Here is a 143,822-nt window from a genome sequence, read left to right on the forward strand (position 1 = left end):
TAAGGTCAGTTTTTCTTCGACCCTTGAATGCATGCTTTTTTCATGGTAAATTCATCTTGTCTTGCTTTTTGTACATATTTGTAATTGCAGCGTGTCAGTATCTGGACTTGTGTTGCTTGAAATATTAGTGGGATGATGTCTAGGTGTGGGTGAAATTTTAGAGAATTTTTTGTGATTTTGTTTTGTGGCTGGCCCTGCTACTTGCTCAAAGGGTTGCTGTGGTTTATTTCAGATTTTGTTAAGAATATTCTTTTTTTGTATAAATGTTGTGCCTATGGAAAGCGAAACTGAGAATCACTGAAAAAAACCTGGCTTATTTCCATTTTTTCACAACTCTGGCAAACAAGCTAGAGCTTTACTTTCCCATTGAGGAGGGCTGAAATTCTGTCCTGAAGAAAGCCATTGAGTTAAAATGTAGACAAGTGTCTGCTGTGGTCTTTACTTTATCTCATAGCTGGGATGAGGGAGCTGGGCACAGCTGTGACACAGGAGGTGATACTGGACATGAAAGGCAAGTTCTGCTCTAAATCACAGCTCTGACACCTGCAGGGCACTTGTTACAACTCTGCCTGAACTTGTCCATCTCCTGCACCAGACAAGTAATATTGTTGGTTCTAAGACAAGCTCATTAAAAGGCAAAAACTTTTTTTACCTGATATTTATGCTTTATTAAACTCTTCTAAACTCATCTCTAACAGAAACAAAGGATAACAGGCAGGAAATAGATCAGGTTATTTTTCAGGTCTATCTCTGTTTTTCTTTCATTTTAGAGTATAAATTCTGTGGAAAGTAACACCATTCCATCAGAAAGACAAAGACCCTCAGTAAAAGTAGTATCTCTTCTTGAACTGGGTAATACAATGGAAGAAGTTAAACTGGATTTTAAACTGTTAGTTAAACTGTAAGTTTTTCACAGATCTGAAATAGAAACTAAAACTTCAAAGCTAAATATAAATTGAGCTCCATTACTTGCATTTTACAAATAATCAGGGCATTTCTGAAAGGAAAAGTCTATGTGGTACCTGTGGAGCAGAGGAATTGTTACTCATTTATTTGGGAAGAGAAAAAGGATAAAAGTGATTGGAACATGGAGAGAATTTTATCCTTCCCCACTGCTGCCTTGCCCACCTCCCAGATAAGTTTGTCCCAAAACATTGTCTGCAGCAAAAGGCAGGAAACAGCTCTGCCTTTGTGGGAGTGCCTTGTGCACCTTGACATAACCTTTGGGGTGGCACAGAAGATGAGAGAAAACTTTTCTAAAGTTGGTGTAAGAAAAAAAGGCTATAAAATCATGGCCAACAATATTGAGCTTTTCAATCAAAGTGCTTTTAAATCAAAGTACTGGTGTTTCACTGGTCTCCTTTTTTACAGCTTGATATGACCCGCTTTTTGTCAGCTTGTTTCACTCAGACTCGTGTAGCACTTAATGGGTCTGGGGTGTTGGAGGAAAATAGCATTTGTTCAGCAATCTTTGTGTTTCATTTTTCAACTTCCTGTCTTCACAACAGTCCCACTGTTCCATTTTTCTGAATTGTAGGAGTTGGGATGTTATGAAAGACTTGGATGTTATGTCATCCCCTGGTTAACAAGTGTGTGATTTGCATGGCACTACTACTCTTTTCTATGAATTATCCTCAGCTTCCTAAACTGGTCTAAATGTTAAATTAGAGGGGGATTTCCTCTGTTCCTAAAATGACTTTATGAATTTTCATTTTCTTAACTTCTGTACTCATGTGGGAGATTTATTGCTTGTTAGTTCATATGTCAACAGAGGTTTGGGAAGGAAAGCCCCTAACAGCTCTCCTCAAATCTTCTGTCCTTTACCTTATTATTGGAGTAAATGTTGCATTTTTGCCTTTATAATCCTTTGTTCTATTAGATAACATTTGATTTCAATTAGTAGCAGACCCCATTGCCTGGAATCTTTAACATGTTGACCCTTTAAAATATAAGGCACAATTAAATCAGATTATTTGGGAAAAATGATGAATCAAAATGACCTCCATTGCTTTTAGAAATCTAAAATGCCCCATCTAACTCTTATGCTTAATATGTGATTTAAGTGAACACCTACTCCTTCTTTGTCCTTTTGCAGTGATGGTTACTGTTTTTTTCACTGTTTTTCCAGCATTTTTAATTCATATGTCACTTGAACTCTAAAAGAGCACTGACAAAAAAAGCATTGTGAGTCTTGGAAGTGAACCATATTGTCATGCCATGTATGCAGGATGCAGAGTTGAACCAAATACATCCTGAGCAGAGACCTGGCAGTGTCAGGTGTGCCCAGAATCACTGCAGAGGTGTCACAAAGGGCACACAGGGTGCCAAGTGTGGCTGTGCAGCTGGAGCATATCGGCTGCTGGGGAAAGAAGGTGTTATTTAAGGATTTAAAGACCAATATTTGTCTTAACAGTGTCCAAATCACAAAGGATTGAACTCTCTGAATGGCATGGAAATACATTTGGAAGTACGCCCTGTCTCGTCCCCGCCCAGCACATGCCCTTTGTGCGTGGAAGCCTCGCAGGTGGCCCTGGGGACTCCTGTCCTGCAGGTCCCTGCAAGCTCTGCCTTGCTCCTACTGAGACCTGCCACTGGCCTTCACAGCTCTAACACAGAAATCATCACAAAATTTGTTATTCCTCTGGCATGAGACTGCCAAATACCCGTTTTGGCAGCATCGGGTCCCATGAGACCCCAAAGGGAATGTAATATCAGTAAATGAAGTTAAAATAAGGTATGAAACAACAGAGGAAGTGCTAAGCAGTACTGAGCTTATTCACCCTTCACCCCAGACAGGACTGCTGGGATGCTGTGACAAAAAAAAAAAAAAAGGGGAAGCTCTGGGAAAGGAGTTGCTGCTGTAAACAAGCTTGGTAAAGGTCTGGTTTCATTTTGTGTCCTTCAGTTGCAATATGCAGCAAAACACTTGCTGTCCCTGATGTGTAGTTTTCCTTCCTCTGCCTCCTATCCATGTAGAAATTTCCATCTTTCAAAATCTTGCTTCTTTATTCACAGTATATTTTCCATGGTGGGACCATGTTTTAATGCAGCAGAATATAGCTGTTATTAAAAATGTTTTGGTTCAAATTAGAAAGAAATCCCAGGATCCTAAATCCAGTGTGGTCAATAGAGAGACCTCGATACAAGGATTTGTGTCAAAATGAAAACAATTAAGAAAAAATAGCAGAGTAAGGTGAGGGCCTTTCAGACTGGTGTAGCAAACAAAGGCAAGCAACCAAGTTTTTCATTTTTGAAAGAGTGGCAATCTTCATCTTGTTAAGGTAGAAGAGTACGTTTCTCTCACTTCTGTGCATCTGAGACGTACCATCTTTTACATTCTAGTTTTAAGCTCCGTAGCCAGACTTGGCACTGCCAAAACTTTCCCTTGGTTGCTTCCTGTCTTATTGACCATTGTAGCATAAAACATTTTTACATTTCTTATGTATTTATCCACAAAGAAATGCTATTGAAAGAAAAGCTTAAAGATAGAAAAGCTCTTATGACTATAAATTAATTAAAGCCTGGTATTTCCATGAAGATTAAGTAGGCCTACTCAGTCTCCTTCCCTAGGACATGCCCTTTTCTTTGTGCTGTAATCAAGCTGTTTGCCAATCACTGAACTTAGAGTGATAGATTTGTCTGTTTTGCATTCCCCTTAAGCCTTCTGCCCAATTTCTTCTCTGACTCTAACCCCAAAATTATATTGACTCAGAGGTAGTTTTTCAACAGCTTTATTCACAAAGTCTGGCAGCTTGGCCTTCTGAAAGGCTCTATTTAGATTTTCTATTAATTCAAAAAATGGAAGGGGCAAAACAAAGTGTTGCAACAAACTGAAATTTTAATCTGGTGTGTTTATAACCTCATTCTTGGTTCTCAGGCAGGTTTCTCAACTTCTGCTTTCCATTTATAGCTTCCAGGCAATAATATCAAATTTTTGTAATCTTGGTAGTGTAGTGAGGCCATAAAACATGAAAAAGGAGAACTATCTTCGTGTAGACTATTCCTACTCATGGATCCACACCATGTTCACCTACTTTTCAAACTTCTGGCTCTAGATTTTGGCATTTTCTGCAGCAAATGCAGAAATATCCATTTCCAAGCTGTTCAGAGGGACAACCCCATGGAGGGGTAAGAGGAATGAAGATGAGTTGATAACAAGGCAGCACGTGGTAGTGTGTGATGAGGTCTGCTCTGCCTTCTTTCATCACAGCTGCAGTGTTGGCTGTTGTTGGTTTTTCCATGTTGCAAGTAGGTTTCATGGTACAGCAGTTGCTCTGTGTTTGCACTCCTCAGGAACAGAGATGGATGCAAACAGGGACATCAGTGGTCTTCTGCTAAGGGCAGAGTATTTGAGAGCCATTTATTAGATATTCTTCATTGCAAAATATGCTGTTTGAGGCCAAACTGAAGCTTTCCATGGTTGTGGAGGGCGAACACCTATTTTAACAGGATAGAGTCTGAAAATTTTGGTGGTTGTTCTTTTCATCCTGGTATCTCAGTATTATGCTGGAGTAAATAATTTGGATCACCAGCTCAGGTGGCATTTACACCAGTGATCTATAAACACTGAAGAGCCAATATTTGGGTTTGAAATAATTTGATAGAGATGATGAGTAAGTAACATGTAGTGTTATTCTATATTTGTGGAATATCCAGGAGGAATGTTTGAACTGATTCTAGTTTCTGCTGCAGTAACTGGATGGAAATAGAAGGGAATTTACAATGATGTGGAGGAACAGATAAACTTTATGAACAAATGGGGCTTCTGGATTCTCCTATCATACTCACTCAGTCTTCTAATTTCCCTGATACCTGCTGGATTTGTGTATCATTTATATCCTGATAAGATACCAGGGTTGCCACTTATTCAATATTGGCACTTTTGGTCCAGGTGGTCAGACTGCAGTATCCCACTCCTCTCCCTGGAGTAAAAGATAGGTAAGTCTCACTGCAAGCTGTCTCTGCATCTCTAAGAAACTCAGGGTTATAACTCAATGCAGGTCTTGGTAAGTAATACCAGCTCTCCAGCCTCAAGATCTGTGTCTTGCCAACAGAAAGCCACAGTGCAAGATTTGTGGATTTGACTGACAAAAGCTGTGGCTGTGTCATAATAACTGCTGTGCAATTTGATTTCAGACAAAGAGACAAACCATGGATTCAGTATTTGTGCCTGAAAATGGCTACCTTGATTTACTGCACAGTGATATTGACCCATTGCATCTGTGTACTTTCTTTGATCCTAAGTCGTCTGGAGATGAAGAAGGTGACTTCTCTACAGGTTAGTAAGACACTAAAAAAATACTTGACTGGTTTATTCCTCACACTGTAAGTCATTGCCATCTCCTCTCAGCTCCAAGGCCACCTCATGGCAGTTTATTATGGTGACTGAGTTAAAGTCTACAAGCACTAGGTGCTAGGATGTGGTAAGTTTGTCTGTGTCTGTACATACAATCACTGCTTCCAGAAACTGTCATGTTTTTAAATTGTGCATATTTATAGTATCCTGCTCAGTCAGTCTAACAAAACACACTGTACTGTCACTCATCAGGGCATGACACTGTCTTTCATTTGGGTATCATTCCTGTAAGTAGTTTGTTTGCAAATGTTCCTGTCATAAGCTGGCCAAGTATAATTGTCAACACCTCTATGGCTTGAAGCCAAACGTTTTGCTAAATAGAGACTTTTAGATGAGTTTGTGATGAACGCAGTCCATGAGCAAACAGCTTTAGATTCTGAGATCCTAAGGCACCAAAACAATGGAGTTTCATTACCAGATGCCATTTTCCAGCTTTTTGTTATATGGTGATTTTTTAATTCCATTACAAATGAGAAAGCAGAAGGGCAAGAGTATAAAGTTGATAATTTCTTGCCATTCAGTTCCTACAAGTAATCAGATTAGGAGGTTGCCCTGGATCTCAAACTTTGTGCTGCTTTCTGTGGAAATTGTGGACTGATCTGCTCTCCCTTCCCTGAGTGTTCTGTTATAAAATTATGAATGTCTATCTGTGGAATGGAACATTAGTTGAGCTTATGTTAAACACATGAGCTGGACCATGGGTTGAGAATGGCAATGAGAGGAGAAGAGCTGATGTAAGCCAGGCATGCAGTCTCACAGCTCTGTGCCAAATAGGTGGAAAATATTACCAATCTGGAGCATTGTGGCTTTCATGAGTGACCAATGCCAGGTGGCAAATCAGTGGAGAAGTGACCACCAGAATTATCTTTGTGATTGATCATTTCCCAGGTTAGGCTTTTCCCTCTCAGTTTCTGACTGTTAAAAACACCTGCAGGAGTGTTCCTACCCCATGTCCTCACTTGCTCAGTGACTGAAAGTAGGATGAATTAGGGGTCAAGCACTGACTCATGCTATCACAGATGTTTCACTAATTGGAATACTTTTGAGCCTTAGCAATGTCTGAGATGATGCAGGTAAATCAAACATCATCAGGACATGGCAGCAGTTACTGGAAGCTGGGCATCTCTGCTGTGAAGGTGTTAGCATGGTCCCTGACCAACTGGCAGCTTCACAGGCAATTTGCAGTGCAATTCAGGGATTAGCATGGACACAGCATTGTTCTGAACAGGGCATCTGGGTGATACCACCATATCATGAAGGATAAGAAGGTTTAATAAGCTGTCTCATCATAGAATGGATTCAGGAAGTATTTTATTTACTAGGAGAGATGAGGTCTCAGAGTTTAGCAAAAGAAAAGTGCTGATTTCCAGGTGACTGTGAATTACTGAGAGTTCAGTTCTTTTCCTTCTTAGCCAACACACAATGAAAAGCCAAAGCCTTCTGCTGAAGTAACAAATCTGCCTGTTCTGCATGTCCTGCTATCTGGTTTTTTTATGCTTGGTTGTGGCATTCATTGAGCCAATGCATATTCCTTATTAACTCTAGATCTTGAAGTTGATGCCAGCAACTATGAACAGTTAAATAATATGGATTTCCCATATGAAAATGGGGATGGGTTCTACCCCTGTTGCAACACCACGGATGCTTATGCTAAAATAGGTATGAAAGCAATTTTTGTTGTTTAAATCATTATTTTACAGTCATTTGCTATAGCTATTTCTTATAGACTCTATTCTCAATCTGAAGCATTTACTCAAGTAGCCTTTCCGTCATGTGTGGTCGATCTAATTTAGAGTACCTGAACCTGTGCATTGTGGGGAAACTGATTAGCAGTAGCTTGTGGTTGTTGGGGGAAAATCTCTCTATTAATGTCTCCTTCTGCTTAATACTTCCTTTCTCTACTTCTCTTTTCTTGTGATCTTTATTTCCTGAACAACAAGTTACAAGAAAAACTTAATCTAACTCCTCCATTTTAGTTACATTGCAGAGTTCTGTTAATGAGGATAAGCTTACTAGAGTTTTGCTGTGACATTTACTGTGTCATTACTGTGTTCCTCTTTTGGTTTTTTTTTCTTTTGTTGCTAGCTGAATTAGTAGAATATGTGCTCAAGGATCAGCAGGAGAAGCAGGTTGAAGACATTTTTGGTAAGATTGATATGGCAGAAACTCACTTTCTCCTTGGCAGTTTTCTGTCTAACATGTGCTTCATCCCCCCAGTTTGAACACTAGTAAAGTTTCTATACCTCTGGTACCTTCTTCTTTCCCCCTGAGTACAGTGTCCCAGGATTTTCTTGGAAAACTTGAGGATTTTGTGTATTTTTCAGGCCTTTCTCAAAGATGGCAGTTTTGTCTCTGACCAAGCTGCTGATCATGTCACCATGCTGATAGAATATGCACAGCTTCACTGTCAAGTGCATTAATAGCCTCAATAGCATCACACTTACTCTGAGCACAGCAGGGATGATACACATAAGTCCCCAGAGCACTTTGCATGTGTATAAATACAGTTTGCACACACTGATTTCTGTCCAGGATGCACAGAGTTGCCTGAGGGAGCGTGTCAAGTTTTACTTCTCACCCTGACTAATGCAGCAATGCTATTATAGTAAATCATTCCTTCATCCATTCTTGACTGGAGATATTGCTTTACTTGTGGTACCAAATCATTGTTTTGGTAGCAGCACAAATGCAGCTATTTACTATTCCAGAACAGATATATCAATAGGTGGCTGTTGAGAAATCCATAGAACCAGAAGGTTCACAGAATATCTGTATATCCTATTTTATGTTTGAGCAAAATAATTTGGACTAATTTACTAAAGGTCAGTCTTTCCCTAGAATAATCCTGGATGTGGGAAGCTCATATGCCTTTTCAAATGATTTATGCTGCTCCCTGGTGTGTTTAGAATTTGGGGGGTTTTGCAGCTAATGGCAATATTTTTATTGGTTTTGGAAAAAAATCAGAATGCAACATCAGTTCTTAAGTATTTTCTGGTAAAAGTATGGTGTGGATAACTTCACAGTTCTTGCAGCACAGAATATAAAATCTTTTTAGAACCCCTTATTCTGTCTCTTAAAGGATCTAATCCCTTTAGCACATAAATTGAGTAGTACTGAGATCACACTGTGACACACAGCTGCAATGTTTTATCCTTTGCTCATCATTAGAGCATTGAGAAGTACTTATGCTTTATTAGCCATTGCCAGTAGATTAATGGTTTGCAGTTCAGAAATTAACACAGGGTGACAAAGTCTGCACTCAGAGCTCTGTGGGCTTTCTAAGTCATGTGGATCTGGGTACATCTTTTATCGTATTATTTGGTTTTTATCTTTTATTTGGAGCATATTTCATCTTTGATCTCTGTTAGTGTCTTTCTATTGCTTTTACTCCTCTCTGTAATTTTTTAGGAGAATAAAATTTGACATTGCACCATATTTCATGTTTTCAGCAGGGAACCTTATTTTGGATGACATTGCTGCTGAAAACACTGAGAAATTTCCTGACATAAAGATGCAGTCATGTCTTAAACGAAGTAAGTGTGAACAGTGAGAATATGAGAGGCTTTGTGCCTGAGTGCTAAACTTGCCTTACAGCCCCTTGGCTTTAGCACAGCCCCAGTGCACTTGTCATGCAGTTCTTCAGTGACACCAGACGTGCTTCCTGTGGCTTTGCTCAGGCTCGTGGGCCGGAACTGAAAGCAGCTCTTCCAAGCGTAGAATTTACAGTTCGCAGAATTTGTTTTCCTGTAACATAACATTAAACATGTTATATTTCTTTGCATTTTTGTCATCCTCGTGGCAGTGTTGACTTTGTTTTCAGTGTATCTATAGCTCAGTAAGCATTGGCTGAACAATTGCCTTTTTAACTGCAAGAACAACAGCAAACATCTTTGGCACAAAAATCTGCAGCCTAATTAAAACTTCACAGAGCAAAATAACATGAGGCTTTTCACATTCATTTTTATACACTGGACCTGAAATAGCTGAATGGAAACTGGCAACACCCCCTTCTACTTAAAATAAGTTTTGTGGGGTAAATTTAAAATTACCAAAATTTTGCCACTTACTATTACCTTGCTTTCTTTCAGCTTTCTTAGGCTCTGCAGCAGACAGTTACTGTGATGCTTCAGAACCCAAATATAAGAAAACTGGTAAGTCATTGGCTGAATAAGAAAAGGTTATTGAACATGTATTGTCTCATGTTCCAAAATCTCATCCTCTGTTAGGTACTATAACTCTACCTTCCAGAAAAGTTTGCTGTCATAGATTTGTTGATTTTGATCATCATGCATTTTCATGTTTCTGCAAAAATCACCTTAGATTAGATTCCCCTTACTAATTTATGATATAACAAATCCACATCCTCTTATCTGCAGCTATTAAATTGTGCAGCTTCAGATCAGCTACATGGTAGCCTAAGAACAGCTGGATCCTTATACTTCAAAAGTACATGTTCCTGCCAGGTGATACGAAAATTGCTTGCTTAACATCAGCAGAGGCACAGTTGACCTTTTCTAAATCCACATGAGAGAAGAAAGAAAAATAATAGAGACCTGGGTCTGTGCCAAATTCTGTAAATTTTATCACATATACCTGTTTTTTTCATTGGATTTTTGGAAAATGTCTCACTTGGAACAAAAAGGATCAAATCCAGGAAATGTAGAGCTATGACCTGAGTCATATTACCCATCAGGTCATAGCTCCACATGCCCTGTGTTTGAGACTCTTCCAAGTGTGACATCTTCCAAAAGTCCAGTGCAACATCCTAGTGAAAATAATAACTGTGAAGAGATGATTTCTTGGCCCAGTCCATGCTATAAAGTCCTTTAAACTGAAAAAAGGGAGAAAGGGAAAATTCTAAGTTTTGCACATTGTTAGATAATCTACAAGACAACACCCGGGGCCAGCAGGCAGGCTGGAACTTGTCCCCTGAGTGTAAAGTGATGCTAATGTTCTCACCCAGCTGTAGCCTAAAGGGTATCTCGGGCAGAGCTAAACCAGCAAAATACTCTCCCAAAATCCAGACGAGAACAACCTGTTTTAACAGCAATCGTTTTAACTATTTTATATTGTGTTTTGAATGAACATCTGACTCGTTTTATATCAGCACACCTCAGAAGCCTCCTAAGGGGTCTCTGGCTGTACCAAACTCTAGGGGCCATGTACATATGGGGGAGTGGCCAAACCAGTGTGTAACCTAGAGTTCCATGCAGAGCTCTGGGATCTGGGACTGCACCTCAGCACAGTTCAGATAAGGAGCTGGCACAGACTGTGTGAAAATCCGAGAAAGTACATGTGCACCATGACTGCCATCCAAGCTGGTTTCCCAGTGTTCTTGTGGAGTTCTGAGGGACTGGGAGGGAGAACTGAGCAGAAAAACATGTTTGGTAGCTCTGGGGAAGTTATCAGAGTTTCTACTGGACTGGTACCTGCTGACTGTAGTTATTTAGACACAGGTGAAATTCCTGGCAGTTAGTAGCCGTTAAAGGTGGATTACTTTCTATTTGCTTAAGTTCCTTTATAGATTTGGCACTTTTATAAGCCAATATTTATGCCACACTATTAATAATAGTTTGCCATAAGGAAATGGCACATCAGTTCCAAATGCCTCACCCTACAGAACCTGCATTCCAGATGAAAGGACCATCACAGAGCTAACAGGTGCTTCATGAAGCTCCAACCATCCTTTTGCTGGAAGTCCTCAGAATATTATTAGTTTCTCTACTGTTCTTGACCCAGTGAAGGTGCTGAGGAAGGAAAATATACATAAGACAGTATAAGTACTAGGTAGAAAAATCTAATAGACAAAAAGATGAGCTACTTGACAAAATCAACAGTTTATTTAACCTGTCATGGGTGTCACAGTATGATCCTGCAAAGGAAAATGCATCAGCTCTTCAGAAGTGCAAGACTACCTACAGCAAAGAGAATAGTGTGTACTAAAGTTCAAAGTATAAGCCAAGGATGAGATTCTTTCAAAGGAATTGAATTAAATAGTGGCACAAACCCCAGACAGGTTTGTAGCTCCTGATAAAAACATCAGACCACAGAAAGTGATGAAGTATAGACTTACTTGTAGCTAGACAGGAGAGGGAAAGAAAAAGCAAAACCTAAGGTGTGACTTACTTGATTTGTAGGAGTCTTTTGATAAGTAGATAAAATTGTACAATTGTACACAAACCTCTCACTCCATTTGTTCTATTCTTGGAGGAAAAAAATATGCTTCAGAGGAGATGCATCTTTAAAAGCTCTGGTGTTTGTGACTGTTCTTTGGGAGACACTTAACACACACTCTTTGTCCTTACAAGCACTGTAGTGTCTAATTAGGGAGTCAAGGTTCCCAGCTGATTGCTTGTGGGCCCCTCTGCTCTTGTGCAATATTGAGGCAGCAAACTGTGCTTGGAAAATCAGTACAGCCAGTGTAAGACATTGTTATGTCTTACCTGTCAGTCATCCATGTGTAGGGTCATGTACATCTATATACATCTGGAAATAAGAGAGACCAGGAAAGATGAAGGAAAATAAAATTTAAAGAGAAACTACTGAGAAGAAAAAGTGATCTACTACAGAATTTAATAAATACATTTTCAATTTTGAGAGCTAAATAGTTTTCAGAAAGCTATTTTGAATTGTTCTTGCTTTTGGAAATCAAAACACAGCTGATCAGAATCAAGTGGTTTATCATATCTACTGAGACCTCTTCTTTGGTTCCTTTAAATTCTACCAATGAGATAACTTTCTCCTTTTGTTTTGCTATTTTATTTTAAAGTGGAAGTCCCTGCAGCTTCTGCAGGGAATGGCAGTTTCTTTGCTATGCCTCTCAACAGCCACCCAGTGAGCTGCACCTCCCTAACTAACCAGCACATGTCCTGTTCTGTTCCTGCTGCCCATGGGCTGGAAAGAAGCCTCATAATTCCTGGTACGTAGAGTACAGCTGTGGGTGTGCACCTGTACACAGGCTGATTTACACAGGCTGAGAGTAGGGAAAACTCTCTTATAAATCTTGTCATTGACTATGAGCAATGGCAGGAAAATGGCAGGTTTGGCAGCTCTTAAAGGTGTGGCACTCACTAAAAAATGAAAAATATTCAAGGGAAATTAAAAGGGCATTTCTCCTAATTGAGTAGAATGAATCTTTCATTTAATTGGTGCAGGTTATAACAGAACAGTTATTTACTATATGCTAATCTAAGGAATTATTTACTTGTCTTAAGAATAGCAAGTCACAAAATTTTCATTATTAAACTTTAATTTAGATCCAATTTCTTTTTTCACCCAGAGATTTGTAAAGGACTGAGGGATAATTACATTTGCAGCAGTAGAGCAAAATCTAGGCTGTGATTTAGCTCAAGAAAACTGAGAACTGAGCAGTAATCCCACTGATGGGCTGTGTAGGCACCTGGCCTGGGCCATGCTGGGTTGCAGAGAGTGCTTGTGGTGCACTGAGAAGTGCTGATGACAAAGGCCCAGTTCAACACCTTTCACTGTTAAGTCTGTGCTGGAAAGGAACCAAAACCAGTGTGTAAGTTGGAAGTCTTGAAGTACCTCATGCGAGCTGAAGCAGCATAAAGTAGCAGAAGAAATTCTGTCCCACCTACAGAAATTCAGAGCTATGGCTGATTAAATTGCAAGCACTGAATCATCAAAAAACTTTCTCAGTGTGGATTGAGAGGGAGGATGCTTGTACAGCCTGCATGATGTGCAGTTATTTGGGAAGGATGTAGTGCAAGGAAGGTAAATTTAAAGAAGATACATACTATTTACATTTTCTCTTCTCTGGATCTTTGAATTACAGACTTTGCCTTAAGCACTTTTCCTTATGATAATAGAATTTCTCTTTAGACTATTGAAAACAGTGTCTGCTAAAAGCTGGGTAATCCCTTGTATCTCAAGTTCATCATACCTTGTAAGAATTCTTCTTTTAATGGGTTCTATGGACCTCATGTGATCCTGTGAATTCTCCACCAGGAAGATTTGTCTAGAAGCTGCCAGAAAGGATAAGTACCTGTTAGAAAGCTTCTTCTCTTTCATAAAGATTTAGAAAGCAGAACCCTTTAAAAATAGAAGAGTAATTATTCTGCACTCATTTCAGGATTGTCAGAACCTTTGACCTCAGAGTGCCTACCAAAAGAGAATCCAGGCTTGGCAGGTCCTCCTCAGCAGATATTTAACTTTGTTCTTGAAAATGGCACATCTGATGTTATAGTATATCCAGGTAAGAGCAATAGTCTTTTATCCCCCTAAAGAGGCGTAAAGTGCTAAAAAATCAATGCTGCCAACAGCAGCATTGATTAAATTTGGTTATTGATGGCTATGATATGCTGAAAACTATGCTTTGTTTCTTGCCAGTGCTGACATCTTCCATGGAAACATTAATGTCTCCAAATTTTGCAGTTAATTTATGTGGTAAGTAGAAAATTGGGGTTTATATATGTACAGCACTTTGAACTGGGAGAGAAACCATATTGCTTCTACTCAAAGCCAGTTCTACCCTCCAGGCTTTACTCATGTTAACCTTTAAAAACCAAAAATGGATGGTATTTCTTTCTTTGTATTGAACACAGGCTGCTTACTCTGATCCAAAATGTACAGGTAAGAGTTGTAGAGCTTCAGGTTCAGCAGCCAATCCCCTGTGTTTGTTATGACATCCAGTTTCTGGAAGAAGTCAGGTTTAGTTAAAACAATGCAAAGCCCAGGGTGCTGGAGCACCCTCAGAAAGTGGAGATGATCTGATGCTGGCATGGCCTGAGCATCTTAAATGCTCAGTGCTGGCAGCCAGACTGCAGCCAGCTCCCATGGAAGCCCCAAAACCAACATGATGATGACTTATGACTAAGCAATACTGAAACCTAATGCACAGAAAGGCTTGTAATGAAATCAGAGCCTTGGTCAGAATTTAACAGTCCCCCTTCAGGTAACAAACTTTCCTGAGACACTTTTCTTCCAACCCTCAGAGGGCTGTTGGAAACCATATTTGATATCAGTGTTGTTTCTGGTCCCTATGCCCAGTGCAGGAGTTTGTTGCCCTCTGGTGGCTTCCACTACCCCAAAAGCAAAAGTATAACATGGACATTAAGAGGCAAATATCCCTAGGTGTGGGGAAGTCTTTGTAAATTATATTTACTGTTTATGTGAATAAACAATGCCAACTGGTTTACTACTTTTGATTCACAATATATGTATGCCATAAGCCCTGGAATTCCAGATGTAGCAGCAGATAAATTAGCATGTGAGATGCCAAGCCAGTTCATTTTCCTTTTTTAAAAGTTCTTGCTCCTACCTGCTTTGACCAGTTTCCCATCTACATGTCTCATTACAGATTTTTTTTTCTGTTCTTCCATTCTGTTTTCTTAGTTCATAAAATAAACAGTAAATTAAAAAAACAGACACTTGCCCAACATCTATTTAATATCTTTCTTACTGGAGGCCTGTGGTGCTTCCCTTTTAGAAGCAATTTTGAACTCAAACCATTCTGAAGGTTTCTGGCATGCAGGGTAGGAATTAATTACCAGATCTCTGAAACTGTAAGATTTGTATTTCTTTTAGACCATATTCTACATCCAGATCATCAAGATGATATTATGGTATGAAACACATTTGTACATATTTAGGGAGATTAATCTGTTTTGGTTTAGGTAATTTTTTGCACATCTCTGCTGTGTGTAGTTACAAGACTCTGAGGCTGAGTTTGTTACAGTCTCTGTCAATTTAAATTGTCTTGCATCTGCAAAGCTCTTCCTACCAGAAGTTTTGTCAAAACAGATACTCTGCAATTACCAATCTGCAGGAATGTTCTCTCTGAAAAAATCCCAATTCCTTTGTGTAAAGGAGACACTGTTCACCTGACCCAACTGCAAAAGTCTGCAGTAGTTTGAAAGCAAACAGGTGAAAAGAAAGAAAATTGGACAGCAATAGGACTTTGTCAGAGACAGTAATGGGTAAATACTGTTACCAAGAGTCTTTTCTCTGCCATTTTCATCTTTAGTGCTTGGTTACAAGGTGTAGAATAACAAAGGGGAACTGTTGCTTTTGAGGACATAAAGAAGCACTATGTGTGAACATGAATTTATGCAAAACTGACATTTGAAAAGAACAGTGGATGTCACCTGGTAATGGTAAATCTGCTTCCCACAGCTGTCAGAACAGCTGTGGTCATGTTTGATGCCATTCTGCCCCTAACAGTGCATTCTATCAGCAGAATTCTACTTGTGGGAGAAGTTTATTCACTTTCCTTGTACAATTAACAAACTATTTCTTACTCTGAATATATGCTACAATAAACTTGGAAATTTGCATTAATCTTATTGTTAAAATTAGTAAAGCTGAACCAGTGATTATCTAGATGTCTTTATCAAGTATATTGTTTTGTTTCTCCAGATTTAGAGAAATTTCAAGAAACTCAAGATTCTATAATTCCTTCTGAAGAACCTTTTAAAAGACCAGGTGAATTTAGAACTCTTGAACTTAAACCTTCCAGTATGTTTTGGAAAAAGATTCTTTGTTTCTTTCCATACAGAGAAGCTCCTTGTAGGAATCATTCAACAATTTGTGAAGCTGTTCTGAGGGTCTGAGCACAATTCCTGGTTTCAGGATATTAGACTTGGCTTCCTGTAGATATCTAGCTGTAGTACCAGCTTAGCAGCTCAGTGTACTTCAGTGGTTTTATCATCTCTACAGAGAGCTCCAAAATTATTCAGTTTGTGGATGTGAAAGTGTCTGTTGTGCCTGCACTTCTCAGCTGCAGTTGCATGGGGTAAATCCAGCCCTATGGGCTTTGTGGGAATGCTTGTGCTTTCACCATATTGCAATCAAGCACTTGAGCCACCATGAAATGGTGTTGTAGTTTGGGGACTGGTTCCTTCAGTTTGTGTGTGCTCTTTATTTCTCTAGAGCAAGTGGAAACTTTCTGTTCATCCCTTAAGGATTATTTCCGAGACACGTGCAAATCTGTGACCATGGAGCGGGAAGTAAATCTGGATCACCTCTTCATTGATGGGACACTTGTTCAAAGTCAAACTGAAACCAAAACTGGAAAGAATAGTGCAAAAGCAATGGAAAAGGAGCTGGTAACCTGCAACCTGCAAGAGAAGGAAAAGACAGCCATTGTTAGAAGCCAAATATTTCAAATCCCACAGCATAAAGGCTTAGAGACTAAAGTGATTGTGGTGCTGGGAAAAGCAGGAATGGGCAAAAGCATTCTCGTTCAGAAGATCTGCCAGGACTGGTCCAATGGAGAGTTTTCTCAGTTTGAATTTGTATTTTGGTTTGACTGCAAACAAATAAGCTTGCCTGAGAAGCAATACAGTCTCAAGGAACTGCTGCTTGAATTTTTTGTAAAACCTCAAGAGGGAAGCAAAGAGATCTTTGAGTATATCTTGCAAAATCCTGATAAAGTCCTTCTGATTTTTGATGGTTTTAAAGGGTTGCACGATCACGAGAATTTTCCTCGTTGCTCAGCCAGCCAGCCTGAAAAGGATTTGTGCAGTATAAAGGAGCTGCTTTCAGGACTCATCCAAAAAAAGATACTCAATGGCTGTACTTTATTACTTACAGCAAGACCAAAAGACAGACTCTACCAGTACGTGTCCAAAGTGGATAAGACTATTGAAATGGTAGGATTTTCCCCTCAGCAGAGAGAATTGTACATAACCAAATACTTTGAAGAATCGCTGTACTGTGATAGTGCACTGAAATTAATCAGAGAGTGTGAGTACTTGTTCAGTCATTGTTACAGCCCTGTTATGTGTAGGTTTGTTTGTTTTCTCTGTGAGACAGTGCTTGAAATGGGAGAGAAAAGCCTTCCTTCAACTCTTACTGGAGTCTTCCTGAAATTTTTTCAGCAGAAGATAATGTTTATGCAAACAGATGTTACAACCACACAAAATCAAGAGAGTCTTGCTACCCTAGCTCGTGTAGCCTGGTGTCTTGGAGAAAAGCACCAAAGCGCCATGAAAAGTGATCTTATTCCTTCTAAGGAAGTTAAAGAGTTTGCTCTGAAGTATGGGTTTTTCCTGCCATTTGCATTCCCCAGACATTCAGATAGCGAAGAAGAGGAATTTGGGAGCACATTCTCTGATTTTGTCATTCAGAATTTCTTGTGTGCACTTCACCTTTTGTTAGCAGAAGAGCTCAAGGATAAAAATCTAACAAAGTACCTGTCTTTTCTATCCAAGAAGAAAAAACCTTATAACTGGTTAGATTTAATGCCTCGATTTTTGGCTGGTTTGATGTTTCTCCAGGATGACCCCTACTTCTGCTCTCTTTCAAAGGAGGTTGAAAAACAATCAACCAAGAAGCAGAAGACACTCTTGAAATACATCAGAAGGCTGCAGATTAATAGTCTCTGTCCAGAGAGGTTGCTGGAGCTGTTATGTTGTGTTTATGAAACACAGAACAATTATCTTCTGCAGCATGTGGCCTTAAGACTTGAGCCAGATTTGTCTTTTCTGGGCATAGTTCTTACACCACCTGATGTCCATGTACTGCACTCTATTTTGAAAAGGTCAAGAAAAGAGTTTTCCTTGGATTTACGGAACAGCAGCATTGACATGCAAGGGCTGCAAGCCTTGGTCAGCCTAAGGAATGTGACATCGTTCAGGTTGGTCCCTCTGTACCCCACAGCATCATCCATAGCACTGTGTGTAGATGACACTTTCATGCAACAACAGCAGTCACATCTGTTGGTTTTGCATGTTTTGTCCCTTCACAGGGCTTCTCTCAGTGACACAGTCAGGCTCTGGAAATCTTTAGAACAAACAAAAGACTACGAACTGCTGAAAGTGTCCACAGAGAAATTTGTTCTTGATCCCTTTAAGGCCAAGACAATGAAGGACATCAGTGACCTCTCCGACCTTGTAGAGATGCAGGAGAAGATGATGAATTGGTAGGATCATTTATGATCAAAACTCCTCTTATAGCAATTTATACCAATAGCAGTTTATGAAAACACAGTTTCACCACCAGTGCTGGACAATGGAGTTGTCTGTTTGTCCAGAGGAGAAGTAACTAAGGCAGTGCACCCTCCTGGGTCATCTCAGGGGGTTCTTCTCCCCCGTGTGAGGTGGCTGTCATGGCAGGAATGAGCACTGACAGCACTGTGCAGAGCAGTCACCAAAACTGCCACTGAAAGAGCCAGCTGTCATTTCTCTTTAATCTCTGAGTATGGCATCTTCCATTTGCTTTCAGTTACAGAGCTTGGGCTGATTCTTTCTCCCTGTAGCAGCTGGGCATAAAGGAAAGCCTGTTTTGCACAGGTTCCAAATGGCCTGAGTCAGTCCTTTAGCCCAGGAGATAAAATCTTCTGTTACATGGTCTAGAAACCCTGTGCTCCATCCCTGATGCTGATGTAGCTGGGGGATTGATTGCAATTAAAAACATACAGAAATAAAATTTTGGGGTTTGTTTTGTTTGTTTTTTTTTTAATGATGACTTCTGAAGATATGTGTATAGACAAAATAGTTTCATGTTTGACAGAAAATAGTTGATTTAGAAAAATGCATTTTCAAGTTTTATTGGAAAAAGAGCAAACAATTGCACTATGAAAGGCAATTATTGGAATGAAATTACTCAGGTGATGAAAGGTTGGAGCAGAAGTTACTCTGAAGTTTCCTGGTTCCTTAGTTAATGCAACAGTCGTTTATTTTCTGTAAAAATTTCCTAACAAATTGTTTTTAAAGCACTGTTTTGGCTGCTAAAATATTTATCACACCCTGATTCTACTGTGCTTTATTTAGTATGCAAGAAGCATCTGGTTGCACCAGCTATGAAATTCCTGCCATCAGAAACCTCAGAAAAGTCGAATTTGCGTAAGTGCTGAACTTCTGCTGATTGAGGTGGTCATGTTTGAGGAGGAGCAGTCATGGGTGCTGGCTACAGCCATTGCACTGATGTATAGCCAGCTTAAAGTAAACCCCATTTATTGCTATCCTGCTTTTCTCTGAACTAGATTTATTAACTTTTGGCCAAAACTCAAAGAACATTATTTCTGGCTCCAGAAATACAGATCAACAGGGCTGTACCAATTTTTTTTTGTTGCTTTAGTACAAGTTACTCCTGATCACAAGGTACTGGTCTTGTGCCACAGGGGACAAAATATTTTGACTGTCATCCTACTACCTGGGAAATACTTTTCCCCCCAGAAATGCTGAACTTTTCTATCTGAGTCTTCTGACGTAATTTTCTATCAGAACTAAGGCCATGAGAGGATTACATCAGAGAATGCCTCCCAAATAAATTATTTAGCACCCTTTTCCTGGAAGATGGAAGGTTGACTTGGTAACACTACTTTAAAAGTGAGGTTTTAGTAACACTTCTTTTTTTCCCCCCAAACTGTAAGCAGCCTCCAAGGCTATTCTATTGCTCAAAATATTCTGCCATAGCATGTGAATTCATTTGGGCAGAAACTGCAGCAGTGCAATGGAGAATTCTCATCAGGTGTTCTTACCTGTTTCCTGCTCTGTAAATCTAATCCAACCTGGGACTGCTGTGCTTGGCCTCACTTCTGATTTTATGCTGCTTTCTCTTCTAATTTCCTCTTCGTATTTCCCTTTATTTAAATTTTGCTTAAAATGCTAATCCTTTTAAATAGCTGAACTTGTTCTGATATCAAAGACATTCTAAATAGGATATGAGAGACAAATGCTTGGAGCATGAGTATCAAAGTGCAATTTATGCTTTAAGCTGCAGTAAAGTGTTGATCTTAAGTTAGACTGAATTGTTATTAGTTGGGGGAAATAACTTTGTTTCCATTTCTCAGTTATACTGAGATAGATATGTATTTCATCTCAAGATTACACTTACAGTGAAAAACCTGAAAAAGATAGAGAACAGAAATACAAGAATCTAAAACAAGTGAGGTAAGTCTTGCAGAGAGGAACAAAAAGTGGCAAATGTCCCAATGCTGCTGTGCAAGCTCTGTCCTGCCTGACCTCAGCCTCATCTGGAGGCTTCACAGCAGAATTCCCTGGTGCAGGTGGTGGGGAATGGCTGCTTCTGAGGAGTGTAAACTAGCTTGCATTGGGGGCTGCAAAAATTCCTGAGTTTGGCTGCTTGTGAGCATGTAAAAAACCTGCTGCATGTCTATATTTTCTTCCAGACTGGGTCCAGCATGTGGCCTTCAAGGATTGCTAAAACTCGTGAAAATTCTTGCAGCATTTCCATCACTTCAGCATTTAGAGTGAGTTCTGCTAAAGATTAACTTTGCTAACATTTCTCCTCAGCAGCCCTTGATGATGGAGAAGCTCTTGTACCCAAGAAACATTTTATTTGCCCACAAGACTCCTTGTTTGATGACCAAACTGACCAGCAGAAACATTCCCAAACTGTAACAATAGTCTAAAAGCTGACACTCCTCATCCTCCCTGGAGACACCTGGTGTTGGTTTGTTGAGAACCCTCAGTCCCTTCCTGGGGTGTTCCTGGGTGGGTAAAGGTTCAGCACAGAGCTCCTGGGGCCCCCTTCCTGCCCCACCACTGACCAACAGCCTGCAGTAACTTCTGACTTCACTGGAGCTCCAGAACATCCATGACAAACCAACTCTCTCTCAGTTTTAAGCTTCTTACACTAGAAACAAGTGTACCAGCAGCAGTCAGGGTTGTGCCATGGCACTTGTGGGAAGGTTCCTGGGGTTTGGAAGAGCCTTTGGCCTTACACAGCCCAGTGGCCATTTGTCTGTCTTGTAGCTGGCCTTTTTCTGATATTTCAGGAAAACAATAAAATATTAAATATATCCAATATATGTCAGCATTATCTGTCAGATTAGAAGGGATCTAGTATCTGAAATTCCAATATCTGACTAGATATGAGGAAAACTTCATTTTTAATACTCCCTCTCTGGAGAAGGAGCAGTTTAGGTAAGGATTTACATCCTCTGCTGGATTTTGCCTGTTCTGTATTTTTGTGTGCACAGGAAATCTCCTTTCAGCTTAGCTGGAACACAGCTATTTCATAACTATTTTAATAATCTTGCATATCAAAGGAAATGGGTCAAGGCATTCAGCTAGTAAAAAAAATTCTTATGCTTTAAATTTGGGCAGCAAAAAGCTGCTTATTAGAGAAGCTATAATTTGTGTGATGCTTCACACTGATTGAGGCTACTGCAGAGAAGCTTTTCAAGATAGAGTGGTCTCTGAGGTGAATAAACCACAAAAATTTAGATTAAAAGGGAAGCTAATTCTCTCTTTGTCGTCACACAGCCTTGATGCTCTGAGTGAAAATGGCATAGGAGATGAAGGAGCAAAGAGTCTGTCTGAAGTGTTTCCAACCCTGACATCACTGGAAACATTAAAGTAAGTGCATTAAAGTAACATTTAAGTAAGGTTAATAGTACAGGGAAATTTTGAGAAGAAACAGATTAAACCTAGAGACTTAAGGGACTGTCTGTTAACAATTATGGGCAAAAGTATCCCATGGGCATGGAAGACCAATGAGCCTGTGGAGATATTTAATCAGTACATTCATTAGACAAATAGATTAATCTTTCCTGACTTCTCTTCAAGGGCTCTGTCTTGCCTTTTTCTCTGCATTTGGTCTAAACAGACTGTACAAATTGTATTTTTAAAAATTGAAAAACAATTTCCCCCATATTGTAATAAATTAGAATAAATGTGCTCGACTAACAAAATTATCTCACTTATTGTAGTTTGTCACAGAATAAAATAACAGACCTGGGTGCAGAGAACCTCGCTGCAGCTCTCCCTTCCTTGTCTTCCTTAAAAACACTAAGGTGAGTAGTTGTATCCTGTTGAGTTGTTTTGAAAACATACCTTGCTGTCTCTGTCAGAAACTACTGAACAGGGAACAAAGGTAACACTGTGCAGCAGCCAAGCTTTTCACTTCCTTTTTGCATAAAGTCTTCAGAAAGAGGAGAAGAAGTATGACAGACATACAGAAGGATATCTGGGAATATAGCAAGGATTGGACTGATGATTAAATCCAGTCCATAATACCCACTTATGAATCATGCCCTGCACAGATGTGCACCACATCTGCTGCAAACCCAAAGCTGTCTGTGGCTGCTGATACAGGGGCAATGGTCCATCCCACTGCACTGGGATATCTGGCACAGGCCTGAGTGAAGCAGGGAATGCAAGAAACCCTGGTGTGCAATTCTGGAGCAGTTTGGTGATGTGGAAATCTTTTGAATTCTGTACCCCAAATCTTTAAGCTTCATTTTTTGGCAGATTTTTAGTTTTATCTGTGTAGACAGAAATGCTCTTATAATTCATAGAATAATAGAATGTAGACCATTTGTGCTGTATCTGTGCTGGGTGAAGAAGGATGTGGCCATTTGCCTTTCTTGATACAGGAAATATGAACCTGTGTTTTAAACTTTAACTGCAAATAAGGATAAAATGAAAGTTAAGGTGTACTTACCATATTTGAAAACCCTTGATCTAATATCTTTGTATATTATCCATTATTCAATTGTGACTATTCTGGTCTGGTTTTCTGCAGCTTGTACAATAACAGCATTTGTGATTTTGGAGCAGAAAATCTGGCAAAGGTTCTTCCTGCAATGAAATCTTTAAGAGTGCTAGAGTGAGTATGAAATCTTTTGAGATGGCCCAGGAAAGAGAACTTCATTGGAGACTGAAAATACAAATGTTCCATGTTTGGTTTTGGAGGAGACAGAAACTGAGGAAGGTTTTGGGAAAATTTCACAGGGAAAATGTCGTTCTGCAGAGTCCAGATAGTCAGTGATTAGAAAGGATTAAGGAACAGTTCACCATAAACCCAGAAATATTGGTGTTAAGGTGGGAGAATAGGCTCATGGGGGAGCTAGAGAATGACCTCAGGAACGTGGGAAAAGGAATCCCTCAGATTAATTAACATAATGGAGTTCCCATTCAACTTTCTAAGTATATTATTACAGGTTTTTTGAATCCACAGTCTGTTTTGGGTTTTTTCCTTTTTCTTTCTTATCCCTTCTGCAGATTAACCTATATAGTAACTTTTTATTTTGAATAAAATGTTTGATTACACCATTTGATTTGGATTAACAAAGTTGTTTTTATTCCTCAGTGTTCAGTATAACAAAATAACTGGTGTTGGAGCCCAGCAGCTGACTGACAGCCTACGCAAATGTCCCCATATAAAGAACCTGGTGTAAGTCTCTTGACAGGCTGTTTGCTGTACCTTCATCCTGTAAAACTGGGTTAGCAATCATGGCAAAGCTGCCTTCTGTATTTGCCAGATTTAAAAGAGGCACAAACAAAGACATCAGCAAAATACAAAAGCAGAGATGTTAAAAAAATGTTGTCTCTGGTTTCAGCTGCATTCATTCCCAGTGGTGCCATTCAGTTTAGCTTGTCTTGACTGAAACAGTTTCCACTGAGCCTCCCTTTGCTAATCTTCTACCCTCCCAGAGAACCAGACCTACTCTGAGCTGCACCACTTGTGTTTGAGGGATAAACAATGAGCAGCCATCATCAGAGGTTAAATAGACTGAAGGTACCAGTACACATTCAGAGGAAGGGAGTTTGATGAAAGGTTTAAAAACAGTTACAGAGACAGGAGTGCAGTTGTGTCCTGTAACCAGAGTCAACAAGATTATGGAGTACTGAACTGCTTTTTTCTAAATCAAAGTGCATTTTCCTTTGCTCCATAGCCTATGTACTTTCATGGCATGATAGTCAAAAGGAAGGACAACTTAAAAAAAAAAGAAGAAAAAAAAAACCAACAGCAACAACAACCAAAAAAAGGCACAGACACATCAAATATACCAAAAGAAGGTAAAACAAATTACACTTCTTAAAATCTTTCCTTTCTGAATTTGCCCTTACAGGATGTGGAATCCCACCATTCCCTATGGAGTTCTTGAACACCTTCACCAGCTGGACTCCAGGATCAGTGTGTAGATTGAGAGGATTCCATAAAGGTAACAAACCTTGGCTCCCTGGGACAACCAGGTTTGTTTCTGTGGGAGCTCTTGATTCCAGGCTCGCTGACAGCAGGCACAGTAACAGCATCCATGTGTCCATGGGCAAGTATGGAGATGGTGCCCTTGAGTGGAACAGATCAGTGTCACATCAGGCCCCCTTTCCCTGCACTCACCTTGCACCCCCCTCCTCCCTGGCACTGCACTAGCAGACTGCGAGTGCTTTATTAAGAAAAATGGACCTCTAGAACTCCCAGCCCAGCCCAGTTCAGTGACTGGCAGCTGCCCTGCTTACCTTCTCATTTTTGTTGGGGAAAACTAAAGCTCTGTGTACTTCTCATGTTTAATAGATGAGTTCTGTACTCCTCAGAACTTGTTTTTTGTTGATTTTTAGTAAGTCCTTTCACTTTTCCTTTGTTGAATACACATCCTCAACAGCTGCTTGTCTGACTGTGCAGCTGTACCTGTACTGTACTCAGAGCAAAACACTCCCTCCTACATTCCTTGTTCTCAGTGTCATTGTGTGGTTTAACCACTGGCAGCCACTTTTACTTCATTGCCTGCACAGTTTCAAGGATCCTTGAAGTAATTACATTGTGAAGAATTTAATAAGTTTGTCAATGATTACCAGGATCTGATGCCTTGATGGTCCTGGACTGAAGGAGCTGCAGCCAGCATGGGAAGTTGGGGGTTTGTGTAGGATTTCTGTTCCCAGTTTTCTGCCATGTGCTTCCTCTTGCTCTTAAAAAAAAATTATGCATGTTGCATCAGCTAAATGATCCTAGTGAAGAATGAGATACCAGAGTCAAGGCAGATATCAGATGTGCTCCAGCTTTCTTTAGATGTCCAGGAAACAAACTGCAGTGTGATCAGCAGCTGCATGAGCCATGCTTTGACTGGGCCTGGCCATGGGATGGCTGCAGCTGCCAGTGGCTCCCTGGACCACAGAGTGAGCCAAGCTTGTGCAAGACTCCTGCTCTCAGTGCAGTAATGTCCAGATGTAGACTGGGCTGTTTGTATGGCACCGACCTGGCTGCAGCTGTGGAAGGTTCAGGTGCCACAGCAGCTTCACAGACCAGCTTTATACAGCAGAAGTGAAAAATTGTGGTGCTCCTTACTAGCCTACAGTCAACTAAATCTTGGTCCTGTTGAACAACCCTGCCTTCTTGAGAAAGGACACTAGGGATATGATCACTGTGAGGAAACCTGGACTAGCTCTGAGGATAAATAGCAGCAGGAACTCTGGATCCTGTCTCCCAACCTTGAAACATTCAGCATCCACCAGCCACTGTTGTCTGTTTACAGACCTCATTAAATCTATTGTTTTGGTAATCTTAATGAGGGTTAATTTGCTGGGTATACATCTAATGTTCTGTTTTCATCATTGCACAGGTGTCATAAAGAAGAGGGGAGGGTGTCCTCTGTGCTTTCCTGTCTTCTTGCTGCTTTATGAATTGGTGTTCTCATGTTTGTTGCAAAAAAATCAAATTTAAGTTTCTAAACAATGCTTAAATTGGATGAATTATAGAGTTTTAAAATGCTATTCAAAGACCCAGCTGTATTTCTACTTAAATAGTAAAAGTTAAGCAACATCAAAGATGAAAAGAGCATCTGGATACTGTGACAACCATTAAGGAGACCAGGAACCACAAGGATATTGTGAGTATAAAATTCCATCAAGTCATTGAAGAGCAAACTGAAAACTGCTCAACCTGCAACATCTGAAGCACTGACAGATCAAATCTGATTGTTTATTTCATGGTGCCAATGATAACTGCCATCAAATTTGGTCTGATGATTTTGGACTTTCAAAACTGAGTGTTACAGATTTCACCTGTCTGTATGGACTGATTGGAAGCACTAGGGTGAGGAGCATAAAAAAAGAGTCATCAGCCCTAGAAAATGTTCTGATAGGATTATCCACAGGATTCTAGAAGTTGCTCTTTTCTTCTCTAATAATCAGTGCTGCCTTAAGTGATAGAAACATATCTTCTATGACTTGTTACAGAATCCTTCAAAAAGATTGGGAAAAAAAAAGTAATGAGAAGAAAGGAATTGAAAAACTATGAAGGATTCTTCTAACATTATTGCAGAAATCCAAATAGATAAAAATAGCCAGTTTATTGCACACAAATCCTCAAACAGTCTTTGAAGGTTTTTACTTTGTCTCAAATGAGAACTCTGAATTCATATACCTGGATTGGAATTTCATTTCTTAAATGCAGCTGGCAGCACGAATGTTTACAAGCACCAATTTTATACTTGACAGTGATATCACTACTGTGTGTGGTTTATGTGGCCTTTGGTTCAGAGTTAGGAGTAACCAGGCAGTAACCAGGCTTTTGTCAGACAAAAGCACATTTCAAAGCACTATTATGCTGCTGGTCTCAGTCATATGTGGGCCAAATATTCATCCTGCTGACTGCAACAGCAAACCAATTTTCTCTTTTATTCTTTTATTTCTGCTCTGTGAACATGAAGAGAACTTAAAATTGTGCAGAGGCAATTGTCAGGGCAGGAGCACCATTCTGGCTTCCTATCCAGATACAGACTGAGACAGAACAACAAAAAGGGTTTGAAAAAGCTAGGAATGCTCAAAATGCTACAAATTGGGAAGTCTTTACTTCACAGTTAGCTCAGGGTTAGTTCAACAACCTCTTTGAAATCTCTTCTGCTAGGAAGCACTGACAATACTAACCCAAGGATCTGTGCAAACTAGAATCTCTCAACTAACCTCTCAAAAACTCTGTTTCTTGGTCTTTAAAAATTCCCCAATTTAAACAGCTCAAAATCACAACATTAATTTTATTTCCAGCAAGTTCTACTCCTCTGCTTAAGTTTCAGTTCCTGCAGAATCTTGACAGCAGGGATGCAGGCAGATTAAAGAGAGTGGAAAAATTAAAGAAAGAAGGGAGGAATAAAGATCTGTTTGTTATTTCTGAGAGCAGGGAATGAAACATGTAAAGGAACAGAGAGCAAGGTGGTTTCCCACTCTGTGGAGAATATGATTGTAATTAGAATGTGGTATTTTTCTAAACTATCTGCATGGTTCTTCTCTGTGGCCAAACTCTAGCCAGAGCCATGGATAAAAATCTTACTTATTCTCTCCTCTTGGAGCTGCTTGAATGGGAGGTAGTTTAAGCCAAATCTGGTGTGATATTCCCATCAGACTGTGGCACTGCAGCCACACACATCCGTGGTGAGCCCTTGTCAAGACCTCTCCTAACTAAGCTTTGGATGACAAATGCCCTTTAGGGATATATTCTGCAGCTGCACTTTACCATGACTGAGTCTGAGAATGTGCTAAATATTCCACAGGCAGCTGAATGTTACAGGATGCTGTCTGGACTGCTAAAATCATCTTGGGCGTACTGCTGTTCTCTGAATTAGTGGGAATGTATGTTTATAATGTACAGATTGTAAATTTTGATACAGTGTTTTGGTTGTCTTTACATATCTTTTGTAAAGTATTAATAAAAGTAAGTATTCTGTTTAACAATACCTTCTAGTACCCATTGAAATTTTGATTTTTCTCTTGGAAACACTATGAAACCACACAGGAACTGCTGGCTTCTGCCACAGTAACAGGTTTGGGGCTTTGTATTGCAGGCTAATGGAAAGCACTGTGCGTGAGGGAGACAGAATGGACAGAACAGTTCAGTGGGCTGGAAATGGAGAAATAATTCTTTCTTAACAGGAACAAGTTCTTGCAATGCCAACGGACAGACTGTAAGTTCAGGATCAGGAGATACAAACGTGCTGACTGAGGCCACCTGCTAATAAAAGCAAAAAGGGCTTTTCATCCTTTCTCAATCTTTGCAGTTAGAAGTTCTAAACTTAATCTGGGTTGCAAGTCTGGATATTCTTATGGCACCAAGCTCCTCCAAAATGTTTTTGTCAAATGAATGCCTTGTGTATAGAAACTGAATTCACTAGCTACCCTCTAAGAAGCTGTTGTGATCAAATCTCTATTCTAAAACAATCTTTTAGGATGAGAAAAATGCTGCTCTCTTTATGTCCATCTCTTTTTGTTGTCAAAGAAGCCTTGCTAAAATGCCCAGGATTGTGTTACCATCGCAGTCAGAGCCTGTAACACTCTCCCCATCCCTTAAATGCATTAAGCTGAGCTGTTCTGAGAAATCAGGAATCTTGGTCTAAGATTCAGAATCTCCAAAGTGACTGACTCAGGGAAATTTGTATTGTTTTGTTGTGCACTGTGTGGCACAAACCCAGTGTAGAGAACTTATTACAAACTCCTAGGTACTGCAGTAAGTACCAACAGTGACAAACTGAACCATGTTCTTAAAAAGACTTATGTGGGACCTGACCAACGAGTGAAGCCACCTCTATGAACTCTATGAATTAATAATTATAGAGGCAGCAGTAGCAAAATTCAGCCTTTACTGTGTTGGTACCAAATGGGCTTGACAAGTTTGTAAACTTGGTTATTCTTTCTACAGGTACCTAAATGGGGATTTGTCTTCCCTAAATATATATATATACATATATATAATGCGTTAGAATATTGTGCCCTAAGTTACTTTATTCCTGAATTGCTGTCCAGGGATTATGTGGAACAAAACACTTGTCAGTGTTTAAAGGTCCTGAACTGCACCTGATGAAACCTATCTTGGAGAAATGCTGTGTGGTTTGGTGTCAGTGCTTCCCCTCCTGCAGGAGCAGCTGAAAATTGCATTTGGAGCACAGAATTTTGGGAACTTGGAGCTGATTTCTACCGCCTAGGAGCTAAAATGTGCTATTGAATGCAACACACTGAGAGTATCAGGATACACAAGTTTGTCATTGTTTCATGGGGGATCTAAGCCATCACCCTCTTGTTCCCTCATAGTGGCTGCAAAGAGACTCCTGACACCATCTGTCTGCAGCAGGGAGCCCACGCTGGGAGCAGATGGCACACACAGACTGCAGAGGACAGACACCAGGCAGAGAGTGTCAGCAGAATTGTTTTCAATTCTGCTTTATCCAAAATGTTCTTGATACATCAAGTCGATTTAAAAATTGCACAGTTACAAAATCAGACTTTTCTAAAAAAGTATAACGACAATAAAACAAAACCAGTCTAAACAGGTACCTAAATGGGGATTTGTCTTCCCTAAATATATATATATACATATATATAATGCGTTAGAATATTGTGCCCTAAGTTACTTTATTCCTGAATTGCTGTCCAGGGATTATGTTGTCAGTGTTTAAACGTCCTGAACTGCACCTGATGAAACCTATCTTGGAGAAATGCTGTGTGGTTTGGTGTCAGTGCTTCCCCTCCTGCAGGAGCAGCTGAAAATTGCATTTGGAGCACAGAATTTTGGGAACTTGGAGCTGATTTCTACCGCCTAGGAGCTAAAATGTGCTATTGAATGCAACACACTGAGAGTATCAGGATACACAAGTTTGTCATTGTTTCATGGGGGATCTAAGCCATCACCCTCTTGTTCCCTCATAGTGGCTGCAAAGAGACTCCTGACACCATCTGTCTGCAGCAGGGAGCCCACGCTGGGAGCAGATGGCACACACAGACTGCAGAGGACAGACACCAGGCAGAGAGTGTCAGCAGAATTGTTTTCAATTCTGCTTTATCCAAAATGTTCTTGATACATCAAGTCGATTTAAAAATTGCACAGTTACAAAATCAGACTTTTCTAAAAAAGTATAACGACAATAAAACAAAACCAGTCTAATGCCTGCCCTGATGACAAGTGGGTTATACCCCCCCCCACTCCGCCCCCAGTGCCTGATGTTTCAGTTCAGGTCTGATTTTTGTTTAAGCTTTTCATGAGAAGGATTTCCTACCTGCTGGCCATCTCAGCAATCTGGAACTACTTGCAGGTACCTGCAGGAAAACTGGAATTTCCTTGAAAGCATATTTCAATTATTTTATTTTCAAACTGAAGAAGAACAACTTCAACACAACTGCTTAATTTTTCATGGAAAAGGACAGTCTTTATTGTATTGCTTTCACATCTGTACATAGGAACGTGAGCTTAAACAATCTGCAAAGTATCCTGTGTTAAATAATGAATCCACCTGACTTATATAAAATTCATTCTCTGATCTATTTCAAAGCTCTCATTTTAAATAAAATATCTTACTAGCACAGTTCTTGCTATTATACTCCCTGAAAAGAACCTCCTTCAGTCACTCCTGCATATTTTCCCCTGAGAAAGCACTGCTTTTGAACTACTGGCTGGTAGAATTTTCAACATGTGATTGTAAAACTGGCTTAAGCTATATGTAGAGTGTGTCCATTTGGGTGACATGGTATTCATTCAGAAGTTTATCAAATCTGGGTAACAACGTGATTTTCTGTTACAATGGAACATAGTTTATCTTATTTTTTCATCTAGTCCATCCCAGAATTACCTATGGAAGCCCAGTATGGTGCATGAATCACTGCAGTAAGTGCACACACAAGAGGTGAAGAAAAGTCACAACTGACAAGGTCTGATGACAACTCTTCTTCTGGTTCTCTTGTCCTTATTTTCATCTCTGCATTTCAGAGTACAGTTTCTTTCCAGGACTTGATCCATTAACCTGGTCATAATCCATTTCAGGTGTTTAATGAATCTGTTTAAAAGAAAACACATAAATACAGAGTGACCCTCCATACCTAAAATGAACAGAAAAGTCACTGAGTATGTGACATACAGCACCATGATGTTGACTTATTAGAAAAAAAAAAAAAAAGTAAAAATCCAACCCTTTTGTGACTATGGGTAATAATTCTTTGAGAAGTAATGACCTGCACAACCTTTCAGAAAAATCAATGCCACAGTTTCTGTTAATGTCAGAGCACACCAGTCCTTAAGAATTTTAACAGAGCCATGAAGATACCAGTGTGAGAGTAAGCTATGAACCACAGTGCACCACATCAATTACTAGGGGATGTTCTTAAGAGTAAAAACAGCTGTGACATACAGTGAGATAACCTATTTTATCCAGATTTGATATCATTACACCTACTAATTAAAATTGATGTTTGAACTGGCTACATTATCTTGACTAGATACCGTTCATTACAGTGTTTGTATTGTTTGGATCCTCGTGTTAATTAAGTATTGCCTACATTTGATGTAGTCTCTGATTTTGGTCACTTTCTCTTCCACTTCAGAGTTGCATTGTTGCAACTATTTTGGATCCACTGCTAAGTAGTTACAGAGCTAAATAACATTTTGGGGTAAGTTCTTAGTCTTGCTACCAAGGATAAATTACTGTTATATTGCTTTATCGCAGTTTGTCTAATTTGCCTTGACTGACTCTGCTGTTAGGAGGTGATTGTTTACAATCATCAGGGTAAATACAAGACTGAGAAGATTCCTTTAAGTAGAACTGTGGATTACAAAGGTGCTGGACACTAGTGACAGCATTCACCTGGTCTTGTGATTTACACATGGCTAATGAGTGTGGTGTAGAATGGTGCAGCTCTGAGAGGGGACTGGGCACGAGTCTGTGTTGAGGAGGAGCTGAGGTACAGAAGACCATGAGCAGGTCTCCTGGCTGCCTGCAGCTCAGGACATTTCTGTGTTGTGTGCAGCAAGTCTCTGAATGGACAGCTCCTCCCTCCTTCCCCTTTCTGGGTCTGAATGAAGAATGAAATCTGATGTCACAGGCTCTGCATGAGCTTGGACAGACACAGCACAGTGTCATTAACACAGGCCTTACAGGAGGCCAAAAGCAAACAGGTTGACACAGGCCTAGGGGAAAGGTTCTTTTATGGACTGAAAGCAGATTAAAAGATTGGAAGCAAAGAATAAAACTTGGTAGGAAGGAACTCAGTAGCAGAGTGTACCAGGGACCAATTTTTATTCATCACCATTACTGACTCAAAGAAGAGGATGAATAAAGAAATCCTCCAGACTGCAGAAAATATGCTCTTTCAAGTATTCAGATCATGTACTAATATGAAGGAAATCCAGAGGGATTTCATAACAAAGTGAGCAAAGGGTGGTGGGCTTGGAAAACATTTGCTAAAGGGCTGGGCAGCAACGTGCCATCCAACATCTTGCATTCTGCCTTGGACAGAACAGAGAGCAGCCTGCAGATTTTGGTCAGGGACATGAGCTCTCCCAGAGGTGGAACACAGGGCTCTGAGATCGTGGTCTGACTCATCACAACACTTCCCATGTTCCTGTGTGCCACTTACTGCAGATTCTAGGTCAGAAACAAGAAGCACTTTTGTGTCCAGTGAGGCATTTCTGTCAAATGTCTGTCAGCTACAGTACCTGCTAACAGAACACATCTGCTCAAAATCCTTTCTCTCAAAATGAGGACATGAAAAGGGGGAACAGCAGCTCTACCTGGTTACTCATTTCATGTTTATCTGATTGCTTTCCAAGTGGAACTAAAACCTCATCTACAGCAGGCAGTACAGTGTGGTTGTTAGTATTCTGCACTGTAGATCAGATTCTAGGCTGACTTAAAAATAGCACAGCAAAATGTATTGGGCCTCCAAAGCAAAGGGTAAAGCTGTCTAATGGTAGTTCCAAACACTGCTGTAGGGCTGCTAGTCCAAGACTGTAATTTGTTGTGGCAGATATTAAATGGGGTGTAAATTATACAATTGGCCAGGATATTCAATCCTGCCTTTCTAATTTTCACATTAGAAATCTGTCCCTCAAATTTCATGAGAACCTATTTTTTAACAGAAAACTTCAAAAATTTCAGAAAACTGGAAAATTAAGAGGTAGAAAATATTTTAAAATATTTTTTAAATCTCAGAACTAGAACTTTCAATAGCCTGGAACATACCTGCAAGCACTGAACAGTATGGCTGTAGTATGACTCTAGCATTAACAGCTCAGTCACAGTATCTTTGTTAATTCTGCCTTTGAAGTTGCTGCTCCTCACAATGCAGGCTGGAGCAAAGGACACATGGTGTGACTGTTTCACAACCTGACACTGTTTTCTGTTTCCTCACTTTCTGCAGCAGTGTTTCAGCTCTTGTGGCCTATTTGGGCTCCACTGCCTGAGCAACCCTTGGTCTTTCTTTCTGGCCCTGCAAAAGAGTATTCAGCCTGGAGTCTGTGAGCTGACCTGGAGGTTCCCCAGCAATCCATCACTCAGTGCACATCACCATTTTCCATTATACCATTATTTCCCACACATGGCTCCTATTTGTCCTTGCCCTTTTCATCACATATATTAGACACATGCTTGTGTCTCCAGAGAGCATCATTCAAGCTATTCAGCTATTTTTAATTTCCTAAACTGTAGCCAAAGTAATAAAATTCAACTGTGAAAAGAAAGACAGTGAGACAGTTTCCCTGAGCAACTGGAAAGATTTAGCAACTTGTGCATATTTAATCCTTTGGGATAGCTGTACTCCTTATAAGGTAGGATCATTATGAGGGGCAAATGCAAAGAGTTAGAGACTAAATGTCTCTAAACATTATTCTTTTCTTCTATTTTAGGATTTATAGTTATTAGCTGAACTATAGTGTCACTTTGTCCCTCCTCCAGAGGAAACAAACATGAAGAATTGGATTTGTTTCGTAATTCCTTTGACAGCTTAAAAGTAGTAATTCCTTTGACAGCTTAAAAGTAGTAATTGGCTATTAACCAATTAACCAGTAACCTCTTGAAGCAAGTTTATTACAGAAAGCTTGATTTTTATAGAAAAGAAGCACAGATTGTTAAAAAAAATTATTCTTTAAAGTTACTTGTGGCCGAGGCTTTTAACACATGCAATACTCAGGCATAAACTATGTCTATCAAAAATTTAACATCTCTCTAATTTCTATGCCTCATTTTAATTCACATTATCAACAGCACCGTTTGGAAAACTTTTTGAAAAATCTGCTTACTCTCTTGACATTATATAAATAAATGCTTTAGGTAGAAAATCACTTAGAATTGCCCATGGCTGTGGTTAATGAGTCTGTATGGACAGCTGAACAATTAACCATTATTTTGTCTTCCTTCCATCTAGAATGGAATTCCTGTTAAGTATTTCTTTAAAGCAGAGCTGTCAAGTGAGTTTGAACATTAGACATCTATCTAAAAATTCAAACCATGGTTCTAAAAATCATAGCAATTGCTCTTAATCCTGTTGCTACTGTAAAACATAGAGCAGCCAACTGATCTGTATCATGGAACCAACAAATCACCTTGGCAATCTCTACCAAAATGCGAAAAATAGTGAAAAATGGCAAGGTAAATTAAGTAACAAACCACTCTGCTCTTATTTTTAATATTTAAAGCCTGAAAAGAAAGACGTCAGGAAGTAGATTCTGATACATTTAGATGTATCCTGACAGTGCTAGTGACATCATTCTTCTGCTCTGTCCTTTGCAGGACATCTCTGCTTCAGAACAGAGGCAGGGGGTGGCTGCCTCATAGACTGAGCCTGCAGTTCTAATTGGCACTATATTGATGAGCTGGAGAGTTAAGCTATGTTGGGGTTTTTTTGATTCAGAATTTAGATGCTGGCATTCATTGGCAGTGCTGAGTCACAGGTTTTTGAGTGCTTGATTCTGCTCACTGAAGATTTTCATCACAATTCATCTTATGAAAAAATACAGTTAAAGCATGTACTGCAAGATTACATAAATTCAGTCTTCTTAGTCAGTTTTCAATATTGATTACTTTTGCCCATTTTCTTTCTTAGAAAGGATAGGAGTACTTTCTGATGAGTCACATGTGATTTTATGGAAGTATGAGAATAGTCATACGACCTTATTCCAGGGGGCTTCAAACACATAGTAAATAACCTGGCACACTCACACGAAAACAGCAGATGACACAAACAAGCTCAATTCTGTTCAGTTTACACAAATTAATTTCTTCATTTGAATAGGCCAGGAAACATTTTTCAGCTGCTTACTTACCTGTCTGCCTTCAATCTCTGCCACCAATTTTGCTCAGAAACTTCAATATCATTTTGCTTCTATTGAATTTATTCAAGTGAGGGGTTTGCTGCCAGAGAGCACAGAGCTGTTCTGATCCATGTGTTCTTTAATTTTACATCTAAATTAGCCTTTCCACACACTGCAGAAGGGCCTCCTGGGATGTGCCCCCTCTGTTTTCCTGTCACACGTCACTCACGCAGGGTGCGAGGCACCGCTCTCCCAGGCTCGGAGGACGCTGCAAGGTTTCAGCTCAGGATAATCACAGCTCTTGGCTGCTCTCAGAAATCACTGGTGAGTCACATGAAGAATGCTGCTCTTTAATGCAAAGAGTAGGCCTACATATTTTTCATCACTGCTGCCAAAACAGACCCATTCTTCCTGCAGTGTCTTGTGAATCCTCAGCACTTCTGGGTGAAGGGAACAGGGCAGGTGGGAAACCTTCCCAGGCCAGGAGGGCAGGGGTTAACACTCACACCAAACTCAGGTCACAGCAGGCAAGGCACCACAAGAATCTAAATCTTCCCTTTCAGGGCCTGAGTGCTGCTCCCAAAGCAAAAGCACAGCTCCAAATGAGGGCCCTCTTCTGCCTGCTTTGCTGCTACAGAACTGGTGAGGAGGAATGGCACAGAACAGTGAAGAAACCTGTAACAGGACATTAACCCAAATCCCTTGTCATGGTGGAAACGCCGTGTCTCTGCCTGGTAGATAAGTAATTATGCTATTTGGGGCCTGGTTGCTATGTCTGTAAGTATTATTAAATATATAAATAGATGAAACACAATAAATTTTTTGCTGCCTAAGAATTGATCAGACTTTTGGGATTTGTGATTTGATTCTCAGTGGAAACCACCATCTACCCTGACAGCTTCCAAATGAAAGATCAGGGCTGGAGCTGGTACCTGCGCAGAGCTCCATGAGCTCTTGGGGGGTAAAAATGGAGCCTTACTTCTGAGCTTGGAGAAAACCTCTGCATTTTGATTTCTGTGTATGGAGGGTTTTATAGTTACAATATCAAGAAGTCTCCAGAGCTGCTTATCTTATTAATAAGAAAGAAAATTTTAAGAAGCCAAATAATCTACACTGAACTGAATGTGCTCATATCAGATGGTATTTGTATAGCAGGAATTTTTTTTTCCCACTGAGGAAAATTGTGTCTGATGCTTACCTTAGGTCTTCCTGAAAACTAGACACAACTCATCAAGACAAATTCTAGACAGAAAAAAAAGTGATTTAAAAAAACTATTTTTAATCCCTCTACTCGCTCATATCAAATGGTATTTGAATAATAGGAATTCTTTTTTTTACCACTGAGGAAAATTGTGTCTGATGCTCTCCTTAGGTCTTCCTGAAAACTAGACACAACTCATCAAGACAAATTCTAGACAGAAAAAAAAGTGATTTAAAAAAACTATTTTTAATCCCTCTACTAAATAGAATCCCTGCACTAAGATTTGGAGTTTAGGGAAAGATATTTTGGGAAAGAAAATGGATACAGTTTTTAGCACTAAAGATTTTGCTTGAATTACCATTAATTTTTAGGAATTTCATTCCTGGAATACAGAGCATGTATATTATTTGTCCAGCTGAAAAAGGAGACAAGCACAAAATTAGTCAATGGTGATTTGGGGGGAGGATTGTTCTGCTCCACACTTTCTATTCTAGCAGAAGTGATTCTCATCCCATTGCTTGGGATGGACCACCAAGTGTTGGCATAGACACTTCCATTTGCAGTGACTATATGCAGTGAGATTTCTTCAGTAGCAACAAAATCTGTTCACTCCCTCGTTAGGCTCCCACATGCCTTTGGCCAAGCCTTGTTCAGATGTGTTTGTGCAATCAATGTTACTCCAACACCAAAAATGTCCCATTTTTCCTTCTAAATTACTGACCAAAATCAGCTATTGCTTTACACAGTATCTGACTAGAAATAATCAGAAGATAATTTTAAAATGTATGAAGAAGATAATTTTAAAATATATGAAGGACAGAACTATGGGAAAGCTTTGTTTGGGTTTGCTAAATTAGAAGACTGCTTAAAATAGTTTAATATTAACTGGTATTTGGTAGTGTGGTCACTGAGTTTATACTTGTAACCTTATAACTGAATTCCCTATTTCCATCACTTCAAACGAAAAATAAAGATATCTTGAACTGGATTTCAGATTTACAGACAATATTTTGCTAAAAAAATCTGCTGGCAGATTTGCTAACACATTTGAATTTAAACTGTGAATGTTTTCATTAACATACATTTGGCACAGAAAGTCCTAGCTAGAAATACTGATTTTTCTTCCCAAATGCATTTCAGTGTTTTAAAATGCTAAATCCTTATATTTCCAGAGTTTCAGAATCACTCAAAACTACAAAAAAAAAAAAAAAAACAAAAAAAACAAAAAAAACAAAACAAACCACCTGACCAAGCAAAACCCTCGTGCTACAATTAAAACGGTGAGCTGGGTAGTTTGTCATTATCCAACAGAGTGGTTTTAAAGGACAGCAAATTAAGATTTCTGGCTCGATGAAGGTCTCTGAATTGCAATAAACATTAACCGGGATGCTCGTTTCGATTCAGGGCTGCTCTCAGGACCGGATCAGCAAAGTTGCTGCCCGGCTGTAGAGGCAGCCCCCCGCAGCACAGCTGCAGTGGCCCGGAGGAGGAGTCCCGGGGTACAGGGTCGCTGTCCCCGCCGGCGCCCGGGCGCTGCCGGGCGGGGGAAGCGCCGGGGGCGGCCCCGGCCCTTGGCCCAGCGCTCGCCCGAGCCGGGAGCTGCGGCGGAGCGTGCCCCGGCGCCGTGCCCGCTGTGCCCGGCCCGACACTAAGGCATTACTTACTTGGCTGGAGAGCCCTCTGCGCCGCCGCGGGCCTGCCCGGCGGCAGCGGGTCCCGGCTGGCCCTCTGGGCCCCGCACCGGCGGGGCGGCTGTCATTTGGAAGGGAAGATGTTGCGCAGGAGCCGCCGCGGGGTCGCACTCCGGGGCCGCGGCGGTCCCCGAGCTGCGGCCATGCGGGCTCGCCGGGCCCCTGCCCCGGGCCGGGCGGCGGAGCTCAGTCGCTTCGGAGCGCCCTGGGGCGTCACTCCAAGTAGCCGTCAAAGACATCCAGCTCGCTGTCCGTTTCGTAGAGCACTGAGCCAGGGTCGGAAAGCATCCCCAGATCCACCAGAGCCTGGTCCATATCCTCGGGCAGGAAAACGATTCCCACATTGAGGACGATGTACTCCATCAGGAAGGCATAGTACAGGATCAGCACATTGACAAAGAACAAGCCCACGTAAAACATATAGGGCAGCACCAGAAGCGCATGGAAAGCCCAGGACTCCACCGAATCCAGACGTGCGGAGACCGCGGCGGTCATGCAGCCGTGGGGGCTGCGGGGGCAGCGAGCACCGAGCCGCCCGGCCGGCGCGGGGGGGCGGACGGCAGCGGAGCTGGGAGCGGGGCAGGACTGTACGCCGCAGCCCCGGTGGCAGCAAAGGGCAGAATCTCAGAGGAGCCGGATCCGGACTCCGGGAAGAAGCGAGCCCCGCAGGGGCGCGGAGCGGCCGGCTCGGTCCCTTCCGTCCCCGGACGAAGAGGCGCCCCGGCGAGCGGGCGGGCGGCCAGCGCGGGTTCAGCGGCGCTGCCGCAGCCCCGCCGCCGGCAGGAGGCTGCTCAGCGGCATCTCCAGCCCCGCTACTGCAGTCCCGCCGTGGCTCCTTCCTCCTCCTCCTGCCGCCCGCAAACTTTGCGGAAGGAGCCCGCAGGCGTTGGGAGGCCGGCTCGGAGGACCTGCCAGCGAGCCCGGCCTGCGCGGCAGGACCGTGCTGCCCGCCCCTCGCTCCCCGCCCCGCCGCACGCCGCCGTTGTTTACCAGCGCCGCGCTGCTGCTGGCGCGGGGCGGTCGTGACGGGCGCCGGCGCCTCCGCCGCGTTGCCGGCACTGGGGTCCCGCTGCGGCTGCAGGGGGGTGCAGGGGACAGCGGCCGCCTGCGCTGCGCGACCCTCGGCTCCTGCCTGCCCGAGCTCTGCCGCAGCCCGCAGCCCGCGGAGCGGGGCAGCGCGGGCAGCTCTGGGCTGTGCCTTCGCCCCTGGAGTTGTTTCACGACCTCTGCCGTGACCGAGGCCCTCCTGCAGCAGCACTGCGGGCCCGGGCCCCTCTCGCCTGCGGTGCAGGTGTTTCTCTGCCGACCAAGGCTTTACCTATACCAAAATATAACCGAAGGCGGGATTTTAAACTCGGTGCATTTTTGATACTGCCTGACAAACTCTTTAGCTTTTACATAGATTTCTCTGGCTAAAGCAAAAAAAAAAAAAAAAAAAAAAAATCCAAAACTAGATCAAGACAACCAAGGGTCCCCTTCTTTTTGTTCTTCCTTAATTTTTAAGCCGATTCAAAATCTTACTAGAACAAGGGGAATGCCAGCAGCTGAATTTCTGACGCCTGCAGCAGAGGAGCTGACCAGACAGAACAGCTTCTTTTGGGTTATGGAAACCGAACAAGGAATGTCAGGGGCCAAATTCTACCTCAAATGACAACACATTTAGGACGTACACTCACACATTTAATGAGGTTTGTTTTTTCTGGTTCGGCTTCCGTTTAGTCTCGTATGCTGTTCTAAGGGAGCCGGCCCCAAAGCGCACCCGGCGCAAGCCCCGCCCCGCCCCGCTCCGCTCCGTCCGTGTGAGGGCTTGGCCCCGCCCCCCGCGGTGCTCCCTGGGACTCGCAGTCCGCGGGCCGGGCGGGGCCGGGCCGGCGCTTTCCGGCGTGCCCTGGCCGCGCATGCGCCGTGCGCGCCGGTTCCGCCGCCGAGGCTCCGGGCCGGTCCCCGCCCGCGGTCGCCCGCTCGCCCCCCGGGGCTATGAGGCCGTAGGGCCCGCGGGCTGCAGCAGCCTCCTGCCGCCAGCATGTTCGGCCGCTCCCGCAGCTGGGTGGGCGGCGGGCACGGGAAGGCCGCCCGCAGCATCCACTCCTTGGACCACCTCAAGTGAGCGGGGGGCGGCCGCGGGCTCGGGGCGGCGGTGAGGGCGGAGGGTGGCGGGGCTGTGAGGGGGCTCGGAGGGGGCGGTTGCGGCCGGGCTCCGTCCGCAGAGCTGCTCGGGGCGGGTTTCGGGGCAGGTTTCCCTCGGATCCGGCTGCGGGGCCGGCAGAGGAAAGGGCGGCTCGGCGGACGGCGCTGCCCAGGCGCTCGCTGCCCTCGCCGTGGCGTTCTGCCGCAGCTCTTCCGAGCGAAACGCGCCCGGAGCAGTCCCGGTGGCGGAGGCTCTGTGGTCCGGTGTCTGCCTCACGGTAACCAGCTTCTCCGTCCCAGAAGGGCGGACGTAGTTCGTCATGTAATGTCACACTCCGGGCTGCCATACGTGTTTGTTTTGTTTTTAGTAAAGCCCCAGAGTCTTCGGTGGAGTAGAGTGCGAGGCGTGATAAATACAAGCAATAGCGCGTTCCTCGTGAGGGAGAGCTTTGTTTGTTTCCTGGTGGCGGCTGAGGCGGGGGGCGAGGGGCTGGTGCCGGAGTGCGGGCAGTGCAGCTGCGGGGACGGCGATGGGCGGCAGTGAGTCACGGCCGGGATGTGCCCTGTGCTGCAGGACGCAGCCGCTGCTGCAGAAGGAGAGCTTTGAGCCTGAGAGCTGGAATGTGTTTGGAGCCCCACAGCCGTGTGTTACTGCGGGCTGCACTAGGTGGAATAGTTTTTCCCTAGCTCTGCCACTGGAAAGTTGGAAGGGTGGCAAGGGATAAAGGATTTGATTTCCCTGTTCCATTTTAAGTGTTCCGCTATTGCAAGAAAAATGAGAACCACCTTGATAGCTTCTCTTTGTACTGAACGAGAAGAGGAGGTCATTAAGAGACAAAGTGATTTCTAAATGAAATCACTGTGACTATGTATCTCATTGAGAAAAAGTGCCTAGTAGTTTTCAGTCATCTTACAAGGAGGACATGAATGGGTTCTGACAGTAACGAGCAGGATGCCCTGTACAAGATTTGGATCTTGCCGTTGCTTTATCAAGATGATTTATGGATTCTGGTCCTTGTCTCTAAACGGGAAAAATGTTCAAAATGAGCACTACTTTCTGAAATGCAATGCTTTTTACCGAAGACACAGAACTCAAGCCCATGAATACAAAACTAATGAGGCAGTAGCACTGCAGAAATAATTTTGAAAGCATTGCAGGTCAGACTAGCAAGCCAGTGTAATCTGGTTTTACAAGAAAAAGGGGAAAAGTCATGCTCAAATGAAAACACAGGAATGTTCTGTTGAACATACAAGGAGTAGTTATTGTGTACTATTCAGCATGAGTGGAGCTTTACCTCTGTCTGGCTTTGATATTTGACTTGAAGATAGAGCAAGAATGCTGGTCTGTGATGAAATTTGAAAAAACTGAATTTAAGTTTAGGGGGGAAAAAAGAGCGAGACTTGAGACTTACTTTCACATTTCAGAAAAATATGTCCATATGATCTGTTGGGGCCACAGAGAATAGAAAAATGACACCCTACCTCATTTGTAGCAATGGGAAATTGGGCTGTTAGTGTTGTGGCTTGTTATCAGAGAGTTGAAATATATATATATATATCTACTGAAGTACGAGCTTTGGTCTGTTTGCTTTTTTGCATGTGATTTCTGTAATTATGAATCTGAAATGGTCGTATGTAAAGGACAGATGAGACCTTTGATCTGTTTATACTATGTATATTTTAAGTGTTTGTTTATCCAGGCTGTGTGAATTTCAGATGCTAGCTAGATTCCAACAGGAAAGGTGAAATTTAGGTCTTTTCCAAGTGTTGAAGTGGGTAAAGTAACAGAAGGAAAAAGGTCAGAGAGCCTTTGTTTTGGGGTCATGCAAGAAAGTCTCAGCTCACTTGATAAGCTGTTTACTTTCTCATCTTTTCAACTCATCAAAGCCCCATTTTGTGTTCCATATGAAGGAGTTGAGTTCAAGACACCTGCCCTGCTATTATAGGTTAGCTCAGGCTGTAAAAGGCATATTATGCTTATAGGGGTGAAATCAGTCTGGGTTAGCCTTGTGGGAACATTTTTATTTTTAAACTTGCATAAGGTAGAGTTTAGTCTCTGGGACTCGCGGTCCGCGGGCGGGGGCGGGGCCGGGCCGGCGCTTTCCGGCGTGCCCTGGCCGCGCATGCGCCGTGCGCGCCGGTTCCGCCGCCGAGGCTCCGGGCCGGTCCCCGCCCGCGGTCGCCCGCTCGCCCCCCGGGGCTATGAGGCCGTAGGGCCCGCGGGCTGCAGCAGCCTCCTGCCGCCAGCATGTTCGGCCGCTCCCGCAGCTGGGTGGGCGGCGGGCACGGGAAGGCCGCCCGCAGCATCCACTCCTTGGACCACCTCAAGTGAGCGGGGGGCGGCCGCGGGCTCGGGGCGGCGGTGAGGGCGGAGGGTGGCGGGGCTGTGAGGGGGCTCGGAGGGGGCGGTTGCGGCCGGGCTCCGTCCGCAGAGCTGCTCGGGGCGGGTTTCGGGGCAGGTTTCCCTCGGATCCGGCTGCGGGGCCGGCAGAGGAAAGGGCGGCTCGGCGGACGGCGCTGCCCAGGCGCTCGCTGCCCTCGCCGTGGCGTTCTGCCGCAGCTCTTCCGAGCGAAACGCGCCCGGAGCAGTCCCGGTGGCGGAGGCTCTGTGGTCCGGTGTCTGCCTCACGGTAACCAGCTTCTCCGTCCCAGAAGGGCGGACGTAGTTCGTCATGTAATGTCACACTCCGGGCTGCCATACGTGTTTGTTTTGTTTTTAGTAAAGCCCCAGAGTCTTCGGTGGAGTAGAGTGCGAGGCGTGATAAATACAAGCAATAGCGCGTTCCTCGTGAGGGAGAGCTTTGTTTGTTTCCTGGTGGCGGCTGAGGCGGGGGGCGAGGGGCTGGTGCCGGAGTGCGGGCAGTGCAGCTGCGGGCGTGCGGGGACGGCGGTGGGCGGCAGTGAGTCACGGCCGGGATGTGCCCTGTGCTGCAGGACGCAGCCGCTGCTGCAGAAGGAGAGCTTTGAGCCTGAGAGCTGGAATGTGTTTGGAGCCCCACAGCCGTGTGTTACTGCTGGCTGCACAAGGTGGAATAGTTTTTCCCTAGCTCTGCCACTGGAGAGTTGGAAGGGTGGCAAGGGATAAAAGATTTGATTTCCCTGTTCCATTTTAAGTGTTCCGCTATTGCAAGAAAAATGAGAACCACCTTGATAGCTTCTCTTTGTACTGAACGAGAAGAGGAGGTCATTAAGAGACAAAGTGATTTCTAAATGAAATCACTGTGACTATGTATCTCATTGAGAAAAAGTGCCTAGTAGTTTTCAGTCATCTTACAAGGAGGACATGAATGGGTTCTGACAGTAACGAGCAGGATGCCCTGTACAAGATTTGGATCTTGCCGTTGCTTTATCAAGATGATTTATGGATTCTGGTCCTTGTCTCTAAACGGGAAAAATGTTCAAAATGAGCACTACTTTCTGAAATGCAATGCTTTTTACCGAAGACACAGAACTCAAGCCCATGAATACAAAACTAATGAGGCAGTAGCACTGCAGAAATAATTTTGAAAGCATTGCAGGTCAGACTAGCAAGCCAGTGTAATCTGGTTTTACAAGAAAAAGGGGAAAAGTCATGCTCAAATGAAAACACAGGAATGTTCTGTTGAACATACAAGGAGTAGTTATTGTTTACTATTCAGCATGAGTGGAGCTTTAGCTCTGTCTGGCTTTGATATTTGACTTGAAGATAGAGCAAGAATGCTGGTCTGTGATGAAATTTGAAAAAACTGAATTTAAGTTTAGGGGGGAAAAAAGAGCGAGACTTGAGACTTACTTTCACATTTCAGAAAAATATGTCCATATGATCTGTTGGGGCCACAGAGAATAGAAAAATGACACCCTACCTCATTTGTAGCAATGGGGAATTGGGCTGTTATCAGAGAGTTGAAATATATATATCTACTGAAGTACGAGCTTTGGTCTGTTTGCTTTTTTGCATGTGATTTCTGTAATTATGAATCTGAAATGGTCGTATGTAAAGGACAGATGAGACCTTTGATCTGTTTATACTATGTATATTTTAAGTGTTTGTTTATCCAGGCTGTGTGAATTTCAGATGCTAGCTAGATTCCAACAGGAAAGGTGAAATTTAGGTCTTTTCCAAGTGTTCAAGTGGGTAAAGTAACAGAAGGAAAAAGGTCAGAGAGCCTTTGTTTTGGGGTCATGCAAGAAAGTCTCAGCTCACTTGATAAGCTGTTTACTTTCTCATCTTTTCAACTCATCAAAGCCCCATTTTGTGTTCCATATGAAGGAGTTGAGTTCAAGACACCCGGGGTCATGCAAGAAAGTCTCAGTAAGCTCACTTGATAAGCTGTTTACCTTCTCATCTTTTCTACTCATCAAAGCCCCATTTTGTGTTCCATATGAAGGAGTTGAGTTCAAGACACCTGCCCTGCTATTATAGGTTAGCTCAGGCTGTAAAAGGCATATTATGCTTATAGGGGTGAAATCAGTCTGGGTTAGCCTTGTGGGAACATTTTTATTTTTAAACTTGCATAAGGTAGAGTTTAGTCTAAATTGTAAACAATCCACATGCTTAGTGATACTTGGAGCATTACTGCTTTTTGTCAGTAAATGCTGGCTCTTTCTCATCAGCTTTAATGTAGTTTGTTTGAGGTTTGCTTTTGAAATTTTGATATTCAGTCTTCCTGCAAACACGCCAGAGAATGGATTAGCTGAAGGAAAATTGTGATACTTTGTATTAGGTGTTTTTATACAGTCTCTTGATCTAGTGAAAACAGTTAAAATTTAATCCACTTCTGCAATGTGATCTGGAGAAGGATGACACAGTGCTACTCAGTGCCTGGGTACTTCTCAGAGAACTTGTTCTTTTTGTGTGTCTTTGTTTCCAAGTCAGACTTTTCCCTCTACTTTTCTGTGGTATTTTACACAGCCCTGTTGTTACTGTCAAGCACATTTCCATTGGTTGCTTCTGCACTTGGTATTTGAATTGCATTGTGATTGCACAAAAGTTTGCATGCCATTGAAATTGGGTGCTGAACATTTCCCATGCCTTGGTCACATGCAGTGTCCTTGAAGGTGTGTTTGAAGGCTTTTTCATGGGTGATTCATTTCCTGAGGCGCTGTCCCTGCTATGCAGCAGGTTTCCTCTGTGAGAACAATATGCAATTACCTGATTACAGGCAGTGTGAAGGAGCAAGCCTGTTATGGTCAGGTCTGGGCTTTCAAAATTTGAGTGCTTGACTTCTTAAACTCTTACCTGTTCTAGTGTATTTTTGTTAGTAATAAGTAGGAAAGTCATTAATGTGCACTTAAAATATTCATGAGTTACTATGTTAGCCCTTTGAGCATGGTTTCTAACCAGAAAAATGTTCAGAATTTTGTTTGGTTTGTAAAGTTGCTGGCAACATCTCCCACTGATTCTGACGGTATTGAGTGCTTTGGCACTTCCTGTATGATGTGTTTTTGTTTAACCCAGTCTTCAGATAGAGATGACAAAAGTCTCCTCTTTGATAGTTTTGTGTTTTGCAGCACAAACCTGATCCCTCTGTAATCAGCATTTAGACTCAGCCCTTAAGGATTTATCTAAATACAAAAATATTGGGTTTGTGTGATATATCATGTTCTCATAATATGGTATTTCATGTGTCTGTAAAGAAAAGCAAGTATGTGCATGCTTCCTTGTCCATTTTCAAGCAAATAGGATAAAAAAAAGAAATAAAAAGGGATAGCTTGAAGCTGAAGCTCAGGTTTCCTCTAAGTGCATCAGTGCCTTAGCAGATTAAGGAATTTTGCAGTACCGCTGCTACTAAGTAAATGAATTTGGAGATAATGTATTCCTGATTGTTAAATGCTTCTTGCTTTGTGTGTTTGCAATGCTTATGTTCCATAGGCTCCCAAAATGAAATAATAGCTTGTTATTCTTCCCACTGCATCCCATACCCAAAATTCTACTGCTGGAGTAAACTTTAATCCCAAGTTTGTATAATGTAACTTATTAATGAGAAATACATGTTCACAGATGCAATAATTTCTCTGTGACTTCAAATTAATAGTCTAAAATATGTGAAGTAATACGGTATTAATTACTAACTGTTTCAGGAAGTTGTAAAATTATTGTGGAATGAACTGATCTAATTGCCATCTCTTCAGATGTTCTCTGCTCCATTAACTGCTGCATCCTCAGAGCAGGGACTGATTTGTGCTCTGTCTTTTGATTCACAAAGTGCCCTAATGGGAAGTTTTTTCGTGTGCTGTTTTAAAAACCCCAGGAATTCTCACACGGTCAGCCTTAAGCTCTCCCATCTTCACTGTGATCCATCCACTGTCAGTCTCCACAGAAGGAATCTTGAGCTGTGATGCTCAGATTAGTGGAAGAGGATTTCCAGGTGCTCTCTGCCTTGCTGGGCTGTTATGGTACAGCATGTGACCAGGCAGCTATGACTGTAGGACACAGCTGAGAATCAACTTTTCCTAGAGTGGTTTCAATGTGATCAGTGACTGTTTTGGATTTGAAAATGAATGTGTATTTAGGAGGGAGAGGAGGAAACACCATGAAGAGGGAGAGTATTTTTTTACTGAAGAGAAAGATTAAGAAAAGACAATTCCCTCTCCACCTCTCGCCCCCACCCCCACCCACCTATTCCCTTTTCCCACCTTTTTGCTGCCTGGTGATATATATAGTGTGCTAATGGCTTCAGTAATGTGCTGCAGGCTTTGTCACATTGCTGATTAGAGGCGTGAGGGAAGGGAGCGTGTTGTTTCAAGTTTGTGAAGGCTGTGGACTTCTGAGGGCTGTTTACCTCTTGTGTCCTTGTGCAGTATTCAACACAGCAGAATTGTTGTTGGATGGTTAAGTAACACCAAGAACAGTAAGCACACAGTGTTTTACCATCAGCTTCTCTGAAATGGCACCTGTACCCTGCATGGCTTGTGAGGACAGACTGTTTCTTGCTGCAAGTCCTGGAAAACTCTGCCCAACTCAGTGGCAGCTCAGCAGTTGAAAAAGGCTCCCAAAACCGAATTTGACTTTGAATAAATTGAAGATAGGATCAGAGTTCTTGTGTGTTTGTGAGAGGTATTTTGAGTTCAAGCAAAAGGTTCTGAAACTAGGTGATGTCTTGTCTTTGTAAGTCTGATAAATATTTGGAACAGCCTCACATGAGTATTGAATTAAATGGCATTTTAGTCTCTGGCTGCATGCTTGCCCAGGGCAGTGATTCAGTTTTTTGGTGTTAATAAAATTGATGGGAATCCTGTTTTTTGGGAAGTCTGTTTTTCGACCTAAACGTCTTACTTTAAGCCATAAACCAGACACCCCAAAAAAAATTTTTTTAGAAATGCAGTGTTTTTTGCTACCTTACTGAAGCTTGGCAAAATTCTACAAATGAGATTTCTAGAATTTTAGTCTGAATCACTGAACAAACTCTCATGGAATCCAAAACAATAATGAAGGCTGCCCCAGGGTCAGGAGACAGGCTATTTTCACAGAATTAGATCCTGGAAGTTTGATTAACTCCACTATTCATGACAAGATTAATAATATGGGAAATCTGTCATCCTTTCCAAGCACTTCTGAGTATTTGCACAGAAATGCTGAGGTGTTATTCCTGATTTTCAGTACAATCATAGCATAATAATGTAGGAGCTGTGTTTAGGAATCTAAACTTGTGCAGTTCTGAAATGACATGAAATTTCCCTCACTTTTTATTTATTTTCAAAACTGTGTACCTTTCTTATATTTACCCTTTTTTAAAAATCACTATATAAAAGAAAAAAAAAGAGGGAGAAAAGCAGTGGTGGTTTTTGTGCTTTTATTAGAATTTACTCCCACCTTTTTTTTTTTTTTTTTGTGGGACATAAGGAAATAACAAGACAGAAGTAAGTTGGTACTTTGATGTAACAACTTACTTGGGGGAAAAAAAAAAGTGCTTCCTTGAAGATTAACATTCTGAGACTCAAAACCTGAAGGGCTTGCATTCTCTATAGCTTCCTCTCACCTGTGATATAGACATACCCTTTTTTAAGCTTCACTAGACAGTCTTAAACTCTTGCCCTTTGAAATGATAAAGCTGGATTTTACCCCCTTTCCAGTCAGTGTTTCTGGGAATTACTGATTTCTGGGAGTGCTCAAAGGAGCAGAAACCTGACGAAGCTTTGCCGAGGTGAATGAACAGTCTTTAAGTCCTGATATTAAACATCAAAATTGATGTGAGTCTGTGAGGGGGCTCTGCAGGCAAGAGAGGGGATTGAACTCATGTGCCACTCAAGAGAAGGGTTAGACCTCATTGCCACTTTTCCATATCAGCTACTGCATGCTTATCTGCTTCTTCTCTTTCTCTTGCTCATCACCCCTTTGACTTGAACATGTTCCAAAGAAATTCTCAGAAGCACCTTGGGACCAGTTGCACAGTTTCTAGTTCTCTGTTAACATATTCATAAGCACTCATAACTCACCTGGCTGGGGGATATTTGTTTCCTTTGTCACTCTGTTTAACACATATTTTTCTCTCTTCATCAGTATTAGAAGGAAATTTTAGGGGTTTAAAATTGTACAACTATTAAACTTAGTGTGTGCATATATGTATGTCTGCATTGGTACAGTGATGAAAGACAAACCTGGTGCATGTGAAAGTGGCAGGATAGCACATTACTTGTACTTCTTTTCTCTTTTAGGTACATGTATCATATTTTGAGTAAAAATACGATCGTAACAGATCACAACCGCAACCTGCTGGTGGAGACCATTCGTTCCATAACGGAGATCCTGATCTGGGGGGATCAGAATGACAGCTCAGTGTTTGAGTGAGTGCTCCTGAGCCAGTTCTCTGAGACTCTGCTTTTGTGTTTGAAGAATGCTTGGAGTTGTACAGAGTTCTGTACACTGTTACTGTTAACTCCTCCAAGATGTGTTTCATGACTATATGTAAAAAGCTGTGTCCTGGAGTAGATGTGTGAGCAGGTTCATATTCATGTCATACAGGAATTTGCTGCTTCTAAAAAGTGTTTGGATTCCAGAGCCCCTTTCATATACTGCTTTTGTTTGACTCTCCATTCTTTTGATATAAATACGAACTCTAACCTATTTTAGGGTCCAGATCTACTCAGTACATCTATTAATATCACATTGCTTCAATTTACCTAAGATACCACAAGTTCTAGCTGTGGTATTTAGAGCTGCCTGATAAACTGAATATACTAAAAATACAGTAAGAAGGCCCTGATTACTTGGTACCTTTTTTCCTGCATAATTTAAATTTTTAAGCCCTCTTGTTTAGCATTTAAGTTTTTTTCAAAGATATTATTTTGTTATACAGATGTGACTTTGAAATGTAATTCTTTATAAAAGCAAAACATGCTGTTTATCAAAGTTGCCTTGAATCATCCCTGCTCCTAGCCAAATTATATTCCTGTTACTTACAGCATGTGACTTAATGACATCTTTATTTTATTTCAGCTTTTTCTTGGAGAAGAATATGTTTGAGTTCTTCCTGAACATCCTGCGGCAGAAGTCAGGTCGTTATGTGTGTGTGCAGCTGCTGCAGACTCTGAACATCCTTTTTGAGAACATCAGCCATGAAACATCCCTGTGTAAGGACACACTTCCAAACTGCTTAGGATGAAGTGATCTAGATTTGATTGGATTCCCTTTCATTCAATGAAATTTAGTCCTAGTACCCCTGCACAGAACTATATGAATTACTAACAGTCTTTAAATTGAACACTATCAAAAATATGGTATAAACTGACTTCACAATACCTTTGAATGTAAGTTTTCAGTGGTGCAAAAGTAGTTTTTTGGTACAACAAGCATTTAGCATGTTTCAAGGGATTCCTTAAGTCAAATTAGTTGTGATCTGAAATGTTCACTTGCTGCCACAGGTCATGTGGTGAAACTGGTGTGTAGTTTGTACTGTAACTGTTCTGACATCATTGGTGCTGGCAGTCAACCACAGGAGGTTCCTTTGAGGTTTTTTGCAAAATACATAGAGTATGGAGAATTAATAATTTGAAGTATTCCACAACTGTTATGAAAGTCATCATCAAGCCTTGGAGAGTTAAGTGTGATTAGCTGCAGAGCTTACCTGAATTGAGGAAGATAACGTATATTCTCAGTTGTCTTGTTCTTGGGAGCAAAGACCTTTGTAGGGAGTAGATCCTTTATATTAATGCTCAAAGGCATCATTTGAGCTGTTTGGCTCAAAACTGTGATCTTCAAGCATCAGATTGTTGCTTTCTAGTTGTCACTTTAAATACAGCCTGTTACCACAGCAAATTTTTTTGTTAACCTGTGTAAATAATTTTTTTTTCAGACTACCTGCTCTCTAATAACCATGTGAATTCTATTATTGTCCACAAATTTGACTTTTCTGATGAGGAGATCATGGCATATTACATATCATTTTTGAAAACTCTTTCCCTGAAACTCAATAATCATACTGTACATTTCTTTTATAATGAGGTAAGTAAAGCAAGTTGCAATATAATGATAAGAGGACTTGAATTAGAGATTGAGAAGAGTGTGGCACATACTCTGTTTAGTCTATTGTCTCATAATGTCTTACTTTTATTTTTATAATGGCCATACCAGTGATTGTGAATTTGTTTGTGAGGATCTCTGCACAAGCATGGCTTTGTCCTTTTACAAAAAAATCTGGAAGTTAGTGTTATATTGAATAATTTCAGTAGTTTTAAAGTCTGCTTCCTTGAGAATTCAACTTGTTTATGCTTTGTTTTCTTGTGCCTTCATAAGCAGGATCTTTTCTATTGCATCACTTGGTTCTAAAAGGTTTAGTCAAAGTCCAAAAAGCTGAGTCAAAGGGCAAAGTTGAATTGGGTTTTTCCTCTGCACTCTGCTTTCTGCCAGAAGAGGGCATGAAAGCACTGGCTATGTGTGCAGTTATCCCGGGAAGCTCTGGTGCCTAAAGCAGCTCGTTTTAATGCAGAGCTACAAAGGCAGCTGAATGTGCATTGTAAAATCATTTTGATTACTTAAGTAGAAGGTAAAGATACCAGGTTAATATAGGGAAAACATAATTTATACAGAATCCCAACCCCTATTCTGTACATGTTCAATGAATAAATATTTTCTTTCCTCTTGTTACAGCACACTAACGACTTTGCTTTGTACACTGAAGCTATTAAATTTTTTAACCACCCCGAAAGCATGGTCAGGATTGCTGTTAGGACTATAACTTTAAATGTCTACAAAGGTACGCTTTTTATATATTAAAAAAGGTATGTGTGCAAATCTTGTTTCATTGTAGTGTAATTTTCACTTATTTATTTGTGAGGGTTTTCTTCTCTTTTGTGAGACTGAAAAGCTTAGCATGTTGACAAGTTTCAGATATGCATTTTTTACTTTGTGACAACTATCCCAAACCTGCAGTATGTACTTGTAAATAGTATTATTTTCTCACCGATAAAACTGGTTGAAAAAAAACCCAGAAGTGTCAGGCATACATGAGGAACTTTAGCTTCCCTTCCAAGAGAGGTCAGAATGTGACTGTATTTAAAAAGTAAACAAACAAAAACTGCAAAACCAGAGTGTTTTAAGAATAAATTATCTTTTACTCATGAAATTGAGCTTTCTAGTGTATGAAGCAGTAACCAACATCACTGCCTTTTGGATTGGAAGTGCATTAAAATGACTGTAGAACTGTTAGGTGCTGCAGTCACTCCAGTCTTGAGAGGAGCTGGACCATTACCAGAGGTGCTCAGTGAAGGTCAGGAGGCTGCAGTCTCAAACTCCTCTGCTGAGCATTCCAGTAGGACATAAGGAAAAAACCTAAAGCTTCACTGTTAGAGTAGTTGAGCAATGCAACGAGTTTTCCAGAGAAACTGAGGCATCTCTGTTGTTGGAGGTCTTCAAAACTCAGCAGGGACCTCAACAACCTGGTTGAACTTTGAAGTTAGCACTACTTTGAGAATGTCTACTCTAAACCCAATGTCCAAAAGTCACTTCCCCCTAAATTTTTCTTGGGATATTTAAGATTTTTAATAAACTGTTCACAGTGTTCTCTGTAAAAAAATTGGTTTTTCTGAACTTCTACCTCTGAAATCAGCATGCTATAAAGTAATATGTATTATGCAATATGTTCATGCAGGATCTCTTGTTCTTTAGTCCATTTTAAGTTAAATTTCATGTTGAATTTACACGACTTTCTGTCAATTAAGAGAAGAAGAGGTTTGACAGTCTTCATAGAAGCATATGAGGTCTTTTTTAAAACAATGAGCTGTTTGCTTTGCAAATGACTGGAGAGCCTGCATAGCAAAGAGGGTCTTTTCAGTGTTGGCTGCAACACTTTCTTGTATGAGAAATGGGTACTTGGTACTTGCCTTCTACTTCAAGGAACTGTAGATGTGAATATGAGCTCACAAAAAAGAGCAGATTATAGGCTTCATATCCTATTTGTGATATATTTATGCAGCTAAGTATTCTTATTTTTAAAAAATTACTTTTTTAGAATTTTCATTGAATGTTTGTGATATAGTGATTAGAGTTGAAAAGGCAAAGCTCAGGTGTTCAGGATGAATAATTATCTGACTACCTGTTTGCATATTTGTTTCTAATATTCTGCTCTAACTGCTACCCCATATGTTTTAGTTTAGATGCTTTGTGCTTTAGCATTTTAAACCCTTTTAGAGGATGTCACTATCCCAGTTCCTAATCCTGTTAACTGTTGTCTGTTTCTTTTGCCCTTCCTTCACTGATGATTCCTGTGTTCCTTAATGCAGTGTCATGTAAGTCTAACTAGCTTGACTCTCAGCATTACTGCTTTATTCTTGCGCTTCTCTCTTCTTTTTCATAAATAATGTGCTAAAAGAACCTTTCTGAATTCCACTAGATTTGTTTATTTTCAGACATCTGTAAATATATCAACATTAGACTCATTCAAGCCAGATAAGAATTGATGTGACATTTTTATAGATTTCCATTTCATGCCTAAGATCGTGTCAGGTATATACTCATATGGAAAACCAGCATGTAATCAAATTCAGAAGATACTTTATTGTGTTTCTTAAAAAGCAATAAAAATATTGGCAACTGATTTTTCTTTTTAATGATTTCTCTTCAGTGGACAACCAGCCTATGCTGCATTACATTCGAGATAAAACTGCAGTTCCTTATTTCTCCAACCTCGTCTGGTTTATTGGCAGCCACGTGATAGAACTGGATAACTGTGTGCAGACTGATGAAGAGTAAGCTTTTACAAATGCTGCCTATTGAATGCCAATGCTTTTCCCAGATGTCAATGGTGTCCTTATTTTGTCTACAGTAGTCCAGTTAAGTTAGTTTCTAGATATGTTCCCATGTAGACAGTCCAGACTTTTCACTCTTTAAAATTTTTGAGTTGATTCTTTAAGGTAACAGTGCTGTGTGCCTGATCTGTGCTGATATCCCTACAAGTAAATTAGTGTTTGCAACAAGCCTTTTCTTTATCTTTCTTTTGTTCTGCTAGAAATAGCAGATATCCAGAAGACACAACAGGTATTTTGTGCTTCTCAATCTTATAAACTTTGTCTTTCTAGCATTGTTTTTCTGTGTGTCATCTCATAGAAGAGCTTTCTGAAAAGATTATAGGAAAAAGATTTAAACTAGAAGGATTAACTTGATTGTGAGTTGTCAGACCTGACATGACAGTGTAACATTCCACTATCAACTACAGAAATACTTTGTTGATTCAGGTTGTTCTTGGTTTGTCTTGCCACCCCCACCTTAGAGTGGCCATGTGTTTCTTGCTTTCCTAAAGTGAAGAGGTAGGTGTTAAATACAACACCTAATTCTTCTTTCATTTTTGGAAAAAAAATCTTCTCATTTTTGTAGCTGGCTTGTGAAAAGATGGACAATGGAAGCAAAGCTTTGTAAAAACACTTCTTGTGAAAACTTGGGGAAAAAATTGGGTATGTGCATCCTAAAGAAAATACAGGCAACTGTTTAACAGTTGCATTGGTTGTCTTCACTAAAATATCTGCTTTGGGCAGTCCACCTGAGCCAGGTGATCTGTGGCAGGGATGCACATTAATTTTTTCCCCTAAGCATTTAAGACTTGCACAATTGATCACATATAATATTTTATTTCTGCTCTCTTTTCAGGCACAGAAATAGGGGCAAACTGAGTGACCTGGTAGCAGAACATCTTGATCATTTGCATTACCTTAATGATATCCTTATCATTAACTGTGAATTTTTAAATGATGTGCTGACAGACCACCTACTTAATAGGCTCTTTCTTCCCCTCTACGTGTATTCATTAGTAAATCAAGACAAGGTAAGCTAATACCTGCAAACAGGTAATCCTCAAAGGTGCTGCTTGCTTTCAGTGTGCAAAGTGCTTTGGGCAGTAGGTGTGTGATGTGTGGTTTACATGAAACAGCTTAAATAAGGTGGCTGTAGAGGAAATAGCCTGAAATGGAATTCAAGAGCACAGCAGATTGAATTTTATTCACCAAAGAAAAGCTGTTTTGGGTGACATGGTGGTTAAAAGCTCACAGTAGTGGAGACCAAGAAGAACTGCAAATTTGGAACAGGGCTTAAATTTCTGTGACACTGGGAGATGTGTGATTTCCTTTTCTGATAAGCTAACTTGTTTTTTGGCAAAAGCAGAAAAAGCAAATCTGCCATGTTCTAAAAATCTATCCAGGTAGAAAACACAGATTTTTGGGTTTGATGCTAATTTCTTCTGTTTGTAGAGAAGCTGTGTTTTAACATGATGTAGCTGAATTTATTTTTAAAGCATAGCCTTTAAGTTAAGTGGTGGTTTCACTCAAACTCGTTTTTAGTGAAATAGAAACTATTTTTTTAAACCTGCACAGGTTCCTGCATTCAGTTGCCTGTTGTGGGTAATATTTTGTGCTATCTGAATAGCTAATTTTCAGAGCAGTCTTTAATGAATGTTAAGTGAGAAGAATTTTTGCAATGAATAGTAGCATAGTGAAAATGAGTGTACTTCTCAGAAGTTCCCCTGTTTAAGTTACTGAAGTGACCATGAGAGACAGTAATTAATTGCAATTTTTTAACCAAGGAAGAGTGAGGGATATGCTTATTGGGAGAGTCTCCATTTCAAATAATTTACAAGTAGTGAATGTTAAAGAGCTTGATGCTTTCTGAATACTTTGTAGCAGAATGTGGAACAATACAAATTTCATTTTAATAAAACATTAAGCCACACAAATTCTTTGTATCAATAAGTAAGCATTTTTCATAATTTTTTTTCTGTAGGGTGGAGAGCGTCCAAAAATAAGTCTCCAGGTTTCTCTCTATCTTCTTTCTCAAGTAAGTATTTTAAGTATTTGTTCTGTTTCAGGACAAATTTTGCAGTACTCTTGTGATTATAAAATAGAGTATTTTCATCATTTTGGCAAAACCATCAAAGAAAATTTCTGACTCTTCAGTTTTCTTTAAGAAAAATGAAGTAAAACATTTTTGGCAAACAAAGTAGCTTCTTATTTGAGTTAATGTTATTTTTCTGTGGATCCCATTGCACAGGATAACCTTTAGAGCATTTCAAATTGCATACACCCCTTGATAAATAAATGGTAATAGACATGCAACATGCTGGGTCAGAACTTGATACAATGGCAGATGAAATTTACCTAGATGCTATATTGCATTTTGAATCTGCTTAAGCTATGGAAATTCTCAGGTTTGAATTTTCCTCTTTGAGAACCCAAACCCCAAAAACCACCACTACCAAAATCTCACTTTCTCACAATATGAATTTCATTATGCCTATAGCTTAAATCTGTAATTAAGTACTTATGTCTTGCTTATATCAGTTCCACCTCCTTTTCCTTCTGGAACTTATTTTCAAATTAAGAGTTTTACAGTAGATTTTATTGTATTGTAGAGAAAATTCATCTGTTCTCCCTGTAGTCTTCAGTGCATTTCTGTGAGACTGATTTTTTTAAATTACATTGTCTGAAAAGAGTTTTGACATGTGTTCATAGAATTTATACTTCTTTTTCTTTTATCTTAGAATTTCAATACTCATTGTGATCTGGCCCATAATTTCATCTTTTTTGCTGGAAGTATGGGGTTGGGTTTTTTTTCGTAGAAGAGTATAATTTGATGCTCCTTAATTTAAACCTAAAATATTGTGGTGGTGTGAGGGTTGTTTACCACAGATAAAACTGTGGGAGCAGCAGCTTTTTGTAACCAAAGGGGTCTGCATCATACAGTTGTGTAAGGTGACCTCTTTTAAAGTCTTTGCTTTCAGTGACAAGGTATTACTTCAGGATTTGTATCTATGTTCTTCATTCTCTTTAAAGAAGAAAATGGAAGTAGTAATAAAGAGCTGAGAACATATTTTGTGTATCAGAATAGGATGTGGTATAGAAAATGAAGCAACTGTGACTGGCAGAAGAACATCTCCCACCTCTTTTAACCTGGAGTTTGTCTGTGGTGGGGTGGGATCTGCCAAACCTTGCTGATTGTTTCTATTCCTGACACCAGGCATATGCTCTAGGCACAACTCTTATATTAGACACAAGTGCTTGAGATACTCATGCCAGCACCTGAAAATGCACTGCTGGGATTTCTCAGCCACTCTGACAAAGGGAACATGTGCTGTTCTTGCACCAGAACAGGCCTGTGGACGGTCAAGCAACACTTGCTGAATTGGCAGAAGCTGGAGTGGTTTGGAGGTTGTTCAAAGCACTTTTGAAGTGTGTTGTGACTTTAAACTTTAATGTAGATCATCACTACATGCTAATAATCACTTCCCTTTTGGAGGTCTGGAATGCTTCTGACTTTAATCAGAAAACCTGTGGAGAACATTTAGCTAAATATTTTCAAAGCTGTGATTAGGTTTAATGACTTAGGAGTTATTTGGGAATTTTACAGCTAGAACCACTGATAAGTGATCTAGCCTTGATATTCCTCTGAGGGGAATGGATATAAGCTGACAGAAGGCTATTGCAGCTGGACCTGAGCTGGTTCTGCCCGGGAGCCAGTTGTTTGCTGGCCCAGACTTGTAAGCCTGGGCTCAAAATAGAGTAGTCAGTGTAAACATAGAATTTTGGTAAAGCACCAAAGCGCTCGTGGTCAAATGCTTCAGTGCTCCAGGCACTATGGTCCTTACTCCTGTGTTCTGTAGCCATTGTGTAGCTCACACTGATTTGCTGCAATTTAAGTGCCAGGAAAGCTGCTTCTGCTCCAGCTCAGCCTAGTGCACGGCTTTAGTCATGAATCACTGCGTAGTGGTTGTGTGCACGGAACTTTCTGGAGTCTGGCCGCTTGCTGGCACACAGGAATGTCTGGGGATGCTGTGCATCATAATCAGTTTGTTGTTTCTAAAAAAAAAAAATAAATTTCTGGAATGGTTTTAATGAGTTCCTTGCTAGAATATCACACGACTTTCCTTTCAAAGGTGTTGAAGAGAGAGAATTTACACTTCTCAGAAGGAGGAAAGAATATGAAGAATTAGTAAAATTAGGTAGCTTCAAAAGTAGAGAAAGGTCAGATACCCTTGTCTCCTTTGTTTTAAAGTCGATTGTATGAGCTCTCTGTTACGAGTTGTACTTATATGTAAACCAAAGATAGCACTTAACAAGGTCAAAAGTATGTTCAGCTAGTGAAATTGTGAAACTATGTATTCTATAAATATGTCTGATGGGTTTTTTTCTTCTCTTCTTCCAATAGGTTTTTCTGATTATACATTATGCTCCTTTGGTGAACTCTTTGGCTGAGGTTATACTCAATGGGGACCTCTCAGTGTTTTCTTCTAAGATTGAGCAAGATATACAGAAAAACTCAGTAAGTGGCCAACTGTTTGTAATTTATTTTTTTTTAAGGCAAGGAAGATTTTTGAAAAATAAAAGCAGGTGTCTGGAACCTGGTACGCCAAGGTGTTTATGTTTAGGAGATGACAGCAGCAGCAGACTTTGTTGTTGGACCATCATTTTGATGGGACACTTCTGTAATCCAGTCTTTTGTGTTCAGTTTTTATCTGCCCTTTGGTAGTGAAGTAAAAATGATTCAGCACAACTTTCCTGTGAAATTTCCTGGTGCAACTTGTAGTAGAAAAGAGACTTATACCAGGCTTAACATTTTCATCTGAATATTCCCAGTGTTTTAGCAGTAAAACTGGTTATCTCTGAAAGTTGTGCATCGGTGAGCATGTGAGAAGAGAGACCAGCCACAGAGAGAGGGGAGGGTGTTACTTTGTCCCTGGCTGTCTACCTTCACATTTAACCCTGGGTAGATGTTGCTAGATGCTGATGCTTTTGTTACTGGTTTTCTAGGTGTCATGTTTTTAATATTTTCTCTTTTGTTGTGGCTTTCACAGTTTGTGTAATGCTTGCTTGTTACCTTTTAAAGGCCTATTTTGGGGATGGTAACAAGTAGGGGGGCATGACCTTACTGTAACAGGCCTCTGACTGTAGTTCTGTCTAAAAATTGAGCATGTCCCCTAATGGCTGACTGAATGTTTACTTCATAACAAATAATAGATTGGTTCTCATGAATCTTCTTTCCCAGCAGTGGCTATAGCTCTGGGAGTTTCAACTCCTCCAAGATACATCAGATGTTCCAGATTTCTTCCCACTGGGCATTGGAAGCTGTGTGGACTGATCTTAGCCAGTAGCTTTTGCGTTCTGGTGTTTTGTTCTGTTGACCTTGATATTTAGAATCTAACCTTTTTTAGAAAAAAACTCTGGTAGAATGGTAGAGTTGACTGATTGCTTTAAGATAAAGCAATCTCTTACTTATGTTAGGAAATGTCTGACGTTCTGCTAACGGCATACTGAATGCTGTGTGTTACTTGTGCAGAAGAAGCTTTGTTGCTAGGAAATTTGTGGCAAGAGGGTGGGGTACCAGTTGTTACAGAAGTGAGATTTTCTTTTTCCTGTCATGGTTACTGTACAGAGTTACAAAATACTATATAGCATGTGTTTGTGTACTTGCACTTACGTTAGGAATATTAGGGGTTTCCTATAGACTGTTCATCTCTTAATTTTGTAATACTACTTAGGCTGCTGCTCCTTTGTGGCTTTAAAGGATGTGTCCTCTTAACGTGTAAACCTGGGGTTCTGTTGTAGCTGAACAGGTACTAAATAGGAGGGGTATTGCCTTCTGCAATAGAGAAACTGCCAGAGGTGGAGCTGTCTTCCAGGGAGTGCAGAGCAGTGGGTAAAGGGAAAACCTTCCATGGGAGAAACCTTAATTTTTAGTAACTTCAACCATATTGTTCAGTGAGACCATGGAGGGGAAAGCCTAGACTGTCAGAAGCCCACTGGTGGAGGTTGGTTATGTGCAGGAGTCGGGTGCAGTGTCCAGCAGAAGAGCTCCCTGCTCAGCTTCCAGGGAGGGGAGCCACAGAGGGAGCTGTTCTGCAGGGTTGTCTGGGAGCTGCTGCAGGCTTTGCTTGAGCTTCCCTGCTGAAACACAGCTCAGTGCAGGGAGGCTCAGATCAGCTGTACAAGTGAAGATACATCAGGATCCTTGCAGGGTTATTGCTGTGCTATTTTCTGTTGCAAAGAAATAGCAAACTTCTATTGAATACTGGAAGCTACTTCAGAAGTTAGTTTAGAATTGTTAAAGTGATGAGCAAATTTTTTACTTTACTTTTAGTCTGAATGTAGAATTTTTTTTCATAAATCAGACCCAAATTTATCATTTATTACTTCCTTTGTGTTCTGATTTGTCATGATAACTGTTCTGATACTGTCCTAAGCTTGTTGTTGTGGGGATATGTGTGTATTGTGGTGAACTGCAGCTATTTCTAAGCCCTCACTCTGTACCTAACTGCTGTAACTGAGATGTCGTGATATGTTTAAGTTGAAATGTAACGGTCAGTTTCTAACTAGCGCATAGTTTCTAAACCCAGAAGTAAGTAGAACCTCATATCTGTAGTCATCTTTCTAATAAGATAAATTAAAGTGGAATGAGGTACAGAGTAAGGACTGAGTTTTCTAGATGCAGAGTCCTCTTGCTGAGACACTGAGTAAAGAACACTTCACAAAAACAAAAGCTGAGAAGCATCACAGTTGCTGTGTATAAATGCAAAATACCCTGAATTATTTAGGGCAAAGGGCAGTGTAGTTCTCACAAGAGGAGCAAGTGATACTGTTTATTGTAAATCAGTTTATGGAAAAATGACCAGCAGTTGTAACTGGTGATATCTTATGAATTGGCAATAACCTACTTATGGAGATCTGCTGAACATCAGTGGGCAGTAGTGATTGCCCAGGCTCCATTGAACAAGTTCTCCACATCATTCCGTATTTTTTCCCTGTATTTCTGGTTTTAGACATTATCAGAAGAAATACAAACCCTTATGTCACAATGAGAGCTGAATATGTATAGGCAGCAGAATTTATGTAAACTTGTCAGATATCACACTAAGGTTTACCTTACTTCCTGTGAGATCTGTTTTCTGCATCATTCAGATGTGGGCCAGTTCTACCTAGTGCATGTTTCTTCTTTAACCTACTTTCTCCTTCCCGTAAAAGGTGTTACTGGTATTGCCTTATTTTACCATCATACGTTGCACAAGATAAACCATTATTGAAAATGTGGTTGGAAGACATTTTAAAGATATAAACTAGCAGTACCCTCAACCTGTATAATCAACTTATAAACCAAATGCTATCTAAAATAATTCTAAGTCTGATTTTAAAATGTTTTAATGATACAGACTTGATGCCTTTAGCAGAACAGAATATTTGTGTAGGGCTTTTTCTGCAGCATTCCTTCTTGGAGCAGACTGTGGCTCAGTGTTTACAAGCACATCACTGTCTACTGGTGTCTTGTGGTACTTTCCTCTTGTGGCTGACAGCATATGAGAAATGCAAGGATGTTAAGTACATGCTTTCTCCATAAAGAAGTAGTTACAAGATTCTAGGAAGCAATGCAGAAGTAAGAAGTGAATGCAGAAAGGGGAAAATGTGTTATGCAACTTGCATGCTACTTTTCTGTTTTTCCCCTAAATAATAGGACTTAAGGTGCTCTTCCCTTTTCAAGTGACTTTTCTAGCCAGAAGCCATCAATAAAGGTAACATGGTCATTTTACAACCTTCCTGTGTTGCAGTTGGATCACACAAAAAATGCATCCAAGAGGTTATCAGGGGGTAGAAGTGTAGCAAATTTTGTATTGTGGGGATTTTTTTGGTATTGTAAAATAGTCTTCCCACTATGTGGTTTGTTTTAGTGCCAAGTGTAAATTCACTTATGCAATATTTCTATAAAGCATTTGCAGAATATCAGAAGATTCAGAGAATCATTTTGGCCTTTTAACTTGTAGACAGCTTCTTCCCTGATCTTTTCCTAATCTCTTATGTATAGATATTCCTAATTAGATGAAGGGAAGGATTTTTTTCAAACTTTTTCTCCAAAGTTTCTTTGATGCAGTCCTCTTGAGTGCTTATTGTACTGAGTCACCCAAGGCAAAGAATGTAATCAGTTTGGTATTTACTCTAGTCTTACTTCATTCTCTGGCTTGCCCTTAAGGTTTTAACCCTTTAGGCAGTGTGAGCTGAATCTGTTTGAGGTTTTGAGCTCTGGAAGATAACAGGGTTTCTGTAGCTGCCTTGTTTAGTGTAAACCTGGCAGAAAGCTCCAAACCATGTGTTTCACTTCTCAGTAACAGAGGTTTGGCTGATTAGTGCTTATTTTGTACTCTGGTGATCAGCTGGCAGGCAGAGGGGAGCTCAAACAGCACAGCTCACAAACAAGCTGCAGAATTGTTAAAAACCAAATTTGTTACTCCTTCTATTTGCAGAGCTTCTTGCAGCACCTTGGTCACTTTCTATAAGAATCCATTGTTCTGTCTTGTTAGGATGACACATTATTGGAAATACTTAATTTCTTCTGGGAGAAATTTGTTATCGAAATTTATTTTCTTGTGCTATAAATTAATACTTAGGAAAATGAGGTGTTGGTTTGCCATCTTATCCTGTGATAACTTTGTGTAAAACACAAGTAAATTAAGTCTAATAAATGAAGTTGAGTTTTCCAGACTTGATAAGTTAGTGTCTGGAGGCCCAAAAAAGGCTAATGATTGTCATTTGTTCCTAGTTGATACAGGAATTAGTTTGATTTTGAGGGAAGCATAAGACTCCAAAAAACACAACCAACCCAAAATCTCACAGCACAGAGCATTGGATTTTGTCCTTGCTGTTTTAAAAAAGTCCTTGCACCTTTAAAAGGGGTGTATTTCATATTATTACACTGCTGTCAACAGACATGTGGGATTTTGCTGCCTTTATCCTTTTTACAAAAGGTGTTTGAATTTTATGTGTATTATGTCTCACGCCTTCAGTCTAAAACTTGTGGTGATGAAATAGGTAGTTCTGCATGGTCTTGTCTCAAGAAGGTCTACTTTTTAACCATAGATCTTTGGGGTTTGTTACTTTGGGGATAGTTGTGCTACTGATGAATTGGTATTAATTTTTTGTATTTTAAAATTGATTTGAAATTTGTGGATAGTGTGCTGATTTACATTTTATATGAACTGAAGTTTATCAATTACAGTTAAAAATGCTGTGCTGTAACTCAGTGTACACTCTTCAAATTTACAGGCAAAGTCAAGTATCAGATGTTTCATAAAACCCACAGAATCACTTGAGAGGTCTCTTGAAATTAACAAACAGAAAGGGAAGAAGAGGATGCAGAAGAGACCCAACTATAAAAATGTTGGTGAAGAAGATGAAGAGGAGAGAGGATCTGAGGACAACCAAGATGACCTTGATAAAAGTAAAGGTACAGAAGCAAGTTCAAAGGGTGTAAGAACAAGCACTGAAAATGAAGGTGAGTATTCCAGCAAGAAAACAGTGCTTATGATTTAGGTACTTTTGTTTACAGATGGACCTAGTTGTGATTACTTACATGACTTGTTCTCTTGCTGCACTAGGTGAACATGGGACTATGATATTTGCTTAAGGCTTTGGCTGGATTTTTTTCTCATGTTAAATCAAGCTGTGAGAACATGTACTTCTAATCTCATTAAAAGCTGTGAAAATGTGTTCATATCTGCCTGTAGGCCTTGGCCCTTATCACAATGCATGCCTTGCACCTCAGTGTTCATGGCTGTGGCACTTGATAAGCAAGCTTGACAGCTTTGTGACATGTCCTTTTGTGGAAAGGGAGAGCTGTAGCCACTTCACCTTTGCAAGATAATCAGCAGTATTTTATGTATGTTTCAATGATAAAATGTAACCGGTGTGCTAGAAGTGACAGTACACGATGGAAAATAGTTCAAAATTGAAAATATCTTTGACTCTTACATTTTTTTTCTACTTGGACTTTTTCTGCATTTTTGTTGTAACACAAACCTAAGAATTGCTTTTATATAATGAGTGGTCTTACAGCATATTATAACTGTTTATTTTATGGTTACTAACTTTTAAAAGGATGTATGTAAGTCCTAGTACTTACATTAAACACAAATTGAGAAAAATGTGGCAGGATTGCCTGCAAGCAATTGAAAGCAAGAGTGTTATGCTTTGACAGTCCTGTCCAAACATGACTGAGTTTAGATTTAGGTAAACAGTCTTTTTGAGAAGGCCTTCCTTAAATGGTGTCAAACAACTGATGGTGTATTTTCCACCATGATTTGAAGAAAATCTGAAATAATCTACTGTTTAAACTGGTGCATTTAGTTGTAATCTTTGTCCAAATTCCTAAGGGAAGGCAAGATTTGTTTGTTGCACTGAAACTCAGTAGATGAGAAGCACTGGGGACCAGGTGTCCTGTTTGCTGCAGTTGTAGAGGCCTGTTTACACCCTCAGTGAAACTTGATGTCCACCCATGCCCCGGTCTCACCAGCTTTTTCACAAATCTTTTTTTCAGAAACAGGTTCTATGGCTTTTCTTCCTGTGGTTTGCGTGGGAAGGGAGCTGACTGTGGCTTATTTGCCAAAATGATATGTATATTTTCTTTACATATTTTATGTACATGCATACATTTTGTATAGTGTTACATTCCTTAACGAAATGTAAGCCAATTTCTTGGCTCTGCTGGGAAGAAAATTTGCCCACATCTGCTCACTAACCTTTGTGAGTTAATGGTATACCTCTTATATATAGATGTTTGAGATGTTTTTAATACCAAACAGAAAATACAGAAGAGCTTGTGATAATCTTGTTGAAAATATCAAATTTTGGTGGTATGTTTTGGTTTTTTAGAAATAGAGATGGTAATCATGGAGAGGTGTAAGCTGTCAGAGCTGTCTATCTCTGCTGTGACAGAACAGAATACAACCGATGAAGAAAAGAGTGCAGCTGCTTCTGGGAGTGAGATGACAAACTGGAACAGGTATAGAGGAACTGTAAAAGATGTTGCTAAATTGTTTCCTCCCCTTAAATCTTTTGCTTTTCTTAAAGGGATGTTTAAAATCTGCTTCAGTTAAAATTACAGGTTTTTTCTGGATCACGAGTGAATCAATACATAAGTGAGGTGTAGCCTCTCTACTGCTCAGTTTTGGAAATTATCCTGTTCTGTTCTAGTTTGTGCTTTCCTTTGGGCAGTTGTGATGCATTCAGTTGGTAAAGTTAAATTGCAGAATATTAACATGACAAAAATAGAATATAAATGTTTACATTCTGTAATTTCCTAAACCTCTAAATTAAGGTGGAAGTTTCCTTAATCATATTTATGGTTGCATTTGTCCATTTTGTATGCACCTATAAGGAGAAAACAAGGAAAATTCTTCAGTTCAGGGATGAGTTTGGCAGAATGTTAGTAGCAGTAGTTATAGGAAAACCCTTGTAGCCTTTTACTGTTTCCAGGGTCCATTAGTATGTTTTAGGATTATTGGAAACTTCTACTGGAAATACAGTTTATAAGTGTTTCTGGGAGCAGAAATTACCCTGACTTCAAAATTTAGGCTTGGATATAATGAATATCCCTAAGACACCTTCTCACTAGAGATTTTGCATTCCTGTTAATAGAATATTAAGAAACCAAATGTGCCTGACACAAAAGTAATTGCAAATGTGTCCATTGGGGAAATGCACATGTTTGATAGGATTTAAAATTTATTTTTCAACTTGGGAAATGCTGCCTGGTATTCCCAGAATTTCATTCTGTCTCCATTATAGCTTTGTAGTTTAGATTACATTCATTAATAAAGATAACATTTAATTTCATTGTAAAAGTGAAATTGAACCTTGACTTGAACTGGCTTTAAAACACACTGTTCTAGATTATTGATAATTTGACTAAAATATGTGCCAAATGGCTTTTAGAAAGAAATTGGCAGTGAGTGCATGGAATACTAAAGTGACTGGGATGCTCTGGTCTTGAAAAGTGCAGAATGCCTAGAAGTGAGCTGCCAGTGCATTTGGGAAATGTCTGCAGTTCAGGCCTCTCTTGATCTGCAGATGTGGTCTCACAGCATTCTGCATCTTTTCTAAAAATAAGCAACATCAAAGAATGTGCAGAGCTAAAAATAGTTTTTAAACAAGGGTATACCTTGTATAGGACAATTCTGGCCTTTGTTTTGTATGTTTTTTGGGTTTTTTTGAAATGTCAGTGGATTAGCTGCTATACCTTAAGATTTTGTATTATATTATGCCAAGTATAATATTTGAAACAACAGCTTAATTTCCCAAGAGACTTGCTTCAGTATGTGTGGTTTCTGTCCTACACTGGTTGGAATCACTGATCCTTGTGGATAGGGCACCATGTGGGAGTGGAAAATGCAGGGACCTCGGTGCCATGCTGGAACTGAAGCTTCCACACCTGCAATAATCATTCATGCTCCTGGTGACAATAGTTCCTAGTGTGTTGCAGTCTTCAGTTGTGGATGTACTCCACAAGAAAAAAAAATCTGAGGAGCACTTGGATGGCGTTTGATCTGCTGCTTCTATCAAGCCCTTAGTAAAAGACTAGTAAAGGAAGCAAATGCTTACAGAGTTACAAAATACATTTGAAAATACTTACCATATAGCCTTTACTATGAAAACTGTTTTTTTTGTTTAAAACAGTCCAATAGTTGTTGAAAAATAAATAGAAAACAGCACAGATGGCAGTTAAAAATCTGCAGCTGTAAAAGCTAAGTCAAGCTTTTAATTTCCCTTAGCCCTTTTCCTACTGTGAAAAACAAAAGAAAAAGCTTAAGTATTTTAGGTGTTATTTTATTTTGATAGGCCTCACTTCTGGAAAGTTTAAGCTTAAAGACATGTTTTAAATTAAATTCATTTTATGAAATGCTACACAGCAAAGCTTTTTTCCAAAGCATGTCAAATCCTCATGCTATGTTGTGGCTTCTGTTGCTGTTTTCTTAGGCTGAAGTTTTTCTGGGTCTGTTGTGTATTTAGTCTAAATGAGGAACATTGGTGAGGGGGGATCTTGGAAGTTGTTTCAGCCTCAGATTATTGTGGCTGAGACAGATAATGCTGATAAGATGCTGTGAAGAATCATCTGGAATGAAAATGGTATCTTGCTGCTGTGTAATGATTTCTTTTCAAGTTTCATAATATCATGAATCTAATTAGTATATGGGGGAAACAATGAAAAATGCGTTAGACATCACAGAAGTCATTTAATACCATGTAATATTGGGGTTAATGGAACAACTACTGATACCTCAGCAGCTTTGATCTGGTAAAACCTTGGCTTTAATGAAATTATATTAAATTGTACTTTTATAGTTTAGGATTTCGGTTGTTTACGGTCTGCTGTTGGTCTGAAAACAAACCAAGTGTTATATTGCATTTAAGTATTTTAAAATTTTGGTCCTCTTTGTTCTTTAGACCTTGAAGCTGAGCTCATTTTATGGAGTGAAAAGCCCCCCATCTGAAGGTGACACAGGGCTTGTAGGGCTTGGGTAATGCTTAGGAAACCTGAAGGCCCTCTTGGCTCGTTTTCAACATTGCTAATTCTTTAGGTTATTTTTCTTGAGCAGTTACATTCTTTTGAGATCTACAATATGTGGGCAATTTGCCTTAAGCACTTGGAGCAGTGTTGAACTTGGGCAAAGAGGGATCGCTGCCGGTGGCAGTTCTGTGGAGGAGCGCTGTAATCCAGGCTCAGAAAGGCACAGAGCTGCCGTGGCAGGAGCTGAGCAGGGAGCAGCGTGGCTGGCATGTTGGTCACTGCCTGGTTTCAGGAAAGGGAGCCCTGTGCTGGCAGGTGCCTGGGGCTGCTGGGGACTCCCAGAGCTCTGTTATGCCTTGGGACCGCTCGGTGTGACCAGGAGGGCTCCACAGGGCTGGAGTGGGGATTGAAGTGTCCTGTGTTCTGGCCTGTGACAGCCCTTCTGACCCCCTGGAACCACAGCAGGGAGCTTGTAGTGCCTGCTTCTCGTCTGCTGGGGCTGAACAGAGCACAATGTGTTTGCTTATGTGACTTTGATGTTATTTTAATGGTTTTTCTTTGAATTTAATTTAGATAATGTAACAGTATTTCACTGTTAATGTATAGTTTAACAGACAGGAATAAACCCTTTCCACTCAGGCTTCCACACTCTCATGTTCTGATGACTGTGACACTACCCTGACACATGATTTATTTATCTGGGCCAGTTGTGAAAATATATTTAGTTTTTGCATGTGCTCTGAACTTGAACAGCTGGCTGGATGCAAGCCATCTTAAGACCAGAAGTGAAGCTGCCTTGCCATCAGACCTGTGCTAATATCAGGTTAATCTCAGCCATATCTGATCAGTCCAAATGCCTTCTGGATTACACTAACTTCTGTTGTCTTTCTAAGGTACAGGTAAAGAAAAGGTGAACTTAACACTGTTTGTAACTTCCTATATGTGTGTCATAGGTCACAAGTCTTTAAACTCTGGATTGCAGATGAGCTTTGTTTTCCTAAGCTTTTTTTTTCTCTTCAGATATTCCCTCCTAATTTTTTTTTCCTATAACTATTGGACAGTAAAACTGTTGTTTTAGAAAAACCTAGCTTCCTCCAAACTTCTGATAAAAATGCTTATTTGTAATAGTAAGAACTTTTCACTTCTGTTTAGCACGTGTTTTAAAGGAGTCTGTTTTATACAACAGTGATAGCAGCTCCTTAAATTTACTTAGGTATGCACTTAAAGCGAGCTCTGCAATTATTCTGTGTACTTACTAAACAGGCTACAAACAAACCCAGTAAATGTTTGAACAAGCAGTTCTTGGGAAAGTGTTATGTAATGAATCCAGTTAAAAGTCAGAATTATTGTCAGAACTATTGTATATAAATACAAAGCATGGCTGTAATCTGAGTACTCTGCAACAGAAACTCTGTAACAGAACTCTTTTGTTATAATGCCTGAAAATGTGCATTACTGTGAATTTGCCTCTTCCATTAGCTACATGTACAACAAGACAGTTACCCATTTTTCTATAGATTTTTAACTGTTTCTAAATTACTCCTCCCCACAGGCCTTTTCTTGATATGGTCTATAATGCACTGGACTGTCCTGAAGACGATTACTATGCGCTCTTTGTGCTCTGTCTTTTATATGCAATGTCCCACAACAAAGGTAAATGCTGTTATGTAGAGTTAACTGCAAGGCCATGGTTGGAAGATACTGTAAACCTCAACAGAGTCCTCTTCTGATTTATGGGGTTGTTTATTGCTGTTCCTTAGAATGGGACAGGAAGATCCCCACAATCCATATTTGTGTATTGTGTGTTGTTCTAAGAGGTCTCCCAGCAAACCAGCCTTTCCTGAGCAATGACTTTGATATTTCAGAGGAATATGTTAAAGAGAGATGAGATTAGTTTCCTTATATAACAAGTCAGTGAAAATTTTACTTGTCTTGGGGAGGATACTAAATAGGCCTACTACAAAATAAAATTCCTATTCAGTTTAAACATATATGAACACATTACTTAGCTACCAAAGCAGAATTTAAAATCAGACTTTGATCTCCTCCCCCTTAGCCATTATGCTCTCCAGATATACAGCTAGACTGTGATTTGATTTAGATGGAAGCAAATAATCTGAAAATTTCAGAAACAGCAAAATCATTTGCATTTCACCAACCACTTTGAGATTTGAGGGTTGCCACCCAGTAGGCCCCATTTAAGGCTGAGAATTTTCAGGGATTCATCAGTGTGTTTGGTCATTGTTGTTCCTCCTTTTCCTTGTAATACAGAGTCAAAGCCTAGTTTCCTATTGCTAATTGTTCTCTTCTGAGAAAATTGCTGTGGTCTGTTAAATGCTTGCCTCAGAGCACAGCACACTCCTGTTTTCTAATTTTCATTTTTTTCCTTCACCCCCATGAAAGGACTTGACTCAGTCAAGCTGGAGAGAATTCAACTTCCAGCTCAACATGCTGAAGAGAGAAATTCATACAATCATGTCCTTGCAGAAGGGCTTATCAGGATAATGAATTATGCTGCACAACCAGGTATTGCTTTTCCAGGGTTTGTTTTTTCTTCCAAGGTGAAATTTTTTAAGATATAAAAAAGGTACTTAGCCTCTTGTCTTTGAGGGGAAAGTGACTGTTCAGCATGCTCTTTGATGAGCAGTATGTAGATATGGTTTCTGAAAGAAATTAACTATTGGCTTTTCCTTTCTTGGTGAGAAACCAGAAACTCTGGATTTGTGCTGAGTAGTTTTTATACTCAGAACTATACAAGGATCTATTGTCTTAATTCCTACTTTTTGCACTTTTGAATAAACAAAAATTGAGATTTTTCAGTGGTTTTACCTTAATGGATTTCATCCTGCAAATACGATCTGTCTCACCTTTGCTTGCAGAAATAATTTCAGTTGAGAAATAATCTTGAAAACTGTGGCGTCCTTTGCTCATAGCAGTCCTTTGTCTGTCAGCTCTAAGTGGTAGCAAATTTTCCCATCTTGTTTTTTACTTCAGGTTGTATTTTCAGTTCTGAACTGTTCTGCAGAAAACATGGGGGTTTTTTCTTCCTTTTTTTTTTTTGTGAAATGACGGTTACAATGTTCCACGGCCTCTTCCATGAAAATATGTTTTTTGTTCAAGCCACACCTCTCCTCCTTGCCTTTGCCCCCTTAAATCTTTAAATGGGTAGAATTGGATTTCCCCAGAAACTGACACAGTATCAAATTTTTGAATGTCTGTAGAATAAAAATTTGTTTGTTTGACTTGCAAAACTGCTCTACAGCATATTAACTTGTGCTGATGTATCAAAGGTGAAAAACATGTTAATATATGAAGAGTTTGTACCTGCAGCAGCATGAAGGAGTGCAAATGAGGATATGTATTTATTTAAATAAAGGCATGTTTGGGAAGGGAAGTGCTGGGGAATGGAAATGGGGGATTTTTTTATTCAACTTGCTGCATGCTTTGTAGAACATCTCCTTTTCTCTCTTCAAGGAAAAGCTGTGCCTTATTAGTATGCTATAGACAAAGCTTCCTTTCACCTTGCAACTTCATCCATCCCAAATGTCTGGTATCCTTTTGTAATTTTAGAGTAATTCAACCTGTGCAGCAGATTGATAAAGGCACTGAAACCCAATGTTTGGGCTTACTGTTCAGTGGTATTAATTTTTGCCTTCTTACTGAATGGTTCTGCTTCAAATTTTCTTCAGCTTTAAATTACTCTTCCAGTTTTTTCTTTATAGCCATCAGCATAGTAAAGCAGCACTAGCACTCATCCCTGTCTGATGGAGGTGTGACAGAGGAGCAAAGTTTGACAATTGCAGGAAGAGTAGAAACATTTAAGAGCATGGGTTGATCACAAGAGCTGGAACAAAACTGCTACTATTTTTGTCTGTTGAAATTTTCTTTTCACAGATGGAAAAATTCGTTTGGCAACTTTAGAACTTGGCTGCCTATTGCTGAAGCAGCTTGTCTTTTCCAAAAATGGCAGGATCATAAAAAGTGTTCACCTTGATTGTCTTGAGGTGAGTATTTTCTTTCAAATTCCCAGTCACTGCATTACTGGTGTCTGAGTCTTGGAGTATAGTTGAATAAATTTGATTCATTTCTGATTGCAATAAGCCTTAATGTGAAATTTGAGCTTCTAGAACATGTTTGCATTGGTAGCTCTGTGCTGTGAACATCATAACCTATGCTCTGTTCTCATCTGTGTTATTTTAACTTGTAACTTCTCCAACAGTTTATTTCTTTATTTCTCTGAAATTTGTATGTTATCCATCTTAATAATGTAAAGAAAAGTGCTTTTGAAATAATAAATAATAAACTCAAATAAGCTGCATTTTCATAGGTGCAAGAACTGTATTCTATCAAATTCTGGGATTAAGGCCATGAATTATTGGACGGTCTGTTCTGTATAAGTGTTTGGGTGGATTTTTAAAGTGACTAATAAGTAAATGGTGTATGTATTCCCTGAAATGTATTTTCTCTTTCCTAGGGTGCAAGGGAGGAGAGTGTTCATCTCCTTCGTCGCTTCTATAAGGTAAATATGCAAAATGCTGTAAGAAAAAGATCCTTTACATATGGGGAATGTCTGCAGCACAGTCTTTACATAGTGACCAAAGAAGCACCTTTTTTTAAGATGGGAACTCCAAATTTCTGATAGAGAAGGAAGTGCTTTCTTGGAGAATTCCTTGCCTTTCTGCCTTTCCCATACCACCCTGACATATGTCACAAAGGGCTGTTGGAAGACTCTGGAATATGTGTGGTTTTGGTTTTGACATTGCTTTTTGTTTGTGTCATATCTGAAATTATGATCTAAAGTTTTGCCTAATTTTTTTTTCTTATTGGAAATGTTTGCAGCTTTTTACTTTTACATGTGTGTTGTAAACAATGAAAGAAATGAAATTTTTTAGCCCTAGGCATTAACTTCTATATAAGAAGCAGTAAATCCATGATAGATTTCAAGTGTCTGAAATATCTTCCTGTTTTTCTTAGAATTCTCTTGAAGGATGTTTGCTCAATGTGGCTTACAAAAAATAAGTAACTTGTGGTGGTTTGACCTTGGCTGGCTGCTAGAGGTCCACTCAGCTGCTCTCTCATTGCCCTTCCTCAACAGGATGGAGGGAGAATAGAATATCTTGTTAAGATAAAGAACAGGGAGGTCCCTTGCCAATTACAGTCTTGGGCAAAACAGACTCAACTTCACAAAAATTAATTTATTGCCAAGAAAAATAAATTTAGATAGTGAGAAACAAAGACAAATTAAAACACTCCTGTCCCTCAACTCTTCCTTTTCCCAGGGTCAGCTTCATTCCTAGCTCTTCAACCTTCTCCCCCTGTGAGTGGTGCAGGGGCAATGGGAAGTAGGGATTTGGTGTCAGTCCAGAACAGCTTCTCTCTGTTGTTCCTCTCTCCTCACACCTTCATCTGCCCCAGTGTGGGTCCTGCAGACTGCAGCTCCTTCAGAGCAGATCTGCCTGCTGTGCTCCACCATGGTCCTCCAGGGGCTGCAGAGAAATCTCTCCCTTTCCTAAATGTGTTTTCCCAGAGGTGTCAGCAGTGCTGCTGAAGGGCTCAGCAGTGCCCTGCAGCCCTGGCCTCCCTTCACAGACACACTGTACAGAACCAAACCTGACAGAGCCCCAAACAGCAAGGTTTCATGGGATGTCCATGTTCTTTCTTTTGGAAGGGAGAAGAAATCTTTCTGGATATGTTTGAAGATGAATACCGGAGTATGACAGTAAGTGAGACCCCTTCTGCCCTGGTAAATCCTCAAACCCAGATCCAGCACAGGAGCAAGAACATGTGCTGATAGATGCTGAGCACACTGGGGTCTTTATTGCTGGGAGTAGGATAACAAAATATGGGTGGTGGTTTTGTCACTGAGAAGTTGTGTCTATACTTACATAAATTATGTGAAACTTCACAGCGCTTCATTTAATAAAATTCCATTACTTAGAAAATTGAGTATACAAAAATTGCTTCAGCCTACTAAATGGGACACTGGGTTTATTGTTTTTCCCTAAAGCTCAGCATATTCTCTCTTTTGAGAAAGTTCTTTTTGGAGAGAAAAAGTTACAAGAAACTTCCTTGTGATTGAAGTAACCACAAATTCAAGTCAAAACTTAAAGTCAAACCTGGCAGAATTTGGTTTTTAGTATTTGGGAAATAGCTTTTCTGTAATCTTCTGGTGTTTTTCCTGTGTTTTATTGAATGAAAACTTTGGCAGTGTGTCTGGGAACAATGAGAAGTTGCATGTAGTAAATGAAAGATTGCAGGTAAGGAATTTCCATATTTAAGGAAATAAGACATGGTATTAAAAATTCTCAAAATTTTAAAATACACACCAATGAGTTGTATTTGAAACTAGAGGCAAATGCTTATTGTTCTGTATACTAACCAGTGCTAAAATATTCTTGTAGATGAAACCTATGAATGTAGAATACTTGATGATGGATGCCTCAATCTTGCTACCCCCAACGGGGACACCTCTGACCGGGATTGATTTTGTGAAAAGGTTGCCTTGTGGAGATGTGGAAAGAACACGAAGAGTGAGTAAGACTGTTTCTCTTATATCTGCTCATGACAAAATGATGCCAAAATCATTGAGCAATTCTAGGAATACAAATACTTTTCTTTGAAAAATACTTGATTGGAAGCTTCATCCATAAAATCCTAAAAGCTTGCTGAAGACAGATCTGTGTGGAGTATATATCATAATTACCTGCCCCAGTGGAGAAGTTTTCTCTCTGATTTCTTGTGTCTAGTCAATGCAGTGTGTTCTTGCACTGGGGTTTAAGTTTTCAGACCATACAGAAAGCTACAAAGAAAGGCATTTTGATGATACTCAGTATATTGTCAGCTTCTTTTGTGATCTGCTATCTCAATTATATTCCTGTAGTAAGAATCTCCATGGAAGGCTGACTAGTTTTGTATTGCTCATATTTCTAGACATAGCAAAAAATTTAATCTTACATGAGCATTCATCTTGCCAAGATAATTGGTGATGGAGATTTGAGAACGAAGAGAGAACCAACAAAGTATCTATTTTTGTGATTGACACAATCTCTAGAGGTGATATTTACCTGAGTGACAACATCCTTATTTCCATTCTTGGTTAATCAGTTCTTGGCCCTTATCTGGGTGTGTCCCGGAAACCTTGCACTGTCAGTAAATCTAAGAGATATGTTACTGCACAGAATCATTATTTGGGAAGTGCTGTTCTCTAAGTTTCTTTGCATTTATATAATTGTATTGCTTAAGTACATTCAAGTACTCTTGAAGAAAAAAAAAAAAAAAGTATTTCCAGGAATCTTCTGAAAAGGTTTGTTTTCATTGCTTATAAGCCACACAGCTTTTGTTATCACAGCAAGTTAGATAGAATACAGTGAATTATTTTGAAAAGTATTATTCTTAGAAAGCAGAAATGCTTCCTGAAATTCTCTCTGTGGCATTCAACAGAAAGATACTTAGAAATGCACATTAGTGGGAAATTACTATTCCAGGATTTTCGTGTACTAAGTAAGGAATAGCTTAACTTCTGTTGGTGGAGATAAAAAAATCAATACAAATATTCCTGTAGATCCTTTGGGATGAAAGGATCTACATGAGCAAGAATTCCCAGAATGATTCCTTGTTGGTGCTCCTTCCCCAGTCCATTGCACTCAGGGTTTAGTATCTCCTCATTTCCTGAGCTGCTTCCTTGCAGCCAGGCTGCCTCTCCCCGGCTGAGCTGCCATGACAAAATGCTGGACTCAGGTATACCTTGTGACTTTGCTGCTGCTACTCAGCCTGCTGAGGTTCTAAGGATGGTTTCAAATGGAAAAAGATTTGATTCTGAGCATGCTCTGACATGATTCAGAAAAGTTTCCAAGTTTTATTTCACTAGCAAGTGAGCTTCGGTTATATTATGAGTTCTTAACTGTTAGGAACTTATTTCCTTGCTGTAGAAAGTCCCTGTAAGTGGCAGCTCTTCTCCTCTTTAACAACTTTAGGAGAAGCTCTCAAAAATCTCACTTTGTGAGAAGTTTTTGAAGTACTAAGAACACTTTTTCGTGGGAATGTAGTAAGATGGTGGTAGGTTTCTCTGCAAATTGCTGTTTCTTCACACACAGAACATGCAAATGAGGAAATCAGCATCATAGTGCATAATACTTTAATGTAGGTAGAAATATGTATTTGTTCCAAGTTAACCAAAAAAACTAAAAGTCACCTGAAAAACTTCTAGGCCACAGAACTTTTCTGTTGTTTTGTTGAGGTCTGATGAAATGTGTTAGGCACAATATATTGATACTGGTAACAAACTGAGGGCTGTCAGTGTTGTAGGAAGCACAGCGCAGTTCCCATTTCATCTGATGTTCTTGTTCATGGTTTGTTTTTTTTTTTTTCAAAGGCTGAAGTTCTAATTTTATTTTCTACTCCTGTACTTTGTTCTGCACTAAATGTGATTACAAGTTTGGAGAGGAGTGTCATTAGCTTTATAGGAAATGAATGTGATAAAAATTAATGCAGTCTAGGAGGAAGAGGTTTGAGGGGGAAGATAAGTGAAAGCTGAGTGATGGTTGCCCTCCAAATTAAAAAAAAAAAAAACCAAAGCCAAACAAAAACCTTGTTGGGTTTAACTTTTGGGTTACCAAAAATGCCAAGATTTTCCTGTTCTTGAATTTGGCAAATATTAAACCAAATACTGTGAACTCGTCTTGAAGCGCTTGGTAGGAAAACTGCTTTATAGTAATCCTGTATAATTTCAGTAAATCCACAATACATTAGAAGGCAGTCTGCCTAAATGAGAGTGATCATCTCTCATTCTAAAGTGACTCTCTTCTCATGAATTAAATAGTATTGTTATCATATTTTTCTTAGATACCCTTGATGTCCTTTGCTTTGGGGTCTTCCATTTCATGGAAGAACCTGATACATGGCTTCCCTCTCTTCATCCCTGTTCTGCCAGAAATTCCTGGAAGCACTGCCAGTAGAGAGCTGGCCAAACACTCACAGTTCTGCTTCACAGGAGCCACTGTTCTGTTGATTTTAAAAATAGAGGAGTGAAGGGTTTTCCCTTAAAGCACTTTAGATTTGTTTTTCCTGATACTTCCTGCAATCTGGGAGTTTCTGGGCACTGCAGCTGTTCATGAATTCAATGCTGTTACTGTAAAGCAGCAGTTAATTTACAGTACACCACAGAATTACTGTGTAGGAAACTCTTAAAAAGCAGAACACCGGAAGTAATAAAAAATGATTTTTCATTTGCTGTACTGAAAATGCAATTCTTGTAGGGAAAGAAGATTATAAATGGTGCCTTTCAAAATGTGGCTAATAAAATGATTGTTCTTTGACACTTTGGGTCTTTGCATACCATATGTCATGAATTTGTAAATCAAAACTAGCATATTCATTTCACAGAGCAGCTGTTGAAAGTTTCTTGGGACTGTTGCAGCTTTCAGAATGCTTTGCCCTGATGAAGACCTTCTGAGAATATAAATTAAGTTCTCCAAGAAAGTTACATTACATGTGGCTAGTTTTAGTGAGAACAGCAAATTAAAATGCAGAAATCTCTGTTTCTCTCTTAACTTGTAGACATGTTAGCCAGACTTGGCCAGAAAAGTTATTACTTTTTTGAGTTCAAAAATGTGAGAGTCTCTGAAGGTTTGTTGTGTAGGTGTCTGTAGCATAGAAGTATTGCAAATACAATCAGTCTTAAAGTAATGATTAAATAAAAATATTCCAAGATTGATTTTGCTTAAACAGCTCCTGTAGTTGTTTCCCTGTCAGTCACATTGTGTGTCAGTGAGACAAAAGCTCTGCTGCTTCTACTTCACTGAAAATAAATGACATGTTTCAGCTTCTTTAATGTCTTTTTTTAACTAAGTAGGAAATTACATTCTACTTTTTCAATGTAAAAGGTATTAAAATTTTCATTTCAATTTTAAATGTATTAAAAATATTTACTATAGGATAGCAAACTTGGGAATTGTAAAAGCCAGTATATGTTTGTAAGATTCTGTTAAAATATGTAGTATTGGGTGTAAAAATATTCTGATAATATTTTCTTTAATTTCTCAAGGCAATCAGAGTTTTCTTTATGCTCCGTTCACTGTCACTGCACTTGCAAGGTGAGCTGGAAACTCAGTTACCACTCACGAGGGAGGGAGATCTGATAAAGGCAGATGATGTTCTGGATTTGAGTAAGTAGCCCCTCAATTTCCTAAACAGTCTGATACAAAAATTACAAAAATAAATAATTATTAATTAATAAATACTTTTCTCCTAAACTGCTTGAACTGCTATTCTTACTTAAACTGCCTGAATTGAAGTAGCACAGTGTTAAGGTTCTACTGTGTGTTGTAGCATAAAAATGTATTTTTTGAATCTGCCCAAACAGGAGAGACAGCAGAATATCAGCATTTTGGCATAAAGCACATAGGATGCACAGGATTGCATAGGTGCCAGACCTTGGGAGGAAACTTTGCAGTGGGCGAAGCATGACCCAAAAAATTACATTTGCGTGCTTTTTTAATATCACTTTGGAGGTGTTGTTGATTTAACAAATTTTCCTCAATCTCTATTAATACAAGGCTTTTAAAATTCTTGGGAACATTAAGATGCCTTCAGTGTTTATGCTTGTTTGTATACAATTGGTTTCAAGAGGGGAGTAAAGGTTAACATGATCCAGTAATGGTTTCAGCTACTGTTTTGATTTGGAAAAATCCCACAAAACTGTATAAAAATAGCTCCTTTTTTCCTTTTGCCTGAATGTAATGATGGTGTTTTATGTGAGCTTGATGAGGGAGATTCAAGTTTCTTGTAAGAAGCATTTTTAATATTTTGATGAGCATGTGTTGAATGCAAACCTTTAGGTGTAGTTACAAGGTTGCCACCAGTATACAGGAATGTATAAATAGAGAGTCAGGTCATTCCACAGAAGGTTCATTCCATCCTGCTGGATATGCTGTCACCAGAATTACAGCTACTGTTACTTTGCAGTGTTTTTCCACTGTAAATAGTTTTGAAGCAATTATGTATTTTGTGATAACTGTTTAACTTAGACTGCCTGTGAGGCTGGAGGTGTTTTCAGTCTTGTTTAGCAGCTCACTGTGTAAAGTCACAGGCAGCTCAACAGCCTCAGGGCTTGGTTTCAGGTGATAACAGGATTCTGTTAGTTTAATGTTTTAAATGCCATGGCCAAGAGGTAAATGAGGATACATTTACAGCTGTTATTTCTTTGCTGAAACAGAAAAAAGACTAACATTATAGTTAAGTTTCTTTGCCTGCTTGGCAGACAGAGTGAGCAGGCTTTAAAAGGCCATTATGGTCAACATTTTTTAAAAAAGATTTGAGAGAAGTTTATGATGGAATAATTGAGGTTGTAAGGAACTTCATTAGATCATCTAGTCTAACCCTCCTGCTCAAACCAGGGTCAGCTAAAAAGGGCATCCAGGACAATTTGTCATATTTGTGGCAAAGAGAGTAGCCCAAAATGTGGTGCAGGTGTATGACCAGGGACACATCCTCTAACTTCAACTAAACATACTTCATGGGAACAAGGTGGATTCATGACTGGTTGCTTTCTTAGTAAAGCAGAATATCATCCCAGAAGGGCTGCCTGTTGGGAAGAGTTCTTCCTTTGAAGTGGGAGGTGCTGCATTCACTATCTCCAGCCTAATGCTTATCTTGGGCTGCCAGCTGTGTGTACAAAGGGCTAAAAGTTTTCTGTAAGAGCTTTTAATGTCTGCAGATGATTTCTGGAATTGGGATGACTGGAAATTATAAAATCATTAAAGATCAAGCCCCAAGGCAGATCAGGTGCATTTAGACCATATTGAGTAGCTGTTATATTCATAAAGATTTCTTACAATACAGTCTTTTCAGGCAAATATTTTTATAAACACAGGCAACTATTTTTGCTGAATTTACATCTTCAACACTGCAAGCAGCTGAGGTCTATGAACTCTCCTTCCTTGGCTGTATTTCCTAAAACTTGGATTTTTCTTGGAGAAAGTCCACAGAAGTCTTGGATCTATGTAATTGAGGTGTAGTGTCCAAACTGTTTACAAGCTTCATTTTGCATGAGGTGAAATTAGCCATTGCTGTTATTCTCAGAAGAGGCACTCCAGTTCTCTGCAGCAGTTCACACCAGGAAGCCATTCAGCCTGTGGTTCATTGTAATCAGACCAAAATTGAATAGTCTGAAGTTTACTGGGCTTGATATTTTCACCTGAGTGTGGTTGTGTATCTCTAGCTGTTTTATAGCATAGCTGTAAGTATTCTTCTATCAGTCCACTGAAAATGTGTTTAACCACACTTTCTCTTCTGTTTTGTCATCAAGGATGACAGTTTATGACTCTTCAGCAGCTGTGAACTAGAAACAGTCATGTAAATGACTACATTCAGTTGTATGGGCTCAAAGGATTCCTATAATAGTTGCCTAGTAAATGAGTGACTTTCCTTTCTGTTCTTTTAAAGACCTTTACAGTAATGCTTTGCTTCAAGGTGTTGTCAGGTCTAAAATAAAAACTTTCTGTTCTGGAAGGCATTCTGCCCTTTGAGTTCCTGAAGTAGTGTGTTTTTGTACTTAGGCAGCTGAATTTGTACAGTAAGTATTTTAACCTGCTTGCTGTTGCACTTAAAACTTTGTAAGTACTGGTCAAAAACTACTATTTGAGAACTCCTCAACTCTATTTGGTGTTGTGGCCTGTTAATTGAGAATCTCCCAAAAAACTCATCAGCCTGACATATCCTGTTTGAAGGAGTCCTAATCCAAGCACTTCGTGCCTTGAGAAGAACAGGGCTGCTCCAGGAATTCAAGTCAACTGAAATAACTATGTTGATGGATTAATTTGGTTAAAGAGTAAAAGAGGCAAGAAATAAAGCATACCAAAATAAGAAATATCCAGTTCTGCCTGGTGTCTCAGCAGCTTCTCTAAACAGGAACAGATCCTCCACAGCTTTTTACAGTAATATTTGCCAATCCTTTATGGATTTCTTGAGCCTTCCAGGGCTGCGAGAAGGTAATAGCAATCAATCCTCATGTTAACTGAATCATGTCCTGTATGTATTGCATTTATTGATTAAACTTGTTTTCTCAAATTTCAAAAGCTGACAGTAAATTCACACTGGTTAGCATTAATTATCCTCTTAATTTTGTTAGGGTTCTATATTTCATGCCTTTCTTTCCTACCACCCAGTAATTTTGAATGGATCCTGCTGGTAAAGGGTAATTGGTAGGTTCCTAGAAATGTTAGTTGGAAAGGATCTCTCACTTGTGTTGTGGGGGTTTGTTGTGGGGAAGAGGAAGTTGGTCTGATTTTTGAAGCTTGAAAACCTTTGGTGATGTAAATTCCACAACATCTCTGGGTAACCTGCTCCAAAGAATTTCTTCCACCTCCTGACCATAATTATGGCTGTTGTCTCTAGTTGTATGACCTGCCACTCTGAAGAGCTGTACACTTCACTTGTAGTTTATCCTGCAAGTGTTTCTCACATGAAAAATGGTGTTAAATGCTTGTTGTGATGTTCAGATGAGTAAATAAGTTCTATTTACTTTGCCATATTTTACTTGCTGTAAGTTGTACTAGATGAGAGAGAGGAAAAGACCTGTGTGCATCAAATATATGCATGAGAGTATCAGTATGAAGCAAGGGGAAAAGCAACTCTTAGTAGTTAGCAGAGCTGTGCTATGGGTTGGCACTGCCGGGTTAAGGGCTGCTTGGTAGATTTCAGGTGGTGTAAAGAGGGTGATTTAGTCCCTTTTCATGAATAATGGGTGTCAGCTGGAATGGGGCAGTGAGGAAATGGCAGAGAATGTATTTTGGGGTTTGTTGGAGGGGTTTCTGGAGTAAGAGAGGGTATGTTTGTTCAATATGAGTCAATGAAATATATTGATAAAGGAAAAAAATGTCACCTCATTTAACAAATGTTGTCAAAACACTACTACAATTTACCTGGAGAGTCCAAATAATCTTGAAATTGAAGTGTGTGCAAGAGCCAGCATAGGTTTCAGACCTGTACAAAGGTAGCTTGTGTCAGGAGACAAAGTTTATAACAAGGTAGAAGTAATGGCCTGCAGTGGTGTTGGGTCTGGCTGTGCTTTTTCACAAGACTTCTTGAGACTTCACATAGCGAGAGAAATCAGCACTGTTGCAATTTCACCCCTGAAATGAAGGGTGCTTTTTTCTGAAAGATAATGAAAGTGTTAACAGAAAGCAAGGTGTATATAGTACCCATCTTATATTTAACTTGTATGTGCGAACCACTGTTGTTAAAATCTCTCTTGCCCTTTCTATGTAACTATGATAGGGAAGTTAAATTATCTGTTAATAATGTGAACAGAAGCTTTAAGCATGTGTTGTCCAGATTGTTATAATTTTATATGTTAACATTTTCTGTTATGTAAAATACCCACACCCCAGAATCCTCAACTTCAGTGTCATGTAATCTTTTTCCTTCCTTCCTTTAGATAACAGTGATCTGATTGCTTGCACAGTCGTAACAAAGGACGGGGGTCAAGTTCAAAGATTCCTGGCTGTTGATATTTATCAGATGAGTTTGGTTGAACCAGATGTTGCCAGACTCGGATGGGGAGTAGTTAAGTTTGCAGGCCTCCTGCAGGTAAGGGAAGTTGTAGTTTGGGTGGCCAGCTTTTCCGAGCTGAAAATCTATATTTTATGTGGGATAAATAGTAATACTAGTATTAGCTTATATATTTAAGCTCTGTACCATGCTTCCTTGTTTCTTTTGTCTTTTTTCTGCCTTTTAAAACAATTCTGATTTTCTGAAGAAGCTTACGTAGGTAGCTAGAGACACAATTGCAGATGGGGTAACTTCCCTAACATATGTTGGACTGAGCTCATTTGAGCACTGAAGTGACATTTGGTTAGGATTGTGTTCCAAACACTTTACTGAAAGTAACACATTCATGAACTCAGAGTTCTGATTTTCCTGCACAGGTAGAAAAGGTGGCAGGTTGTAATTTCAAAATGATCTATGCTTATCTAAGAAAGTTTTTCTCATTTGTCTCCTTGCCTTAACCATTGCTGTTTGTATTCCCTGAAAATTTGCTGTGCTCAGATAACTCAATCTCTATGAATACTGATTTCTGAAGAAGTAAATCCAAGTTGTACAACTTGCAGAGTCTGGTTTGATTTTATTTTGTTGGATTTTTTGACACAGAAACTCTTAGTAAGAGCTTTAATGGAACTTACTTTCTCATAGTATTTTCTGTCAATATTAATATTTAACCTGTAATTTTAGAAAAGCTTTTTCTTTAACTTTTCTTTACTTTTTCTTTAACTATTTGCATTCTGCTTCTGTTTAGGATATGCAGGTGACTGGAGTAGAGGATGACAGCAGAGCCCTGAACATAATCATTCACAAGCCTGCCTCCAGCCCTCACTCGAAGCCCTTCCCCATCCTCCAGGCCACGTTTATTTTTGCGGATCACATTCGCTGCATCATCGCCAAGCAGCGCCTGGCCAAAGGGCGGATCCAGGCTCGGCGCACCAAAATGCAGAGAATAGCAGGTGAGTGCTTGTCCTGAAATGGCGCTGGGAGACAAGAATTGGCTGTCCTTGCAAGTCACTCTGCAATGTAAGGCTGAGGCACACTGAGGAGTGGTGGGCCACAGAAAGCTCTATTCCAGGGCTGAGTTTCCAAGGAATAGATTTAGTTTCATCTATAACTTTGAGCTTATAAAGTGGATATGTCATGCTTTTATGCCTTGCTTCATGTAAAAAAATTGAAAGCAAGTTTGAGGATATTACAATCTACTTGATATTAAAAATTTTAGGTTGAATGTAATGCAAAGGCATTTCTTTTCCATTTTAAAGCCCATTGTCTCTTTAACTGGCTTTCTGCAGTGTTCCCTTGTAACTAATGAATTATTTTATTTCTGCAGGGTTTTTTATTGTTAATAACTCCTATGGTTTTTTAGTGCAAGGGGCTTCCTGTAATCCTGGGGTTTTTTTTTCTTCTCCACTGTATTTTGAGGTTTCCCTAGTGTGAATGTGGTGTGGACAGCAATGTAGAAAAGGTTGCCAGAAGCACTGACTCTGTCAGTGCATTTGTAACCATACTTAAGAGGCAAATGAAAGCAAGTTATGTTAAAATCTGGTTTAGTCTTAGGTCCTGAGCAAACTATCAATTTTCTTGCCACCTCTTTTTCCTTTTATGTATTTGAGTAACAAAAACTATCAATTGTGATTAAACATAGCTCTCCTGGATCTTCCTGTTCAGCCTTCAACTGAAGTTATGGGTTTTGGACACAGCTCTGGAGCTGCAGCCCAGCACCTCCCATTTAGATTCTATGACCAGTCCCGGCGTGGGAGCAGTGACCCGACAGTGCAGCGCTCTGTCTTTGCATCTGTTGACAAAGTCCCAGGTAAGATTAGCATTCATTAACAAGCAGTTCTTGCTTTGTGATTTCTATCTGCAGAAACTGTACTGTAACTTGTACAATCAGTGAAAAGCTTATTGTGATGTGTTCCTGAGCACACAACTCCAGGATGAGGCTTATGGCAAAAGTTACTCTGAGAGAAACAAGTAATACCTGGGTGTGTATTCTGGGTATGTTGTGAGCAATACTTCCATGGCAGTTTCCCCAGATGTCTTAATACCTTGCCTTCCTTACAAATCAAGTTAGTTTAAATCATACTTTGCATACTCAGTATTTATGCAACACATCTGGATCTTCCTGTTCAGTCTTCAGCCGAAGTTAGGGTTTTTGGACACAGCTCTGGAGCTGCAGCCCAGCACCTCCTATTTAGATTCTAAACCAATCCCAGTCAGTTGTGAATATTTCCTCCTTTAATTTGGTTATGAATGTTTTCATGCTGGATTGTGAAAAATGCTATGCACTGCCTCATTTCCCTCAGAGTGAGCAAGACAGAAAAGGGCCACAGCTCCTCCTAAAACATTAGCTTGGAACTGGGATTAAAGGAATGAGTCTAAATCAATGAGCTCTTTGCTTTTTTTATCTCCTTATTGTCTGTTTCACAAATTGACTTCTCTGCAGAAATTCTTTTCCAGATGGTGACATTTTTCCTTTTGGGTTGAGTCATTTTAAAGGGAAATCTCATTCTGCTTGAAAGTACTTAATTGTGCTGTACTACACAAAAGATTTCATTACCACTTGCTGCCAGTCATTTCACAGAACTCAGCATTTCTCTTTAAATGTGATTCAGAATTCAAATGCACAGAATTCAAATTACTTAGAATGCAGATGTTTTATGCTTTAAGACTAAATTGGAGCTCAGTTACCTGAGTTCTGGCTGGGGAACAGAAATTATAAAACCATAGGTATTGTCAGTCAGGTGTTTCAAAGACAAGTGTATGTTGTGTGAGGGGAGTGTTTTCCTTAATTGATCTGACTTCCACAGAAAAGGCGTGGTTATAAAGAGTCCAGAGTTACTGCTTCAGCTTTCTCTAAGGAGAGTGCACTTGTGTTCCTAACTAATGACTTCATCTACTAATTTGAAGGGTAATATTGGGGATGATACAACGTAGTAATTTGTTCAAGCAACCACATACTTTATTTGAATCCAGAAATGTAGACTTCCACTTGCAGATCCAGAGGGAAGAGTGTTTTGAAGCTTTTATTTGATACAAAGTATAAGAAATGAGGCACGGAACTTGAAGTATTTCAAATACAGCATCTTTGAAATGCATTTTATGACGGGTAATAATATAATAAAAATGGATTAATATCCTGCTTTTACATCTGATTACAAAACCAGTATCAAATGTGGGTTTGTTATCTTACCTTTGCTGAGGAATGAATAAGGTTTCCTTGTTCCTAATTATTTTTATAGGAATCTGTTTGTGCTTATCTCTTAATCAGGCTTGCAATGATGTTTACTTCAAGGGGAGAATTTTGTGGCTTTGAAAAAATTACTGAACAAGTTGCATTTAAATTATTGGTGTCATGTATTCATTTCTTACTGCTACAGCTCCAGCTGGTGTTTGAGTTCTGCAGAGCTCGCACAGTCAGTTCGTTTGGTTGTACTTTCAAAAATCAAACTGTGCTTTCCCTTTCCCTTGGTGATGATGTCCTTTGCAGATTAAAAGCAGACTTGTTTTTCTGGCAACATTTTTGGAAGACTAATTAAGTAGTATTTTGTATTAGGACCGTGTTGGCTGTCAGTGCTGTACATCCAGCATGGTTTTTTAAAAATTAACTATCATGTAAATGTTTTCATTCCTCCTGCAAGTTTCAGTCTGTGAACTTTGATACAGCTATTGAATCAGTTCCCTAATTCCTGTTGTCAATGAATTTAGAATTTTCGAGAACACTCATTGCAGTTGGTTCAGTTTCTCTCATAGTGCCTACATAAAGCTCTGCATATGTCACTAGAGAGCTGCAGTTACCTTCTGTGTTCCCTTATTGTTGTCAAACTGGGCTTCATTTTCATTCATTGTTCCACAGTGCAAAGTTAAAATCTTGGTGCCTGGGAGAAAGAGGGTGAGGATTGTTATAGCTTAAAGCTGGATTTTGTGCAGGACAAGTGGAGGGTGATGGGAATACCACAGGCAATGCTTCAGAACATCCCCCTGAACACAATGAAAAGTGCAGGGACCTGCTGTGATTATCTCCTGCTGGACTGGACAGTTCTCAGCAGAGAACAACGTAAGCAAAATCACTTGATCAATTTTGTCCTCATGAAGTCATGGCTATGAGTACACTCCAAGGTCTATTTTAAGTTACTGGCCTTTGCTAGAATGTTAGAGCATTTTAGGGATAGTGTAGCTGGCTGGACTATTCACCATCTCTTATGTTAGCTATGTATGAATGTATGTACTTCTGAAGCCATCTGTGTAAATAAAGAACACTGTTTTCAAAGAAACCAGCAGATTTGGTAAGGGCCCTGTGAACAAAGGTTTTCTACTGAAAGTAAATAAATAATGACTTCTCCTTCAAGCAAACTCAAGAACTAGTTTCAAGTATCAGCTCTATTCTGAGATTTATATGCCCAGCGTGTCTTAAGGGAAATGTTAACGATTTCCAGCAAAAGGTACATCTAAATATTTTAACAAGTGTGGTTGCTTTCCTACTAAGTAAATTTATTTTGAAAAGCAAAAGGAATCAATAGATTTCTCTTACTATTTTATCCATTGTTAATATCTTAGTAGATGATAATAAGGTTTTGAGAGGAAAAAAGGAGGAGGCAAAACTTGTTAACATTAGCATAGCAAGTAAGCTATAACCATCTTCATTTTAAAGTCTGAAGGAAAATCATCCATAGATTTGGAACCCTTTGTGTAGTACGAACTAATATTCCTGTCATCATCAGATGAACCTCCTAACTGTTATTTTGCTTCCTGTAGTTATAATTAGTTCCACTCACTTTTTCTTTGCAGGTATTTCCTGTAGGAGTTTCCTGATGAGAATTTTTTTTTTCTTGGTCAGTAGTTTCCCAGTTACAGTATTTTGAATTATTTAGGCTTATCTTTTCCTCCAACCTAAATTAGCTTCTGTTAGCACACTTAAAATTCTTCCTTTGCAGTTGTTTGGAGAGAGAAAATACGTTGAGGTCATTTTGAAGCAGATGCTCCTGTGCAAGGACATGAATCCGTGAGTGCTGTTTTGCAGGAGCTTTGGGCTGGCAATCCTGCTAAATCAGGCCAGCTTTCCCTGTGACAGTCATGGGAGACCTTGTTCACTGATTTCTGCTGTTCTGGTGAGGGTGGAAGGTTTCTTCTCCCTTGAAGTGCCAACTTTGTGGATATAGAATGCTTCGGATGGGTGCGACTTTTACCAGCACTGTAAGGGAAGCTGAATATCTTGATATAAGCTTTTCTGTGCCAGTGGCTTTAGGAACTGTTCTTAATTTCATTCACATTAACAGTTGGCTTTGCCTCACTTCTGTGGTCGCAAGTCCACTGGTTTTTCCTTGTTTCCCCATCCTAACTGGTATTTTAAACTATGAACTGTGTATGAAAAATCTAATGTACATTTTCTGTGATTAAATCTATAGCACTCAGGGCCAGTGATACATGTGGAAGTCTTTCAGTTTGAGGTGGTTCAGTTTGTGGTTAACTTTTTGCAGACTGTCAGGCGTCACTGTGTGTAACCTCAGATTAACTTGCCTAAAAGATTGTAGAAGATTGATCAGTTTGGTTTCTGAAATAAAATGCATGGATTTATTTACATTTATAGGGTAATTAGCTCCTTACCAACTATTTTGTTTTTCATTGAAAGAGATCTCTCCTGCCTTGGTGGTGATTTAGTTCTTTCAAGTTAATCTTGAGCATAATGAATTGTAATTTAACTTGGTAAAAGTGACATTTCAATACCTATCTAAAACTATGCATTGTGTTTCTGCAAGTGGTTTTGAGTCTAGTTCTTGAATAAGTGTGGGAGGTAGAAGGTAGGAGGTGGGACTGCAGATCAAGTCAGATTATTAACAGGACAGATGTTTGTGAGCTTTCTTCTGTGCTCTCGTCACTGTGTTGTTTTCGCTTGTAGCACAGCCTGTCAGTGTGTTGCTGCTAACAGCATTTTCCTGACATGGCATATCTATGTTTCAAAGCTTTCAGAGCTTCTTGTAACATGTCCATTTAAACTGAGTTTTGGGTGGCTGCGTCCTGTATGGCACCAGCACCTTCCCCATATAGGAGATTGTCTGAGTGAATTATCCATCCAGTGCCATGGGAGAGTCCCTATGTAAAAGAATAAAGAACTGTGTGGTGCATTTTCAATCTTACTTGATTGTCAGATACTTTCCCTTTCAGTGTTGACTGTTCAGTGAAGGTAGCAACTAGAGTATTGTCAGGGGTTTTATAATCCACATTGTGGCTACTTTCAGTAATTCACAGGACTGCCAAAAAAACTTCTGCATTAGTATTTTCCCATGGGAGGGAAGGAGGAGAGCTGCAGAAGCAGAAAAGGGGTGTACCTCACCTGACCTACAGCCCATGGTGAAGACACTATTTTTGCTGTAAGAAGTGCATCAACTTCTGAAAAGCTGCTTGCTATCAAAACTTGAAGAAGTGACTATAGGTGTGTACTTACAGAAGGAGAAAGGAATGAATGCAAGGTGGTTAGGAAAGAAAAGGATGCTACACTGCAGAGAGATTGAGGAAGTATTACACTAGAAGCCAGAAGATGACTCATCTAAGTGTTGTCAGACACTGTATAGACCTTTCCAGTCTTCAGACTGGAAAAAATTTAGTTTGTGAGAGGCTAGATGAAATTCGATTCCAGCATTTGACGTGATTGATTAAAATTTTCTGAAGTTATGTCTAGTAAAAAAATGTAGGTCTTCTATCCAAGAGGTTTTTTTGTTCACTTTTGACTTAATTATTTTCCTTATCATGTTAAGGTCTGTGGCCTGTGAATATGTTGACTATATCAAGAGTTTTGATGTGTTTTGACTGTTTGTGGAATCTCTAAATTTTAAAATGCTTTGAATCCCTTAAACTCTCTTTGCTTATTCGCTGATCAGCAGTTGTAGCCTGTTTTCAGTAAAGGTACATTCAGACTCTTTGGTTTCCAGGATGAAGGTGGGAGAGGGCACATCCTCTGGGTCACTACATGAGGTTGGCTTCACCTTGATACAGATTTGCTTTTACCCTTTCCCAATTTGTTCAACAGCTTAACTCTTTCAAGATAATTAACTTGTAAACTTCCCTGTCCTGTTTTGCAGGCTTTGCTGTAGCCCAGTGCATAAATCAGCACAATCCATCCCCACTCTCGTCACCATCCCCTTCCAGTGGCAGTGGCAGTACAGGGCGCTGTGATTCAGTGACTGCAAGCTCGACATCCACTCCTTCTGCTGCTCAGAGCCCAGCAGGTATTCACTCACCACCTTCAGCCTAGGCACTAAGGGATACAGAGCAGTTCATTGTAAAATTAAGTTACTGTGTTATTGGATTAAAAGAGTAGGGCTTTATGGTTTTAGATCACTTAATTGACTAAGCCAATTAAAAGTAAATTGTGGTATAAATTGCAGTGATCTCTTCAGCTTTCTGGAACTCCAAATACTTGGCTTTTTCAGTAGAGACTTCAAGTACTGGTGCAATAATGTCCTGCTTGTCTGACTGCTCTCCTAGCACAAACAGTTTAGAATGTTGAGGGGGTTTTTTTTGTCGGTGGTTTGTTTTAACTGAAGTATTGCTTTGAATAAATCTGTAATGTCGACTTGTAGCCTTCCACCATAGTGGATAAGTTGATTTCCACATGAAGCATCTTTTTTTAAACTGAGTGACATTTTCTTTTGTGTGTTTATCTGATCCTCAGGTTAGTTTGTAACAATGGGCCAAATATGAAATGTTTGAAAATAATAATTATTTTGGATGTTAATGTGTAAAGTTTTTGCAATAACACTTTTGTGGCTGAAGACCACCACATTTCAGGAGGTGGTTTCATTGTTGCAGAAGAGGCTGCAGTATAAATAGACTGATAGTGTAACTTTCACAAATGTAGGTTGCATGTGTTTGCATTGGTCAGTATTTTTAGTGGGTATGCTTAAACTGGAACTTCTTGTTGCATTATTCCTCCTTTTTATGTAGTATTTGTAGAGAACTTGTTATGGTGTCTATTCTGAGTGCAAATTGTGTGAGGCAAAGCTTCAGGCTGGAGACTAGACAAGGAAGTCCCAAAGAGTGCATCCTGAAATGCTTTCATGCTGGAAGTAACTTACTCTACCTCATTTGGATTATAAAACAATAGAGGTAACTTGATTCTCAACTCCTTTTCAAGCAAGCCCTCATTTTAATGGTCACTTCCAATGTTGATCATTCCTTGAGAGGGTTGTTCTGGCTACCCCTTCTAAGAAATGCCATTTTGCCTTTATTTGGAAGGCCCATCTATAGCTAAAATTTTTTGCAGTCCTACAGGAAATTACTCAACTTTGTTAGGTATTGAGTGTTTTTAGGTCTCACTGAACAGTGTCAGCAGATCAATGTGCATTATATGTTTGAAGTGAGTCTCCCTGCAAGAAGTACTACTGGAAAGGTAATGAAAGGATGTTGATGAGGTTAAGGAACAGCAAATATTCTAGCACCCAGACTCTAGATTAAAAAGCATCTATTACCTTGAGAGACTAACATATAGTCAAAATAGTCCTGCAATATGTGAAATTTCAGAATAAAATTTGGAGTGTTTTTTTATATACCATCTATTCAAAATTTTATTTTCTCTACTGGCAAGTGATTGCTGTTATCCAGTCTCTTCATGGCCCAGATAATAGGTAGTCATTGCACAGAGAAGTGCTGTCATTTGCCAGAACACTCAGGCTGGATTGACACTACAAGAAAACATGAATGTGATGACATATTTCTCTTTAGCAGTATAAAAAGTCTCATGTACAGTGTCCTTTGCTGTATTTGAATCCTCTGTGGTCAAGAAGAGAAATGCAGCTACAGATTCTTACCAAGAGTGGCTGAGAGAAAACTCTGGTACAGAAAATGAAAATAAAGGATCTATATTTCTGTAGATGTAAGCAATTCAAGCTAGTTCACAAAAATATCAAGCAAGACTATGCTTTGTTTCAGACTCAGGTCTTTCAAGCACACATAATCTGGCTTCTATGAAAAAATGCATAGATCCAGAACATGTAATTACTCATCAAGTATAAAAAGATAGTGAATTATTGAAGTATCATCACAGACTGTAGTTCACAAAATTGCAGTCTACTTACACAGTGTGTTGGCATTTATGTAACAAAAAAATCTGTTTTTTCTGCATTTTAAAAAGCTTGGTGACAGGAAGCTGCTCATTGATTTCCAAAAAAAAAAGAAAGAAAAACAACAATAAACCATAAACTCTTCCCTACCCTCCTCACCCCCCAAAAAATGAAGATGAAAATAATGGAAAAACCCAAACCAAAACCAGAGGAAAAGTATTTTGGAGTGCCTGATTTCAGTATGCACTTTACCAGTTAGGTTGCATGAACTGCCCACCTTGACCTTCATTGTGACTTAATCATAAAGTGTGTGCAAAATGTCATGTGTCGTCCAGGAAGACTGTCTTTGGGTGTGCTTTGATTTTTTTTTTTAATGTGATGCTGTAGCAAATGTAGCTGTGAGGATCCAGTTCTGAGTGCTACCACTGGGCCCAGTCACCTTCAGCCAAGTCAGAGGAAATGAAGCTGACAATGTGCATCAGCTGCTTCAGTCCCAAGTCAGCAACTTGCACTACCCTGCTGCAGGGATGACTTCTATTCTCCTCAGAGGGCAGTTACAGAGAGGAAGACAATGACTTTATGTGCATGAGCAGGTATTTTATTGCAGTAGGATAATGCACAGTTGGTACTGAGGCATGCACGTGGTTTAGGAATTTTGCTGGACCATATTTGCTCTGACCTTTAGGACCTAGAATTCCTGCCATGTATGTGGCCGTTCAAAGGACCAGTGATCAGGTCAGACTAGTATGTTGCTATTAGTGTTGAAAGTGTGTTTGGTACATAGTTGCAGCATCTCTTATAGTTTCATTTCTTTCTTAAACAATCTCATTAATGCACAGAAATTTCCTAAAATCAGACCAAAGAAATAAGTGTGCATAATTCTTCAATGCTTCTGCCCTGATTTGTACCAAACTGCTAGTGTAGTTGCAGGCAGTAATGAACACAAGTAGTGGTTTAAAACCTGTGGCTGAGTGTCTGAGGGTGTCTCAAGGTGTCCTTATTACAGACTAGTGAGAATTCTGAAATCCCTGGAGCTAGGTCTTTTGGGAGATGTGAATGTAGGAAGGGTTTTCCCCAACGCCCAGAGCTCTTTTGACACTTTTTGCCAATACTCAGTGTCCGTTCAGTAGTGTCATTCTTGGGATCAGTGTCTCTGCATTAAGTGATTGACCAGTTTACTGCAAGTTTGAGTATTCTTCCTTTTGTAGTACTTACATGTAATTGTGATCTGTAGTGGAAACTTGCCAGGGACATAGCATGAAAGTGGGGGTCTGTTTGGCATGTGCAGGTGCTGTTCTGTGGGCTTGTGCATGAACAGAACTCTGCTGAAGTAGGTGACAGTGCCATGAGCACAGTCTGTGTTATATCAGGTCATACTGACCACTCAGCTGGGATATGGAAACAATTGTTGGTATTCACCCACTTCTGTGTAAAGCAGTGGTTTTCCCTTAGCTTAACCACTTGAGGACCACTTGAAACTAAAATGCCTTTCCTCTTCTGCTTCTCAGCAGTGACTTCCATGTGAAGTAGCTCCTCTTTGAGTAGGAAGTAACCAGTCTCTGATGAGCAGCAAGCAGTTACCAAAATCTGTTTTATGTCCCAAGGTAGCCCCTGAATGCTGCTGCCATCTGTCACATTTGACTCTGTCTCATTTCCCATTCCATTTTGAACACACACACACACACACGTGTGTGCCCTTCTCTGCCCTTCCTTCCTGCTCCCCTGTTTGTTCTGGCACCTGCTGAAGCTGTTGAGCATGAAAAGCATCCTGGGTTGCTCAGGAACTTCAGACAAGAAGGCCAGACTAGATAAAGGGGAGATGCCTATCTGGACTTCAATGAAACTACCTCAACTACCTTCCTTAAGAGCAATATCTTAAACCACACAGCTTTTTATACTGTGAACTTGTGATTATAGTGTCCTAAGCTACAGTCTGTTGACAGTTTTAAACTCATCAGGGTTTGATATATTAGAGATGATACTTGTAAATGTTCACAGTGTTGTTTCAGGAAATAAGATTTGGAACATAGACACCAATTTTTGCAGAAAACAGTGATAGATGAGAACAAAATAAAGACAAATTGCATGTTAATTAAGAGAAAATGTTGCAACATAGAGGATGATTAAACAGCAAAAGAGCTTTTAACAATGTGTCTCAGGGAAAAGTTGTGTTAGTTCAATGTTTTGTAAAAATAATTTGCTTATCACTCACCTGCATCAAACAGTCCCACAGTGTTGCATCAGTTGCTTTGTCATGAGTGAAATAAACTCATATAATTCCCAAGTTCATTGGCTATCCCACCTAGTAGTTGTCACACTGCTTTATGGCACCGATATTTTGAAGGCTGGAAACTCCCCCATTTGCAGTGTTTGGGGATTAAGCTTAGCCCTTTACAAGATTATTGTTCTTTAAAATTGTAAAAGCAGAAATCATCCCTTAAAGAAAGCAGAATGCTTAGCAAGACTGAAAAATCAGTATCGGGTTCTGCGAGTGCTGCTATCAGGTTGGTTTCTTCTTCATATTTACTTTTTTTTTTTTTTTTTAATTATCATGTGCTTTTGAAATGTTGCTATGCATAAGCTAGAAATGTTCTCGTTAGCCAGATTTTAGTCATCAAGTTTCAGAGCTTAGAATACAGTCATGTCTTGGCTACCCCTGCTGGAACTATACACTTCTTTAAAGTGCTTATTTTCATATATGCCAAGGATTAGATATAGAAGCTCTCTTACTGTAAGTTAGCAGTCTTCCAGAATTATGAATGTATTAATGTCATCTGTGCTGTATTTTATTACTGTTTAAGCTGTCTTAACTTTTAAAAAGCAGTTGGCTTCAGTACTTAAAATGTTTACATCAGAGCAATAGATAATGAGGACTTCACAAGACACTGATCTGTGCCACTTAAGCTGTATTTTGTGCTTCTGGCAGGTATTGATGATAAAAGATCTAAAATAAGTAATAAGAGCTGTCCCTTGTTGCAGAGAACATATTGGATTCCAGTCTGTAAAATTAAATTTCCATTCCAAGGAGAGGGTGATTAATCAAGCTTGGAGAGCTTATAAGAACAGTGACTGCCTTCCTATTGAAACCATCTCTGTCTCTTCCCTCTATAATCAGTAATGTAAATGTGGTTTGACCTCCTGTTCTGTGAAGCTCTAGTAATTTTCTGACTAGGTGAGGAAGTACTTTTGTTCTTAGAAAGTTTCTTTTCTAGGAACTTTCTATGCACCAAGCATTATCATCTGAACTGCTGTTATCTTTTCAAGCCCTGTGTTTGGCTTTATCATAAACCAGATGTAAATGCTACTGTTGGGTTTCAGAATAGCAGGGCTGAGTGGTCTGAAGTGTTGTCACCTGCACAGTACTGCACCACATATAATTCATGGCCAGGGGAAAGGAGAATAATTCTGTGTCACCAGAATTTGTGGTAAATAACTTCTCTCAGACTTTCTAAAGCAGGTGAGTAGATGTAATGCAAAAAAATACCTGCCAGCCCTCCTTGATGTGAGTTCTGTTGGTATTGCCAGACATAGCCCAAACTTACGAACATTTTCAGATAGGAAGCAAAACATTAAATTCATATAAACTCATTTATTTCTAAAGAATGACTACTTCCAGCTTCAGAATTATTTCCCAAATGTAGAAGGCTCTTGGTGTGGTGTCAAATTGTATTCAAGATACCAGCAGTTACGGGTGTGTCCTTGTCACTTATTCTTGTTGCTGCTCTAACATTTATCCTTTGTCTCCATTCCAGTTTCCCTCCCCTGTGTCATTGTTGAAGCCTCTGTATGATTTCTGGCTGTGTTTCCCTCTAGTAAGGTCTGGCAGGAAAGGACGCCGGCGGGTGTTTAGTCTGTCGGAGGCTGACAGTCACGGTGGACACTGGGTTTAGGCCTTCCAGCAGCAGCTGCAGCAGAAACTCCCGCAATACCCACTCAGGCAGGTTCCTCCATAAGCCTTCACAAGCCCATAACAATCAATAGAACATATTTGCTTTCCATGCTGACAGCAATGACAGTGAGGTAGGAAACTGAAGAAAGCGTCATATTTGTTTCTACGTTTTGTTTTGGGAGAACTGTGAAGCAATGATGAGCTGTTTCTGAAGGCCTTGTCTGCAGCTTCTCCCATGTCTCTGGGCACTCGTGCCAAAGGTGGAAATTGTGCTATCAAGCCTCCAGCTTCAAAGCAGCCATGTCTTCATTTGCACAGGGCAGCCCTGGCTGTAGTGAAATTTGGGAAGCACAGGCTCCTGAATGGACAGTAAATGCAGGTCCTTGGCCAGCAGGAAGAAATCTCTTTATAGTACAGGTCAAATGGACAGGCATTCAGCATAAGACTGTCCCTGGACTCTGTTGGCACAAGCGTAACATTTCTGTGATCATCAGATTCTGGCAGATGACCTTATGGACTGTTTGATTATCCTTACCTGAGGAGGTGAGGAGAAGGAGCAGATGCAAAAAATATGGAAATACACTCCAGATGACCTTTGTTATATAATCTGTTTGAACTTGTATCTCATTTTATTTTCTTTTGTTACTGTCATGGCATAAAGATACTTTACTCTGCTAATATTTTATAAACACCCTTTTTCATCTTTATAGATTTATTTGCAACTTTTTGCCTAATGTCTTGTAATTTGTATTTTTGTTATCCTTTCATAGTGTGTTGCTGTACAGCTTAGGACACTTCTCTGTGGATGATACTCATTCTTTCCTTTTTCTGTTCTTTTCTAACTTCTTTCACAATAACCCTTGTTAACATAAGTTAATATAACAAGTTGAGTGTTTTAGTTCTTTTGCTGTAACAATAATCTTTGTAGCATTAAAGAAGTGCTGAAAAGCATGTAAGGCTGTTGAAGGCTCTGCATCCAAAGAGAGCTAATAATACCCCAAAACTTGCAAAATTACACCTTGTTTTCAATAAGTACAATAAGTTTGGAGGTATGGAAGGCTGTTTGTTAGAGCTCAGTATTAAGATCCAAATCATTTTAAGAAACTGACTTCACTCTCCCTGGTTTTGTTGCAGATTTGGCTTATATTTTGTGCCAGAACACTCTTGCCCAAATGCATCGAGGCTGGGGAGAGATAAATAGAAATGCTGTTTTCTAGTATTAGGCAATAACCTTTTGATATGTAAGAGCAGAGCACCAGGCTCAGTGGACTGGTGGTTTTATCCAGGAAAAAATTACAAATTTTCTTTCTATCCCAAAGTCAAACTGCAACCAGGTGTTGGGAGTTTGGGTTCTTTGAAAGCCAGTTAGTATTTTTATATATAGTATAAAGGGACGTTCCAGATAATAAGTAGAGAAATTAATCTGTAAACATGCTGGGTAGGTGAAACTCTGTAGAAGCAAGAGCCTGGTACCTGTCTTGGTACCTGCTTAAAGACAGACATTCTTGTGAGCTCTAGACAATGTTCAGAACTCTCCCTCCTCCACCCTTCCTTGTGTTGGGATTTGCTTTCTGGTCATTTTGGCAGTACTGCCACCATGGGTTACAGCAATTGGCCACTGTTCCCTGAATTCAATGCTATATTGATGGAAGCAAGGCTGGCAGTGACTAAAGACATCCTGAGAGGAGAGAAACTGGCTTCTAGCAATGGTAAATAACAGCTGGAGGGAAGCAGAGGAGAGCTCTGATCTTGTATTCTCAACAAATGCTGCCACTGAAACACTGGGCAGCATATTCTGCTTACAGTTTTTGATATTTTTATCTTTCTTCTTAACATTTTTTGAGACTTTCGTATAGAAAGTTTGGACTTGTTAACTCTAGATACTTTTTTTATGAAGACTTTTTCCAAATACTTTTTGTTTGTGGCATTAAGAAGGGAGTCACTTGAGCATTAACTTAGAACCTACCTGGAAGGATTTGGGGACCAAAACATCCAGCATTACAAAAGAATATAATGTCTTCCATTATTTCAGTAAATGCAAATACTAAGAAAAGACATTGATATTCTATTGGGAGAAGGGAAGGAATGATATAAGAAATGAAGTGCAGATTCAGAAGTTAAATAGAAATGTGCTGTATACAACATTCTGAGCAGAATGCCATTGATTGATAATACTTTACTTACCAGAATGCCTCAGGTTTCTAAATCCTGAATTTGGGTGACTATTCATGCTATACTATAAGGAAGATTTAAAAGTTATCTTGGCAAAGAACATTTGATGTAATTTTAAGATTGTATAGATTCAAAAAGCAGAAACTCACTGTTCTGTGCATACTGAAATGTTAGTGTTTAGCTTGGAATTCAGAGAAATGAGCCTGTATTTCTTGTTTTGGCAGTTCATTTTCCATGTGATTCTTGCATCACTTCCTCTGTTATCAGTTGCTACGTCCTCACTAAAGCTTCTTGACAAAGATTAAGAATTTGTAGGGTTACTTTGAATCTGTCCTTGTAGTTAAAAAATAACCACTGATGTCTCTTTTATTTAAAAGTAGACTTTTTTACCATCTATAAATCTTGTTTTTATCAAAGCAAGAAGCTTTAGTCACCAGTTCAGCAAAAAGTACATGTGAATGGTTTCTGGAGTGAGAATACACCACTGTTTGAGTTATCTTACCAGAAAGGTAAAGAACATTAGTAATTTTAGTGTTATCCACTGTTACCTTACTGATACCCATTCCATTCTCCACTTTGCTTTTCCTTTTTTTTTTCTTTTTTTTTTTTCCCTTTGTCTTATGTTCATGCTTTCTGTTCTTTTCCAGGACTAATTGGAATCATATTGAAACGGAAATATTTTTAAGGTCACTGTGTATTAGAACCATAACTTAATTCTTAGCTTCTTTATTCACTACATTGCCTTGTAAGCTTTTCTGCAGATTCCTGTACACTTGAACACATGCTGTTTCTTACAAAAGCTTTAAAACTGCTCTGTCTTGAAGCTGGATACCTGTTACTTAATAGCATCTATTATTGCAGTCTGAAAAGAAAAAACCTGACTTTTCTGGGCATACTTGATCATCTAAGGCTGATTCACCTCATCCTGTCCATTCCCTCTCCATCCTGAGCCAAATGAACAGCTTGCTTGACAGCTCACTAGGATTTTTAGGGGAAAAGGACAGCACAAATAGCTATTAATGTTGGAGGGTTTTTTCATTAAGTAGGAGGTGCAGCAGCATATCAGTTTTCAGTAGCATGTATGCTTATTCTCAATTTTGAGTGTTGGATGCTCCATGCTTAGGAGGACAAAATGCCCATGACTCACAAGGCTGTGTAAAGCAGGCCTCTTGCAGCACCTTTCAGTTGCAGTAAGGAAATGATCCTCCTTCCTCTTCTGCCATAATTCTGCTTTCTGTGGTTGAGGTGTTGCTTAAATGTGAATCTGGAGGATGAATTGAGAGAATGACTTCCAAATTTTTGTAAGAAACAGGCCACCTTTTGGGAAAGCTGGCTGTAGAGTGGTTCTTCAGTTTTTTCTTTTATTTCTAAAGATCTTCCTGATAAGGGGTAGTGGGTTCATTTTAGTTCATACTAAATACTGGAGAGGTTTTCTTTCCCTCAACTTCCTCTCTCAAAGAATATTTCTAATATTGGTACATACTCTAATACTAAATGTAAATAATTACCTTTTTCCTAATTTGAACGTAATCCTGCTGGCATTTTAGGTTATGCCTTTATAATATTTTTGTTTATTTCTAATTACTAAAATGTGGATGTGTAAGCATAGTGCTTCACAGAACTGCGTTTTCTACCCAATTATTCTTGAACACTGATGAATAATGGTGTATTGTCAGGCTTAATGTGCATACTGACTTGAATATTGATTGTTCTTGGTTGTTCTCTTTTCTCAGATGATGCTTCAGCTCCAGAGCAGCCTCTGACAGCCAGTTCCAGTCAGACGATGTTGACTGATGAAACTCTTTCAGCTGTTTCAAAGTCCAGCAGAAATGCTGTAAAAGCCAGTGACATAGAAACAGCCAACCTGTCTCCCAGCCTGATTCCTGCACAGCAGCCCACGATATCCTTACTCACAGATGACAACACGGACACGCTGAGCGTGGAGTCGCTCACACTGGTGCCACCAGTTGATCCACAGAGCATTCGAACATTCAGCTGCATCCCTCAGGCCTCTCTGCAGTCTGAAATTGAGGTTGACAAGGTGAAAGAGGTAGAGGAAGAATGTTCTGACTAAAGCCACCGTGCAGACTGTAATAAACAGTGAAGGAAATGCAACCAAATTGTGATTTTTTTCCTCTGGGAGTGCAGATACTTCTGGAGGCCTGAGAGGCCTCAGGTCCACATGAAGGGACCAAGTGGTGGCAGAGAAAGTCAGCAGTTTTTAGAGCCAACATTGGATACTCAGCATATCTGAACTGGAGAAGAGAGAAAACCCCAAACTTTTGAATCTGGATTGGTTCTTTCCTACCAGTTTCTCTTATACAAGAACATGGACATATTTCAGAGGACCTACTGTCTTTCTAATAGGAACTAATTAACTGTGAAAGGTCTACAGTATTATGGCCAAGTGAAGAGACTTTTGGATACCCAGCTTCATGGTAGTGCATTATTTCATCTCTGAAACAGGAGATATGCCATTGACCAGAAAAATATTGTATATTTAGGACAGAGGTAAAGCTTCCATTTGAGTCAGGGTGTGTTTTTTCAGTTTGATGTTTGGTTTGGGGTTTTATTTGTGGAAGAGGGCTTTTGGGGTTTTATTTGGTTTGGGGATTTTTTTTTTTTTTTTTTTTTTTTTTTTTTTTTTTTTTTTTTTTTGATTGGTTGTTTTGGTTTGGTTTTGTTTTCCTCGTGGTTTTTTTGGTTGGTTTTTTTTGGAATTTTTTTTTTTTTTTTTTTTTTTTTAATGCTGAACTTGTTCATCTTTTGGAGGTCTGCACAATACCAGCAGGCTTGGCCACATTCAGTATTGTCTTTGTAGGACTCCAGACGTAAATATTTTGTTTTCCATATGTAATATTTATTTCAAGGTTTGATTCAAAGTTGAAACACAATGTTTGTTCAAATTAACATAAGGGATTTTTGAGACCACTTTAGTCTTTGCTTAGCCACCTAGAGAGGAATGTAAAATATTTTAAAAGATTGCTATAGCTTGTTTGTTCACTTCTGACAGTCAAATTGCTACACATCTGAGGAATGGTGATATCTCTGCAACTGAAGGACAACTTCAAGAAGCAGACAGAAGCAGTTTTACTTTAAAGAGGTTTTCAAATTTTTCATACTCATGTAGGAAGAAAGTCACCATATCTTACTGATAATTCCTTTGCAAGTCTGATCTTGAAAGGTATTGTGTATTTTTTTTTTCCTGTCTGGGATAGTATCCTAGTTAAACAACATTGCTACATAAAAGTGTTAACATTACTTCCTAGATCCTGACACCAAGTTGACAGAAAAGGGAAAGATGTTTCTTAAAGTTTGGAATGTTCTTTGCTGATTTGATACATAATTTAACATGAAAGGAATTTAAGATTTTTCGTCAGTTTCCAAGTAAGTTAATTTAAATTAATAGTAAAATGAGTAGCTTGTCATTGCTGGTCTATTCTTAACACTGAGTTGGCAATTCCTCAAAGGAGGACTTTTACTTGGTCCTCCTTTTTGAGGACTGTTTACTTGGTAGTGATTTCAGTCACACTGCAATCTGTGTCCTCATTCTGTCTCTGCTGGCATTGAGTTCTTACTAAATGGGTGAATCTGCAAAGTTTTTACCCACTTCCCAGTTGCTTATTGTACCTCTTCCTGGCTGTCAGGAAGGGAATACTTGAAGTGATTTTTCAGTGATACCTGTATGTGTGTGTATATATATATATACACATGTGTATATATATATGTGTGTGTGTATATATATATATATATATATGAGATTGACTAATTCACAGGTACCACTTTTCTCACTTCTTCTGTCTTCTCTTTCACATAATAGTTGAATCTTTGCCAACTGGATATATGAGGTGTCTGCTACTGAATGCCAGGCATTTTTTCCCCCTGTTAACTTTTCCATGCAGTTTTGATTTCTAATTTTCTGTGATTTCTACTTTATCTCAAATTGAATTAACTGATACTCTGACCATTCCAGAGTGGCCCAAACTCTAAATGAACTCAGAGTTGGGTGTCCTCAGCACTGCAGTGGATTTTATGTGAAAATCTGGCATTACTGGAATAAGAGCCTACTTTTTGGGTTTTTTGGTCTCATGCTGAAGATGAATTTGCAGTCATGCAGTCACTGTTGCAGCTAATATGCATGTACCTGAACAAGCCTAGACACATCAGTAGCAATCTGTGCACAAGAACCACATGAATTTTTATTAGCTGAAGTGATTGCAGTCTAGACTTTCTCTAAAATGGTGCAGCATTACACTGTAGTCTCAGTAATATTCTGAAGACCATTATAAAAAATGCCTCACTTAATTAGAAAGCATTTTATGTTAGTTATTAACCTTAAATTCTTGACCTGGATTACACAAAATACCACTGTGCAGGCTGAGTTCCCTTCAATAGAATTCATTTTAGACTGGAAAACCTTAATCTTAATTTATCTCATTTCAAATTCAGTTCTAGCAAGATTAGACCCATGCACAAGGAGTCTCTTCAATGCATATGCATATGAATAATCTCACCCCTGAGCTTTACTGCACAAGAAATGGGGCAAGGGAAAGGAAGGTGACTTTGTGCTTTTCATTACCTTTGAGTGGCTTTTAAATCTCTTGATCACTTATTTAGTGAGAGCTTCACAGGAAATGACTTAGATACTGTTATTAGGAAAATAGAATAATAGGTTGGCTGTTAATTTGTGATGACTTCAAGCAATCCAGGAATTCAGTAATTGCCCTGGAACTGTGTCATTTCACTAGTAGTAAAATAAACCTTATGCTTGAAGACGTAGGTAAGCTATCAGACAAGCAGGTCAAACTGAGTGTGTAAGGATGAAGCCACTTCCTAAGAGTAAACATGTCACTGCTGTGTTGCTGTCACTCTGGGGTAATCAGTCACTCCCCTGCAGGGGACAGGGAGACCTAGAGTAGCCTCAGGAGCAGTGGCACTGACCACCTGGGAGTAGCAGTCACAAAACCTCCACCAAGCTAAACATTCTGCTCTTGTCTCCACTAACCAGCTGAAGTTAAACCTGCTTTTAAAAGAGCATTGCCCAGGCAGGCAGCTGCTGACTGGGAAAATAAATGGTTTGTCTTCTGAATCAGAGATCTGCAGAGGCATCAGCTGGGGGCAGGGAGATTGGGGCCTTTTCCTTCCAAGGTAATTAGTCTCCTTCTTTCAGACAGCCTAATGTAGCCATCTAAATATATATTGAAAATTCTCTTCTTAACTGCTGCTGTCCTTCTTGAAAGAGTTTTTTGGTGTGTCCCTGATTCACCACCACTGCCCTACCTTGGGATATCACTCACCTGGGCACTGCTCTTCTATTATCTAGCAATCTTTAGAGAAGTTCTCCTGTGCTTGCCTGCTGTGTTTCTCTTGACCTTTCCCAACATTTGCAGCATGAATTAGAAACAAATAGAATAACTCTTCCCATCTCCTATTGGATTCTGAAAAGCAGAGGGTGATCCAAGCAGGGCTTACTGGGGTGGGATGTTTTTAAGGGTTGGGAGGGGAGTAGTTCTTGGGGGTTTTTCTGCTGCTCAGTACTTGAGCAGCAACAAAGACGTATGAGATGCAGTTCTTGACTGAGTCTCAAACAGAGGGTTCTTTCATATGGAAACATATTTTTATATTGCATTTGTACAGAATTTTCCCTATTTTGATCTCCCAGCATTTTTAGATTTGCACGTTGCTCAGATTTAATTTCTTTTGCAAGGTATTATAAAATATATATTTTGTGTTTGTTAATGTATTATAAATGTAAAGCTAAATTTTGGCTGTCTAATAAATGTGCACTGTGGTGGTATCTGGTTTATTGTTTTGTTAACTTGAATTTATCGGTTCTTAATATGAAAAGGAAAAACTTGTAATTGTTGGGGCTGTCTTGTTAGCATAATTAAACGTGTGGAGTGCATTTATTTTAAAAGTAACTAAAAATGGCTTAAGCAGGTAATAATTAAGAATACTTGATAACAAAAGTTAAGGTCCAGACTAGTTCACAGGATTCTTTTAAGATCATAATGATTAATGAGATTTTTGTCTTGTTTCCCATTACTGTTGGTTATGTATACTCATACTCAAGTGAGTTTAAGACACATAGTAATTGAAATCTGATAGCATGTATGAGAAGATCTGAGGGTTAGTGTTTGGTTGTATTTAAGGACTAACTGTGGCAGAAGTATTTACAATGAACATGAAGATAATTTTTTTAAAGATTGAGAATAGATTCAAGTGTGCAAATTTATAGACTATTACAATGTCTAGGAGCTTTGTTTTGCCCAGAGACAGCACTAACTATACATTTTCACAACTTCAGGAAACCCTCTTGGAAGCATTACAAACTTTAGAAGATAATTTTAGGCATCTCCACTTGTAAATAGCTGTGTTGATATTTTTGTTGCAAACCTTTTCCTTCATTTTTAGCTGCTTTGTAAGTTTGATTGTTTTCAGTGCAAAGAGGTGGAAATGTATTTTTCTAGAAGAATGAATGTATCTGGGATTTAAGCACTACAAAAAAGCATTTAATGAACATGGACTGTCTTCCTATGAAATATATTTCAGTAAAGTTGTCTGAAATGTAGTTCATTTGAGAAAAAAAGTCCTGAACATGCACTTACATTTACATGGAAAAAAGCCCAAACATGGTGTGAATTAAATTCTGAAATGTCTTTCTACAGGCAATAAGTATTAATTATTTAATGTAAGTTATGTTAGACATTTGGAATAAATGTGCTCTCTTATGTTAATTTAAAGAACAATGTAACTAAGCATCTGGGAAGGGAGTGGAATTAGAAGAGATTGGTATATGTTTCTGAAACCCAGACTTCTCAGTCTGTATTTGCTGGCATTGAGAATTTGTTGTGGCTATTGAAAACCTGGACAAGAACAAGGAATAGACCTTTCTTTGTAAATGGAACTTGGCAATAAAAATGGTGTTACTAAGAAAACTTCCTTCCCTTTCATGTGCTGCTGCATGCGTTTGATTCACAGGGACATCCATGAGCAGTGAAAGGCAAAATTTGCAGAACCTTGCTTTTATTTAGAAGAATGTTGTGCATATGTGGCTGTTAGGCACTTTCATCTTTAAGTCAGGGTAATTTGCACTGTGTATGCAGGAAAGACATAGCTGGGGGGGAGCAGAAACAGTCCTGGAAGGGTGTTGCAAAGTAGATGAGACCAAGGGTTAAGAGGGGCTGGGCAACATCTAAGATATCTGTGAACCACTTGGAAAGTGCCTGTCATGTGTGATTTCTTCCCCAAATATATGCTTTCACCCTCTGCCTCTTTCTCTGGTGCATATTGCCAGTTCAGTATATGGATTAAATCCAACCAATTTATTAGTTAGATTCTTGTTAATTAGCCTCTACATCTATAGGAATTCATCACAGTCAATGTACATTCCTTGGGAAATGTTATTTCTCAAAATAGTCATTGCTCCAGAAGCTTTCTTAGGAAGAAGTTCAATTACATTGTACCATCAAATAAGCAAGCTAGGTGTCAGAGGTAGGAGACAACACTGTGATTTACTCTAAGATACAAATATTAAATCATGGTGTATTGTGGAAAATGAGCTAAAATCTGCTCCTGGCAGCTGAACTTCCTAAATTTTGCCAGTAATACTGCTTTCAGGATGCCAATTTGTGGTCAGGAAGGTCCCTTCCTTCATGTTTGAAACTGCTTTGTGGTTCTGTATCCTGATGCTTCAGAACTCTTGCAGCCTTTTGTCTTGTCATTTTTCCTGTGTCTCTGTACTAAACCTTTCTAGGCTTGGACCCTGAGTCAGATTGAGCCTCTTGCCCTGAGTTAATAATGATCAGAGAGGGAATGAAAGCACTGCCTCCAAACCTCTTCTCATGCTGACTGGGTTGAAAATTTACTGGACAGAAATGCACTGCTGCTTTAGTCCACTCTTTTCTTAGTCCCCAGAAAGGCCTAAGTGTAGCAACTTGAACAGTCCTATCGTAGGTAAATCTACATCTTTATCAGCAAAATTTCAGCATAGTTATAAAAATAAGTGAAACTCTGTCAATACATATGTCTTTGTCAAAGTAACTCTTGTCTAAGTAAAGATGTGGCATTTGGAGATGATCTCTTTGTTCTTTGACACGTAACCTTTGTTTCCATGTCAAGGAGAGAGTTCTTTGTGACTTCATGGATGCAGCTGTTGGGGCAGAAGAAACAGCATTTCTATTCTGCTGTGTTAGAGTTCATGTGAAGACAAAAGCTGTCTTGGAACTTTCTGGTGATCTTGAGTATGTGCTGCTTACAACTGGGAATGGCTGTTTGAGTGTGTTCCCTGAAAATTCGATTGAGTTTTAAATTCATATGTTTAATCTCTCAAATAAGAAGTAGAGGGAGTTGCAGCACCTGGATTTGCAAATTTCCAGTAGCAAAATTGGAAGAAAGGTTTCAGACAAATGTTCACACACAGTTAAGGCAGTTGAGCTGATGGGGTGTCAGTGTGGTTGGATGGTGCTCAGTTGTGTGTCTGCTTTTAGCTGAAGGATTTTACCATCAGCTTATCTGCAGATATCTAGGTCTTAAAATTATTACTGATTTTCTATGCCAGTTCTCTAATGGATTTTATGAGGTGGAGTTTTTGATTATTAAGTGCCTTATTATTCAGACTTGAGATTTTCTGAAATAAGTTGAAAGTTGCCTGTTCTCAGACACTCAACTCTACAAAGCTGAGAAATGTTGTGCTTGTTGAGTGGAAAATACTGATTTCAGCATTCCATTCTCACTGTCTTGTCCCCAAATGAAGGTTTATATTTCACATAGGCTCAGTGTAATTTTTTTTTTTGTTTGTTTGTTTGTTTGTTTTGTTTTGTTTTGGTTTTTTTTTGTCCCTGTTTGGATGACTGATAAGGACAGATGAATTCTTGGACTCTATTTCTTAGTTCCACAACATTTTTCTCAGCTTTAATATGGAGTAAACATTGTGACACCGGATGGGAAAACAAGCTGTTATTTTGCTACAGAAACAAATTTTGTTTTTTGGTTCATTGAATGAAGACATCTTTGTGTAAATTTGTCCTCATTTAGGGGTCATTTATTTGAAGCAGTTTTAAGCTGTTTGTTGATGGACCAGTGCATTGAGAAGGAAGAGAGCCAGACTGAGTCACCACTACAGAGGTGCCCAGAGCTGTCTTTGCCTCACCAGCCTGAGCTACCAGAGATGGAAAAAGGAGTTTCTGAAGGAGGAGAGAGGCAGACAACCATAGTGTCTTAGGAAAAAGAATTTCTAGTCTGCAGAGAGAGATGGGGTCTGCAAAGGAGGAAAGTAGTCTCACTCTTTCTAATAGCTAATTTGAGGGACAAGAGAGAAGAAACATCATGTTATAGTAGTTTATATGAAACCATGACCTCTGTTCAGGATATCAGTTACTTAAGTGATACTACAAAAAGCTCATCACCTGTAAGAATATCAGATACAAATGTCCATAGCCACACCTGTGTTTAAGTCTTACTCTTTCTCCAGCACCATATTATCCTATGCAAACCCAGTTGCTGATGTGAGAGGGGCGTAGCTAATTCCAGAATTCTTGGGAACAAGATGTGAGCAGCTTTGCTTTGCTACTTCTCCACCGTGCAGTTCACTTGAATTTGCTTATCACAGTTTATCAGCTTCAAGGCTTTCCTGCGAAAGTGTTGTTGGTAACCACTGTCTGTTAGATAATCTGTCATTCTTAGGTAGCTGCCAAAGTGCTTTGGAGGGAGATAGGCTCTCTCAGCTCACTAAATTTTGGTGAAAACAGGTCTTGCAAGCCTCTTAGAGAGTTTCTGAACAGATCTTCAGATGAGATGTTTTGTGAGGGAGGGATACTTCTCAAATTTTGTCAAACCACAGATCTCTTTGAACAACAGTCTTGGAGCTAAGCTTCCTCTTGTTTTGTCTGAATCTGCAAAGAAAACCAGAGCTGTTACGGGAAATCAGAGGTGCCTTTTCTCTCGCTGTGTTCAGACCAGCTCACACTGCACGGTGTGTCTCAGGCTGGTAACACCAGGCTTCACCTGGGCTTCAGCTTAACAGGACGTTGGACAGGTCCTTCCTGTTCTGAGTTCACCCTTTTTAAACAGATTAGTGGTGTGCTTGGGAAGCCTAGTTCATGTTTGTGAAGTACTTTGATGTTGATGTTAAGCATTAATCTTTTTATCACCTTGTCATAAAGAAATGTCATTAAAAACATCATTCCAGTCTTACTGCTTGCTCCAGTTAACGTAGTTCCTGCTGAATACATGTAATTTTCAAAGCAAATACTATGTGGTTTTTTGTTTGCACCATATCTCTGTGTCATCAGAACAACTTCAAAACTATAAGAAAAAAAGTCTTTCTCCTAGCTTCTAGAAATGTGTGATTTAAGATTTGGTCATAATTTGCAATGGTTTGCTATTGTCCAGCATGATTAGTTCACAGGAATGGGTTTGTCTGAAAAGAAGCCTGGTTTCTTTTAAATTTAGGGGGAAAAAAAGGGAAGGGAAAAAAATCAGTATATTTAAAACCTTTTCAATCTTTTCTGCTTCATAGCAATGACAGTAAGGAAATTATTAACCCTCTTAGAAATCAAATTGAATGTGTGAGACAGTCTTAGAATGTTGAAACTGTTTTAAGCGTCTGTTTATATGTGGGCTAAAAGAGACTTAAGAAAGAGAAATTGCTAAGAAAAGAAAGAAAGGTGAAGAGTTTGCCTTCCATTTAACCATAGCAGTGTGATAGCAGACCGCCTCTGTAAAAGTCTCTGGTATTAGTAGCACAATTATTTGAAAAAAAAAAAGGCAAGAATGGCATCTTTCAAGACATGACAGTAAAATGCCAAGTCATTAAAAAGGAACACTTGTCATCTGCTTCAGTGGCAGCCTAGTGTCTTATCTGAAACTGATAGGAAGTGTAATCTGAAATAATGTGGAGGGGTTGGTGTAGGTGAGTAGATGTTCCCTTTTGCCATCTCTGAGTTGGGACATGAGAAACTTTTCTCCTTTGCTCTGTTAGAGGGAAGTGTTACGTGTTAGTAGTCATGAAGAAATCCTTAACTGCTTGAGTTATCAGTTAGACCACTGAAAACAAGGTATCTGTGAGCCTAAGAACCTCCAACAAAGGTCAAATACAATAAAGAACTGTTTGTCAGAATAATTCAACAATCCCAGTTGGTCTGTCTCTTGCACAGAGTACCTGTCAAACACCATAGGAAGCTTGGTTTTGTTACAATTTTTCACGTGGAGCCTGTTTGTTAGAAAAAGATTTATCAGGAGCTAGCTGAGAACAACTGGAATGGGAATAGATAGTCTGTATGCAGAAAGAAATAGATAATTTCTTCTGAAGCTTTTTTAGATATCCCAAAATGAAGACCCAGAAGTGGCCAGTTGTGTGGGTTCTATAAAGCACTACAACAACGAGACCTAACCAAGACTCCTTGATAAGTATTTCTTATGCCAGTAAATGAAACATTACCTGAGTGAATGAAGGCAATGTATCTGAGGGAGACTAGTCTGTTGATTTCTCTCTATTTTCAAGAAAACAAATAGAGAAGTCACTGCAACCTGGTGCTAGAATGTACACTTGGTAGGATTTCCTCACCCCCTGGTTCATAATGTACCATTCATTCTTGAAACTGAAATTTCTGAGTAGTCCTGTGACTAACCTTGTTAATGTGAAACACTGAATGATGTATTCTTTTTTAATTATTTACTGACTCTGAGTTGGGTAACCAGAAGTTGATTCAAGAACTCCTAATTCCCCATCATAGTATGTCACAGATGTCCCTGCTCATACTGAAAATGCAACAAAAATCCAGATGTGAATTGAGTCAAACCCTGTTACAATGAGTTTATAGTGTGTAGGGATGACTTGTGTGTAGGGGAGATGTGTTTCTTGTGCAAGGCAGTGGCACTGTTTCTCTGTTAGAGATAAGAAAAGGATATCACAGACTGATGGCTCAGAACGTACATGGAATCTGTGAATGACTCAAGAAATGAACACAAAGCAGCTGCCTTTACTGATTACTGGTTTGAGTTTCCAGTGGCAAGAGAGATTATATGTAATATCTGATCTTAAAATACATCTTCTAGACAAGATCTTTTTACTAGTATGTATGAGGAGACTTTTCCATGTAATGCTAGTCCTCAGAATAATATGATGACTAAATAAATGTTTTAAGAAAAGTAATAGGACAAACCCAGAATGATTGTTCAGCCAGTCTGGATGAGAATCATCTGGAATATTGCCCCAGCTGTCAACAAGAACTGATAAAAGAGTGGTTTTGGTTACATATGAACTATCTAAACCAACAACAAATTTTTGGGTACGTTAAATGAAAAAACTCTGATTTCAAGCTTTTTTGTAAAAGAAAATGGGAATGAAAAAAATTATATTTCAGATTTTTAAAAATGAGAATATTTAATTCAAAAGTGCATTAACAAATGTCCATGCAAGCCTTCCTTAGCCAGAATTACTAGAAATCTTGCAAGAAGTTATCTCTTCTGCCCAAGCAAGCACAGACACACACACAAGGTGTCTTTCAGAGTTCAGTAGCCTGCACTTTTCCTCTGAAGAGCTATTTCAGGGGAAAGGCTGCACACAGACGGATTTAGTGGTGACTGGGGATTTGTCGGTGTTAGCTCTTGTTGTTCTGCTTTGCTCATGGAGCTGTGATGTTTCTGAATTGCTTCTAGATTAAGGAAACAATAGGAAAGAAAACCACAGTATTTCTCAACTCTCAGAAATAAAGTTCCGCAAATGGGCAATTTCCAGACATTGCAGTGCAAATACTCCGCCTCTGTCTGTGTTTGAGATGTACCTCAGGCTTGAGTTCTGGGGCAGTTATTAATTTACCATTGTGATGGTTTTTGTTGTTTTGGTTTGGCTTGTTTTTTCTCATTGTAAAAAAGAGAACTGAAAAACATAATCTATCCCACCTGAAAGCAGAAAGCTGTGACATACTTCGACAAGCATGAGCTGGTCCTTGTAAAGACACTCCTGTGCACTGGGGTTTAGATCTGCAGCTGTACCCAGCTCCAGTCTGTCAGGAAAAGGAAACTTGCCCCTCTTCACTCCAACACTCCTTTGTCAGAGTGAGCCAATGTTTGGCCCATGGTGTGGAGCATTCCTTTTGGAGCAATTCCAAATCTATGCACAGTAACGTTTCCTTGTAAGATGTTTTATTTTTAGGTGGTAGATCCAGTACACTTCTGCATGGTGTATCCAGCAGATGTCTAGGAAGCCTAACCTGCCAGGCAAATGGGAGCAGCTGCTTTCTTAGCTTTTCTCCTCTATTCCAGGAGGCTTGGGAGGATGGATTCTCAGCTCAGTGTGCAATGTGAAATCCTATTCTGTATATTAAAACAGACAGTGAAGAAAAATAATAAAAGTGGGAATCTGTAATTCAACCTGGTTGAGCCAAGGCAGCAAACCAAAACCTGGATGTGCAAGGCATAAAGTAAGTGAGGGGCCCTGAATGAACTTTGCAATCTTGGAGCAAAGCAAACAGCTTGTTGCTCCCTGCTGCTGCTTCCAGATTCAGTCTGGAACACGTAGCTGTGGGAGGGTGGTTGGGAGCTCTGCTCTCTGAACAGTGTGCAGTGACTGGTTTGTAAAATGAGACGAAATCTCTCCCTGTGCAAGAGTTACCACAGTGCTGAGCAGCATTGCAGCAAGGAAGAGGCATCCTGAATTGTACTACCTACCCTGCCAGGGAACTCCTGGACTTTTCTGCTGCCTCTTTGGCTTTGGTTCTGCAGTTTCCAAGCTCTGTGGCTGACAGATAACCTTGTTTATAGCTCCACAGATTACAGCAGCTAAGTTTGTACATTGTACTTTCACTCACGGGACCAAAGTATGTAAAAAAGTACTTTTCTGTCTCTCTTCATTCACTGAAGATTTGTTACCTGCCACAGAGCAACATATTTGGAGTGGTCCAGCCATACTGGAACTGCAGAACCACATTCCTGCTTCCATGGTTTGGTTGCTAGCCTCCAATGTAAAATCCAGGTGTAAGATTTTTGTGGGAATATTAATTTCAACAGTTTTATTAATAGAGATCATTTATTTGTGTTTATATCAGTCCACTAACTTGAATAGCACTTATATTTTTGTCTAGGGGTTGTGTATCATTTGGTGCTTGCAGGAAAATCTGCACAGCTGCTTCCATTAAAAATAGTGGGGTTTTTTAAGAAGTAGATTAATTAGGATGAGCATCACTACATGTATGCATATGAACTCAGGAATATTCACTTTGTATCTCTGACTCCATGTTAATTCAACAAGAGCTGAAGTAGAAAGCCAGGAGAGGAAGTGGAGCATTACCTGGTGCAGGTGTTTGGTACAGAGCACCACTGGCCTGGTTCTGGTTCTCACTGCAGAATGGAGACCTGTGGGACTGATCCAGAGCCTGTTCTGCCTGCACAGCCACTCTGGAGTCTCCTTGGTTTCCCCTTGTGCTGTTCCAGCTCCTCTAGGATGTGGTTAATTCTCCAGTGTTGCAGTGCGGCTACAGGGCAATTACTGTTTGTGTGAAACTGGAGAGAAATGGGTGGTTAAGTCTGCCTCAGATGTAATTAAGTCTGAAATGTCTCAGTGGTCGCATTAGAAACACTAATTTTAAGCTCTCTTATTGGTTTAGACCATAGCCATTTGTTATATAAAGAGGCAAAGGATTTTTTTTTTTTTTTTTTTTTGTCCTTCAAATGATTTTCTGTGGGAACATGAAAAAAACAGAGTTCTTCAAAGCATTAAGACAGTAATACCCACTACAGACTCCTTGGCCTGCCAAAATAAATTAGTTAAGAAACCTCAAACCATTTTTTTCAATGGAAAAAATATCTGATTATCCTTTTTAGTCCATTGGTGAAACAAGCCATGCCTGCAAACTCATCCTGTGGGTGACTATTTCACTATCTGTGGTCCAGAGTTGGAATTTTAATGTCGAGTTAGTAATGCAAAAGCTTAAATTACTTGCTCTCAGGACTGTATCATTCAAATACATTTTTCCATGCAGAAAATGGTCTAAGAAGTCATTTGCTTCTGCCTTTTTTTCCTGTAAATTTCTATGTCCTTGTTTGTACTGATGCAATTCATTTTGGGTTGCATGTGTTGCAACCAGTTTTGATTAAATGAAATGGATTTGAAAGTACAAAAACATAAAATATAAAAGGTGAAAAAAGTAGAAGTAGCTAACATGAAATTGTTGATAGGAGTATTTTTGCCATATTTGGTCCACTAGTGAGAACAAATTAAACACAGAAACAAATTTAGGTTATGTGGGTGAAACTGTGTCCAGACCTAAAATACCATCATTTTTGTGCTGTGAAGGAGGACCAGAGCAGGGGGAAGTCTGATATATGTATTCCTGGCCATTGGACACAGTGCTTATGTGTCAGGAATTTGCTTGTTCCTGGGAATGTCTGAGGATGCCTCAGCTTGGAAGCAGTCCCTGTCAAACTGCAGGAGACCTCCCGGTAAAGAGACCATTTCTGAGAAACGGAAACTGAGCTCCTCCCTTCCACAGACACAGCAGAACGAAAAGTGAAACTACCACTGTCCCTTCGGGGAAAGATGGTATAGAACTGCAGTTTGAGGTGTTACCTGAGTTGCACCTCAGATCTGGCTCAACTTTTACAGCTGGTTATTTAATTTTCCAACCTTTGGCTCCCTGGTAATGCACCAGGACCCTGAACACAGGAATCAACAGGTGGTAAAAAACCTGTCTGCCTGCAGACTGGGCTCTTGCATCACCACCAACCACTGAAATAGGTGAGGCTTTTCAAAGTTAGCTCAGTTCAAAGTTGGGGTTTTTCTTAAACCACCTATGAAAAGGTATTAAAACATGTATTCCGTTTTAAAGTGGTGTTTGAATTCCCTACCACCTAGACAGAGGCCTTTTAACCTGGATGGGTTAGGCTGATGCAAACTTTGATGCAATTAAGTAGTCTAATTTCCCCTGCCTTGCAGCTTTTGCATGAATTACTTTCACTTTTCTATTACTCTATATCCTGATGTGGTGATACCAAAATGTCCATTTAACAGATGTTACTGAAGTAAGCCAAAGTATCATAAACAGAGTTAAGTTAATAATAGTCCAGCTAAAAGAATGACAGCCCTACAAGGTATCTATTAAGGCCAGGTCTGTAATGTTGCAAAGACCTTTAATCACTCAGATTAATCACTCAGGTGGTGGCAGCTTCTGTTTCCCTTCTCTGTCAAAATGGAATAAACTACTGAATATACTTCTAAGAAGATAGTACTGCCAAAAAAGAGTGAGACAGCAAGTAAAATGAATAATAAATAAGTGGAAAGGTGTAAGGGCACAATCAATAACAGCAAAAGTCAGGAACTGTGTCTACGAAGCTGTCCCTGGAGTTACTAATTTCCAAAATGTTCTGCACACCTGTGCCATTGCTTTTCCTGTAGTTCCCCTGTGGATCTCACACACAGTTCCTCAAACTTCTGACAAGTTTGGGTGACAGGACAGGCAGTGGGGCTTGCTTTGTTTTCCCCTCACTCTGTCTTCACAGACAGAGTTAACTCCCTGAATTTGGCACAGTAGAAGAAAAGACTTCATGGAAGAAAGTTTAAGGAATGAGTGATTTTAATTGGGAACTAGATTGATTGATTGCAAGGAAAATTATTATTTGGGGTTGTTTTTCTGGAAATTTTCCTACAAATGCCTGCCATCAGATGACTGAATGAGCATTCACTCAGCTGATAAGTCAAATTAAAGACGTGTCTTCAGTGTAACCTCCACAAGCTGAGAGAAGAGCATTTTTAGCTATTGAGAGGGTATAGATAATAAATATCTGAGGAATCTAGCAAACAGATATATTAATACTCATTCAGTATCGTCCCCCTTTCCACCAGCACTAAGCTTTTTTGGAAAGTGAAAGAGCAAAGCAAAGGAAGCCAACTAAAGTCTGAAGCCAGAAGAACAACTGTTGAAGCTTTTTGGAAAACAGCCTTTTGTTATCTCTCATATCTCTGAGTTGTCCTCTGCAGCTTTTCTCACTGATCACCATCTTACTTTAGCTGCTTGGTCTCCTGTGCTGTCACTTCCACACTCTGTTTAGCTAATGCATTGACATGGCTTCACAGAAAGGATTTAATCCTAAAACCAAAAAGTACTTGGAGCACGTGGGCACTGTCACATGGACACAGACCTCTTGTGCCCCTTCCCCAGCCCGAGGCTGTTCTGCCTGCTTGGGTGGGACACTGCTGGTCCAGCAGCTGCACTGGCCTGTGATGGTTTGGGGCCTTAGGCCTGCTCCAAGAAACAGGGCTCTGAGTGATCAGGTGGGAGGGGGTAGCATGGAATGAAGAAGAATGGAGCTTTCATTTCTCTTTGGTTTTCTGCAGGTTTGTGGGTGTGAATTGACAATGATCTGAAGTGGTAATGCAGGAAAGGGAGAGAACAGAGTGAGGGAACTGTGGACTTCAGGCAAACAAGGGAGGAAGCAGAAAAGCAGGATTTAAAAAGACAATGTCTTATGGATATGTGCCAGCCAGGATGTGCAGATTAGTGTTGGAAACATCCTCCTCTATGATCAGTGTGCCCAGAAAAGAGAGGAACGGGTATTTATGCATGCCCAACACACACTCTTTAACTCTCTCAGTTTGTTTTCTAGTCACTGAAGATAGGTCACAGCCTTCTTGGGAGAGTAACATGCATGACATGTACATCTTTCATCACTGAAGGGAAAGGCTTAATAGCAGTGGGAATAGTTAAACATATTAAATTCCCTTCTAGGAGTAGAGTTCATTCAGCTTCTTACCCAGGAAAAGTTCATTTATGCTGTTTGCTCAGGCAGGCACCCCCTGAGTGCACAGTTTCAGTTGACCTGTGTAACCAATTACATGCCATTCTCTGACAGCACTTGTTCTTTATCTGCCCATTAAGTGTGGGCTTTCAGCCAGTGAAAACATTGGATATTTGGCAAAGCATTTATAATTAGTAAATGTTGTGGCAGAATAATGGAATCTGAGGTCTCAGAAATGATCAAGTGTGTCTGTTTCCAGCCAATAATCCCATGGAGACAACAAAATGGAAAGTTAAGAATATCAGATTGAAGGAGGTAGTATGCAGTGTTTGGATTTACTGCAGACTACCCAGACTCTTTCCAGAGTTTCATAGTGCCTGAAGACCTTGCAGAGGAGGATATTCTCTCCCCCTCCCTTGCCTGTGTTTCACAGGCATTGCCAGGCCATCTTGTACCGTTTGTTCCTTCCCAGTGCAGAGCACTTTTTGTGTGTTGACAAGAGGTGCACTTAGGGACACACTTTCATAGTCTTGGAATGGTTTGATACTGAGGACACTGTCACATTTCTGGGAAGAGAGGCTGACAGAGGCTTGAAGCACACTTTCTCTAGGTGTGGCTGAGCAGATTTCTACTCAGCCTCACCATTTATAAAGTGGGAATCTCCTCCATTTTTTTTGGCTGATGATCTAGGATGTTTGTAGCCAGCCATCAGCCACTTTCCGCTCTCAGGCAGGATCATCACAACATGGTTGTTTTCTGTCAACCATGTTTTTGTTTTCCTCTCTCTTGACATGCATTTGACAAGCATCATTTGGCATCTTCCATTTCTTGTAGCTTGTTTCCTAAGAACTGGCTTCCAAGCTTTGACATTTTCTGGCTAGATGTCAGCTTCCAATAGCAGAAATTCTTCTCCCCTCACGTCAGCGTCCGTTTGGTATTGAGAGCCAACCTGTACAACTCAGATAAAAGGTTTTCTGCACTCAAACGGGTGAGTCTAAAGATAAAATGTTCCAGTGGTTCAGTTTATTAATGTCAAGTGGGTTGGCAGTGTTTGAGATATTTTTTTATACTTTTTCTAGAAGGTTGCAAAGGATTGAGGTGAGGACTTTGGGAACTTGTTTATTAGCAAACAGTGCTCATGTGACTGTGGTGAGGGAAATAATCTGTCTGAACTCTAACTGGAAGAAATAAAGTTCCAAAATACTTAATTTCTGCTTTCTTTGCCAGACATTTTTGTTACAGAGCCACATGAGCTTTACTGCTGGCACAAGAGAGAGGTGGGGAGGGAGGGACAGGCACAGGACCACAGCATCCAGTCTGAAATTCACTTAAACTTCCATGAAATCTTACTCAAAGTTCTCAGCATGTCCCAGGTCAAGTGCCAGGCATGTGCTTCCTCTGAGCTACAGTCTTTGCTGCTAATGCTCTCTGCTGCCTTCTTATCTCTATAATAAAGTCAGTCATTCATTTTGTGGCTCCTTCATCTGTGTCCAATTTAAAGGAAACCCTTCAGAAATATGATTTAGCCCTTGTCAGCTCTTGGTATGTGCAGCAATACTGTGGGCTGTAGCTTCCTTTTGGTTTTATCTATTATACAAATATTTGTTTAGAAAAGAACAGGTGATCCTGTTCTGTTCTTAGTCTGAAGTGCTGAGTGAAAGGTGCTGAGCAGATCTGTGGGATTTGCACTGGGGGATCAAAACTGTATTTGCAAGCAGTCCTTAATGGCATGGTCACAGTATCCTTTCCATTTAAAATGAGGACTCAGAACATATGAAATAGTTTTCTTCTAAATGCCTAAATGAAGGGGGACTGAGAAAAGCAAAACATCTTATTTTTGAATCACTGTATCCAGCATCGTAGCCAACAGAGTCTATAGTCTTCTGCTCTTTCTGGTTTGTTTCCTTCTTTGGAGCATGAGGGATGGCCTGGGGAGGGAAGACACTGGCTCAGTAGATACAGGGTTTGTGGTCCAGGGGCTCAGTTCCAAGTGCAAAATCATCTGGTCTCAAATGCTCATTTCTGCACTAACATAAGAGGTGTGACTGGGCTGTGCAGCTGCATTCACGCTTTTCCCTCTGTGGTCTGAGCAGTGTCCCTGGGTGTGTTGGCCACAGAGTACAGGCCCAGGGCATTTCAAGTGTGCTGGGTTACAGAGCACCCCTATGCCATGCTGCATGGGCACTGGAGATGTCTGGCAGGTCATAAATGAGTGTTTTGCAAAACTAAATGCAGGAGTGGCATTATGGGCACTTCGGTATGTGCTACTGATTAGAGGCCAGGCTTTTACCACTGAGCCTGTAAATTGCACTTAGTCTTCTTTTTGTTCCAAATGGGGTGAAGCTCTTCCCCCAGTGAGTACTTGGCCCCATCCTAGGTGTTAGAGCAACTTCCTGCGGAGCAAACTCTGCTACAGAGCTGTGATCTGTAGTGCTGTTTTATTTCCAGGACTCATGGCAGCTGGCATTGGCACACACAGTGGGAAGGCAGTGTTGGACAAGAAGGAGTTGCAGGATTTTTTAGCAGAGTAGTTTCAGTACTGGCCCTTGGGCAGCCTCAGTACGAACCATATCCATGGAGATTTGCCAGACTGACTTTGCTGCAGCTGAACTGATCTCAGCGTTGGAGGCTTTTTTTGTCCAACCCTCTTTTCTCCCTCAGCACCAAGCAAGACTGCTTCTATGCAGAAGTTTTTCCCACAGCTGAGGGGAGAATTCTTTTTCCAAGTGTTTTCTCCCTTAGCCACTGATTAATTTAAGGTGTACCTTCTTGTCACCACTGAAGTGTCCTACAGCAGCTTTGGGATGGGAGGCCATGTGAGCTCCTTTGCAGCTGTTCAGAGCTGTGACCGTGTTCTAGTAATTGCCCCAGCTTGTGTTAGACCTGAGATAAGGTAGCTTACTGGAGTCAGGTGACATTTTATGATATTGTTTCACTTTCAGGTTCTTGCGTTTACTGCTTTTCCCCGAGGCAGTTAATGCATCTGGGAAATTGAAATATAACTTCAATTCTCCAGTTTTGAAACAGAAGTAGTAATCCTAAATTTTTCAGTTTAGTTTAAATAAACAAAAACATGCTTTCATGAAATATAAAGATGGACCTCTTCTGAGTTTAGTGTGCACATTGTATTTTTTTTTCTTTTAAAGTTTAGAAATATCTACTGTTGTGGTATTTTCCAACTGGCTCAGAATTTAAACAAACTTTTGTAGCCTATTGTTTCCCAGCAGGAAATTTCTGAATAAACTTTGCTTTGTCTGAGGCCCATCTCCCACTCTTCCTTTTCCCTGCTCAAAGGTAAAGCCTCATTCAGTCTCCTTGAGGGAATGGGTGGAAATACTGATGTCTTCATAGTTGTGGGAGAAAGCAGATGGAGAACACAGAGACAGAGGCAGAGACTTCATCAAGAGCAGGCAGTAGATAACCTTTGACATAAACAATGACACACAAATTACTTATAGGACATGGGCCAAAGGCTTGCTTGAATAGGGACAACCTTGTAGAAAATGGTTGATGTAGGATGGATCACAGGAGATCAAGTGCTCCAGAGAAATAAATCCACTGGTGCCTAACTATAAACACTCTCCCCCTGCTAGACTGACAGCACTAGCAATAATTCAGAACTGTTACAATCCCACCCTTAGAACCAGATCCAAAGCCAGCATGCTGTCTGGAGAGCACTTAAGTCTTTGGCAATAAACCCAAAAGTGGTTTCTGGAGTTAAGAGAATGTCCAGAGCCCAAAAATTGCTCAGCAGAATTGCACATTTGTGAGCACAGTGTTGAATTTAGGAACCCAGAATCTGCCATAATCTTCTTTCATAAACCTATATGTCTTATCCAGCTTGCTGGGGGGAAGGGTATTTAAATGTCTTATGAAAATGAAAACCTCATCCTGTGAAAGAAAAACATGGGCATAAATTATGTAAGAATTCTGATTTTTCAAGTATAAGCCAGGAAAGAGCAATTATATTCATTATATTCTGAGTCAAAGTAAGATGATATTGCTACCTGTCTCCATGCTTTTTTTCCTTCTCAGTTTTAACCTATTTTGGGACAAGGTTAAATTAATATCTATACAACATGTAACTGAAGGACAGTAGGGAATTAGCTGGAGAACTTAACCTTATACTGTAATGGACTATCAACAGCAAGCAGGAAAGGTTATTGTGAATTTTCTGTGTATTCAGGTATTTTTTCCTCCCCATTAATTTTTTGTTATCCCAGCAAAGTGAGGCACTACAAAATGAGGCAGTCTTTTAAAAATGTACAATTCTTCTGACAGTGATGCATTGGTATTTATGTAAGAACTATGCTACCAGAAGTACATATGGTGGGGAGGGAGCGATACATGCTATATTATTCCCTCACAGAAAAGAAAAATCAATCCATTCTCATAAATAATATACAAAATTCTCAGGCACATCTAAATTGAATACACTTAAGATGTCACCAGGGCTCTAAGCCTCACTGGCCAAAGAGCTGGCTAGGGAAGAGCTTTTTTCAGTTCAATTACTAGCAAAATCTGGGTGGACCTGGTTACCCTCACTGTCCATCACAGCCTCTGAAGAGAGGACAGTTCTTTTCCCTGGATAACTGAACAATCAGTGCAAGTTGCTGCAGTAAAACATTTGCAGGGGGTAGGGGGATGCTCCTACCTCCAGGAGATTAAGCAGCACAGCCAGGGACGTGGACTCTAGTTGTAGATTTTCTACCTTCAACTGAAACAATGTCAGATTTGTGTAAATGCAGGAATTGCCTGATTTAATTCAAGAGCTGACATTGTAATTTACTTAACCCTAAAAGAAGTTTAGTGTGCCAAGAGCTTTAGTGTTCAAAGGAAAAATTATATCAGATCTTGTTTACTGGGGTTTGGAGCTTTTACCTTGCAAATCCAGTGTTAATTCCCCTCTTTTATATCTGCCTTTCCACTTTTCCTCTATATTTGCAGAGCAAAATAACTGAACTACAGATTGTTATGAAAAGACCATATACAATGACTAGATTTAGTTGTTTTAGACTTATGTACATTGAGATGGCAAAATGATAACATTTTGCTTCTCCTGGATTTCAGTGCCCTTTTCAGAAATTTCACTGATTGCTCCATAGCCTTGTTTCTGATGTTTGCTTTTAGCTTGCCTTCTAATGTTGTAAAAACCTAGGAGTTTAAATCCAGCAATATAGAGGAAGTCAGTACATCATAGGCTTTCCATCACTTGTAGTTAGTTTAATGTTTCCATTGATTCTGTGACTAATGGCCTGTGATGGCAAACTGGGAGCACCCGGGCTCCCTGTGGTCTGTGAGTTCAGGTGTTCCTGACACAACCTCCTTTTAGCACTATCTTGTTTGGTAGTTTGGTCTTTCACAATTGCTGAACAAGATTGTTGCTGTTGGTCCTGGTCCCTGATTAATCTATTGTTTGTGAGCAGAAGTTGTAACGCAGCCAAAGTAACGGGTCATTAACTTTTCAGGGCTAATTAAGAAAGAGATGGCCCGCTGCCTTTTGGGTGATGAGTGCAGTGGGAGAGCAGCTCAGCTGTTAACAATTAACAGCAGACAATTGCATCTTTCTGTGACTTTGTCCTGCATTTCTGGGCTTCTGCTTAGGTCATGTATAAATTCCTACAGAGATGTATTTTTAACTCCCTTCCTGTCAGTACGTAGTGGCCAAGCCTCCACCTTCTTTTATTTCACCTGCTCACTGGGCAGGGAGCAGCACATCCTGTGGCTGGTCAGGAGCTAAGCAGCTGCTGGCTCTTGCCTCCCAGGTAGGAAATGGGTCATCCCAGACAAATCTAAGTAGAGCTGTTTGTGCTTTTTCCTCTGAGAGAGATGAGCAGAGAAAACGAAAGTAGTTTCTCCTTTCTTCTCAACTGTGCATATTCAGAGGGCTGGAAAGAGTGGGTAACTCTGGTGTTTCAAGGTCTGTAGCAAACTGGATTAGAATCAACCAATCCATTGAAGCCTTCATGGCAGGAATAGGAGGCAGAAGAGGCACATTAGCATGAGCTATATTTTCCTGAAAAATCAAGAAAAAAAATGAGTGTGCTTTGAGAGAATTCTGCTGTGTGCGTCAGCAGCTGCCGAATTTAAAGCAAGGGAGCTGTTCCACTGAAATTTCCTGGCTGTTCCAGGGAACCACAATTCTGCCTCCACTCTATTCTACTCCAGATGTTTTTCTATCCTAGGCATTCTTTCTAAAGCCAGCTAATGCTTCCCTCCTCAGTCCCCTCCCCAAAAAACCAAAAGCAAACAAATCCTCCATCATTTTCTAGAAGCAAGTACGCTGCAGGTGGTTTAAATACTAAGTGTCCTTCTATATAGAAATTAAAGCCTTTTCCTTATCTCTGGGCTGACAGATCTTTGACTAATAGATGTTTTTTTCCTATAATAGAAAATTTTTAAAACTATTCAAAAAGACTTTGGCAACTATTTCACTGTCAGGCAGTAATTGAATAAAGTCTCAAGATGCTTGATGCTGCCCCTCCCTTTTCTCCCGAGGTTTTGTATGCATTGCTTTTTGCCTATAAATAACACAGAGATATCTGAAAAGGGAAACCTCTTTTGAGAGGAGATATTGTCATCTGGCTGCGACCCAGTAAGGGCCTATTGGCTGTAAGTCAGTGCTGAGCTTCCCTAAGAACAAGTCTAATGTTAGTTTAGGCAAAAAACCAAACCAACAACAACAAAAAACCCAACCAAACAAAAAACCAAAACAAAACAAAAAAACCCACTCAAAACCTCACTGTATTGTGTTTGCTGTTTAAAGGGAAAGGAACAGAGAATTGTTTATCTTCCTGTATAAACAGGCATGGACAGACTTTAATGCTGTAGCCAAAAACACTTCTCAATTCCTTTTATCCACTGTAAAGCTGAGGATGGTCCTTTCTGGCAGGTACCTGAGAGCCAAGCACCAGCAGCCAGAGCACAGAGAGCAGCGCCAGGTTTTTGTCTGTGCAGAGAGCTCCAAGGGCTGGGACTAAGAACTTCTCATCTGCAGAGCCTAATCCTGCCTCTTCCTTGGCTCAGTGCTCCAGCTGCACCACCACACTTAAAATGAGGAGCCCAGTAGGCCAGAGAGTTTTGTGATGTTTACCTATGGGATATGTCTGTCATGCCTTGGAACTGGGCTCAAAAATAATACAGCCGAAAACTCGTGTGCCTGTGTGCAAACCACAGAATATTGACAGGTGTGTGTTGATGTCATGATTGAAAACATAGCTGCTCAGCTCACTGCCACTAGTTATTTTTACTTGCCCATGCCTAGGAACTGAAATCGTGCAAAAGTCTGTTCTGGCCAGTTAGGCATCCAAAAAACAATGCCTACTTCCCACATCTTGTCCTGTTGATTTCTTAGTTGCATTCATGCTATTTTTCTAAAACAGCCTGATCTAGTTAGTATTACTTCATCACATATTAGGATGTGATATTAGGGTCATAAAAGTAGTCTTTTTAAAGACTCTTGAGTTCCAAAACTCCAAATTAGTCTGAAATGGTCACAATAACTTCATGTAAATGGCCTCCTTACACCTTAAAATGCTAAAAGATGAAGTACCAAAGTTAATTACATCTTTGTCAGATGAGTTTTTTTCTTCTTCTCAGTCTAGATATAGTTCAATGGTATTAGCACTCAAACAGCCATAGTTTATATGTAAGTTATTGCATTTGACACCTCTGACCTCTCCTTGTTACATGGAAGTTTATCTTGGATTTTCAGTTACATATCACCATAGATATTCAAAGCTGGTTTTTCTGTTACTTCAAAAAATGTGCAAGGAGCAAACAGCTAAAACCTATTCTCCAGTTTAGACAGGATTCCAGCCTGAAAAAAACTTTGTAGTTTGGATATATCCAAAATTTCCTTGTAAACTTAGATAATTGTTTCTGTGCTACTGGAAACAAAAGGAAACAAAGTTGAAATGCAGTGCTAAACATTAAGTTGATAGTTAGGCTTTAATCAGATTTGAGCACAGTCAAACAGCAGTCCTTGTTAGAATTTGAACCCCTTGTTCTCTGGGGTTCAAACCTTCTCCACATTAAACTTCAGAAATCTGAAGCAAAAATAACATGAAGCATGCACATGAAAATCAGGTCAGTATATGCATATGATGATTTATGGTCCAATACTTTCAAAACCTTCATGAGCTCTGTAAAGCTAATTTCCAGATGCCCTCTCCTGTAACTGTCCAGAGCTGTATGAGCTGCCACCTCCTTTCTCCCAGCTATGTCAACCTTGATCAACTTTGGACTGTACCAAAGCCACTCATACTTGGCCTATATCTTGAACACAGCAGGAAGATTTACCCCAGGTTCTCTTACAATGTATTTTCCCAAGGCACTTCTGGTTTGCATCAGGAGCAGGGGAGGGGGTTCAGCAGTCAGGTGACCTGAAAGAAGGAAATAATAGACTGTGATGAGAAGTATGTGGAGAAAGGTAGGCTCATCCTCATACCCAGAAAATAAACCTATTTTAGGAGATGGTTTGGCTGTCACTTGGCGAGGCTTCAACATAAAAAATACAGAGGTTTTCATTATTTCAAAATTGAATCATTGCTGCTGCTTCCTCTTTTCTGGTTAATATCACCAAAATTTCCTAGGAAATGTTTCACAAAGAAAGACTATCTTGTTTCTGTTTCTGCTCATTGTTTTCCTTCAATGAAATAAGCAGTTAATTAGTTGCTCAACTGAAGCATTTGGAACCATGAAAGTAATATCTGATTCATCAGAAGGTGAAATTTGCTTTTCTTAATTGCTGTTGTGCAATAAAATGTGACTGTTAAAGTCTTTATAAGCAAATCCCACTCCAGGAAAAGCAAATAGGGGCAGGCCAGGGAATTGTTGGAGGTTTAGGCTGTCTTTTCCTGGAATGATAAGGAAATAGATTTCTTGTTAAAGCTGGTACAGCTCAGGGGTTTGTAATGGTTCATGACATTGTAAGGACAGGGCTGAGACAGAACCACGGAACGGGTAGGGTTGGCAGGGAGCACAGTGCCCATCTCTCATTCCCCGCTCAGGCAGGGTCGTTCCAGAGCACACAGCACAGGATTGTGTCCAGACACAATTCTGGAATATTCTGGAATATCTGCAGCGAGGGAGACTCCACAGCCCCTCTGGACAATCTGTCCCAGGGCTCGGTCACTCACAGGGAAGAAGTTCTTCCTCGTGTTCAGGTGGAACTTCCTGGGCATCAGTTCCTGCCCATCCTCCTGTGCCATTGCTGGCCCCAGGGAGCAGAGCCCGGTCCCTGCTCGGAGCCCTCCCTGCTCACACTGACACACACTGCTGAGGTCTCCTCTCAGCCATCTCCTCTGTGGCTGAACAGCCCCAGCTCCTTCAGCCTTTCCTCACAAGAGAGATGCTCCAGTCCCCTCATTCTCTTTGTCACCCTCTGCTCCCGGAGCTCCGTGTCCCTTTTGTCCTGAGGTGCCCAGAACTGGACCCAGCACTGCAGATGTGCCCCAGCAGGGCTGAGCAGAGGGGCAGGGTCACCTCCCTGCCCTGCTGGCAGTGCTCTTCGTAATGCACTCCCAGATCCCAAGGCTGAGCTCAGTGCAAGAATTGTGACTAAGGGAGGAGAAGAGTTCCTGTTCTTCACAAAACAAATGAAAGTGCTTTGAGTATGTTACAGTTCCCTTCAGGATCCTCCTGGCTCCAATAACTTTCTGTGTTTGTTGTGGGATGATCTTCCTCCCACTGTGTGAGCATTCCTTGGACTCTCACAGCCCTTTATTGGCCTCACAAATGCTTATGAGCTGTAATTGCAGTTCCAGAGAAAAGAAAGAATTAATTTTGAGGCATGGACCAATTTCCTTCTGATTTTTTTTTCTCCCTGCTTATTTTGGATATTGGAAGTAAGCCATCAGAAATCACAGAGAATAATGCAAAGGATGTTTCTCAAATTGTTTTTAGGGGAGAAGCTGTGCCAGAACGACTGCTGGAGAGTAGAGCATGTCACATCAGCCTACATGAATAGGAGATCTGCATATGTGCACACTTCTCTCTTTTCAACAAAGCATTGCTTTTAGCAAAAGCAATGATCAGGAGAACCACGTAAAGTTACTTAGAAATTATTTGACTGTCATCAAAGATAGTTTTACTCTCCTTAACCTTCTTTCCTCAGCAGATTAATTGAAAAAAATGAACCTACTTCTAACATTCTCTTGAGTAGAAACTGCTAGATATAAACTACTAAGCAAAGTTAGTGGGCAGCTTATTGCAGGCTGTATCCTGTAAACTTGATATTCCATATTGTGTTGAATTGTTCATCAGGAAGGAGCCTTGAACTTGACAGCAGTGGTCAAGCTGCTTCTGTTAAAGTTCACAGAAAATTTCCCACCTAGCTTTACTTTCAGTTATGCTGAACACTGTGAAGTGTCCGAAGGAAGTCCTGTGAATTCAACAGGAATTACTTCCCCTAAGTGGGAGCTCCGGTATCTTGATAAAGGAATCAGTGCAAACTGTGCAATTCACACTAAGCCAAGATAGCGGGAAAGTAATTTGTGCTGACCATGGGGCTTCCCCACCCAGCTGAGAGCCCATCTTGTGTTCAGCACCCTGCTCAGTAAATGAGTGCTGTTTCTCTACCATCCAGCAGCTTGATGATCCTCAGACTGTTTTTTCTTATGCTACAACTGATCTATTAACTGGCCCGAAACCATTCCGTCTGCAGCCATCCTCCAGCAGTTAATCCTGTATTAAGTCATTGACTAAAAAACAGGAGATGGTCCAGACAATTCCAAAGAGCCAGTGTGCCATTGTTAATAGAGTGCTGATTGTGCAGCACTTCAGTCAGAAATTGTTCTAAGGAGACAACTGGATGCTGCATCCTAAGGAGACAAGCCAGCTGCTGCCTCACACCTTCCTGCCGCCCCACAGCAGCTGTAAGGGATCCCTGCATTCCCAATGACCTACTTTTGTTGCAGAGGTCTTTCCCTGGTAAAGAAATTAGTAGATGGATTAAATTCCCTTGGAAACTAATAAAGTGTGTTATCCAAACATTCATAGATATCTGTAAGATTCTCTATGTACATATTTTTGGGTTCTCAGCCTTGACAGTACCCATAAGTATTTTAACTTAAGTTCATTCTAAAGGTAATTGCATTATTTGGCTCTCTCAGCTTTTGTTGAGAGTACAGCAGTTTTTTGAGAAGCTTGATAGACTCTCTGGCACCACCATATATAAAATCAGGATATAAAACAGTCTGTGGTGTGATATGGGTGTATGTTAACACTCATGTGCATCTGCTCTGCTGCAATTGTAGGCATTACCATCCTGTTTAAATTTTCCCCAGATCAGGCTGCTTACAGGTGCTTTCTTTTGGAATTAGCAGGGTTATGTCATATTTACTTTGGTGAGTTGCAGAGCAGGATACCCTCCCAGAACAGAATGGAGAAACAGACTGGGTGTGATGCAGATCTTGGGATTCAAAGCTAAAAATCCATGCCAAGCCAAATCAGGGAGACTGAAAGGCTGTGGGGCAGGTTAAAAAAAAAAAAAAAAAAGGGGGGGGGGGATGGGAATTGTCATAAGACAGACAAACTGTTGCTTAAAATGACTGTGTGGAACCACCCCCAGGATGCAGGGTGCCCAGAAATATCACACTGAAAGTAGCAGACGAGTCATAGTTACCAAAACGAGTCCAAAACTTTATTGACTAATAACTGTATCCTACAAAAATATTTGGGATCCGTCACTGCTGGCAGCAGTTGTTGCATGGCAGTTGTCTGGGAAATCAAAGCAGTCCATGATGAATTGGTTCCTTGTATTATCTCTGTCTGTCTCTGATAAGAGAGAACTATCTAGAGCAAGTCTGGAGGTGTGTAACACCCTCAGTACTTTCCATTATATCCACCTTTACTGACTTTCTCAGAGAAACTTTTTCTCACGCAAACTCTTTTCATTCTTAGCATTTTTCTTAATTCTTTACAGTTTATCATATCACTGAAGAGTCCTCATCCCCTGGGAAGAAGAAATTTCACTGCAATTCAAACATCTTCATGACATACTAGTGTATGGCAGATTGAGAGGTGCCATGTCCTACCACCCCAAGAGACTGTGTATTTTGTGTTACATAGTGCACTGAAAGTGCTGTGAGACCTGACTCACCAGGTTTTTTTTATGTCTCCTGAGTGCCTGCTGGATGCTGCTGTCCTGTTAAATCCTGTTGCCTTCATCTTTTTAATTCTGCCTTCATCCACTTCATGACAGACATCACACAACACAGTGCCAAAAAGTGTTGTGGTCTCTAAAGGAAACAAAAGGGATTTTTATGCCTTTATCTTCAAATCAAGGGAACTAATACTCAAATTGTTTAGAAACCTTTGGAAATCACAGAAACCTGGCTGGCTTTCCTGCAGGAGGCAGCACTTTTCTCCTCCCAATACCGCAACAGGAAACAGATTTTGTGTCCTTGGCTTGTCTGCATTAGCAATCAATGCTGCCTTTTGCCTGTCACCTGCATGGCTACATTGCTCTCCTTCACCCTGGTGCCCTCATGTTCCACTTTCCCCACTGCTTTCTCATGGCATCAGAGAGCATCTGCCTCAGTCAAATGTTAGTAAGACGGCCACATTTCTGTTAAAACACTTGTAGGTTTTTAAGAAGAGTTTGAAGGAACCATAGAAAATTCCGATTACTCTTTGAAATTAGACTGAATTACAGAAAAGCTTTTCATTTACTGGTATGGTGCAGCATCAGTGCAGCCACCGTAGCCATGCTGAGCTGTAAGGACAGAGTATTGCATGGCCATGGGAAAACATCCTTGTGTTGAGTTGCATCACACAAAAGGCTTCTTGCCGTGGTTTGTTTTATAGCAGCTCAAATGTGAAACCTGAAACATTTCATTTGTGAATGAAACTTTCTGAAGGAGAGGTTTAGAACTCAATGGAGAACTTTTTAACATCTTACACCCAAAACCTGTTAAGTTCTCTGCATCTAAACATAGGTCATACAGGAAAGTGTAAAGATGTCCAGAGGAGTTTGGGATTACTAGAGAATTGGTGCTAAAGACTTTACTACAATGCTGAAAACAGGTACATTAGGCCAAAACCTAAAATACTTACTTGGATTTTATTGGTATTTTATGGCATCTTCTCAGTACATTTAGTTATATCTCAGTGACAAGTTGTTTATTGTGGTATGTGTAGGATAAGCCATGATGTCTGTGTGTTGGTGTCAAAAATTGCTGATGGCTCAGGCCAAAGACTGAGCCTTCTGCCTCCAGAAACAAAGGATATGTGACAGCTTAATTGAGAAATTAAACAGGGTGGTAGAAGGGACATCCTGGGCTCTGAACAAAAAGGCTGAACAAAAAGGGACATCCTGGGCTCTGAACAAAAAGGACAAATCTGGGGTTTTAATTGTGTTTTCCTACTGGTTAGTACAGTAAAGGTTCCTGGTGAAGAAAAGTCTGATGATTCATTCAGTTACTGACTGGCCTGCAGTGTCTTTGGTCTGACATGTAGCAGTAAGAGGGGATGTCGTGAGAAGCAGTGCATTAATCCCTTCCTGCTGCTCTCCTTGCAGCAGAAAGAACCAGCAATGTCAGTCGTGTTGAGACACTGCAGAGCACAGGTTAAAGAAAGATTGCACAGCAAGTCCTTTGATTCTTGTGCTCTGTCTCTCAAAATGTAGCTGCAGAGTAAGGTCAGAGCAAAAGACAACTTCATCTGGAGAAAGCAGCTGTGTGAGAGCTGCAGGCTCCCTCCCGTTGTGTGACAGAGCCAGCACTGACTCAGCCCCTCCCCTGGGAGTTGGGAATGTTTCCAAGGAGAAGTGTGTGGAGCCAGTGCTTAGCTTAGCTGCTCCCATCTGGGAACCTCATCCAAACACAAATGTTGGAGCTATATTGGTTTTCCAGGCCAGCAAGTTAGATTTATCCCTGCTCTGATCTGCTTCAGTTTACTGGAGTCATTCAAGGACAAGTCTGACAGCAGCATACCTGGCAGAGCTGAACATCAGGTTTGAGGATGGGGAAATAGAGGTGTGGGAAGAAGAAGGGAAGGTTGGGATGGAGCCTTTTTCCTTCATGTTGTGAGGCTGAAAGTGATCCCTTCCCCAGAAACAGTGAATCAAGGGTTTCCAGGATTACTGAGGCTTCACTTCCTCCACACTTGACAAGTTAAAGTTTTCATGTTGAGGGGTGTATAAATAATGCTATGAATCATTTTTCTTCATCTTACTTGTGCTCTTATGGATCTCCCACACTAACAACATACTCTCTGTTTTTCTCACTGGCTCAAGGCTTTGAGCCCTGTTGGCACCTCTTCTGAGCAAGGAAAGCACTGGCCTGGACTGCCGGTCACAATTCCTGCCCAAGTGCAGTGTCTGGAGCAGGGCATGGGATGGTCCTGGTTTCCCTGTGCTTTGGCTGCAGTCTGCAGAGAATGGTTCCTTTGTGGCAGTTGCAGAAAAGACCAAAAACTCCCTTCTCCTATTTCAAATTAAAAATCCGACTCCATATTTTATGCCTTTATTTTATGCCTTTTTAATGGATCCAAGCCCAACAAATGAAGATTCTAACCAAGAGGCTGATAATACTCAGTGACCACAAATAACAGTAGGAACAATACACTAGTCTTCTGTGATACTCAGTCTCAAAAGACTGTGGCCTCTTCCTTATTTTTAGCAAGCATATTTATGTGCTCCAAACCTCATCCACAAGAATGAAAACAGCATCAGCTTAAATTCAGGTGGTGTGAGCATGAATGACTTTGTCTAAAAAATACCCCAACTCTTTAGGTTTCAAAGCATATTTCACCAGTTGGCTAAAGAAATCTCTCTTGTAGGGGAGAGAGGAGGCTTCACCATTCCCCACCCCCCAACCCAGGCACAGATCTCCTGTCATGTGAATGAAACCGGCTTGATGCCCTGATGATAGAGATCCCAGCTTTTTCAGGATTTTCTCTTGTGTAAGAAGGGACTTTCAAAGCAGCTATGTTTTTGCAAGGATATGTTATATCATGAGCAGGGAGAAGAATTCTGTGTTTGTCCAGGCATAACAATGACTTGGCATGGGCTCAGTTCTGCTCAGCAGCTTCTTGTCTGGGGCAAGCCTATAAACTCAAGAGCAAAATATCTAATCAGCTGGTCCAACTGCTGTAGGGTGGTTTCTTTTTTAAAACTGCCTTCATGTTAGAACATGTGATTTGTCTTCTAACGAAATAACATCCCCACCCTTAATTTGTGATTTAAGGACACAGAGACTGTGATGAGCCTTTTATAAATAGCATTCATAAAATCATTTACATGTGTCGTAACTGTGCTAGAGGTTGCCAAGGATTTGCCCTCCTCTGGAGAGAAAAGGCATGAGATAGGGTTAGAGTGTGCATGTGCTGTCACACCATAAGAGTGTTAATTTTTGGTACATTTTTTTGCATCCCAATCACCTGAACAGCTGTTGGAACAGCTACAAAGCTCCATCAGATGAGTTCATGCACAGCAGTTTCAAGGGCTGTCTGCGCAGCACTCTTCTTTTTTTAAAAAAAAAAAGGGTAGGAATTAAGAGATAACTGACATTGTAAACACTAAATGAGCAATATTTTGAAAGCAGGAGTGCCCCGGGATGCACGGGAAACAAGCTTGGAAAGGGCAGGAGGTTTACAAAATCCTCTGCCTCGCTTAAGCCTGCCTGTGCAGATGATCAGTGAAGGTAATGTGTGACTGAGCAGACCCCCACAGCAGAGTGCTACAGGCCAGGGGTTAAACTGCTTCCAGCTAATTATTGGAGCAGCATCCTTTGGCAGTGCCAGCAGCAGGAGGCCCCTCAGTCACTCGTGCCATGTTCTGCTGGCACTGTTCCAGCAGCATGCAGGGAAGATTTCCTTGCAGAGCTCTAAGAGCTGTGCTGGTGCCTCAGCAGGCATCTTCCCTCTCAGGGTGGCCCATTTCCAGCCCTGCTCCTGGTGCCCAGTGCCCTTATAACTGATGCGCCACGGAAACCTCGAGTTTCAGGAAAAGGAAAATTCATTTGGCATTCCAGGCATCAGTTTTAGTCCCTGTAGAAACAAAATATTCTTCCCACCTTCCCAAAATACAAAGATTAGAGGCTGAGAATCAATCGGGTTATCATTAAGCCAGGAGCTGATCAGACCGCCTGAAGGGATGTTGGGGTGTGCCAGGTGTACCTGTTAATGGCTTTCCAAGGAAAACAAGGGAACTTCAGTGTCTGGAGGGGCCACCTAAGGAGTGGATCATTGACACATCTTTGCCAGGAGCTCAGAAAACATTTTAGAAGTGAGAGCAGTGTTAGCAATAGCAGTTTCCCTGGAAAGGAAATTTAAATTCCTGTTAATCACATGTTCTAACACAAAAACTTAAGTACACCACGTGCCTCTCTTACCCATGTTTTTCTTCTTCATCTCAGTGCATTGTTTTTCAGAGGCCAAGTTTTCCTAAGGCTACTTTTTCTTTGCTTTTTTCTTCAATTGGATTGATTCTTTGTTTTCTTCTTGGAAATGGCATCACTTTTCCTAATCCCATATTTTTTTCACCCTCTTTCTCTTTTCCTTCTCAAAAAGTGCAGGTTTTGGAGCTGTGAAAGTGCAGTATCCCATCCCTTGCATACAGCACGGATGTGTGTACCCCAAGCTCTCTTTGGAGTCGGTGGAGAGAAATGAGCATTTTGTGGGCATAAATGCCCTGAAGTGTGTTAGATTATGCTTTAGGTTGAGATGAAACACAGCTAGATTCTTTAGTGTCCAAATCAATCAGGGTCATGAGTACATTTAATTAAATTTATGTTTAACCCCTCTCTTTGGGTCAGCTAGTGACATAGTGAATGACTTGGGTAAGTCACCAAGCTGTAAATGGAATACTATTGTGATTTTACTGAAGACTATAACTCAGTAAAGTTTTATTTTGGCTACAGAAGGATTTGGCTTTGTGCAGTGCTGTTATCCTATATTACTTCACCTTCTTTTTTAACCTTTGGACTCTTATGCAATAGGAAGTTGTGTCATTTCTTTAATTGGCAAAGGCTGGTCCAACATCTGCAGGCTCAGAGATCAGAGGTGGAGTTTAAGACCCCTCTCTTAAAGGCCAGGGCTCCTTTGTCCAGAGAGCAGCTAACCCCTCTCTTTCCAGAGGGGTGCTGCTGTTCTGGGGAGCAGAGCAGCAGAGGATGTTGAACGCTGTCCTCTTTGTTAAGGAGCAGTTTCTTTATCCTGGCTACATGATGGCACTAGAAAAGTTCACTGCATCAAAACAGCCCTCCAGCCTGTGACTGGTGGAGGCAGCAAAGGCCAGGGGCTGCTCCTCTGTCCTTGTCTCCTGGAGGGAAGGTGGGGATAGCACAGCTGGAAGCATCAGCGGGTCACAGAGCCCCTGAACTCAGACAAAGCACAAGGCACGGGTGAAGGGCTGAGCAGAAGGCTCAGCAGAAAACGTGCCTGGTGCAGTGGCTTTGGCAGCACTACCAGCTCTCTCAGTTTCATTATGGATTCATAATATTTAGTGATATAAAATTCTCAGTCTGTTTTCAAAAGCAAACTAACAAATTGCCCAAACAAAACCAAGCTTTTGTCAAGGAGAAATAACCGTATAAACCATAAAATTCAAACCTCCAGACCAAAAAAAACTGTTGACCAGGAGGATCCAAAGTTAATTATGAAGTTGCAAAATTTTATGCAATCCTATCAATTTTTAGGATCCAATTCACAGATGATGAGTATCCCCAAGCCTACTCTATTTTCTGTTATATTGAGACACATCAAGGTTGCCTCATGGTATTTTCTGTCTCACTCCCTGCTTTATCCCATTTTTGATTGCATCTCAAATCTGAGTTCACCAGATGAAACTGTGCTTGCTTTTGCACAATTATTGAACTGCACATCAGCATAATTGAAACTCTTCTGCTATTTTCATCTATGCTTTTTACCCAACAACATTAATATTCTTCATTTTTGTATCCCACAGCTTTGGGATATTTTGCCTTGCAGTTGTCTGGTAGGTTTGATTCTACCAAACATTATTTCCTCACAGGAACACCTTGACTTATAAAGGGAAGGACAATTCATCCTTCATCCTTTGCAGGTTGGATTCCCAGGCTCTGTAGGTTAGAGGTGCTGGTCGTGTCCTTGAAAAGAAACCCCTGCATGTTCAGTTCCATGCATGACAGATGAAAGAACAGGATATCCGGTTATTAGTTTTCTTAAACACTTCTGGCTTTTGGTACAGGATGTACCCAAGGGAACAACCTTGCTCAGTCATCATTATGGTGACAGCTTCCTCCATCTGCCCTCTGTGGAGGCATCTGCAGGGACTCCCTGTTCTTTGGCTTCTCACCAAAAGGCAAGAGAGATGTTCAGTTTGATGCCACAGTCAGTAGGTGCTGTGCTGTTTTAGCAAGGTGCTATCTAGCTCTTGTATGATGGACCACAAGCATGAAAGTGGCCTTCACCTGTCCAAGCATCAGCATTAAAACAAGACAGGATGGTTCTGATGTTGTGCAGTACTGTGGGATAGCACTTCTCAGCTTGTCAGTTGGATATGCAGGACCTTTGACCCTTGTTGCCCTCAAGATCTACAACTTTTGAAGTGTGCTGCCGGAAAAATCTTATGCTGTGATGGTGTGAAAAAAAATTGCATGAGAAAGAATAGCTTCTCAATGCAAACCCCTTTGGTGACATCTTCTCTCCTTTCACTTCCTCCTCACCAGCTGAGCAAAAACAAGCAAGAATAGCAAGGACCACAAAAGCAATTGTAGCACAGAGAAGCCACCCATCCTTCTGTTCTGTTGTTGGCAGCTGAGCCCCACACAGCCCCTCGCTCACTCTCTCACAGTGGGAGGGAGCTAGAAGAGTAAAAGTGAGAAAACCTGTGGGTTGAGATAAAGACAGTTTAATAGGAAATACAAAAGCCCCATGCAGAAACAAAGGGATTCATTCACCACTTGCCACGGGCAGGTGGGTGTTCAGCCATCCCAGGAAAGCAGGGTTCTGTCATGCCAGTCACTTGGGAAGAAAATGCTGTCATTCTGAACATCCCCCCTTTTTTCTTCTCTAGATTTATGCACTGAGCATAACACCCGTATGGTCTGGGATATCCCGTGGGTCAGCTGGGGTCAGCTGCCCTGGCTGTGCCCCCCCAGGTTCCTGCACACCCACAGCCTCCTGGCTGCTTGGCTGGGGTGAAGAGCAGAAAAGGCCTTGGCTTTGTGTAAGCACTGCTTGGCAACAACAAAAACATCCCTGAATTATGAACACTATTTTCAGCACAAATTGAAAACACATACCAGCTAACTAGTCAAAACCAACACAATTTCTAGCTCAGTTGACTAGCAGTTCTTTGTATCAGAGCTAAAGGAGAAGCTGATGCAAAAGATGTTTTCTATATCCTCAGATTTTTGACAGTTACAAGCACTAAAAATACATATGAAAGAAGAGGACACAGTCTGAAACCAGCAAGGACTGCCTAAATTTGAGGTAGCAAAGTGACTGAGTTTCCCATTATATCATTTGGAAGTGGGCATCAGGACAGGCTTTATCTGTTAGTCCTTTCTACAGTTATATTTGAGCTTGTGGGTCCAGTTTTAAACCTCAGTAGTTAGTCCTCCTTGTGTAATATACTCTGCTCATACTGATAGATGCCTTTCCCCTTTCCCATTTAATTATGTGAAAATATACCCTAACTATGAATATAAGTTAAATTATATAACTCGGTGCTACTTGAAAAGCTGCAGCTGGCATATGGAGGCAGCCTTGAAATCTTCTGTCCTGCACCAACAGCTGTTTTTCCCAGGAAACATTCCTGGAATAGAATACATCAACATTTTCCTGCAAGACATTTGGCGAAATCATTTAGCACACAGTGCATATGGTATCTTTTACCTTATCTGTTCAGAGTGCTCTAATATCTAGTGAGCTGCTGTTGCCTGCACAGAATGTGCTCATTTGGTTGAAATTCTTGTTAACATCAGCTGAGCTCTGTGTAACGTGGGAACAATCTGTGTTTCCTGTAGTCAGACCCTGCTTCATGTGCCTCAAAGGCACTTAGGTCCTGCAAGATCTATCCCACTAGGACAGCTGGTGGCAATCCCGTGCCTTTTTTGTTCCTGAATCTCTTTGAAAGAGGATGTATGGAATGCTGTTGTAAATGTGAAAATAGCTTTGAGCTGATACCATAAATCATTAAGAAAAATATCCATTCCACACTGATGCAGATACACAGCCCTGCAGGCAGTGAAGAAAATGTTCTTTGAATGACAGTCCCTGACACAGTTAGGAGGGGAACACAGGAGTAAGAAGCATTAAGAAAAATTTGGGGTTCAGATAAGCAGTTAAAACAAAGTATTCTCCCAGAGTGATTGAGTCTGAAGTATATAGAAAGGTCATTAATAACATGCAAAGGATCTTGCAGCTGCCCAGGATGTGGGAAAATAAATGTGGGGTTTTTTCTAAAGATTGTATCTATCTTTAATTCTTCAAGTATAAAGCCCTTGCTTTGTAGTTTAAACAAATTGGTACCAAAAGTTAAAAGGAAAAAGATGCTCTCAGGCAGAAGCATGCTTGCATAAGAGGAGTGTTTACAAGAAGTATGAAGCTATAACTCCTTTTGGTTTCTACCTCTTGTACTAGAATAGAGACCATTATCTCTCTAAAAGCAGAAGTCCTTGTTCATGATTGTAGGGTCATAATGGAGTCCAGCAGCATCAGATGATTAGAAATGAACTGAGTTGGAGGTGCCTTAAGGTAATTAAGGTAATTCCTACTGGAATGGAGAGTCAACTTCATAGTGGGGCATATTTTGGTATAACTGCTTTGACCAAGTAATGTTAGCAGTGTAAAACTAGGCTTGATTAGACCAAAAGTTAGTGTGGAAATTCATTAGTAGTGGCAGACATTTTAGCACAGTTTGTCCTTCGACTCTTGGTTCCTGCACAATTGTCTATCTGAATTGTCACCTCGTAAAGCTCATAAGACTCAAATTCAATGACTTAGAAGACAAGAACTTAATGTATTTTTAAAGTAGACAGACTTTTGATATACTTTTATCTTTGAGGCAATTCAGATGGCTTCCTGTTTCCTTGCTATTTTTTCCCCCCAGGGCACAGCGGGGATTGTGGTTTATTGCTGTGTTGAGCCTGGAATAAGCCCAAGGTAAGAGATTCAAAGCTGTTAAGAGACAAAGCTGAGAGCAGGAAGATGGAGAGAAAAAAGTGTCCCACATGAATGACAAGTTTGTGCTAAAGTCTTTCTCTGTTCACCCACATCCAAATCTCTGACCTACTCTTTGCCAGCTGACAGTCTTGTTATTAAAGGAGTGGTTTGGCTTGAGGGTAAGACTTAAGATCCTGGGATATGTGAACCCTTTCAAAACAACTTTGATCTTCACTGTGGGAGGTCTAAAGCCTGCTTTCCATACCTAATATCAACAAAAGAGTATAAGCTTTATAAACAGGGGTTGTTTGTTGGTGTCATTAGTTTTAGCCTAAAACACTGGTCCTTAGCACCTTGCCTCTGAAGATCTGGCACCCCTGACCACACAAGCTGCGTGTCCCTGCAGCAAGCAGCTGCAGCCTGTGTTTATTGCTGCTGGTCCTGGTGGCAGCTGAAGGGCTGCAGGCAGTGTTGCAGACCCTGCAGCCCCAGCAGGTGACTCCTTGAAGCAGTGGGCACTGCAGGAGGCCAGGAGCTGAGCCAGCCCACAGCTGCTGTGCAGCCGTTCACGGTTTGCTCTTGCTCACAAGCTCTGCTGTGTTCTGCTCTCCCTAGCAGCACTTTAGAAACTGGATTTGGAGCCACATGTTGCCTCTAGCACGTGATCAAACTTGTGTCAAAATGTGTTTTATGCTTAGAGCTGGAAAACCCCCTCTCCACACACCATTTTGAAGGTTGGTTCTTGAAAAGAGAAATGTCTAAAAGGAGAAGAAAATGTTTTGCAGCTCTATAATTCTTGGCAGTGTCTTGCTTAATTGGACAACATGTTCAGCAGATGCCACTGAGTTAACCTCAGCAGGCTGCTGGGTGAAATTGTGCTTTCAAATCCTGCTAACAGGTATACACATTTCTTCTGATAGAGTTCACAGCAACCCAATATAGCATTCCAGAAACTCCATTTAACTACACTCTGATATATTTTCTCCACCAAAATCTTTTATATGTCTCTTACCTAGTACCTAGCTGAAGTTTAAGGCAGTTCAAGTGCCTATGCCATTTTAAGTTTGGGCCCCAGTGACAGATTGGTTTTGTTAATCCTCTTCCAGGACACTGCAGTGTACATTTTTCTTTTATACTAAAACAAATAAAGCACATTTTTAGAATAATTAAAAAATACAATATTTATACTAAAATATAGGTAGAAAAGGAATCCCTGCATGGTTCATAGATGGGACATTTTACTAAATGTTCTAAAATCAATATAGGATTTCATCCCACCTCAGATCAGACCATATCTAGTAAAGGTGCCAAAGTAAACTAGAGGTAAGAGCTTTACAATGGCTGCGTTGCTGTAAGACACTTCTTCCTTATCTGTGGACTTTAATTTTTTCTGCACCTTCTTTCTTACTTCCTTCTTGCCCCTGTTTTGACCATGCAGGGTTGATATTCTCTTTCAGCCCCCTCTAGCCTTTTGCTCTGGGATTCACTGCAGACACTCCAATCTCACATCTTCCCTCTTTTGCTCTTCAAACATTTCTTTTTCATTTCTCTCAACCTGCGTGTATTTCTCCTGCTCTTAAAATATTAAAGTGGTGTCCTTTTAGATATAAGTTCACTAAAATACTGTACATTAGTTTCATTGACTATGCTCTATAAAAGCTGTTATAAATATAGCTTTTTCCAAAGGAAGTATAAACAATCTAAAATTGAGATTTGTCAGATAGAAGTTTAAATATCCATCTATATTAAACAGACTTAGGAAACTGAATTGAAGTATTTACCATGTGAGTGTTTTCATTTTGTGATTTACCAAAGCTAGACTGTGTGCAGGTTTACTGCTCAATGTGATCTTGATACTAACTGAAGGTGTGTGGTTTTTGTCAGTAGGAGCAAGTGGCACAGTGCAGCCTAGAGTAAAAATAGAAATTGTGTCCAACTTCTCATGGTATAGCAGCAGGATTTCCCCTTCTCTCCAGCATGCTTCCTGCTGCTTTTCCCAATAATTTTAACTACCAAATAAGGGCTATTCTGGGATATTTTCCTGAGCTAATTAAGCTCAGTGATATTAAATTATATTTTCCTTTGGTGATGTTGAATTCTTTGCCAGCTCTTCTGCTGCTGTTTAATATCCCCTCCATGCCATTTACCCTGATTGTTGGTTTGTGTTTACTACAGCAGGAGTATTTGTTCAGGTGAGGAAGGGCTCTGTAGTCAAGGGGAGTTCCAAGCCCCAGCTGGGGGATGCCCATGTGGATGAGCAGCCAGCCAGCACTGGCACCACCACCAGGCATCTCCCCAGAGTGGTGTGGCTGAACGGCTGCTGGGTGCTGGGAGTACCCACCAGGGTAGGGCAGGACGTGCATGGGGGACAGGACGCGTGTGCATGAGGTACAGTCTGAGCTCATTCACTTCCTGTTCCACAATAGGCGAGTGACATGGGTTCTGAGGGGGACATTGCAACAATACATTTCTGAATATTCCTGGTAACAGAGCTTGTATAAAATGCTCTGTTCTCTAATAATGAATCAATTTCCTTCTTCCCATAATCAACATACGTGTAATCCACCTTTGAACCTTGTTATTGCTGCTAAAATGTGGATTGTGAGTCTGGCTGTGGCCAATTCCTGTAATTTGTACTGCAGCACTGAAGAAGCCTGTCAGGGGATGACCTGAGAAGAACAATACTATCAATAGTATCGTCTGCCACTTTCCATCACACTGAGTCAGTTCCACAGAGGATACATTTTTTCCAGTCTAGCTTTTTTTGGTCATAAAGCAAACCCTTGTTTCATTACTGAGTAATTCTGGTGCTTAAGTCCAGTGTTTCTTCTCTCCAGCTAGTGAAAGTATAGATCTCCAGAAATGGATAAGGGTTAACTGGAAATTGTGATTAGAACAGGGAATTTGAATATAGGAAGAAAGTAAAATGTGAGACAAAAATAAAGTACTTTTTTAACTTTGGTGAAGGTGGCACTTACTCAAAATGCTTATCTTTGAAACACTGGATGGCATTCAGTGAGGCATGAATTTTGGATGTGGGCTGAAAATAGCTGGACTTAAGTCCTGGTTGAAGACTTCCTCTTAGAATCTATAACTTAAAAAATTCCAACAAGAAGCATTTCAGCTCTGCCCCAGTCAGACAGGGCTGCAGAATACTGAGATGCATTTTGTTACTTTCTATGTTGTAGTTAACTCCAGAAGTAGGGGGGAATTCTCAGTATAGAAATACTTTGCAATGAGATTATTGCTTAAAGAAAAGTTTCACGTGTCTGGATATGCTTCAGAATTCCCCTGTATTTTGAGGAAGAACAGTGTAAATATGAATCATTATTCTCAGTGAACATCAGTTCTGGAAGGCTGCCAGATGAGGTGGCTTTGGAGTCCTGCATTTGGCAGAAATCGTTGGAGAGATGCTTCCTTTGTTTGCTGAGCTTTAATGGGGCTATTTTGGAACCTGGAACTCCTGCTCATCATCCACACACATCTGGGCTAAATAATTCTCTACCAGATTATTTTCAATTAAGGCACTCTGTCTCTATTGGATTGTGGGCACTGTAGAGTAATTCTGGTTTGAATGAACAGACACCCAACTAAGCGGCTTATTGCTACATCTGTCTCTAGCTTTATGTGAATTTCTGATATCAGATCATACAACCAGCCTGTGTGTAGGCCAAAGAAAAGTTTGCTCTTTCTTTCTCTTGTTTTCAACCCTGAGCCTTCTCCCACCTGCTTGACAAGGATGAAGTGTCTGTACTCTCCCTGGACACCCCATCTGGAAATCAGCCTCATTTCTCTGGACTTAGGGAACCATTACTACAATAGCCAAGGCACTTGTGAGTCAGCTTTAGCCTGCAGGACCCTTGCTTCTGTTCTGTCGTTTCTTCCCATAGAAGACACTGCAAACCTAGTAAAATACCAGGTATTACCTGGGCAGCCAGGCAGCACCATAATAGGGGAGAGACAGAGATCCAGGGTTCTTGTGCCTGCCACAGGGAGGGCGGGAGGGAGGGAAGGAAGGAAGGAAGCAAATGCAGTTCATGTAGTCATAGCTGCTGCTGTTTGACAGTGCCATCATGATGAGGGTGTCTGCTTGCACAGGAAGGGGCTGTGAGGAAGAGGGAGCTGGGACAAAACCAGGTGCAGTTCTCTGGAACGGGGGAAAAACTGTCTGGGGTTATGTAAGTGACAAAATCTTAAAATCCAAGCTGAGGGACACAGCTGCTGACTGGTCCTTCATGCAGGCAGAAAAAAAAGTTATAAAGAGGTCACTATGCAGCTGCAGCAAAGCTTTCACACACCCTCAGCTGCAGTGTTCCTGTAGGATGTGACTGTCTCTAAAAGGAAAAGGATGCCCATTCTCTGACCAAGACTGATATGTATTTTTCCCTTATTTACCAACCCTAGAGAGAGACACCTATGTCTGATTCTGCAATCAAGTTCTCACCAGACCTTGGTTTTGTTGAAATTATATGACATCCTGAAATGCCCCAATATGGACAAGTTTCACTGGGGTTGGGACCCTCCTTGTAAATCAAGTAGTGTTCAGGACTCTTTACAGTACAGGTTCTTCAATGAGAACATTTTTTAGCCTGGGAATGAAGATTTTGTGACTGTCACAAGGCAGCCTCTTAGCCAGATGGCACACTTGTAAATTTTGATTGGTTTTGCTCTTTGGTTTTCTAGCTCTTTGCTTATAAACCCAAGTTTCCTCTATATAACAGCAGAAGACTCTGAGGCAAAAGGAAAGTTACAGCAATTTCTTCTTAGAAATTTTTAACCAAAAATAGCTTAATCATAAATTATGTTGTGGTAGTGTTGCATACAGTTATTGTTACTAAAAGAGATGAGTCCCTTAAAGGAAAGTTTTGGATCTTTTTTAAGACTAAAACATCTGTCTTTACCTGCTATTTTTGCTCTTGAGAGTTCACTCTGGTTACAACAGATGAGGCAAATGAAACATAAGGCAACAGCCTACACTAGCTTATGGTAGGGGAAAAGAGAAATATTTAGCAGGGTGACTTCTGTGCCATGGACAGGCCAAAGGGACAGTTATGCCCATGTGTATCTCACTAGGACAAAGTAGAAGGGCAACTAGTTGCATTTATGTTATGATACTACAATTCACCACAAAGTCATCTCCATTCATAATGTATGTATATATATATAAAATATTCCAAATACAGAAGAGCTAAACTTGCTTAAAAAAAAAAAAACAAAACTAAAAGAGCTAAGCTTTCTTTTAAAAAAAAGAGCCAAGATAAAACAAATGCAAAAATTTGCCTTGTTGCAGTGCTTTGCCCACAACCCTGTCACCGTGTTTCTCAGAAATGCCACTTTCAGCTTTTCCATGTGTCACTTATACTGTGAACTCCTTTAGAAGTTTATAGAAGTCAGCTTCTCCACAGTGCTGACAGAAAGCTGGCTTGTCTTTGAAGTGATCTGGTATTTCAGATAACTTGGATTATGAGAACTGTCAGCTGTAGCATGTTCACTTTCAGTGCTCAGGTCTTTCAGTTTGTTCCCTTCCAGGGAGGGACCAGGCCATCCATCTGCACAGCAGCAGCAGGGAGACTGCCCTGGATCCTCAGGGTGTCATGGTCTGGCCCTGTCTGCTGGGAAGATTTGTTAAATGATGTCCAGACTTTTGCAACAGCATCTCTTCCTCACAAACCTGACATTTCTAGAGGAAGAGGGAGGGGGTTTCCTGAGGCCTTTCATGTATCTGTCATAAGGACAACTTTCTTAAAAAGGAGTAGGATTACTATAATCCATTTACAATCCAGTTAAAAGCAAAACATTACACATGTAGTTCTTATGTTAATGAGAGGTTTGAGGTAATTTTGTTTTAATTCAACGACCATTTGACCATTTGACAGGAATGTAATCCACTGACTCAGATCTTTGTTTATTTAGTGTCTCTTACATGAAATACTTTTTAAAAGCTTTTTTAAATTTCTTAGCCATGCCACTAACATGTCACTTGAATCCCTTGATAAAAACTCGGTGTTGAACTAAACCAATGTAAAAAGCTAAGAGTGAAATGCTAGAAAAAGGCAGCTTCTTTACTGGAAACCCTTCATCCAAGGGCTATTGCTGCCACACAAGCTCCAAGCAGCTGCTGCACGATATGACGTGATTATCTGAAAGGCTGTACTTTGGAGTAAAAGGAGCACTATTGATTTTCATTTTGAAGAGTTACTGAAACCGAGGAGGAAAGGGAGTGAGGGGTTGTTAAGTTCAGGTAAAGTAAAACAGAGATAATGACAGCTGCAAGGAAAGCAAGTGATGGGCAGCCAAAATGTCTGGCTGCCTTTAAAGCTGCATAATTCTGTACCAGCAAACTTCGGGGAAACAGACAGGTTTGTTTTCCAGGAAGAGATAATAATGTAGAAACCTCTTTCTTGTGGCTTTCTTTAATCACATGGAGGGATGGTGTTAAAAGCCAAACGTGTAGAGAGACGCTCCCTTTGAACTACAAAAGCACAACGTATCCCAGACTCGGTTCACTAAACGGGCACTTTACTGAAAGTTACAGTCACTTCTCGTGTTGAGCTGACCTCCTGTACCTCTTTTAAAAACAACTGCTTTAGCAGCCTTTGCTGCTACAGTGCTGTCAGGACAATTCAAGTGTGCAGAGAGCATGTCACTGACATCAACGTGCATGTGCCACACTGAATGTTTTTCTGCAAACATGTTTGATCATATATGACAAGAGCTGTGCAAATCTAGTTAAAATACTTTTACTAACTGAGTAATCATTTCTTCAGAACTATGCCTGGGAACATTTTGTTGATGTACATCATAATATCCTCTTTCGTTTCAGATTTGCTTCTAGTGCAGACGGAGCTGGTGTTTTTGTGAATGTGTGGGAACAAATAAATCCCTGTTGTGTATTCCCTCAGTGTTTCCCAGGACAGCTGAGTTCTTTGGTGCTGTGCCTGCTGCATCTGCAGCACCTCCAGAAAGCACAGGTGTGCCAAGTTCTGCTACAGGCAGAAAGAGACGCATGATCATAGCAGGGATCTCTGAGGCACAGAAGCACTTTGCTAGTCAGTGAACAGTGAAAAAGTTAATTTCACTGCCCCAGCCCTGCCAAGGGCTGATTCTGTTGCATTGAATTGAGGTGAGACCGTGTTGTAGCAGAGCAGTTGGTTTATGGCCCCTTTTGTTCTCCCTCTAGCCTTCATTAAATCCATGCCGTGTTCTGCAGCCAGGAGGAGTAACCAGAGCACAGCAGGCTCAGCACCCAGCCTTAGCCCACAGCTCCCACTGCTTCCCTGAGTGGGAAGAACATCCTCCAGGGAGAAACTAACTACTGCCCTGAGGGGCTCCTCTCACACAGCTACTCTCTTACCTCATGTATGATTCAAACACTGAGAAAGTTAAAGTTTTAAAAAAGTATTCTGCAGCAAGATGAAAGGATTTAACAGTTCCTGTGCAAGAAAATAAGCCTACTGGCCTAAATCCTGCTCTTTCATTTCAAGGAATCACCAACAGGCAGATTGCAAAAATAATTTTCCAAATTATAGTAACCAACCACATTTTCTGTGGAAATAATTTTGGATTCCAGTAAGTTAAAAATTACTGTTGTTTTTTCCCCTCCTTTTTTCCTTCCTCTTCCCATTTTTCCAAGAACTCAGTATTGTCTTTATGCCTTCTTTGAAGCAGTGACGATGTGTATGTACCAGTCATCCCAAGGAATCCTTGTGGTAGCCCCTGCGTGTTCTTGCTGTTGCCCAAGAGGCTTTGGTTCTCTGTACACTCAGAAAAGACTCTGCTATTTCTTCCCCTTCCGAGGTCTGGAGTTCCACAGATCATTGGAAACGTTCTCTCCCTTGCCAACAGCTTTTGGACCAGACGCTCGGGCTCTTACTGAGCTGCAGCTCTCCCCTGAGATGAGCATGGTTTGTGCAAAGTTAACGTCTGATGGCCCTACCCACAAAATCACAAATTAAATCCAGTATTTGGGTAATTACCCAAATAAAACTGGCTGCTTTTCCTCCAGCCCCTCAATTACTTTTTGCAAAAAAACAAATTTCTTATGTTTTAGGAAGAACTCATTTTTTGGAGATTTCCTTGAAAATCAATTTTGTGGCCGCTGTCAACTTTCTGCAGCAAATTCAATGAGAATTTTACCTAATTTGAAATATTCTTTGATTAGTCAGTGACATGTTTTTTTCTCTTGGGCAGTCTTTCATTTTACTTCATATGTATTCAGCCTTAATTACAGCTATTTTGTTTTAGTTTGGGATTGTTGGTTGGGGTTTGGGTTGTTTGGTTTTTTTGCTATGAAATCTAAATTTAGTATTTAAAGTTTTAACTTATCCCTCTTGGAGAATTAAGAGATAGGACATTTGTACTCAACTTTTCTTCAGGATTTTCATATCAGAAAGCCACTTTCTGTGGCAGAATTAGCACAGCCAATCACTTTACATGTTTTTTGGATCCTACGTGTCACATTATTAATAGACTCTGAATTATTTTTCTCAGCTATGGGGTATGTGCTTTCAGTTCAGCATTTTATTTCCAGTCTGA

The 143,822-nt window shown here is 40.3% G+C and overlaps 3 protein-coding genes across 12 annotated transcripts; 2 read left to right on the plus strand and 1 right to left on the minus strand.

Annotated features, from left to right (window-relative positions):
• Window positions 1-4,994: 4,994 nt before the first annotated feature.
• Window positions 4,995-24,213, plus strand: CIITA (class II major histocompatibility complex transactivator). Its single transcript, XM_041401571.1, has 19 exons — window positions 4,995-5,006; window positions 5,137-5,278; window positions 6,902-7,015; window positions 7,442-7,501; window positions 8,806-8,889; window positions 9,445-9,507; window positions 12,126-12,275; window positions 13,449-13,571; window positions 13,706-13,762; window positions 15,734-15,799; window positions 16,247-17,954; window positions 18,066-18,239; window positions 19,090-19,161; window positions 20,451-20,531; window positions 21,550-21,642; window positions 21,996-22,079; window positions 22,811-22,894; window positions 23,378-23,461; window positions 24,141-24,213. The coding sequence occupies exons 1-19, from the start codon at window positions 4,995-4,997 to the stop codon at window positions 24,211-24,213; spliced, it is 3,324 nt and encodes a 1,107-aa protein (XP_041257505.1).
• Window positions 24,214-30,168: 5,955 nt separating this feature from the next.
• Window positions 30,169-38,457, minus strand: DEXI (Dexi homolog). The gene is made up of 2 exons (XM_041401850.1): window positions 37,931-38,457; window positions 30,169-30,818 (listed from the first exon to the last, which is right to left on the minus strand). The coding sequence occupies exon 1, from the start codon at window positions 38,450-38,452 to the stop codon at window positions 38,171-38,173; it is 282 nt and encodes a 93-aa protein (XP_041257784.1). The 5' UTR covers window positions 38,453-38,457; the 3' UTR covers window positions 30,169-30,818; window positions 37,931-38,170.
• Window positions 38,458-40,051: 1,594 nt separating this feature from the next.
• CLEC16A (C-type lectin domain containing 16A) lies at window positions 40,052-103,399 on the plus strand. Of its 10 annotated transcripts, XM_041401631.1 has the most exons (25): window positions 42,235-42,412; window positions 48,719-48,847; window positions 49,500-49,633; window positions 50,356-50,504; window positions 51,150-51,255; window positions 53,122-53,245; window positions 54,141-54,315; window positions 55,266-55,319; window positions 57,687-57,800; window positions 62,564-62,792; window positions 64,169-64,298; window positions 68,356-68,456; window positions 69,207-69,329; window positions 70,698-70,807; window positions 71,278-71,322; window positions 72,472-72,522; window positions 73,205-73,333; window positions 76,846-76,966; window positions 81,238-81,389; window positions 82,096-82,300; window positions 82,990-83,157; window positions 88,421-88,567; window positions 94,218-94,337; window positions 98,195-98,972; window positions 99,475-103,399. In XM_041401631.1, exons 1-24 carry the CDS (start codon window positions 42,333-42,335, stop codon window positions 98,533-98,535), a joined length of 3,237 nt encoding a protein of 1,078 aa, XP_041257565.1. In that variant the 5' UTR covers window positions 42,235-42,332; the 3' UTR covers window positions 98,536-98,972; window positions 99,475-103,399. The 10 variants fall into 10 exon arrangements, with proteins under 10 accessions (XP_041257557.1, XP_041257565.1, XP_041257556.1 ...); XM_041401622.1 differs by lacking the exon at window positions 94,218-94,337; XM_041401627.1 differs by lacking the exons at window positions 94,218-94,337; window positions 99,475-103,399 and adding an exon at window positions 97,109-97,147 and having other exon boundaries at window positions 98,195-98,266.
• The last annotated feature ends 40,423 nt before the right edge of the window (window positions 103,400-143,822 follow it).

This window comes from Onychostruthus taczanowskii, unplaced genomic scaffold, assembly GCF_017590055.1.
Source record: "Onychostruthus taczanowskii isolate IOZ18803 unplaced genomic scaffold, ASM1759005v1 scaffold19, whole genome shotgun sequence".
NCBI classification, from domain to species: domain Eukaryota; kingdom Metazoa; phylum Chordata; class Aves; order Passeriformes; family Passeridae; genus Onychostruthus; species Onychostruthus taczanowskii.

Bases quoted from the DNA above. Each gene is read 5' to 3' on its own strand.
- CLEC16A (XM_041401631.1), top strand. From the start codon at position 42,333: ATGTTCGGCCGCTCCCGCAGCTGGGTGGGCGGCGGGCACGGGAAGGCC. The intron at 51,256-53,121 runs GTACGCTTTTTA...ATTTCTCTTCAG, and splicing joins AACTTTAAATGTCTACAAAG to TGGACAACCAGCCTATGCTG. The intron at 55,320-57,686 runs GTAAGTATTTTA...TTCTTCCAATAG, and splicing joins CTCTCTATCTTCTTTCTCAA to GTTTTTCTGATTATACATTA.
- CIITA (XM_041401571.1), top strand. The intron at 7,016-7,441 runs GTATGAAAGCAA...TTTTGTTGCTAG, and splicing joins GGATGCTTATGCTAAAATAG to CTGAATTAGTAGAATATGTG. The intron at 21,643-21,995 runs GTAAGTGCATTA...CACTTATTGTAG, and splicing joins ACATCACTGGAAACATTAAA to TTTGTCACAGAATAAAATAA.
- DEXI (XM_041401850.1), bottom strand. From the start codon at position 38,452: ATGACCGCCGCGGTCTCCGCACGTCTGGATTCGGTGGAGTCCTGGGCT.